General features: G+C 36.8%; 2 protein-coding genes and 1 non-coding gene across 6 annotated transcripts; 1 reads left to right on the forward strand and 2 right to left on the reverse strand.

The window, feature by feature from the left end:
- Positions 1 to 437: 437 nt before the first annotated feature.
- ATF2 (activating transcription factor 2) lies at positions 438 to 79,869 on the reverse strand. 4 transcript variants are annotated; one of them, XM_007190431.3, is made up of 15 exons: positions 79,717 to 79,869; positions 71,328 to 71,428; positions 62,447 to 62,521; positions 55,825 to 55,894; positions 43,707 to 43,803; positions 40,544 to 40,662; positions 40,276 to 40,404; positions 36,967 to 37,145; positions 35,311 to 35,425; positions 33,189 to 33,275; positions 21,071 to 21,220; positions 18,310 to 18,516; positions 8,003 to 8,108; positions 2,427 to 2,469; positions 438 to 862 (listed from the first exon to the last, which is right to left on the reverse strand). In XM_007190431.3, exons 3-15 carry the CDS (start codon positions 62,476 to 62,478, stop codon positions 847 to 849), a joined length of 1,350 nt encoding a protein of 449 aa, XP_007190493.2. In that variant the 5' UTR covers positions 62,479 to 62,521; positions 71,328 to 71,428; positions 79,717 to 79,869; the 3' UTR covers positions 438 to 846. The 4 variants fall into 4 exon arrangements, 3 of the variants coding, with proteins under 3 accessions (XP_007190493.2, XP_007190492.2, XP_007190490.2); XM_007190430.2 differs by lacking the exon at positions 438 to 862 and having other exon boundaries at positions 937 to 2,469; XM_007190428.2 differs by lacking the exon at positions 438 to 862 and having other exon boundaries at positions 937 to 3,553.
- Positions 79,870 to 92,316: 12,447 nt separating this feature from the next.
- ATP5MC3 (ATP synthase membrane subunit c locus 3) lies at positions 92,317 to 96,320 on the reverse strand. Its single transcript, XM_007190427.3, has 5 exons — positions 96,184 to 96,320; positions 95,885 to 95,996; positions 94,645 to 94,722; positions 93,545 to 93,738; positions 92,317 to 92,851 (listed from the first exon to the last, which is right to left on the reverse strand). The coding sequence occupies exons 2-5, from the start codon at positions 95,921 to 95,923 to the stop codon at positions 92,737 to 92,739; spliced, it is 426 nt and encodes a 141-aa protein (XP_007190489.1). The 5' UTR covers positions 95,924 to 95,996; positions 96,184 to 96,320; the 3' UTR covers positions 92,317 to 92,736.
- Positions 96,321 to 100,699: 4,379 nt separating this feature from the next.
- Positions 100,700 to 100,804, forward strand: LOC114238882 (U6 spliceosomal RNA). The gene has a single exon (XR_003624133.1). It is a non-coding gene; the product is annotated as a U6 spliceosomal RNA (small nuclear RNA).
- The last annotated feature ends 43,375 nt before the right edge of the window (positions 100,805 to 144,179 follow it).

The following is a 144,179-nucleotide window of genomic DNA, read 5'->3' on the forward strand; positions in this document are numbered from 1 at the left end:
GTAAACTTCACAAAGGCAGGGGTTTTTGTGTTTTGGCTATTGGTATATTCCAAGTGCCTAGAACAAAAACTGACAGACACCTAGTAGTGCTCAAATATTCACTGCATAAAACAACGTGATTGATAGAAGATGAGGTCAGAGATGTGGATGGGGGAACAGATCATCCTGTAGGCCACTGTAATGACTCCAGCTCTGAATGCAATGAGGAGCCACTCTAGAATTCGGAGCAGAGGAGTGCCATAACCTGATACGTGTTTGTTTGAAAAGCTTCACTCTAGCTGCTGTGTTGAGGATGGGCTGTAGTAGGCAGGGTGGAAGAAAGGAGACGGATCTGGGTGAGGAACGATGAGGGCACAGATCAGGGTGACAGCACTGGAAATGGTGAGGAGTGGCTGAATTCTGTATTACTCTGAAGGTAAAGCAAACAGTATTTCCCAATGTGTTGGATGCGGGTCGTGAGAAAAGAGAGGAATCAAGGTTGTTGATTTAAGCAACTGGAAGGATAGAGTTTTAATCAACTGATTGATTTATGAAACATTATGGGAGCAATGTGTTTGAAGGTAGGGTGAGGGAAGATTAGAGTTCAGTATTGAAGATACTGTTTATGTTTTGTCAGGCAGTCACTAAGATAAACCCAAGGCGGGTGCATCCGTATGTGGCTCTGTGTGTGGCTCAGGCAATCTTCTGGGCTGGAGACATAAATTAAAGGTTCATTTTGTATGAACGAGGCTTAAAGTGAATTCAGAGAAGAGGAAAGAGGCCCGAACACCCTTGCAGCTGAAAGGTCTTTCTTCTTTGAGAAGGAATGAATTTTATCACAGAAATAGAAAGAATATCAGGTTCTTCTCAGGTAATAAACACCCTGAAGGAGAAAAACATCATTATCAGGTGATGTTACCTTATGAAGGATAGGTAAGAACAAGCAAATTATGAACATAATTTAAAGATAGAATTTATTCTCTGATGGTTTACTCATGCAAACTGCACATAAAAGAAAATAGTACAGTTTGTGTAACATTGCAAATATAAGGACTCAAAATGCTAGGTACAGAAGTAGTGTGACATCCTGAAAGTCAAAATGGAATTTGTGTTTATACAACTAATAATGATTTTTATTTGCTGAGTACAGACTGATTGATTGATTTACAATGAAAGTTTTGCTAACCTTGGTAATAAGCTCATTAACTGTTTACATGACTTCTTACATCTATGTAGTTTTATTTTACAGTTGCAAGAATTCCTGTTACCAAAGAACTTTTAACTTGCATAAATAATAAAATTTAAGAAAAATGCACTGAATGACCCAGGAGAGTGAAAAATGGAGGCTTTTCCTAACCCATTCAAACTACAATAAAAAACAGCCTTCTTGCAGAATTCATATTTTGTGCCTTTGAGATCAACTCCTTAGCATAACTATGGCAAAATCATGATTAGAAATTGATTACTGGAAAATTATAAAATCAGTTAAAAATAAAAAAAATTTTAGAAGTAGAATTATCAACCAAAAATGGTATCATTTTTAATAAGCCAAACAATAAAATTCCTATTATCTTCATACTTAAAAGTCCTGAAATGTCATTTGTATAATCTGAATGTTTCCCAGTTTGGAACTTAGGCAGCTGGAGTATTTCCTTGAATTACCAAGGATATTCCATACCGGTTTTTAAATGTCAGTCTCATTAGGAGATGGCACTGAGACTTTAGCAAACAGTGTAGTATGGATGCAGAACGAACTACACAACTTATTATAAATGCATTACAGATATTTACATAATGGAATCCTGCTCGAATGCCAGAAGTTGCTACTGGGGAGGACTCATAACTATTTTACAAAGTTTTCTTACACACGTCTACTACATTTTTATTTTTTAACAATTTTGTCTATTTTAAAATATTGTACTGTATTTTGAACATAACTGTAGAATAAAAATAGATAATGGCACATTAGAAAACTCAGTATCCCACAGATGACTGGATAATGAGAAAAGTGTACCTACAATCATCTCATCAGAAACAAACTACATCATGGAATGTTAGTTATCCAAGCCTGCACAGTAACGACATCTTAAATTGCAATCAATCACCTATTGGCCAGCATCACACTGAAGGCATCGTTAAACATTCAAGCAAAGATTGCTGGCATAAACTATTGAAAGACACACACACACACACATACACACACAACACACACACACACACTCTCTCTCTCACTCTCACTCACTCTTGTTTCCCATATTATAATTACATTGTTCTAAAGATAGATACTGATTTTTTTTCCCACGAGAAACGTTATCAAAATTCGCTACTAAAAGATGACAGTGCTTTCACAAGAATAAGTACAAGTTAGCTTGCAAGTACAAGACAATGGGGGTAAACAGTCTTAAATTTTCTAAGTAGTAATTTTTAGGCTTTTCTGGCAACCATACCTTACTTGATTATGCATAAACTTCTCAGTTTGAAACCTGAAATCTGCAAAACAAAACAAAATAAAACAAAACCAAAAACTAATTTCAAAAAATTATTAGATACCTGATAACCCTGTATTGTACATTATATAATTTCATATTTTGTTAGTCTCAAAACATAGGGTTTAAAATACTGAATTTAAGCCTTAAAAAATAGTCATTTTTGAAATGATAAAGGATTCCAAAATTCATGCCTACTTAAAATCTTAAAAAAAAAAAAGAAAACGCACTGTTACTGATCTTCATTTAGTTTAAGTGTGCATAAAAGCACTGTATGTCTTTTTTCCCATGTTTCACTCACTTAAAAAGTGTTCGAAAATGTTCTTCCTTTTGCATAATGTGCAAAATAAAAGGCAAAAAGATTAAAAGCAAATTTCTATATTTCTCTTGCTAGTGCTTTATGACCTTGTTAACACTACAAAGTCAATAGGGACTATGCAGAACTTTGGTATAAATGATATAACAATACTACCATCACAGTTGAGGGTTAAGAGGTGGTCAAAAGAAATGGAAGTGGGAAGAGAGATTCAGTAACACCCCCATTTATTAAAACACCACAAAATTAAAAGTGAAATAAACCACAATGAATTATAATACAATTTACACATTGAGCACAGAAAAATTAATAAATCTAACAATATTTATAAAAAAAGCAAAATCAGTCTTTTTCCAGAGACTAAAAACTGTTGTTGTTCAGTCTGATCATCAACTGCTGCTACACCAACTTTAGAGCCAAATTTAATTTCAAGTAAAAAAAAAAATTTACAACCACAGACTTCGCATAAATGGAAACTGGTCTTTCCTTGATTTCCCTTTGAAGTCACTAATGAGTATCTAAAACTGCTGCACTGAGGTTTTTAATCAACTTCCTGAGGGCTGTGACTGGGAGGAAGGAGCCATGACAATCTGTGAGAGCGCAGGCTCTGTACTCTGGTCCGCCATCTGCGTGAGGACTGAAGTGGCTACAGCTTCTGCCTTGGAAGTTGAACTGACTCCATTGGATGTGCTGACAGAACTATGCTGTATAGCTTCAGTATGTGGGCTACTCGGCACTGACAGGTCTTCTGAACTATCATCTTTATCAGCAGCTGAGTGGAAAAAAGGAAACTACTCAGTTTCTTAAAATAGTTGTAAGAATTTATCAGGTTGAGTCAATGCACAGAATAAAAAGTTAGATGGCATTTTACGGAATCAGTTTAGAGAAGTTGGTATGACTGAAATTGAGTAATTGAAAGGTGGCTATAAGTCATGAGGTAGGCAATTTTGCCTGTAACAGGCTTAACAAGGCACAAGCATGCACATGGAAACACCTCAATGCCCAGTGCCACATAAAAGAGAGCTGAAGAATTATTTGCTAAATAGTGTTAAGGAAGAAAATTGGGTAGGAATTTGGGAGATAGGTCTCTTATAGATATAGTCAAATACTTACCCCAGCAACACATTTAACAAAACCAGTCTGTCTGCCTACATGCCATTCTTATTAAAAGATTAAAAAATTTATAACCATATGCATAAACAAAATGAATTCTAACATACAAATTATATCTTCAAATAATTCCCTCTGCAGAACTATTTTTATTCTGGCTGACTTTCCATCTAAGGCAGCAATGGATGATTATAACACCTGATTCTAATGATGCATACACATGAGAATAAGCAATATTTAGAATCTAAATGCCACCAGCTGTTATAGTTGCATGAATTAATTGAGATTCAAATAAAAATCCATATAAAACTCAAGACACTGTAATTGAAAAGATATTCAGGAAAGGGCATTCTAAATATTTATGAAAATATATCTACCATTTTTTAGGCTTTAACAACAAATCTTCTACAACTTTCTTATTTTAATGGAAGAGAATCCAATAATTTCATTTAGTGAAAAATCTGATAAGTACAACACACACAAATAATTATGGAGTATGCAAGTTATGAGACACAATGATAGCATGAACACCTGTGAACCCAGCCCCCAACTTAAAGAGAAAATTGCTAGTAACACTCGTGCTTCTTGGAGGCTCCTCTCTTCACCAAAGGCAGTCACCATTCTGATATGTATTTCTTTTACCATTCCCTTGTTTTTTCTTTGAAGCTTTACCAAATAGGTATATATCCCTAAACAGTACTGTTTAGCTTTGTTTCTTTCTGAACACTCTAAAATAATTTTTATTTAGTGTTTAGAAGTGATAATAAGCTGGCTTTCTATCAAATCTGACAATACATACTGGCCTGCTTACTGATGGCCAGGTGCTCATTCTGAAAGTCAATTATTAAAAGTCTGTGGACCCCATGAAGTAGGACTTACCCCATGATTTGTAATGTAGAAGATAGAGGGGGAGGAATCTGGCAAGTACAACTTTAGTTCAAATAAAATTCTTCATTTTGAGGGTTTTCTGAAATATAGTAGCTCTTACAGAATTTTAATGTGATAGAATCTCACCCTCTCTATAAATCTGCTTTAAATGCAAAACTACACCACTGGATAAAAATCTGACCTCAAGATACAGTAAAAAAAAAAAAAAGAAAAAAAAAAGCACAATCAGTAATCCTTTTTAAAATTATATAAAGCAGAAAGGATACTGTTCTGATCAAGCAATAATGAATGTTATAAACTATTTACAATTCAGTTATATAGCCAATACAATTGTTATGCATTCACAGAAAACACTGGCAAATGACAGTTTAACTAGAGAGAACAGTAAAAAGCCCTCTATTTCACCACTATTGAACATGACAACAAAATGTTCTTTCTCTCAATGTTACGTTCTAGGGATATAACAGCTTTCAGAAATAAAGAGGCTGATCTGTGATGAGTGGTATAAGGGAATGTAAATATATTGTGGAGGCGATGACTCAAAATGAAACAGTAAGTTGTAAGGGACAAGTGCTTATCTACCTCCAGGCTTTCAGAATTCGGTAAAAGAAATCTTTAGGCTGTACAAAGAAGCAGGTACTCACTTATAAATTATGTAACTATAAATTTTATGTATAAAATACCTTTATAATGTGATACAGCTGCACCTATGTCGAGTTCTAGATGGTAAGGGGAGAAAAATTACTAATATAATCACAAGCTCTAGAAAGATACAAGAGATCTTACTGCACTCACAGAGTCATTTTCGGCCCTACTTAAAAGAAACCAGCTGTTTGACAATTCACTCTCTCTGAAGTTCCACCAATGTTTATACATGTTTTCATTAATGAAAATATAAGCTCACAATTTAGGGCCCAATAAGCTTTTCTTCCCACTTATGATTACAGAAACAACTATAATACAATGTTAATTATGCCCAGAGATCTACAGAATATGAATTAATGGCAATAAGATTACTCTTATGTTTTATTCTTCAAGGAACCCAAACATTAAAAATGTTTTCATATTTTCATTCTCATTTTATATACTATTTGACCCTTAAGGTCAACAACTGTCACGGTTTTCCCATGACTGAGGGGTTTCCTAGGATGTGGGACTTCCCAGTGTTAAAAAAGAGACCCTATGACTGTGTGACTTTATACTGTCACCTTTACCTGCAAGATTTTGTAATATTCCTTAATTTCTACTAAACCTTAGTTTTCTATATACAGTGTTTTGAGTTAACTAGTATTATAGCTCACCACTATTAGCAACTGCTATGTGCTACAATGTGATGAATAGTGTTAGGTATTTGTGCATTTCTCCACATTTTCTCCAAGATTTAAACATTTACTTAAACAATCTTTGTATTTACCTTGACTATTAAAACAACAGAGAAGTCAGATTTTTTCCCAAAGACTTCAAATTTGAAAATAGAAATTTTGAAATTTCTACAAAATCCAATTATCTCCCAAGAGCTAAAGAGAACTAATTTTATGCAAGAACTATACTTACCTCAGTCAATTTGATTATCTAGATAACTGGACAGGATAAAAGATAGGAACTGTTCCCAAACCCAAAAATGTCTTATTCATTTCTTACATTTTCACAACCTCATATACCTTCACTAAAAACTTATTAATCTAGGTTTTCAGTCAATTTGAGGATATAGCATATAAAACCATACATATATACACTTAAAAATATCTTTATTGCTTAAAATAAAAAATTGGCTTATATTTGCTGAGCATATACTGCCTGGATAACGGGGGTAAAACTGTTGGGGTTATCCAATAAATTAACTAAGATTAAAAAATTGAAGATAATTTTGAACCGAATGCAATTTAAGAGTTAATTTTCCTTCTAATTTTATAGACTCACTTGTATATTTCTTTCTGAACTATCAAAATTCAAGAGAGCTCTCTTGTTAAGAAAATCATGTATGCATAATGCTGAACTCAGTAACTTCTAAAGGAAATTATGTTGTTAAGTCAGATGGGAGCCATAATGGCCTCATCCCTGCAGCAATCATTGTTAATACAAACCCCAAACATATTTCTATATGGTTCCAATTTACTCCACAATGTGTTTCACAATCCTGTCAAAATGACTAGATACCAAAGGACTGAGATTTATTTGCGCAAAACTGACAAAAATCAATGTTCTAAATATATATGGCAACAGAGAGTTGCTAAATCTACTGAATCTTTTAAATTAAAAAATATTGCCCATTCTGATGAAACTGCTTACAATGACTACAAGTAAAGATGGTGGCCATTAAGTTTTATCCTGAGCACCTGAGGAACTGTTTGCATCCAATACAAAATGTTTCTTTTGAATTACTGACACTGGCAAATTAAAACGAAGTGGATACATATGGTTGAAACAATTTTCACATTTACAAATATCCTGAAATATCACTAAATCATAAAAATGAAAGCTGTGGGTTATATATTATGAATGTTGCCTAATGCATTCCCAGCTCTGTTATTTGTTACAAATTTGTGTACGATGGACAAAATTGGCCATTTATTCAAGAGTAACAGCTGGTTCCAACATTGTGCACCTTATCAAAAAAGGACATTACAAGAAGGAAAAGCACAATTAACTTCTAAAATGCTGAAAACAGAAGAATCTCATTTTGAAGGTAAATATTTAAAAGGAAACTTACAAGCAGATAATTTAAATACTGTTCTATTTTAGCATTTTTATGACTAACTAGAAGACTCAATCTAAAGATTCAGAACAATAAAACTGCACAATGCTGATATCTAAGAAAGAACAATAGGATCTCATACGTAACAATAGGATCTGTTACAGATTAAGTGAAGACAAAAAAAATTACTAAACGGAGGCTAGAAAAGAAGTAGTGTTTCACTATGTCAGTACAAGAAAAGTATTACTCTGAGAATATAAACAAAATATCATCAGTACTTACACTATAAATTATTAACCAACCCATTTTATTTATAGTAATCTCTAGAAAAAAGCTAGAAGTAGGAAAATTAAAAAACTCTATATTCTAAGAAGTATATCCCCCATTCCATAATAAACTTGCAGAACTTCTGATATTTAACATTAAATATCAGAACTGCAGTCTCCACTTTTTTAATGGTAGCTTGGTTCACTCTGGCAGTATTTCACTGATGTAGCCTAAGGCTATAGGTAATGGAACATTACTCACTATGATAGCCAGATTTCTTCTGCATGGCGGTTACAGGGCAATCTTTATGAGCCAGAAGAAGCTGTTTCAGCTGTGCCACTTCATTTCTCAGCAGGGTGACTTCACTCTGGGGAAGAAACAACTTATGTACCTTACCAGCATCAGACTAAACATTTTTTACTGTTTAAAACAAGTGAAGATTAAGATATGAAAATCGGACATCTTTAAAAGAACACCAAGGAATAAACAAAATATGCTGCTTAAATATGTTTAATCATTACACATTAGCTTTTATATTTTAGTATTTATATAGAACCTGCAACTTACATAAATATTTAAATAACACCACAACTGGATAGCATATTTCAAAGTTATTTTTTACATTATCATTTGCCTTGTGACTGCTTATATACTACAGGTTACCTATCAAAGGTATTTTTTACATGTTACATGCTCTTTTTGATTATTTGAACAATTAGAAGTATCAGGGGAGTCAGGATAAAATTTCACTGAGTCTATATTCACTTGGAAGTAAAAAAATTTGTCCTGGAAACTAAATTAAGCAGTTTTCTAGAAACTAGGAAAAGCTCCACAGGGGAAAACAAAAATAACCAAAGAATCATGGATACCTAAAATGCATCGCAAGGCATTGTGTTGGACACGGAACCAGTGAAAGCAGATGTAATGTAGAAATGGCTTAATTGCCTTTGACCTAAGCCATTTGTACACATCTAAATTTAAATCTGATAAATCAATGGTGATCTGTCCCACTCCTTATTACAGAATGAGCAGTTCAGTCTTTGTTTTGGATGCATTAATCTGATAGATTCTATGTAAAAGTTCCAAATTGAGAGAGTCCAATTAATTCCTTTGGGTCACCCCCAAATATTAACACATAAATTAGTGATAATTACCAATACTCAAGAGTTAGAAATAATATGAATTTAATAAATTGGTAACATGAAAAAATCTTAACTTACAAACACCTCTACTTATTTGGACTTACATTAACCATTTACATTTTATCCATGAACCCAAAACTTAAATGAAGAAATACAGCAAAAAGGTGTACATAAAAACTCAAGCACTTCTTTTTCCATCCCTCAGTCTCTTAACCAGAAAGCTGAAGGTAAAATACTTTTGTAGATTAGACTCATTATGCCTCCTTAAGTGATCAATGACAGAAACATACAAGTCAAAAGAATAAAAGTTAAGCAATCCAAAGGCAAGTCTGTCCGGTCAAATAGTTCCTCACACGCCAATAACAATAAACTGTAACACTGTATTCAAGCACAGAACAAATGCTTGTTCTTGATGCTTACAAGAACTCTGAGCCATTCATAAAAAGGTTAAATTATGTTTAGAATATTGTATTTGAGACAAAAATGGGTGTATAGTGATTAAAGTACAAAAAGAAAAGGTTAAAAGTTTGCTTTAAAAAACAAGCTGTTATTTAGAAAACTAATTTCTATGGAATACTGAAGTCATTAGTGTCAATACCACTAATTATAGCTCTTTATTAATGACACTATTTATGGGAACCCATATTATGAATAATCCAACATATATTATCTAAAAAAAAGTTTCTTTCTCTCTCTGCTGTGTCAGCTTGATTTTGAGACTCACGTCTACAAGTTTCTCTCATTAATTTTTATAATATGAAATAGGGCTGGATATGTATTTTTAGTCAAGAATACACAATCTTTTATAATCTGGTACCTGTGACCACCCTTCTCATTAGTTTGAACCTATTAAATAATATTTAATCATTTTGACCTATAAAAATAGAAATTTCATATGGCTAACTAAATATATACTGTTGCTTCCATCTAGAAAACCTTTTCTTTTTGCCTTGCTAATTATTTCACTCATCTTTAAGCGTCAACTCAGTACAATATAAATATGCATAGGAAAAGTTAGGTGTCAATTTCTGTGCTCCCACAGCCATATATACATGTATGTATGTATGTGTGTTTGTATGTGTGTATTTACATAGTACTTATCACACTGGATTGTAATTTTTAGTTTACTTATTTGGCACCTCTGCCAGATTGAGGTTTCTCAAGGGCAGGGATTATCTTGCCTTTTGTATCCCCAGAGCACAGCCCACAGCCTGGCATAGACTGAGTACACAGAATTACCATGGTCTTCTCTAAAATCTATTTCCAGGGGGTAAAAAACACCAAAGAAGGTGAACTGAAATAGCTTAAATAATATAAGACTGGTCAGGGGTCCTAATTTCATTATTTATTCCCAACAACCTCACCAACATAGTCACACTGTTAGTTTTCTCAGTCAGAAAATGAAAACTGGCATGTTTAATAGCATCACCTCAATTACAGAATTTTAAAAATCACAAATGCCTTCTCAACTAAATACTCTATATGGACATTCATCATAAACCATATTATGAAACAAAATGCTGCATTAGATAAAATTCCTGAGCAGTTACAAGTTGATAATCTGATACAAAATAGTTGATTTAAATAATTCTGGGGATTATCCAATAAAACAATATTCCTATGCACTCAAAATTAAATATATACATTCAAAATCTCTCTTTAAATGACAGGTTTGAAACTGATGGATGGAATATCAGTTTCTATATTCAAACTTAACAGTTGGTGGTATTTTGGTTGTTCATCTAATTAGACGACCTGGTCCATTGACAAGTGAAGAAACTAAAGATGCCCCTAGCTAACAATGGGTAATGAACATTAAGGACTTCAGAGGTAAGGTATTTGATTCCTGTTACAACAACTTACTAATATTTGTGTTAACTGAATTTAATTGGAGTCACACTTAACAGAGCAAACAACTTGGGGAAAGAAAAAAACTGGAAGAGAGGAGGAAATTAAAAATAAAACCGTTTGAACATTGTAATTTATATATACCTAAGTGATAACAGTACACAAGTATGCTATTCTTCATCCAAAATTCAAATAACCCAATTTTCCCCCTACACCTTTTAAATGACAGAAATTGTAAGAAAAAAACCCTCAACAAACTCAAGCTATGCTCAATACAGATTTAGTCTAATTTTTTACATCATCCTGATCTAAAATGTTTTACAATGGTAAGAGATTTTCCTAATGGTAATCCTGAAGCTCAAGTGATTTTTGATTGAAAGGTTAAATTAAATCAATAGTTTGTATTATTATTGTATCCTAATATTCAATTTCTTTAAAAACTGGTATCAAGCACTAGACTGAAAGCAGCAAATGGGACATGGTTGCTAGCAAAGAACTGGGACTGTGAGAAATACTGCAAAGCACACAGGTGGAGTGCTGATTAGGAATAAGAGAAGGCCAAACCTTGAAGGAAGTGGATTTAGTTGAGCTGTAGAGCCCTAAGTGTGAGCATAAGCTTGTGGTCAAGATCAGGTCAAGCAGAGGCTGAAAATAGGAGGCTCATTATGGTATATAACCTTTACATTAGGCAGAATTATAAGAGTTTGCCAAAGCCCGGTCAGCATTTTTAAAATCATTTGATAAATGTAGCAAAATTCAACAAATTAATCCAAACATTCAAGAATTATAGTCTCATACCCATATGTATAAAGGAAAGGACTTAAACATAAAGATAGACAATATTTAGATAAGGTAGTTGCATAAATCATGACTTTAATTCTGAAATGTTTTGACAAAGAAAGATCAGAAGGCAGGTAGAATCAGAGACAAGAGCCTACATACATATAATGAGAAGAGTCCTGAAGATCCTATGGAGAGACCTCAGAATGAAAAAAAAAAAAGAAAGCCGTAACAGACCACATCTATCTATCTATCTATCTACCTATCTATATATTTGTATTTATATAAATATATAAAACCAGTTTGCTTAAGCCAAAGTGAATCTGGAGGGGATACATGTTAAGCCATAAACAGATTTAATATTAAATGAAAAAAGAAATATTTATACCTCTACTATCTGTGGATTATTTTAGATTGGATTATAATTGGATTTAGCCTCCAAAGCCTTTCTGGTTAGTTTGTTATTTAGTATATTTGCAGAATATGTTAACTGTCTTCCTGGATCATTCTGAAGATGAAGTGAAATAAGAGACATGGAAACATTTGGAAAACATTGAAGTCCCATTCAAATGTGAGCAATTACTGATATTTTTGTCAAAGTAAAGTGTATTTGGTAAGATAAAGTAGATGCTGAAGAAAATTATTATTATGGTCTAAAAGAAAATGTAATTATTTTGGCACTGTCTATACCATTGCTCTACTCTATTTGTATCTATTCAAAGGTTACTTACATACTGATGAACAAATAATAGATTTTTTTTAAGTCTGTCTGAAACAGATCAGCCTGATGAAATAATGACAGGATAGCCAATTGATTAATCAGTCAAAATTTTTCACTGATATCTGGCCATAGATTGATGACCAGGTACTCCATAAATTCATGATCTTTGACTTCCTAGTTCAGCTACTACCCCCCAAATTAAAGAAATAATATTGGATAGTTTCTTCTTTGGGGAATTTCTCATTGCTAAAGATAAGCCAGTCTTCACAAAAATCAATGATTAAGTATCTTAACTTCCCACCACAAGTTTTAAGGGTTGTCATGGATGCAAAACCTTATACCTGAAAACAAAATAGTTCTTTAATTTTTATCTTCAACAATAGAAAAAAAGGTGACAGAGTTCATAATATTTTGCAAATATTCTGCAAAATGAATGGGAATGACTCTTTTCCTATTCTCATAGTTTAATTACTTGTTTCACATCTGTCTTCTCTGCCAGACCACAAATTCTGCAAGTGTTAAGGACAATGTCTTTTTTCACTGTTCTACCCTGTGTCTAATAACATGCCCTGCACACAATAGATGCTTAACAACAGAATGAATAATAAGTAGCATTTGCACAGTGTAGTTACAACATACTTTTCTATTACCTCTCTCATTTGATCTTCAAAATAGTACTTATTCTATGAGTTTGACAGATGGGGAAGTAAAGGCTTGGGAAGATTTTAGTAAAGGCTAGTAAAAAGAAGTACTCAGAATAAAATGCATGAGGTAGAGGTGGCATCACTATTACCCTTTCCCCCTCTAGAATATAGTGAAAAACTCAGGGGGGAAAAGGAAAACAGTTCTATTTTTTTTCAGGAATTAAACAGATGTTGTATACCATCTCCCAACTGCTGCCATTCCTTTCTATTTCGGGTGATAAATACTAAAGTAAAATATCGTTTAGGTACCAGGAATAAAAGATTTGATCCCATTCCCCTTAAGTCAATGGACCAATAAGCAAAACCTTTTCCATATTATTAACTTATGAGTGAAAACTCCTCACATATCCTGCTATCAAAGAATGCTTCCATTAATTTACTGAGCTTCCACTCCACACACATTTTGCAATACCTAAGTTTTAAAAGCAAAATCCACAACAAACTCTCCAAGTTTTGTCCACAGATAGTTAAGGAGCTCCTATTAGTAAAGAGAAGAGTCAGCCTTTTGTTCATAAAGGAAACGCTGAAATTCTAAACTGAAAACTAACCCCCAAGATGAGTATAGCTGAAAGACAAAGACATAACGAGGTTAAAACCATTTCAAGTAAAAGACAAAATCATATATTACCTTTAAAAATATAATAGTTTATAACCAACAGTATCCAATTCTTGGTCTAGATGACCATAAATGTATCTAATACAATTTGATAAAATTGCTCTTTTAAAGCAATGACTCTAGAAAGCTAAAATATAATTAAATTCAGTGAGTGGGGCAATAAGGTTGAATAATTAGTATTTTCTTTGAAACCTAATATATATTTGGTAAAAATATGAAGAGTCACACCTCAGCACTCATTAAACCTTTTATTATATATAATATATAAGCAACCATGGGTCATTACTGCCCACTACACTGATCAGCTAAGCCTGTATGTCACGTGAAGGATTATTAAGGAAATGTAGAATTGATGAATGTTTTCACATAAAGCAGAGTTTAATTATTTCTTTGACATTCAATTTTCTTTACAAGTCATTCTGTTCTTCACAGTTAACGGTTTTGCTGTTGGCAGACCAAATGAAATTTTTCTCCAGAATCTATTATAAGCACATTAACTCTTCATACTCTGAAAACTAGAATGTGTCACTTACTTTTTAAGAACTGTTTTTATTTTATATGACAAATAACTAAAAAACAACCAAAAAAATCATATATCCACTTGAAACAATAAAGTCATAATTGAAGTACCCTTTCTTCCCAAACCATCCATGCTTTCCAACCCCCTCTTCATCACTGTTACAAGCTGGTACATGTCATTCTTAAAATTTTACTTCTATTTAAAGAATCATTTCTATACTGACTTCCATACCTACACATTTATCCATCTAACTATAAACCTTTCATTAATGAGAAAGAATTATGTTACACATTTTAGTATGCAACTTTAATTTATTGAGGTGAAATTTCCGTAATATAGAATTAACCATTTTAAAGTGAACAGTTCAGTAGCATTTAGTACAGCTGCAATGTTGGGTTACCACCACCCTCCATCTGTCCATTCAAAGTAAAACCCCTTATCCATTAACCAGTTTCTCCCTATTTCCTCCTCCCCCCAGTCCCTGGAAACTACGTTTGCATTTTGTCTCTATGGATTCATTGGTTCTAGATATTTCATATAAATGGAGTCATATAATTTCGTGACTGTGTGTGGCTTCTTTCACTTAAGCATAACGTTTTGAGGTTCATCCACATTGTAGCATGTACTTTCACTCCTTTTTATGGCTGAAAAATATTCCATTGCATGTATATGCCACAATTTATCTATTGATGGACACTGGGCTGTTTCCAGCAACTTTCTTTTTGCCCATAATAATATATTACCGACATTTTTCCAGGTTAACACATGCAGAAGGACCTTATTCTCTTTCTTTTTTGCAAAAGTATTTTTTAAAAAAATCCCTGATAACACATCATTTCACCTATCTTCATATTTTGGTATGCATCTCTAAAATTAGAACACTTTCTTATCTAACCATGATGCCACCATCACTCAATTATTAATGATTAAAAATACTGATTTTTATGCTTAGTGACATAAATTATAGAAAGACAAATACTGTACGATATCACCTCTATCTGGAATCTAAAAAACAAAACTAGTAAATATAACAAAAAAGAAACAGATATTGAGGAAAAACAGAGCTTACCAGTGGGGAGAGAGAAGAGGGGAGGGGAGAGAGAAGAGGGGAGGGGAGAGATAGGGGCAGGGGATTGAGAGGTAAAAACTACTATATATAAAATAAATAAGCTACAAGGATATATTGTACAGCACAAGGAATATAGCCAATATTTTATATAAGTGTAAATGGAGTATAACCTTTAACAATTGTGAATCACGATGTGTACACCAAAACTTATATAAGTGTATATTATACATCAACTATACCTCAATTTAAAAAATATACTGACTTTACTGGTTCTGTTTGTAATTTAAGGTATTAACTAAAGTTATGTTCAACTGTAGAGTTTAACTTAGTGATTTCTTGAATTTGACTTCCATTTAAAAGTTTTGGGACTTCCCTGGTGGTCCAGTGGTTAAGAATCCGCTTTCCAATGCAGGGGACGCAAGTTCAATCCCTGTTCAGGTAACTAAAATCCCACATGCCACGGAGCAACTTAAGCTCTAGAGCCTGCGTGCCACAACTAGAGAGCCTGTGTGCTGCAACTACTGAGCCTGCACGCTCTGGAGCCCACATGCCACGACTAGATCAGCCCGTGTGTCGCAAGGAAAGATCCTGCATACCACAACGAAGATCCCACATGCCACAACTAAGACCCGACACAGCCAAATAAATAAATAAATAGTCTTTTAAAAAAAAAAAAAAAGTAAAAGTTTCACACTTGCTTCAAAACTAAAGTGTTAACTAACTTTTACCTAGGTGATAAATCTTGCCTTTATTCCTTCAATCAAGAAATTTCTACCCAAATTAGGAAATATAAAAATGTAACACAATTTACAATAATGATATTTTAATCAGTTTGGATGGTAGAAAAAGCAAGAGATCAATGAAGTAAATTTTACATTTATTTTGAATGCTGAATTTTCCAAGGTTTTCTGAAATAATAAAGCACTGCTGCTATTCATAATGGTGACCAGTGCTGCAGTATAATTAAAGAAATAGCAATGTCTCATTAAAAGCTGTTAACACTGCTATGCCTTGGGTCAAAACAGAAAACTGGCCCAACCTAAATAAAGTCCAATACCATGAAAATAATACCATATACTTATATAATGCTTTATAGTTTTCAAACATTTTTACTTCTTAAAAAGGCACAATAAGCCAAATTACAAAGAAAAATATTGATAAATTTATCCTATTAAAATTAATATATTTAAAAATATCTGCAAACATTCTAATTTGACTGATGTATGTAACAACCCACAGCAGTAGGACCAGCAAGTATTATTATCTCTATTCTATGGGTAAGACAACTGAGGCTAACAAAGAATGCTATCTTTAAATCACATAACTGTTAAAATAGCCGAGTCATTCAGAAGAATGATTTTGTTAAGAACAGAAAAGAAAAAAATAGGTCCTCCTAAATCACTTTGTTAATGTAATATGGACATTTAAAAATTTAAATGATGATAGTTAATATTCTAACAGAGAAATCTGGTAAATAATAGACATTTATAGTATATAAATAAATTGGTATCTATAATCTGTTTCACTTTAAGAAGAAAAAATTCAAGTTTTTTTCTTAAACATTACGAAAATAGTTCTTGAATAAGAATTCATTTGTCAGATAATATATTATTTCTTAACATATCCTAGTATACAAGTACATAGTTGAAGTCTCTGTGATATGGTAAATCATGTTTAATTTTGTTCTAAATGGTTAAAATGAAATGGTTAAAAGTAAATTTTGTGAGATAATTATATTTGTCCTAAAGCTAACATGTCAATATTCAAAGCACAACAGAGTTTTTTTTTAAATTTATTTTTGGCTGCATTAGGTCTTCGTTGCTGCACGTGGGCTACTTTAGTTGCGTCGAGTGGGGGCTAGCTTTTTGTTGCGGTGCACAGGCTTCTCATTGCGGTGGCTTCTCTTGTTGCAGAGCACGGGCTCTAGGCGCTCAGGCTTCAGTAGTTGTGGCACGCGGGCTCTAGAGTGCAGGCTCGGTAGTCATGGTGCATGGGCTTAGCTGCTCCGCGGCATGTGGGATCTTCCCAGACCAGGGCTTGAACCCATGTCCGCTGCACTGGCAGGCGGATTCTTAACCACTGAGCCACCAGGGAAGCCCCCAACATAGAGTTTAAAAGATGTCAGCCTCACGTATGAAAAAATTTTGCTATAAAATTTACATTAGATTAAATGCTACGCCTGGTGTGAAAAAGCTTCTTCCTAAGCATTTAACAAGACACTTATACTGGTAACATCTTTAAAGATATAAGAAGAGAGCAGGTCTCATCATCAATTCTGATTACACAAAGATTAATTTTTAACTAGGAATGGATAGCTCAGAAGGTTGACCAATAACAACTACAATTCATTAACATCAATTTTCTAGTTGATGCTCATCAATTGGTATTTTAGAAGATTTTACTTGAGAATATTCACAACATTAACAACAACAACAATAAACAAGGAAGAAAAAACAGAAGGAAGGAAACAGACTTAGTGCTGCCCAATACCATCATTGCAAATCTTACCAAAGACTGAACAGGAAGGAGCCTTAAACCTTTATACCCCATAAGGTTCCTAAGAAATGTATCTGAGGCACACTGGCAGGGCAGTATGAAATGATTTTTACTGCCACTGGCCATATTGTACCTGTTCTGTGGATAATTAGAGTCCTTCAGTTTCCAAAGCTGTCAATCTGGCACCTTTCACGAGCACTATATTCACTTTAAATAAAACAAACAAAACAAAACAAAATTTATAATTCAAAGAACAAAGGAACTAAAAACAGAAACTACAAATTGCAGCAACTTTATAGTTGTGATATAAACCAACAAATAAGAAAAGTAAAATACCAGTAATAACTTACATTTTGAGATTCTTTGTTTGAACTCTATATCACAACTTTATAAAGTTTAAGCCAGATAGTTTAGGTACTTTTGTACTATACAAGTAAACACTTATATTTAAAAATTTCTTCACTGTATCAGTGTTGAAAGTTTTGTATTACTTCATCTCGGTATTCAAATAGGTTTATAAAACTGCGCTTTACTACAGATTCCATACACACCCAATATTGTGTCCTAAAATGTCTGGATGGCTAACTAGGAAAAAATAGGGAAAATGTGTGTTCATAATTATTAAAAATAAATAAATAAATAAATAAAACAATTTACATATATGCACCATACCTGCAGTTGACCATTTAATGAACTCAAGTCTTCTGCTTTCTTTTCTAAAGATTGAACCCAGACTTTTCTTTTCTGTCTACATCTTGAAGCTGCTGCTCTATTTCTTTCCAGAAACTTCCTCCTTTTTTCATCAGGATCTTCATTAGCTGCTCTTCTTCGACGACCAGTTGTATTTTGGGTCTGTGGAGTTGTGTGAGCTGGAGAAGCCTATAATAGACACAAATGAAAGTTTTTTATATTTGTACCTAGTGATTAAATTAACACAGGCAGTAAAGGGTGGCAAAGGTGAGAGCCACTAATTTTATTTTCTAAGTCTCACTGTATACATCAATATTGTGGAGCAATGTGAAAATCACCCTGTGGTTTAATAAATTCCTTGAAATAAATGACCATTGCTAAAACAAGATTCTCACTATCACAGTGAATGTATTCTTTAAAGTTTGTATAGTATTTTCATTTTTATAGAAATAATACAAAGAAATTAAAAATGCAATATAAATGATCATGTACAGATCTTGTAGTTTTCCATCTTGTATTTTTCCAAGTGTACTTTAAAGCAAACATTGTGGTATTATTCAATCCTTTGATAATTATTAAGGTACTAAAATAAAAAATAACTTCCTATTTAAATTCATTATGAGAAACCATGTTTTCTATGCTATTTTTGAAATAAAAAAATAGCATTAAATCTGTAAATTTTCTTTAAAAATTGGTTTCTCTAAAATTAAGGAGTTGAAAGTACATACATATTTTAGTGTATTCAGCTCTTCTTCAAGTTTTTGAAATTTGGGGTTAGTCTTTTTCTAAGGGTCAGGTTCCTATAATTATTAATGCTCATTTTCCTGGTGGGTAGAATCCCACAGAGTCTAGATTTTCATTTTAATTGGTCCCCCTGCCCCTGCCGGATCAGCCAGAGAAAGAAATCTTCAGTCACTAGTGATACAGTCCAGCCTCTCACAAATCCCAAAATTGTGCCACACAACACTTGAATACAGGAGACAGTATATGAACCCTTAGAAATAGTGCAAAAGAAACAGCACTTTGTGGCCACAGACACATGATCCAAAGAAGCAGCCTGAAAAACCAGTCTTTTACCTCTACTTAATGGTATTTTAAAATGATGTGAACAAAAACTTCTATCTTCTCTTAATCTATACAATAAGCAAAAATCTTAAAAACTTAAGATAAGTTCTGCAGGGAAATAACCTGAATTAGTTCTCACTCTACAAACTCCAAAAAATCAAAGTTATCATTCCTTTTCCAAGTAACTAGCATTAAATATTGTGAGGGTTATTTCGTTTATACTGTATTTTAATTGTAATTAAGATCAAGTATTAAATCAGATTCTTTTACCTACATAATTGCAATTTAATCTTTTAGAAAAATCTTTCTATGGCTGGCTGCAAGAATGGTAACTTTGAAATATTTTCTTTTCTTTATCCTCTTAACTTACTGATAATAGCAGGTTTTAAAATTTTACTGAATAGGAGAGAACAGTTTTTGTTTTTTGTTTTTAATTGACAACTTGGTTACTACAGCAAAGGCTAATCACAAGTATTGTAAGCAGAAACTATTACAGAGTTATATTTGTATATCATTACCCCTAACAAGGATTTGAGGCTACGTAGAAGCATATATTCCTCCTTCTCTCCCTCCTTCCAGTGATTCATTCATTCCACTTCATTGAAAAAAATACAGGAACTATGCTAGTGATACAGCAGTGAACAAACAGATAAAAGTCCTGCCTTCATGGAGCTTCATTCCAATACAATAAAATATAAAGCTATAAATGAAAACTAGATCCAGGAAAACTACAGTTAGTATAAGAAAATAAATTATATTCATTTATTTTCTTTTAAATAAACTTTTAAAGATGTAAAAGCCATACTAAGCTTACAGGCTGTACAAAGAAATAGCCATAAGCTGCATTCGGCTCATGAGCTAGTTTGCTAACCCCTGAATTATGACATGAGAACATACTCACTTTTCCTCTCTCTCTTGGCCCCTAAGTAAAGTTGCTTAGTGGACAACAACCACAACTACATTCCACTTTATCTTAAGTTTCACAAAGATAAAATACAGTAATCTAAAATACCCATGCTTAGTAGGCAGTCTAAAACTTGCTGTGTAACTGTGTTTAATTGGAAAGTGTTACTTTTAAATGTGAATATTCTTTAAGTAGAGAAGATAAAAGGTCTAAATAGAGCTCAAACATTTAACAGAAATATAGTAATGCTTACTGTAGAAATATACTGCAGATATACAGAAATATCAATCATTTAATGGGCAGTAACAAATTAAAGGTAAGTGAAAAGGGCCTCTGGTATAAATAGCTGCCATTAAGCCTATCTGCTCCTTTGGTGTATTTCACAAATGTTAATTCAAGAATCGTTTGACTTATATTAGTAATATAATACCTATATACATTACTTGTTGAATACAATCAACAGAAAAAAAGTTTTCTTTAAAAAGTATTGATGGACATTGCCATGTCAAACCAACATACAGACACTCACTGAAACATTTACAGGGCGCCATGAGCAGTAACAATTGCTTGATTATTTTTACTTATTTATTTTTTGTATCAATACTTTTACGTTGAACTACCTTTTCCTAAGGCTTTTTATACACTTTTGGAATAAAAATTTTACCAGAAAATTTTTTTCAAAGCAATAGTCATTTAAGTTACACTGTGTTTTTTTTTTTTTTTTTTTTTTTTTAAGGATAACTGAGCACTGAATGATAAAAACAACACACATACCGGAGTTTCTGTAGTGGATGTGGCTGGCTGTTGTAATGACTGTGGTCGAGATTCCTCTGATTGAGTCCTAACCAGTCCGCTACCATGACCTTTGACAGTATCGCCATTGGTAACTGGAGGATGTTGCTGGGTCAAAGCAGCTTTTAATCTCTGAAATGCAAACACCAATTTAAAAAAAAGTTTCCTGCTTTCCACCCAAATCCAACTCCCAGCATACTCTTTGGTTAACCAAAAGAAATTACTTGTTAAGGAATACATAAATACATTCGGCTTTAATATTAGTTTTGATTTATCATATTCCACTGCATTCCTAAATATCAGTAAGACAAACAGGACCTTTGGAAAGTTTGCCTGAGTCTTTTTTGTGTAGTACTACTAGAGGGTTCTGTACTTTGCTATTCCTAATCAATTTTGAGAAAAGAGTGAAAACTAAAAAACACTGTTGACTGAAAATAACTAGATTTGTTCAACTAAAATAAGCAAAACAAGTTAATAATGTATGTTTCACCTATTTTCTCCTATCCCATTCCTATATCCCATATCCCAGTCTTTTCAGGCTCTGCCTAGATTCTTAGACCTAAATATCTTCTTTTTCAGATTTGAGTCCATTTGATCTCTGCTTGCAGGTCTGATGTCACTGCTTACTTGGACAATGACCTGCTGTTGCATTTTTTAGGCCCCTGTACTGACTGTCAGACTGAACCTCCTCCTAGAACCCACAGCTGGGTTTGCCTCCCTTAGGTCTTCCCTGTCACCAGTAAGCAGACCTAGCTCCAAGTCTATCCCTTCTACTATGTTCCATTTTGCCAGTGAACTGTACCCAACTCACTGTCAGAGTATGGCAGATCTAGCGTTATAATGAAGCTCTATAGACATTTATGGCTACTTCTTTAAAACAAAACAAAACAAAACAAAGAAAACGCCATTTGAGTAAAGCTTATTATTCTATCAGCAAAAATATATGAGTGTCTTATCTCCCCAACCAGACAGTAAGCTCTTTAAGAGCAGAGATTGCCTTTTATTTCTTTGCATCCCTTTTCGCAACTGGTACATTGATTTGCTACAAATATATTTGCTAATGGACAGAAATTGGTTTCTTTGAAAATGGCACATGGGATCTTTGGGGTGGTTTTATTGTTATGATCTATAAATATGAAATAATTAGCACAAAATAGTCATATTATAGTATCTTAGCAATGAAAGGGATCTCAGGGATCTGAGAGACCTGGGACTATTATTGATGATATTGTTCTTAATAACTCAGAAGTAGCCCTTGAGCTCAAAATATAGTTTTATAACAAAATCTGGTGAAGAGAGATGTCATTACATTTTCCTAAGATCCACACTCAGGTGCATATGTGGTGGGGAGGGAGGTTACAAATATTGATGCAAGAACTATGCTGCAGTCTACCCAGTGCTTCCCACACTTCCTAGAAGTCAATTAACTGCCTTGGCATCACATGCTAAAAACAGATTCTTGGCAACCTTTCCTCTTTTCTTTCCCTGGAAATAGCATAAAGGAGTAGATAATAGAGAAGAGCTTTAGAAAAAGTCTCCCAAATGATTCTAATACAATTGTTTTCATTTATTCCAACTAAGAACAATTTAGAAAATTTGTAATTTCTTTATTTTCACCTGTACATATCTTCTTACCATCTATAATTGATCCAGATCCCTTAAAAACTGAAGCACAGGACTTCCCTGGTGGCACAGTGGTTAAGAATCCCCCTGCCAATGCAGGGGACACGGGTTCAATCCCTGGTCCGGGCAGATCCCACATGCCGCAGAGCAACTAAGCCTGTGCACCACAACTACTGAGCCTGTGCTCTAGAACCCGCAAGCCACAACTACTGAGCCCACAAGCCATAACTATCGAAGCCCGCATGCCCTAGAGCCCTCGCACCACAACTACTGAGCCCACGTGCTGCAACCACTGAAGCCTGCATGCCTAGAGCCTGTGCTCCGCAACAGGCAAAGCCCCCGCTTGCTGCAAATAGAGAAAGCAGCGCGCAGCAATTAAGACCCAACACAGCCAAAAAATAATAATTAAAAAAAAAACTGAAGCATATATGAAAAGATCAAAATTTCCACTGAAGCAGTAATTCTAACTAGACAAGTGTTAATGGACATTTTCTACTGCTAATCATTGTAGATTCTGGGTATGATTTTAAAAACAAGTCAGTAGTGTAAAAAATGTTCTGTTGAGGTATAAGTTACATACAGTAAAATGACCTCTTTTTAGTGTACAGTTCTGTGAGTTTCAACAAGCACATACAGTCGTGCAACCACCCCCTACAATCAGGATACAGAACAGTTCTATTACCCTCCCAAACTTTCCTCTTGCTTCTTTCCTGTCACACTCTCCTCCCACCCACAGCCCCTGGAAACCACTAGTCTGTTTTCTGATCCCCAAAGTTTTGCCTTTTCCAGAATGTCATATAAATGGAATCATACAGTGTATAGCCTTTTGAATCTGGCTTCTTTCCTTTAGCATAATGCACTTGAGATCCATCCCTGTTGTTGCATTATCAGTAGTTTTTCAATGAGTTTCTAATGAACAGTATTCTGATTTTACAGATTAGGACACTAGAGATCATTTGCCCAAGGTCACACAGCCATTAAGCTAGTTAAAATCCTAGATTTGAACGTGGATCTCCTTAATTTCAAAGTGCACAGTTTTTCCATGGCATCATGTTACATATGTTATCCTACCAAAAAAAAAAGAAAGAAAAAAGGAAAAATCAAGAAAGAAAAAAGAAAAAGGAAAAAATTAAGGAAGATAATCTGAGGCTGGATGGCTTGATGATTCAGAAGACAACCACAAGGGAATTCCCTGGCAGTCCAGTGGCTAGGACTCCACGCTTTCACTGCCATGGGCCCGGGTTCAATCCCTGGTTGGGGAACTAAGATCTCACAAGCCACGCGGCATGAAAGACAATCACAAAGGATTAGGAATGCCAAGTCTGATACTGCAACTGCTAAAGTCATGTCACTCTAGGATCAGGTATGTTTTTTCCATCTTTTCTGACTGAATACTTCTTTATGAATTGCAAATAGCACCACAATATGTAAAGTCCTAGTATCTTCACAGGTTAGTATATGTAATGTATACCGTATACATATTAGCATACATAACGTATACAGCTGAGAAGACACTTTACTGTTTAGAATTTAACTCTGACTCAAACAATCTGTGTGACTCTGAACAAATCATTTCAACCTCTGAGTCTGTTTCCTTGTCTGTAAAATTGGGAACAATGATAATTTCCTTGCAGGGCTGAGGTAAAGATTAAATATAATATGCAAAATTACCTGACTCATAAAAGGATTTCTTTTTTTTAAATTATTTTTATTTATTTATGGCTGTGTTGAGTCTTCGTTTCTGTGCGAGGGCCCTCTCTAGTTGTGGCAAGCGGGGGCCACTCTTCATCGCGGCGTGTGGGCCTCTCACTATTGCGGCCTCTCTTGTTGCGGACCACAGGCTCCAGACGCGCAGGCTCAGCAATTGTGGCTCACGGGCCCAGGTGCTCCGCGGCATGTGGGATCTTCCCAGACCAGGGCTCGAACCCGTGTCTCCTGCATTGGCAGGCAGACTCTCAACCACTGCGCCATCAGGGAAGCCCCCAAAGGATTTCTTCTTCTTTTTTTTTTAAAATTAATTAATTAATTAATTAATTTATGGCTGTGTTGGGTCTTCGTTTCTGTGCGAGGGCTTTCTCCAGTTGCGGCGAGTGGGGACCACTCCTCATCGCGGTGAGCGGGCCTCTCACTGTCGCGGCCTCTCCCGTTGCGGAGCACAGGCTCCAGACGCGCAGTCCAAAGGATTTCTTAAATATCAACTTCCTTACTTTTTTCTTTTTTAAAAAATTATTTATTTTATTTATTTTTGGCTGCACTGGGTCTTTGTTGTGGCGCACAGGATCTTTTGTTGTCGTGTGCGAGCTTCTCTCTAGTTGTGGCATGCGGGTTTTCTCTTCTCTAGTTGTGGCACACAGGCTCCAGGGTGCGTGGGCTCTGTAGTGGTGTGTGGGTTCCAGAGTGCGTGGGCTCTGTAGTTTGCGGCACGCGGGCTCTAATTGAGGCACGCGAGCTCAGTAGTTGTGGCGCGCGGGCTTAGTTGCCCTGAGGCATGATGTGGGATCTTAGTTCCCTGACCAGGGATTGAACCCATGTCCCCTGCATTGTAAGGCGGATTCTTTACCACTGGACCACCAGGGAAGTCCCTTCCTTACTTTTTTCAAAAACAGCTATTGAGGCCTTTTTTTTTTTAGCACAGGTGTCAGGGTGAGGACACCAAAGAATCAGGAAAGTTCCTATACTTTTGTATTTTCAAAATATACTTAGAGGGAAAAAAGTACTTAGGGGTTCATCTTAAGGACTGGTTTAGCTTCAGACATATTTTATTACGGAAAATATATTCTCAAGACCATGTGATACACTGCATCTTTCAGAATCCAAGTCAGATTCCTGGTTCCTTTTTTTCTTCCTTCTTTTTTAAACAAGCAGAAATGACCACATTAGCAGCTAAGATCCAGGAAACTGGGACACTCATAACTGATGGGCTAATGTGGAAGTGGATGGATTAAAATTAATTAGGTAGGTGACCAAAGCAGTAGTTGGCTGTAATCAGGTAGGAATACTTAGGCTAAATGGTCAAAGAACTGAAAGTAAAAAGACTGGAGTCTGAAAGTGTGGGTCACATAAACAGAAGGGGGAGGATCTGAGTGTGCATACTTCTATCTTTTAAAAACCAGTCTACAGCGTTAGGTTAGGGCTTTCATTTCTGGATATAAAATGTACATAAATATACGTATTGGTTGAGATGTGAAGCTTGGTAAATTATGTGTTGGTAAAACATTTTTAAGTCCTTAGGTAGAAAACACAGAAGAGCATTTAAAGTTTTATAGTGAAAAGCTTAACTCTTAGAATTAATGAAATACAGTAACTGCACATAGGGGAGTCTGAAGTACATAAACATCACTCTCTTGAATAATCTTTAGTAGGGCAAGTTACTACCTTATAGAGCACTTAAAAGCAGCATTCATTATCCTCTCTTGACTGCCCTAGGGTATACAGTACTCATCCAGGGAGGAAGCTCTAATGTTTACTCCATGCTGTTACATTGATTACGATGGGTCTAACTTGGAAAAGTGTGCCACTGGGTACAAAATGTAAGAAAAAGATTTTCAAGGGTTAATTAACACTGCTCTGAACTGCAGATTTTTTTTTTTAAACAGCAACAAAACACACGTACACTAAAAAAAATTACACTGGGTTAGGTGAAGAAAGTTGTCATTAAATAGTGATTCATATACATTTTACAACTAATATAAGGATATCTACAATCCACCCACATATATGTTAGAGATATTTTAAAGAAGGGCAACTATTTGGTCCCTCCCAAATTAATGAAAACATTAAATATAATATTTATTTTACAGTAGAAATTTGGAGCTAATCAATTAGTCCAATTACCATCTTACAGATAAAGAAACTAAGGCCCAAAGAGTGAAGTTACTTCCCAGAATCACAGAGCAAGTTATAAGAGAAACAGAGCTAGGACCAGAATTCTGTCTGTTGACTCTTACTTCACTGAACATATTTTAAACAAAAGTTTTTCCAAACTAGAGCTTTTGTCTAATATTAAGTATTCTAAGTATATTTTAGTAATCATTAAGAAGAGTATCAGACATTGGTCAGTCCATTACTAAGATCAAAATTTCTATCAATAGAGAAATCTAGTTAAGTAAATAAAGATTGAATACTCAGAGAAAGTAAATAAGATTTAACAAGTCTATATTCTCTAACATGTACAATAAAAGCTAGGCATAATTTTAATTTTAAACTAAAGGTATACACTGAAAGAAAACTAAAATCTTTATTACTATATTTCTAAGCAGACTTAGTGCTTTAATGTTGAGTTAAATTTTAGTGTTGTAAAATTCAACTACTATGTTGAAAACTTTTTTCTTAGAGATTGTGTCAATTAAAGAGTAAATAGTCTGCTGTGCTGACCAATCTGACATTCATCTTAAGAGGTTATCTGCTAAAAATAATCTGTTATTCAACTTCTATGTTATATGTTGTACCCCTGAAAACAAATTTTATCACATCTGTCAGAACTTGGTAGGAAGAAACTACTCTATCATAGTTCAAAGAAAAAACACAATGTTCTCTAGAAACAATTTATGAAAAAGTCAGATCCATATTTCATATGTGCCACAAAAGCTCATCAGAGTAATAACCCTCCTTCTCCGGGGTGTTGTCCTACCATCTGCTGCTCTATTACTTATCTTTATTTTGCAACTAATTAACAGCATAATCTTCTAAATTCAGCAAGTTAATTATCATTATTGTAGTCTTTGCAGCATCATCAATCCTCATGAAATCTTGTCTCCCCACCCCCAGAGAACATACGAAAATGAAGTACGTTGGGAGAGAGTCTGTTTCTTTGGAGTGGGCTCATTAGGTGTTTGCTGATTAGCTTGGCGTGCAGAGGCAGGTCAGAATTTTGCTGAACATGAGGTTCCATGCAGGGCCCAACTAAGATAATGTAGGTTTCTGAACATTTGCCAAGATGCCCTCTGTCAGCTCTCAGTAGAAACCCCCTGCAGAAAACCTACCGGCTACCCGCTGTGTGCAAAGATATCTCTCAGTTTGTTACACAAGTCTTAAAGGAATGATTCTGGGGAATACTACTTAAATACTTTACTAAATCTTCTTAAACAAAACTCCTGGATGGTTAACATTCTCTTATTCAGAAGTTACTTTTTGATTACAAATATTACATAGGAAATTTGTTTTATTATAAGAGTAACACAGATAGCAAATATCTGTGGTTTAATGTGCTTAATGACCAACAAAACCCCTAAACCTAAATCTGGTGAGATCCAGTGAAATTTTGTGAAAATAGTAGATAAAAGGAATTTTCCTAGAGTATTAAAATATACTAGGTAATCTTGTATTTGTGGACCCCCACATACATTTTTTAAAACTATGTGCTTACTTTTCCAAACACTTAAAGTTTTTAAAAAACAAAACATAACACAACTTGTCCTGAAGAAATTTCTTTAGCAAAAAAGAAGGATCTTATTTAAATATTTATAGTAGACACAAACACAATGCATATAAATCTTCCTGTAAGCACTGGGCATCTGAAAATCAGGGCACCACAAAAGCATCCTTGGCTATCTTAGGATACAAATAAGTTTCTCTTCAGCTGTAGTGTGTTCCTCATTCTTATGTGTTCCAATGCTGCCATTTCTCAAACATTATTTTTTAACCACATTTTAGCACAATCACCATTGCTGCACTATTTAGCATGTCATTAACAGATTGTGACCACAAAGGTCAAACAAATCCTTAACAGAGATGCAGAATCAAGCAGGGAGGATATTTAAATATTATCAAAGAGTTGAAAACAACAAAGCAAAATCCAATTGAAGCAGTGAAAGAAGAAATTATAAGTTTTGCTGGGGTGCTACAGACTGGTAAACAGTCAAAAATTATTTAATGTGTAACGTGAATCTAGGGGATGTGAGCTGGGGACCACTCATTTGGAGAGCATGGAACTGGAATTCTATCACTGATAGAGAAAGAATTAAGTCCCATGATCGTTTATTTGATCATTAAGAAACCTGGGCTTCCCTGGTGGCGCAGTGGTTGAGAATCCGCCTGCCAATGCAGGGGACACGGGTTCGAGCCCTGGTCTGGGAAGATCCCACATGCCACGGAGCAACTAGGCCCATGAGCCACAATTACTGAGCCTGCGCATCTGGAGCCTGTGCTCCGCAATGAGAGGCCACGATAGTGAGAGGCCCGCGCACCGCGATGAAGAGTGGCCCCCGCTTGCCACAACTAGAGAAAAGCCCTCGCACAGAAACGAAGACCCAACGCAGCCATAAATAAATAAATAAATAAATAAATAAATATTTAAAAAAAAAGAAACCTCTGTGCAATGGGATATGAACCTAGTCTCAACTTTCTCCAGTTAGAATTATACAATTATTTCTTTACTGAGTAAATCTTTTTTTTTTAGCCCTTTGATGCTTAATAAAGTAAGTAATCAATGACACTGACATTTTAATCTAAATTTAGAAACAATCTGTAACTATTTTGTATTTTATGTTACAAATGTATCTAAAATAACTTGCCACATAGAGTAAGAGACTGCCCTTGGATTTCAGTTTTAAATGTTTGAGATTGATTTAGTCCTGTGATTTTAGTTGGAAGAACTAAATAAGATAATCTTACTAAGCCTCTTAATAATACAGGAATATTTAAGAAAACCAACCCTCATTATATCTATATTTAAGAGTTATTGAAGTACTTGGGAAAGTATGTTAGACAATGAGGTACCTATAGAGAAAACAGGGTATATTAAGTTTAAAATGAAGTTTAGCATGTTTAATTTTATTTTAAGCCCTTTAAAAGTGATCGCTATACAACTGGATTTATAAATTGGCTTTGAGAACTTAGGGAAGAAATAAGTTTTTGAATTTGTAACTTTATTTTTAAAAAGCAGACTCTCAATAATGGTTTTTGTGCACAAAAGTCACCATCAAGGGTATCAAAAAACTGAAAACAAGAGCCAAACACCTCATTGATACAATATAATCCTAACTGCCATACCTGTTGGAAAAAAAAAAATCAATAATGGCATATTAAAAAGACTTTTTTTTTTTACTCTCTTGATGATCATTGGAAACATTTGCAAGAAAAATCTCAAAACTTAAGATCACATCTGCTGAATTTCTTAGTACCCAAGAAATGTTTGTTAAATAAATAACAATCACTAGAAATAACTGTTAAATGAGGCTGACGCAAAATAAATGAACATGAATTAAACTACAAAACCCAAACTATTTCCGGGTTATTCCCAAAGGTTGGTAGATTTGTTTTGTACTTATACCAATATATAAGTATACTTGATAATGATGATGATAGTCAAGCACTGAAAATTCTTCAATCAAACTGATTCACTGGACAATCAAATATACTAAAGGTGGTACGTTACCAAACCACAATGAAATTTAATTAATATAGAAATCAATAAGAAACAGATAAAAAGCCCTGAAATATTTGGAAATTATATACTACACTTTTAAATAACCCACAGTTCAAGGAAGAAATCACAAGGGAAATTAGAAAATAAATAATAAAAATACAGCATATCAAAATTTGTGCACAGAGACAAATTTATAGCTTAAAATGCCTATATGAGAAAGGTAAAAAGATTTAAATCAATAATCTAAGCTTCTGCTTTAAGAAGCTAAAAAAAGATAAGCAAATTAAACCCAATTAAGTAGACGAAAGAAAATGTTAAAGATAAAAGTAGCAATCAATGATAATACAGTATACCATTAAGAAAAATAAAGGCAAGCTACAGACTGAGAAAATATTCGTGAGATATGTATATATACATATCTACATATAAAATTGTATCTAGAATATATATAAAGAATTCCTATAACACAATAGTAAAAGACAAGTAACCAAATTTAAAGAATGAGCAAAAAATATCACAAATAATGTCTGGCTAATTGGAAATGTAAACTGAAACCAAGAGATGCTGCCACAATCTCCTAGAATGTCTACAATGAAAACAATAGACAAAACCAAATGTCCGCAAAAATGTGGGAACAACTGGAATTCCCATACACTGCTGGTAGGAATGTAAACCTTTGGCAAAAGGTCTGGCAATTTATTATAAAGTTATATGTATACCTACTCTCTGACTCAGCAATTCCACTCTTAAGTAGATAAACTAAATGAAAATATACATCCACAAAGAGAGTTATACAAGAATGTGCATACGAGCTTTATTCACAACAGCTAAATACTAAAAACCATTCAAGTGTCCACCAACAGGAGAATGGATAAAGAAATTGTGGTATACTCACACAATGGAAAACTACTCAGCAATAAAAAGAAACAAAGTTTGATACACGCAACAACATGGATAAATCTCATAGACATATGCTTAGCTGAACACAAGAGTATATATTGATTCCATTTACATTGCTGGTGACAAATATAAGAACAGTTGGGGGCGGTGGACTGATTGGGAAGGGAAATAAAGAAACATGATGGGTAGATGTTAATGTTCTATACCATAACGGGTGTGAGTTACATGAATGCACTTAAACTGTACAGATAAAATCAGTCCATTTCAATCTATGTAAATTTTACATTAAGAAAGGCTTATTAAAAAATAATTGAGTGAGGGTAGGGAGTGGTCTGAGGTACAGATAAAACAAGAATGGCAGTTATATCGCTAATAAGTGAAGCTGGATGATGGGTACATGGGGGTCCATTATAGAAACCTATTTATTTTGTATGTGTTTGAATTTTTCCATAACAAAAAGCTTAAAAAAAAAAAGGAAATGGACTAATTTGAGTCTTTTTATTTAATTAAAAACAGGACAATCTTATTTACTATCCCAATTAAAATAGGCAATCACCTAAATATGGCTATTTTATATGTTAGCAATATTCTAATAAGAAATTTAATTGGACTGTTAAATTTAAGTGGGGCAATCTGTGACTTCCCCATGCTATTTTGGGGCTTTCAACCAATAACTGTTTCTCATATATAAATTTGTGAAATGTAGCTTTGGTATTTTTTAATATACAAGCATACAAAACACTTTTATTCTTATTAAATTTCTTAGTGATTAAAAGAAAAAGTTATTCAGGGAAGTTTACTAGTTTCTACAAATATGGCCTAATCTTTTATAGCCAAAAGTATTTCTTTAAATCTGATTTGTTCCATTGGAATTAATTTGTGGGAAAAAAAGTCCACTGAATATGTAAAAATATTTTTAGATACAGTGTACAACAACAGGATCTCTTTAACTTCTATTTCTACTCTACTCAGTTTCACTAATTGAATTTTTCATTAGAACAGTTATGTTTAAAGTAGGAAGTGTAAAACACATTCCCAGTGAAGCTCTTCTGCTATCAAGTGGAAAAGATTCATCTTAGTTATTTCCATGCCTTTGACCTAAACATGCTGTTATGTGAAAAATTCCCCTCTTGGGTTTTCAAGTTCCCTCACCACAATCAATAACCAGCTAATTTTAATACTCTTCAACCAACTATTATTCATTCAGATGGTATATAAGTTTTGGCTGTTAAAAAAAAAGTTATCCCATGCCAATTTCAGATTGATTATTTGCACTAATGGAGAACAGCAGTAAAAAATTTAAAGCCTTGTGATAATATTGATACATAATGGCTTTCGTGTGTACAGATTTATATTATTAGTATAGTGCCTAGCATAGAACTGAAACAAATAATAGGTGTCTAAAAACTATCTATTGATTCATTGGTTGTAGTTAAGAAGAATTAGCTTTAAAGTGTGTTAGACTATAGAAGGGAGAATTACACTAAACCAACCCCCCATCCCACAGCAGCAGCTTCAGATCTTCTACCAAGAAAATTAGCAAGTTAGTAGGATTTGGCGCTAAGAGAGACCCCAGAAATCAAAGTTTAACCCATTTATTTCACAGATGAGGAAAATGAGTCTCAGAAAAGTTAAATGGCTTGATTAGGGGTACTGAAGAGCAGAATCAGGATTAAAATGAAAATACGTCTCTTGATTCCTACTCTATAGTTCATTCCTTACCACCAATTTCTTAGTGTCTGAAACATAACTCAAAAATATGGTTTTCCTTTATATTATGTGTAATGTTTACTAACTCATATACTATTTCAGAATTCTAGTTAATTCTGTTCTACTCATTTGTATGACTGTTTACAACCACTCATTATATCAGCACTGCCTTCAGATGATTACTTCTAGTTTCAGCTGCAATATCTCTAGCCTCCAGCAGGAGGAGAATTTATCTAAAAAGCCACACCAAAAATCAGACAAACCAATGACAAGAACTAGAACTTTACTTCCAATCCATTCATTTGCTTTAAAGTATCAGTAGCTTGTCACTAAGGTAATGAAAGCTTTCCTTTTGCAAATTTTCTGGTTCTTCTGTAATGTAATACAGTCCACGATTTTATAAAATTTGATCTAAATTGTGCATTTGAAGTGGGCTTTAATGGAAAAAACTAATTCAAAACCGGCTCAAGAAATGTATAGAACAAATAAAATCTTGCTTACCATTTTTGCTTCTGACTGTACTGGCTGAGGAGAGGAAGGACCTGGAATTCCCGGAACACTAGGCACCATGGTGACTGGTCGAACAAGCTATGCAGAAGATATTGAAAAATAATTGCTAGAGAATATATTCAAAATGAGATTTGTACTTTTATTTGCACAATGGCTGCTATAATAATTTACATATTATAATCAATATATAATGTATTAATATTTACATGACTATACTATACATTAATAGAAAATGTATATTAACATTTATATTATTAATATAAATATAATTGATATAATTATTTGAGACTTCAGAATTAGAAAACTGTATCTCTATCTGAACCCTTATTGATCTTAATCCTGATTTATCCTTCAAAAGTTGTCAATTTTTCTGAGACACTCACTTTCCTAATCTTCAATTTTCATAATTCCTTTTTTTAAATGATTCCTTCTTATAGAAAATAATATTTAAAGTGATTGATGCAAAATTTCTCACAGATCTGTCACATTTCCATTTTGAATATGAAAGGAAAGAATGTTAAAACTTGTATAACTAGGCATAAAAAGTAATTTCAACAATGAACTTTGCTTTTCTAAAATATATACATATAAAATTTCTAAAATATACAATGAAAGTTCTTTGATATATTAATATAAAGCATGACAAAGAAGAACTTGATGACCTCTAATAATTCCTCTAATAATGATAATATGTAACAGATTTTTCTGGTTTTTGCCTTTTTTAAAAAACCTAGTATCAACACTGAATGATTAATTATTATGTACCTAAAGTATATCTCTTTTTCATTTCAGTTTCTCTCATCACAGTTACATTTAACAGGATAACCATACAATCCCAGATACAGGACAAGGATGTTTCCCCCTCGAAAATATCCTCAGAAAAGAGGAGGTAGTCACCTTATATTTGAGTCCTTATAAAATCTCTTTCTGAACAACAAAATTCTGTTTGAAGACAACATATTATCTTGAAATTATTTCAATCAGTGCTAATTTTGGATACTTAGAAAGGTCACTTGGAAGAACTAGTTAATAACAAAAGTAAATATTTAACATTAATTTTAGTATTATTTCTGAGGATATAATCTCACCAAAGTGTTAGATGTTACTGTGAGGAGGCTTTTAAAACTAATTTTTAAAAGCTATACAGTAAGTGATTATATTGTACTGATCAGAAACACCTATCTACAAGGTAAAAGAAAAAACTGTCTTTTTATTACATGAATGAATATTAGGACTTGGTGTAAGATTCCCAGGATTACAATAATAGATTCAAAAAGTGTTATACTGAAACTACTTGGGTGAGTATGAAAACAATGTGTTTTGGAAAATTGTGTGAGATTTCTTAAAAAGTGGTTCTAACAATGAAAACTTGAATGTTGAAGACACATTTGAAGAGTCTGAATAAACTTATTTTATGAAATGTGAGAACAGGAAAAAAGGATTATTTCTAACTTATATTATTCCGAAGAATGTGCTTCTAAATATTCACTATGTTATTAAATATTATAAGTAGATATTTAACTACTGTCTATGTCTTTCAAAATTTATATATTTAACATGCCCTCAAAAAACTTTTCTTATGGATCTTCTCATTAGGAAAGTGGGGACTATCTATTGCCCATTCTACTAGACCATTTAGATTTTCACACGCTTGGGACAGCAAAGGAATTTTGTAAACCCAACCTGACCATAATATTTCACAGAGAGTGCTTTTATAAACAATTTCTATAATAATCAAAATAACATGGAGTTACCTGATATGTGTTCCAGTATAAATGTCTTCTTAAAGAATAGAAATCTATGTTAATATTTGAATTCTACAAATCTAGCAAATTGAAATGGGTTGAATAAGGAATAAAGTTCTTAATACTAAAAATAAAAGGAAAACAAGATTTTGAGGATGGAAAAATGTTTTCTATCCAATTATGTTTGCCTTGAAAGGTAAACGCTATCACAATAAATGTCAGTGAGTAAATATTGCTCACCACTAAGTATTTTGTTGAATTCAGTTTCATAAACTAATCAAGCAGCCCCCCTTGGGCTGTGTTTTCTGATTACAAAGATCGGTTTTACTATAAAGAAAAAATTTAAATAGTCTAAATTTCAAACTTACTGGGACTGCAGCTGGAACATGCACATTCGAACTTGTAATTGATGCAGGAATAGCAACAGGCATGGTTTGTCCATTAGGAAGATGTAACAGAAGAGGAAATGGGCCTGGTACAGGACTAAGAAAAACAAAAGAAGGGCAATTAGAGAAAAGAAATCCCTATCAATAATCTCTAAAAATACAAGAGTATTTTTACTCCTATTATTATATCATTTAAAAATAAATTTTCCAGAGAAAGATAAACACTGTATGATGTCACTTATATGTGGAATCTAAAAAACAAAACAGACGAACAAACATAACAAAACAGAAACGGAAAATAGACAGGTGGTTTCCAGAGGGAAGGGTGTTGGAGGGATGAGAGAAATTAAGAGGTGCAAACTTCCAGTTACAAAATAAAGGAGTCACAGGGATGAAATTCACAGTGTGAGGAATACAGTCATTAATAATGTTATATCTTTGTACAGTAACAAAGGTGGTCAAAAGGTACAAACTTACAGTTATAAGGTAAATAAGTACTAGGGATGTAATGTACAACATGATTAATATAGTTAACACTGTTATATGTTACATATGAAAGCTATTACCAGAGTAAATCCTAAGAGTTCTCATCACAAGGAAAAAATATTTTTTTCTTTTATTTTGTATCTGTACAAGATGATGGATGTTCACTAAACTTATTGTGGTGATCATTTCATGATGTATGTAAGTCAAATCATTATGCTACACACCTTAAATGTATACAGTGCTGTAGGTCAATTGCAGTTAACCCTTGAACAACAAGAGGGTTAGATGCACTGACACTATGCACAGTCGAAAATCCCAGTGTAGCTTATGGTCGGCCTCTGTATCTGCAGATTCAACCAACTGTGGATTGTGTAGTGTGGTAGTATATATTTGTTGAAAAAATCTGTGTGTAACTGGACTCACGCAGTTCAAACTGGTATTGTTCAAGGGTCCACTGTATATCTCAATAAAACTGGAAAAAAAAGAAAAAAGAACTGCAGCTCCAGCCCAAGAAAATGCCTATGTGACAGATGGAAACTTGATACCATCTTTCTCATAACATGAATAAAATACCCACAAAAAATTATACATGGTATATATATACCACTCAAGTAATTAAAAACAAAACAAAAATCTTCCAATCACTGCAAAGCATATCGTAAAATTTAATTGTTTTTAACTGCATCTTAAATGCACAATGTATGTAAGCAGTGTAGAAAAAAATGGAAAAAGTTATGAATTTACTTAGGACAATCTCCAACATGTTAGTTGAGAAAAATTCTTATCAACTACCTGTAAGAACTGAAAGAAATGTTACCTGGTGATAAAAATAATCTTATGTGTTTTAAGATTATGTGTGAAATAGCATGAAAATAAGAGACCATCTTAAAATCACATTCTATGTTGATCTGTTTTTCAAATTAAGTTTTAGATATTTATTTTCTAATTTATTAGATACTATTTATATTTATTAAAAAAAGACCACCCAAGCATTTTTTCCAAAAATCAAAGCATGCAAAATACTATGAACACACACACACACACACACACAAAGCTAAGGCCACAATTAGAAAAATTAAATACCTTAGGACAAATCATAACAAGAAAAACTTAACAATTCATATAATTCAATGATTGGCCCAAACCACTTACACGATTGGCCTGTTGGAGGACGGTGCCTGTGTGATTACAGTACTTGAGGTTGGTGAAGGTACTGCCTGCTGAATAATTACACTTGAGTCAGAACTTGTAAGCAGCATATTGGGAACCTGTAATGATGCTGGACGAACGATAGCTGATGTAGGCTGTGCAGTTTGTGTCAATGGTACTTCCTATTTAATAATGAGATAGAGAAAGAATGTAATTTAAAAATGCAAGTCAACAGAATATAACACATTTTTAAAAACAACCACAAACATAATACTTAATATACCCCCAAAGTATATTAATATTTAAAGTTAATTAAAAGAAAATTGTAGAAGCCACTGTAAAGTTTCAGATGCAATGTTCATATTTTAATTTAAAAACATCTTGAGTGGTTTTTTCAGTACAATTTGTTTTACCATCAATCTAGAAATAAGTTAGGCTGGGCAACTTGGCTATATAACTCCATGAGAATTTAAGTTAAAAAATAGAAATACAATTCCATTCTCATGGAAGCATAGAACTTAAAATCCAGAAGGGATTGCCTAGTCCTACTCCATCATTATACTATATAAAGAAGAAATAGGTCCAGGAGACTGTTTTATAGTTGATACAAATTCAATAATAGAATACTTACAAACTGGTATTATAGTAAGGGCCCAAAAATGTTAAAAATTTTTTAAAGTAATACAAATATTTGCTAATTTCAGGTAACTATCTCTACATTATCAATAATTTCTCAGTATCAAAAGGCCAAGTAATATTGATACCTTGAATGTAAAAATAAATAACTATTGGAGTAACATCTTTCCAAAGTAAAGGAAAACACAGACCCTTATAGATGGTCTTTTCCCCAATTTTACAGATTAGAAAATAGAGATTATCCAGGACTCTGTAACTAGTTACTGTAAAAATTGGGTCTACTATGTTCTTTGAATTGGCCTTTATACTGCCATTTATTATCAAAACCTTATTAAGCTACACAGGAAGAAAAATAAACTAGCACTACTGGGACTTCATTTATTTGACAAGTTTGAGAATTTACAACATGCCCTCAAGGACTAGTGGGAAGAGAGACAATAAACAAGTAAAACAAACAAGAAAATTTCAGACTGTAATGTGTTACAGACTAACAGCAAAACATAAGAAATCATGAAAGATTAACTGAGGGAAGGTTGGAGTTGGCTCCTTTGATAGCATAGTGAGGTAAGGTGAGCTTCTTTGCAAAACAGCATTTGAACAGGTACTGAAAAGATAAGGAGGAGAGCATTCTAGGGAAAAAGAAGCAATACCAAGAGCAATGTCTTTGAGGTAGGAAAAAGCTTAGAATACCTGATGAACACACCAGAGAATGGCATGAGGTGAGGCTGGATGGGTAGGTAAGTCCAGATCAATGAGGGCTTATGGAAGGAGTGTGTTACCTTAAATGCAATGGCAAACCATTGAAGGATTTTAAGCAGGGAAGTGACATAATGTATTAAAAATAAAACAGCCTATGGAAAATAGGTTGGAGATGGAAGTAGAAAGTCCAGGTAATTGTTAAAAATTATATTAACATTATTAATATAATTTGTATATTAACAAATAATAATTGTTAACAATTATTAGAAGGTAATTGTTAACAATCCAAGTAAAAGATGATGATGGATTGGACTAAAGTGGTGACACTGAAGATAAAAGAGAGAAATTAAGGATATATTCAGGAAGTAGGTCTAGTAAGATTTGTTACTGGTTTCAGTGTGAAGGAAAAGAGGGAATTAAGTATTCTTTATTCTTGGCCTGAGCAACTAGATGGATGGAAAGAAGTTTTCCCTGTTTTACTGAGACAGGGAAAACTGTGGGAAAAAATCAAGGGCTCTAATTTAGATATACTATGTTTAAGATGTCCGTTAGACACAGAAAAGGAAATGTCAAGATGGAGTTGGATATGAATATGGAAATCTGGGAAATATCTGGGTTGATACAAATTTGAAAACCACGTAGACGGTTTTTAAAGTTACGAGTCTGGATGAGAGCACTTAAGAAAAAAACTGAGAAAGAAAAGAGAAGGGGGCCCAGAACTTACATTTTACAACTTGGAATGACTATGCCGTGCCCAGGGGGAACTAATGACTGAGGAATGCAGGAAGAAGAAATACCCCTAAAAGAGGCTAAAGCAGCAATCAACAGGAAAAAACTGCTGAGTGTGAAGGGACTGAAATACTCTCTAGGAAAAAAGATATTTATATCAAAAATTTAACAGCATTTCTTATAATTGTGATAATGTGGAAACAACCTTTATGTCCAACAAGAACAAGATAAGTAAATACATTAAGGTAATGATAAAATAAAGTGCAACCATTAAAAATTATGACTTTGGAAAATTTTCTAATGACAGGGGAAAATGTACATTAATGCTGAATGTCTAAAGCATGATATAAAAAAGTAAACTGGGACTTCCCTGGTGGCACAGTGGTTAAGAATCCACCTGCCAATGCAGGAGACACAGGTTCAATCCCTGATCCGGGAAGATCCCTCATGCTGCGGAGCAACTAAGCCCATGCACCACAACTACTGAGCCTACGCTCTAGAGTCTGAGAGCCACAACTACTGAAGCCCGCGCACCACAACTACTGAGCCCACACACCGTAACTACTGAAGCATGCGCGCCTAGAGTCTGTGCAATGAGAAGCCTGTGCACCGCAATGAAGAGTAGCCCCCGCTCACCACAACTAGAGAAAGCCCGCACGCAGCAAGGGAGACCCAAAGCAGCCAAAAAAAAAAATAAACTAAGATTCCTCTTTGTATCCTATAACTATTCACTTATATATATATATTTTTATGTATAAATGCATGCATATATCTAGGAAAAATGTTTCAAAATACTAGTAATTCTTATCACTCAATTATGGGCTAAAAGGTAGTTTTTATTTTTCTTTCTTGTATTTTTCTATATTCTTAAACTTTTTATAATGAGAATGTACTTTTGTAACAAGGAAATGAAAAAAACACAAAACACCTAAGTCAAAGCATTTATTCCTAGGTAAATAGTTACTTTTTCTGCCTTACTTCTAGCTCCTCTGCCATGGCTCTTCTATTATCCCCAATACTTTTTCTGTGTGTAATAAAAAACGAATTATCTATAAAGGTAGAGTCTTCTTTCCCTGAAATTTCTGAGTATTCACAGGCTTTCACATATAATAAGACTTACAACCTGACACTGATTTATGTATAATTTATTACGTTAACATTTTATGTAGATCAAATATTAGACTTTACTTAGAATGCTGATTTTTTTCCACTTAGTTTGTGTTTCTACCATAAATACAAATTTCTAACCTTCTCATCACTGGTAGTAGACTCTGGGTGAGGTAAAGGACTATCCTGGTGAGTTGTTTCTACAACAGAGGGCTCCTCAATTTTGCTTCTTACGATGGGTGTTGCAAGAGGAGATAAATCTAGAGGCATCTAAAACACAAACATTAAAGAAAATGTTAGGAGTTTAAAAATAGCCAATCAGTATATCTAAAATAAGAAAGCAGGGAGTGAAAACTATGATTACTGTTCTGTCAAAAGCACTGTTTTAATTTCATGGTTAACAACATACTTTTTTAATGTCGTCTTCTGAGGCTTTCTTGAATTCATTCTCAAATGGACTTGCCAACTCATTAAACAAACCCACTTCTTCACAGTTTTTCAAGAATCTTGTTGGTGTTGGGGTCTGATCTGAAATAAATGTCAAGAAGTAAACACATAGATTTAAATATCATACAGGACCCTAAAATATAGCTAGTAAATTAACAAATTAGCAGGGCTGGTTCAGTCAGCTGTTAATTCTCTTTGGAAAGACCTCTTCCTTTAAAGCAAACAAAATCTGGTTAAGTTTTTGTTGCAGTTTAAGGTATTTCCTCCAACTCTATGATCCATAAAAGTATGAAAAGAAGTACGTCTTGTTCCTTAGTCCACACGTTCTGAGTAGAGTGACATAAACATCCGCTACTCAGAGATCAACTACTGTCGTTATCTAACACAAAATTTTAAAAAAATTTACACTATTAAAACTTACAAATGCATAAAATACATGCAATTTGGGGAAAACTAGGACAACAGCATGTATATTTGCTTTAACTTGGCCCTTCCACTAGTGTTCATAATCTATTATGAAAGCAAGCTTAAGATAAAACAGTCTTTAGTAGGTAGATCAAAATACTACAAGAAATAGAAGGTTAAAACAAGAGCCCCCCCGCAAACGAAAACTAAAACCCTCCTTTTTAAAGCTAATTTTCTATTTTAAAGCATTTTTCAAGCTTGGTATGAGGGCTATGTAAGAGTTATATGTCTAATGTTCTAGCTTAATTCCTAGACAGCAGAGAATTAGTCAAACTCTGCTTTCTCGAAACTTGAAACATTTTAACTACATTTGAATATGTACTCACACTAGGTGCATTAAAACATGTACTGAATGTACATGTGAGCATGTATTAGTTACAGAACAAATGCCACTTAAGGTCCACGTTGAATTGAAAAAGAGCAAATTTATGAATTTTGCCTGTTTAGTCTTATTATTTTCAAGGCTATTTACTCAGATTGATTAGAGTTGGTAGCACATTCAAATTCTATTCACATTATATATTTTAGGGCATCAATTTTATAGGTTATATCAGGGATCAAGCTTAAACTAAATAAAAGTATAAGGATGACTCCTGGTTTAAGATAAAATACTCATAAAACCTTCTGTGAAATTAAAATTCATATATTTCTGTTAACTATTGGGTCCCCAGAGTGGGCATTACTTACTGTTTTATCTTCACCCTCGCCCCAACATATTCCCAGAGTATTAATATGTTTACTACATATAAATAGATTTAACACTAAAATGACCTACTTGTCATACACATTAGATATAATGTAGGCCTACCTCAGACACTATTAGTATTATCAAAATTACTGAAGGACTTTTATTTTGTCTTCATTTTACCTAATAGTTAGTCTGCAACATATATAACCTCTACCCGCAAAAAGACTTCAAAATGGTATTATAGTAAGGGCCCAGCATACTTGTATCAACCTAGGTCCACCATGACTGAATTAGTAAACAACATAAATTTGACTCTTCTGTTCATGCCCAAAGCGTTTGTCTATCTAAGCCCAAGAGAAGGCTATTTTGTATTAAAGGGAGAGAAGTCTTAAAAATAAAATACATATGGAAAAATCACTTTTATCAGTGATTACTATAATGATCAGGCTTGAAAAGAGATAAGTCAACACAGGCACAATTGTTTAAACATGCACATGGCTTATGGCTATTGATCATCAAATATATACCACACACATCATGCATTATATGTATACGGTAATGCTAAACTACTCATTTCAATATATATTAGTAAAAAAATGGTCAAGTGCTATGTTTGAATGTGTTCTACTTTTCTATTGCATTAAATGTAAACAGATAGGAAAGTAAGTTCTAGAAACCAATCTCAAAATATTTTTGAGTTAAATGTTACAGAGAGAGATATGGCTCTAAGGCAAGAAATTCCAGAGAAGCAAAGACCTTCGTGCCTAGGAGAGTGAACCTTCAGGCTGTTGTTATTTTGTTTGTGTTTTTGGTTCTCTCTCTTAGTATGTGATGTATAATGTTTTGTCTGCTTCCTTTTACTTACAGAAATGAAGATATGTTGAATGTTACCCTACATTTTTCCTAAACAAATTGTTTTTTGGTAAATTATCAACATTTTTACCTCCAGTTTTTTCAATACAAAAATCTTGATACCGAATGACAAGAACCGTCTTTTTTCCTCATTATCTCTCCAAAGCATTGCATATGACAATTTGATCTCTACGTTGGGTAATAATTTAAAAGTATTAATAATATTCAGTATACAGGTATATAATTCTAGACTTACAAATAGTATAACCTAAGCTTTACAAGAGAAAAAAATTAAGTTAATTTGAATATTTATGTGAATCTGTGCTTATGACACAAAAAGGACTGAAATTTATATAAGTAAATTAAATTTTATATAAAATTGTTTTCTTACCACACTACTTATAAAATATACAAAATGCAATGAAATTAAATGTTATGTGTGTGTACATATACAGAGATATGTACATATATATATTCAAATACCAAAAAAGGGGTAGCTGATATAGCATGGAAGGACAATAAACCAATGCATGAATTGGGTTTCTCTTTTTGCATACTGTAAGATAATCATCTGCTTAGGTGATACTGCATGTTCATAGGAGCAACATACAAAAATAAAAGCACTGACTGAATTTAAGCCCCCTTTATTGAGAGTATTCTACTAACACAGATGTTTAGTCCAAAAAGAAATATAAACAAAATCCTAATGAACAAGTCTGCTAATTGCTCTTTCTCCAACAGGAGGAGCTTGATCATCTTCTAGCTTCGCATATCATTGTAAAGCAGGTGTAAACAGCTAAAAGAAACATTGACTAAACATCACAGTTCAACTATCAGTTAAATGTAAATTTTAGAAATGGTATGAATGCTCCCAGGTTTCTAATTAACTTCCACAAAAAATGACATTAAAATCTACATTTGAAAACCACACAAAAAGAGTGAAATGAATGGTCAGAAGGAAACATAAAAATGTAATGGGTAAAATACATGTTGCCAACATTTATTGTAAATGAAGTCATTGGAATATCACCAGACTATATTATTTACAGAGAATACACAAAAATTGTGCACATTCCAGGTGAAATATGTATATAAGCTATTAATAAAAGCATATACTAACCAGCCACAATGACACTGTCATTACGTGCTGGACCAAATTTCAGTGTCATCTCATGTTTATGTTTATGGACAGCCAAATGATCCTCGTTGGTAAAACGCTGTGGCAAAAAGTTTTAAAATATAGTTAAGATTTTCAATTTGATCAAATAAGTTAAATGATAAGGAAATTCATTTCCACAACATGTAAAACCACCATTAAAAAAGAAATAGCAGTTTGTTAACTATAAAGAACCTACTGTTAGTATAGATAAACATACTAGATCTCAAACAATCATAGAGAAACACATTACCCAAGAACAAGCAATTCTGATATAATACTAGGTCACATAACTCATTTTAGAGCATTTAAAAACAAAACCTGAGGCAAAGAAACTTTATATAAATTTCATTTGGACACTAAAAATAGACCACTATTAATTTTTGCCATATCACAGTAGAAATATATACTCCATGGTATAATGACTTTTGAAGAAAGCATTGTATTTTACTTAGATTTCAGGTTACTTACCACTTTTAAAACGAAAACTTTCTTATAAAAATATTATTCCTGGACAAATTAAGAGGTAAATCAGGTTCTTTATGTTATCACATAAAAAAAAGAATGCCTCAATTATAATCCAGCAAAGAAATAGTGGCCAGTACAATAATGAAGCAATTAATTTTAAAATAAAATTAAGGACTTCCCTGGTGGCGCAGTGGTTAAGATTCCGCCTGCCAATGCAGGGGAAACGGGTTCTAGCCCTGGTCCGGGAAGATCCCACATGCCACGGAGCAACTAAGCCTAAGCCCGTGCGCCACAACTACTGAGCCTGCGCTCTAGAGCCCAAGATCCACAACTACTGAAGCCTGCGCACTGCAACTACTGAGCCCACGCACTGCAACTACTGAAGCCCATGCACCTAGAGCCCATGCTCCGCAATGAGAAGCCCGTGCACCGCAACGAAGAGTAGCCCCCGCTGGCCGCAACTAGAGAAAGCCTGCACGCACCAAGGAAGACCAACACAGCCAAAAGTAAATAAACAAATAAATTTTTAAAAAGTAAAATAAAATTAAATTAAAATTTTAACTTAGAATAAAGTGATTTTTCATTTTTTTATCACATTCTTATATAAAAAAATGAAGCAAAATTACTTTTAAAACTACACTTAACTTGGATACGTCCTGCATGCCAAAGGTGACATTTATGATTACAATATAATAAATGCATTGTTTAAATACCTCCTGACTGTGTCTGGACATCAATCTTTATGAAGATGCTTCCTTATCTTTAGCAACATTTATAACTGAAAATAGAGAGCACTTACTTTTTGTTATTTCAGAGCAATAATTATAAAATGCCAAATTAAGAGATCTAAACTCACTCTCTAGTCTATATCCTTACAAATGGGATGTAAAATTATATATAATTGAACTTGGTTCCTCTGAACCACCAAAAATGGATTCCTTCTCTTTGGTCTCACCACCCCACTATCCAACTCACTACATCCTTTCATGCAACAAATGATAATAGCTTTAGGGTAACCTTAAAACAACGTAAAAGAATGAAATATTTCTTTCCATTATGGTTTTTATTCTAAATATTAAAAGTATGACCTATATCATACTTAGGCCAGCCCACAAGCCCACTGTAAAAGTTAATCCCTCTCATTTATATCCCATCTTGCTCTGCACAGTGCCTGGTTATAGCACCTATCAATATTATATTGATATTTTTGTATTTCCTTTTAAGTAGGCTGAGCTCCTACTATTTGAGCTCCCCCAAATTTAGCATATAGTAAGTAGTCAATAAATGCCAACTGAAAGAAAGAACTCCTTACAATTAAAGAACTGAATCTTCAAGCCCAGTCTAAAGGAAAAACAAAAAACCCACCAAACCACAGACTGCTCCTTAAGATGAATTAAGCCTTTAATTTAATTGGCTGTATTGTGCTCTCATGTAAGTATGCTTACCACTAAGTCTTTAAGTTACTGTACACCAGTGGAAAATTATTATTATATGACCCCTCTTCAAAACCTGCTTGTATTCCCATTGTAGGTGAGTGTCCAGATGGAAACAGTACCTCTATCCCTTGACTTATTCATTTACTCTTCAAACATTTATTGAGTACGAACTATAGGCACTGGGATCATAATCCAGCTCCTCCCCACTCAAGTGCTATTTTCCTATTGCTTCATCATTGTAAGAATCCTTTCCAAATTGGAGAAATAAGGGCTTCCCTGGTGGCGCAGTGGTTAAGAATCCGCCTGCCAACGCAGGGGACACAGATTTGAGCCCTGGTCCAGGAAGATCCCACATGCCGCGGAGCAACTAAGCCCATGCGTCACAACTGCTGAGCCTGTGCTCCAGAGCCTGTGAGCCACAACTACTGAAGCCCACGCGCCTAGAGCCCGTGCTCCGCATCAGGAGAAGCCACTGCAATAAGAAGCCCGCACGCAGCAACGAAGACCCAACACAGCCAAAAATAAATAAACAAATTTATTAAAAAAAAAAAAATTGGAGAAATAATAAATAGTCATCCTTTGATAGACCGAATAACAAAGCTCTTGGAGAATGAACATAGCTATAGCATTTACTTGTGTTAGTTACTTCATTGCTTTTTACTTTGCATTACAGTTTTGAATGTCTTACAAGTATCTTTTTTTTTTTGCTTGAATGTTTACAGGTATCTTAAAGCAAGATTCACTTCACGTTCCAAAGAACCTAACAACGTGGCTTCTCCATTGAGGGCAATCATTAAACATTTGCAAATGAATGCATTTTGGTAGAGGTCTTAGATTTTAAAACAGCAGTCAGCATAATTAACAGATAGTTATGTGCTAAGAATTTTTTATCCTAACAGTATCCTCTGTTTAGATACTGGTTTGAACACAAATATCCAAATCAAACAGCAACTACATATAGAATAAATAACATTATGCTTTATACAAAACATGTGAAAACGGCACCAAGATTGATTCTAAGTGAAAAGAAACAGCTAAAAGGATCCTAAAAAACATTTAGGATCATATGAATAGGAAGAGGAGAAACGCGAGGAATATGAATTTACAAAGTCTCATGGAGAATGTACAGATCAAATTTACCTGAATGCTATTAATAAAGGAATTGTTTATCATATAATGATATTATTTATATACACGGGTAAAATACACTGAAATTGACACTTGATACTGGTGAGTTTAACCTTGGCTATCATCTGAGAAAACTTATTTATTTCTAACAAGAAACTTAAAAAGACAGTGTCAAAAGGCAGTCACCAGGAACAGATATATATATATATATGTAAAACACATTCTTTCTTCAACAAACACTTATAAAGTAGCTATTACAAGCTAACATTTTTGCAGAATCTCTTTGAACTGCTTTCCCAGACAAATTAAGAATTTTATTCTAAAAATAAGCTTCGTAGAAAAATTATGATACTGCTAGTGATAACATATTGAATTCATACAATTTCTTTCTTCCAGGCAATTGAGAGCACAACTCCAATGCAAAATGTTATTGATGTGCAGTGTTTTGTTAAACAAGAAGACTTTGAGCATATAGCTGAATAAACAATGGGAAAGGCAGTCAAGAAAGGTAGGATATAGGCCAATCATCTCTCTTAAAAGGTTAAAAAGGATGGGTAGCCTGACAGATAGGAGGGAGGTGAAATAGTTGCTTCCATAATAAATTAATTTAAGCTCTGGTATCTGAGAAATCTGTGTTTCCAAGGCTTGAACACTCTTACCAGAATTAACTTCCTAAGAAATCAGTCATTCTGCATTTAATACATGCATTCATATCCATGACATAGATTATTATTCCTATTTAAAACAGATTAAATAGGTACTAAGTTATAAAGCCATCAGGCCAATAGCCCATTTTACTACCTCTTTCACTAGCTGAATTATTTTATTCAACATCAGGAAGTTACTAATTAAACACACACACACACACACACACACACTCCCACTCCCACACCTTCACTGAAACTTTAGATTAAATAAAATGATTATCTCCTTTGTAAAACAGCTTATAATGTATTAACATTCTACCAAAGAAAGAATTTTCAATAAATCACCAAAAGCAAAGATACTATCAATAAAATATGAGTTTCAATGTTAAATGAATCTTTCACTAAATTATCTCAACTTTGTCTCTTTTACTGAATTCAATGGAACATCCTGTTAAAACAAATGAAATGAACAGGACTCTTTTTGTGAGATACCTAATAGTGACTGAGCATATAAAAAGAATTGTAATAGAAAGAGTCAAAAGTTAAAATCCTCTGCATTGAATTCTATAAGTCTCTCGCTCTGAAATGACATTATCAACAAAATGTATTGAAAATTTAAAAAACCTATTTGAACATTTAAGCCCATTTAGTTTTTTAAAGCTGAAATTCAAATTTGGAATAATGTTATCACCTACTAGTGACAAAAAATAATTTGTAATACCATCAAATTGGTGTTTCTAAAATCAATTCTTATTAGAATTTCTGATTTCCTAGGAAATACTATTTGAATCTAGAGAGAGACTATACCATTTCTGTTCTAAGCAAGATTTAACAAATGGATGATGCTGACCGTAGCCGGATTATCATTTTGGCCAGTAACAGTTACAAGGTATTATTATAACATAGAGATTAGACTATTTTAAGTATCTTAGGGAACAAATATAGGCAAAAAAATAGTTAATAATACCTAGGATTGGAGTGTTCATGATGAGAACGGTGCTTAGATAAATTACTAGCGAAAATAAATTGTTTTAGCTTTTAAAAACAATATGGCAAAATGTATGAAGAACCTTAAAAATGTGTATACATTTTCACCCAATAAATTGATTTCTAAAAATGTATTTTGAGGAATTAATTAGAGATGCATATAAAGGGTAATACAGAAGAATACTCATCACAATGTTGTGATTTTTTAAGGCCATAATAATTAATTTTTAGGTCATAAAAGAAGAATGGGTAAATAGATTATGGGACACATTCTGGCAATAGAATACTACACAGGAACTCAAACCCATGTTTTCAATTAACACACAAAATGCCCATGATACATATAATGTCATCAGCATACAAACAGAATACAAAACTATATGTGCAGTATGATCCCAATTTTGTATGAATAAATAAAAGGGGGGAAGGCTACAGGAAATATACCAAATGTTAACAGAAGTCCTCTCTGGATTTTATTTTTTCCTTTTGTCAACATTTTCAGTGATGCTTTTGTAATTATGAGAAAATAAAAACCTTTAATGTTAATTGAAAAAAAAATACATATACAAAGACCTGTATTCAAATATACCTTGAAGCCTGAACATTCTATTTAGGGATGTTTCGCTATAAATGTTAACACAAGAGTAGGCTTGGGTTCAAACTTATCTTCCATATTTGCAGGTTCTGTGACAGAGACATTCAGTAATATATTTAAGTTCGACTGCTCACTTGTAAAATGAGGCCACTAGCACCCATTTTATAGGGCTGTTGCAGGATTAAATGACATAACCCATATAAGCTTCTTAGCACAGTGACAGGCTAAGTTAAAAAATGTTACTACTGTTATAACTGTTTTTATTACTATGACAACTATTATATGAAACTTTAATTCCTCAAATCCTTTTTGAAACAAGTTGGAGCACAAATAAATATACATGGTATATATACACTTGATAAATATCTGAAAGCTCTGTTCTGTGGTTCATAAGCAACTTTTTCGTGTTTCTCAGGTAGAGCTTTTTTGTTGTTATTGTTTTGAATAAACTTTTTATTTTGGAAAACCTTTAAGTTTACAGAAAAGTTGCAATAATAGTACAGAGAGTTCTCACACACTCATTACTCAGTTTGTTTCCCCAATGTTCTCATCTTACATTACTGTGGTACGTTTATCAAAACTAAGAAACCAACATTGATATATTACTATTAACTAAACTTAAGACTTTGGTAATTTCAGTATTACCCAGCTTAACCAGACTCAGGCTCCAAATGACTTTTTGTTAGGTTACCAAATTCAAAATCATCTCTGAAAACTATGACAAGGACCGCCAGCTGTCCCTCAATATCTATTACCCTTTTTCCTTCAATAAAAGAACTTCTGCATTTTAGGTGAGCACTTGGCTGCCCAGGACAAAGACCACATTTTCTAGCTTTCTTTGCAGTTAGGTGGCCATATGATTGGGCTGGGACCAAAAGAATGAGTGAAAATTATATGCATTACTTCCAGTTAATGCTCCTGAAATGATGGGTGTATACATGCTGTGTTTTGCTTCCCCTTCTCCCTCCCTTATTGCTGGAATATGGACTTGATGTCAGGAGCTGGAACAGCCATCTTGGAGCTAGAAATGGAAGTAGCATGTTGAGGGCTACAGAACCAGCCAGCCCTGGGACTCCTACTTCCCGGTTATTACATAAAGAACAAACTGCTCAATCTATTAAGGTTGAGCCTTTGTTTCAGCCAGCATCCTAAGTAATACAAGTCTCTTTAAAACAATGTGCCAGAGCTTCTAAAGGTGATTTCTTTTGTGTAATGGAATGAACAGAAATGTAGTTTTTTTATGGTGACCATATCGAAGAAATGTTTGTATGTCTAAGTTTTGATATGCTTCCTTTTCTCTATTCAAACCTTCCACACCTCTTCCCGCCTTTTCACTTTCAGTTACTATGGATAAATTGTCTATGGTCCTTTCTAAGGCCAGTCTCTCCACTTGAACACCGGATCCCATCCTCTCTTAAGGACCCCATTCCTGCAACAGTCCCTCTCTCTCTGCAGTGTCAAATATGCTGTGATAGTCCCACCTTAAAATTCAAAACAAACAAAAAAACTCCACCTTCAATTCTCCTCCAGCAGTATTTTACTGTTCCCTTTAAGCTAAATACCAAGAAAAAGGTATCTTATAATGTCTCCACTTCTGGTTCTCCACATTTACTCGTCAGGCTAACTCCAATCTCACTGTTGTCACTGCTGCTTCACTGAAGCTACTCTTATCAAGGTGTCTAATAATCCCCATTTTTCTAAATCCGATTATAAATACTGAATTCTCACCCTACCCTATCAACTATATGACTACATTGTTCCCCCACACTTTGAAATACTTTTTCTACTTGACTTCCATAACACAATTTTCTTCACTGTCTGCTTGCTTCTCAGTCTCCTCTGCTACAGCCTCCCCCTCTTTCTGACTTCTGAACACTGGAATGCCTTGAAGCTTAGTTCTCACCCTTCCTCTCTATCTATACTATTTAAATACAGAAGTAAAACTAAAGAAATATGGGGATTATAGATTATCAGACAAAATGTATTACAAACCCTGACGATGGAAAAATTATTATCAGACATCAAGGGAGAGGAAAGAAGTAGGAGGAAAAATGTTAACTCCTTTCATAACACAGAGTCTAAAAAACAATTCTAACTTCTTAATGTTTTTCATATTTTTAAAAAATATTAGGTCTTTTAAACAATCTCTGATACACATATATACATATGTTCTTACATTCAGCAATAGGTTTCTTTTTCTTCTGTTGCATTTTAGTAAATTAAAAAGAAATAGTGTAATAAACCTCTTTGCACATTCACCCAGCTTTAGCAATTATCAACCTATGATCCATCTCATTTCATCTCTACTCACCATTCACCCAATGGATTTTTTTGAGGCCAACCCCAGAAATTATTTTACCTGTAAGTATTTCAGTATTTGTCTGTGACAGATTGTAAAATGTGGCCACAAATTCCTTCCATTATGATATGTACCCTCCTTCCTTTGCAACGTGGTAAGTAAGGCTGGTTCTCCCATCCAGAGGAGGGTATCTATTTCCCCACCCCTTGAGCCTGGGCTGGTCTGGTGACTTGCACTGATCAACAGAATGCTGCAGAAGTGATGACCTGTCACTTCCAAACTGAAGCTTCAAGAAGCTTTATAGTTTTTGCTTCTATTCTCCTGGAATACTACTGTCCAGAGACTGACAGGTAACAAAATATATTGAACATGTATCTAATAACCCTGGGCATATGTCTTTTCATAGTTTTGACAGTGCGTCTTTGGGATAGAGTCCCAGAAGTAGGACTGTTGGGTCAAAGGGTAAATGCATGTGTAATTTTGCTAGATATTGCCAAACCCCCTCTAGGGGCTGTGCCATCTCGCACTTTTACCAGCCATGAATGAGAGTGCAGGAGTACTTCTAATATCACTGAAGTAAAACGGTTGCTGCTTTGCCAAAAGTATAAACATTCTTATGGTAGAAAATGTCAAAATAATCATAGGTTGATTTATAGGCAGGATCATTAGATGGAAATGTTGCTGATATATATTATGAGGAAGAACAATGGGTGACTTTTGGGCCTGATAAAGTGCTGGAACACCCTTGTTATGTTCATAGTGTTCATAAGGTCTTCTAAGAAGACCTTAGCCCTGCGAAGGGTCTCTTCTTGGCGGGCTAAGAGGTAGTCTACCTCTCAGTCTCTTGGCCATTTGTGCCATGGAAACAGACTGGGCATGTGCAAGGCAGTCTGCTGTGAGAACTTAAACAATGAATATTAAAAGGTTCCCAGACTTTCTGGATCTGGTGTTGAGGTGAATAAACTCTTACTTTACCCTGGGGATGTGCTGTGTAATGTTCCATTTGCCTCATCCCATCAGGTAAGGAAGCAAAGCATTAATAGTGTCTATAAACAGTCTGCATATGCTTGAACAGACTGTATAATTTTTCTCAGCAATTTTAAAATATCTTCTTGACCTGAAGACTATCTCATTTCCATTTGCCTTATTTCCCCTAATTTTACTGAGTCATTCTTTCACTGGTTCTATCTCCCAGACAGGGAGAAACGACAGCCTGGCCTTGGGAGTTGGGGTGGAGGCAGAAGATGGAAGGGATAGTTTCAGCACAGAGGCACCAAAAACGGGGAAGGTTAGATGGTACTAATTCGATTTCTTGGGTTCATCCTGAAGTCAAATCCTCCCTGATCTTTTGTTGGCTTCATTTGGAAGCTCTCTTAAGTAAATTTAAATGTAATTCTTTTTATTTAAAATGGCATGTATATTACTAAAGACTCAATCACAAAATAACAATTCCAACTATTTTAAGCAGAAAAGGATAGGACAAGGAATTAGGGACTGGTTTGAGACTGAGTTTCCATGAATGATTCCTAGAACAACACGGCAAAACTGGTCATGGTCCAAAGGCTGGCTCTAAAAACATACTGTATTAGCTGTAATCCAGGGATTAAAGAATCATGCTGTGTCTGTCCAATCCATTCCAGCAAAATGGAGGACTTGAGTAATACCACCTTTCCATTCAACTCGGTCCCAAATCCAAGAAGTAAATGTAATTTACCAGAATGAGTAAATCTGGTTGGTGGAACCTAAAATCATACCCAGAATTCTAGCTGAAAAGGATTTTAGAAATTGCAATTTTTAGCTTTCCTGAATTTATAGAAAAATGTATACAAAATATATCTCCAAAATATATGTCAAATCAGTCTATTTCTCTATTTGTCCATTATTACCACCTAGTCAAAGCCACCACTATCTCTCTGACTGCTGCCAGTCTCTACTTGCATTATTAGCTCAGCAATGGCTTTTCACTGCTCTGTGAATAAAATCCAAATACCTTATCATAGTCAACTAAAGCCCTACAGGTTATGGACTCTTTTTATTCCCCTACATTTCTGACCTTATCTCCTACCCTTATCCTCATTAATCACTATATGCTCCAGCCACAACAGTCATCTTTCTGTTTTTAAACACACCAAATCCATTTCTTCCCTACCAGCCTTTATATTTGCTGTTCCTTCAGTCTGGAAATCTCTTCCCCCAGGTATGTGCAGGGTTTGCTCCCACATCTTTATTCAAATGTCACCTTATTACAGAGGCATTCCCTGACCAATCTATCTAAAATATCACCAACCCTGGTAACTCCTACCTTTACCCTGCTCAACATCATTGGACACCATGTAAATTAAAATCTTTAGATACCACTATACCCTCACCAGAATGATTAAAATTAAAAGACCATCCAAAACAATCCTGAAAAAGGAGAACTAAATTGGAGAACTTACCCTACCTGACTGGAAGGCTTACTGTAAAGCTAGAGCAATCAAGACAGTATGGTACTGGCATAAAAGTTAACAGATTGATGAAAGGAACGGAACAGAAAGCTAAGAAATAGATCCACACTTACACAAATCATTTGATTTTCAATAAAGGGGAGGAAGCAATTTAATGGAGAAAGGAAAATCTTTTCAACAAACGACACTGGAATATCTGAGAAACCATATGGAAAAAAAAGTGAGCTTCAACTCCTACCTCACACTATACACAAAAATTAATTCAAGATGCAAAAGAGACCGAAATGAAAAACCAAGCTTTCAGAGGAAAGCAATGGAGAATATCTTTGTGACTTAAGGTTAAGCAAAAGTTTCTTAGATAAGTCACAAAAACCAACAACCAAAGAAGAGAAAAAATTAATACATTAGACTTCATTAAAATTAGAAACATCTGTTCATCAAAAGATACTATTATGAAAATCAAGTTGGAAACCACAGACCTGGAGAAATATTTGATGATAGACTGGTACCCAGGATATTTAAAGAACTCATACAACTCAATAATTAAAAGACAGGCAACCTAATTTTTAAAAACAAGTAGAAGATTTGAAAAGATATTTTTTCACAAAAAGTAAAGTACACGAATGGCCAATAAGCACATGAAAAAGTGCTCATTTTTTCATCAGTCAACAAAGAAATGCAAAGTAACACTTTATATATCAGTATACACACAATGAAAATGGCTAAAATTAAAAGACTGACACCAAATGTTGGCAAAGATATGATACAACAGGACCTCTCATAGACTGTTGGTGGAAATGCAAAGTGATACCTCTGTTTTGGAAAGCAGTTTGGCAATTTCCTATTATATATTACATATGATCCCACCACTACTCTCCTAGGTACTCACCCAAGAGAAAAGAAAGCATGCATTCATTCAAAGACTTATACATAAATATTCACAACAGCTTTATTTGTAACAACTAAAAACTGGAAATAAGACAAATGTCCATAAACAAGTGAATAAATAAACTAATGGTGAAATAACGAAATACTGTTCCTCAATGAAAAGGAATTAACTACTAATCACATAGCATGGAGAAATTGTAAATTAACTATATGGAAGGAAAGAATCCAGTCAAAAGTACATACTGTATGATTCCATTTATATAAAATTCTGGAAAATACAAGCTAACCTATAGTGACAGAAGGCAGATCAATGGTTGACAGGGATGGGAGGGAGGTATAACAAATAAACATGAGGAAACTTTTGGGGATGATGAATATGTTCACTATCTTAATTGTGGTGATGGTTTTATGGGTACATACATATGTTAAAATGTATCAAACTGTACACTATAAGTATGTGCAGTTTATTGTATATAAATTATACCTCCATTTAAAATATCAGCTAAAGAAAACAATGAGAACCAAAGAAACACTTTAATACTTATTTATGATTTATAGTTTGTATATTTAAGTACTCTGTAATTTTACTACACATTAAATTTATTCTTTCATTCCTTAGTGTCTATAGTTATTTTAAGATTATTATAACAGTAATAGATTAATAATTTAATGGCCTATTAAAAAACACTGAAATATTATTTTCTGTAACAACACTAAAATATTATTTTCTAAAAATGCTTCCACACATGCTCTATATTAAAGATGTTATACTTAAGAACATTAATATATTAGTGATATGCTCAGAGGTAAACATTAGTTATTTTCACAAGAGTTCAGCAAGTAAACTAATTTTCATAAAAGATAATGTATATCTGATTTCCAATTAGGCAACTCACAATGATTTTCAACCAATAATGGTCAAATGAATATACTTTTAAGTCCTGGATTTTCTCCAGGTTTTCCATCTTTCCCTTTCAAGACTTAATTTTTTTTTTTTCCATATTAGATTGTATTCTTTAAAACTCAGATGTGCTATTGAGGAAAATTTCTTCCCCAAATTTTTCTGGGTTATTTTCATTCTAACTCCAAAATTGTACAAAACATTGTAAAAGAATCCTTTTAATGACAACATATACTGTCATAAGTGTTTTACTAAACATGAATATACAAAACAATTTATATATTACCTGGCCACATCCAGGGGCAGTACATAGAAAGGGTTTGTCATCACTCATATTCCACAGGTCCTTGTATTGCCTATAATAAAACATTAAGAAATGGCTAAATGTTTCACAGCACAGATTTTTAAATAAAGAACAACTTAAAATGTAATATTATTTGATTTTCACTAAGCTTATTACCTTCTATCTGAATGTGAAGTAAAACACTTTTACTGACATTTTAACCCCACCTTCCATTTTCTTATTATGAATAGAGGCATGTAACATGCAGATTTTACACTACAGAAAAAAATATTAGGAACCCTGATCTATCAGGCTAAATCTTTCCTGTTCAGTAGCATAAGTGCAGAAAGAATGAAATAATTATAAGATAACCACTTTAAATCCCAATGAAATAATGGACTAGGTAACTATCATCAATGTCTGATAAAACAATCAGGAACAAAGGTGACGGGAACTTTATAATGGCTGGGTCAGGTTGACAGCATCTGAACTCACAGGTCAGTCTTAAATTAACATCACTAAAAGTGAGACAAACATTATGTGCCCCCTGATATGCAATAGAAAGCACACAAAGGATTCTTGGGGGGAAAAAAAGTCAAGCCTGAATCTAATCAAGCCTCTCTAGATCCAGCTACAGGAAATATTGGAGATAGAAAAACATGTCGAAAGGGGAGACAGCAGAAGCAAGAAGAACTACAATTCTGCAGCCAGTGGATCGAAAACCACATTCACAGAGAGACAGACAAAATGAAAAGGCAGAGGACTATGTACCAGATGAAGGAACAAGATAAAAACCCAGAAAAACAATTAAATGAAGTGGAGATAGGCAACCTCCCAGAAAAAGAAATCAGAATAATGATAGTGAAGATGATCCAGGACCTCGGAAAAAGAATGGAGGAAAAGATCAAGAAGGTGCAAGAAATGTTGAACAAAGACCTAGAAGAATTAAAGAACAAAGACCTAGAAGAATTAAAGAACAAACAAACAGAGATGAACAATACAATAAGTGAAATGAAAACTACACTAGAAGGAATCAATAGCAGAATAACTGAGGCAGAAGAATGGATAAGTGACCTGGAAGACAGAATGGTGGAATTCAGAGCTGTGGAACAGAATAAAGAAAAAAGAATGAAAAGAAATGAAGACAGCCTAAGAGACCTCTAGAACAACATTAAACGCACCAACATTCACATTATAGGGGTCCCAGAAGGAGAAGAGAGAGAAAAAGGACCAGAGAAAATATCTGAAGAGATTATAGTCAAAAACTTCCCTAACGTGGGAAAGGAAACAGCCACCCAAGTCCAGGAAGCGCAGAGAGTCCAGGCAGGATAAAACCAAGGAGAAACATGCCGAGACACATAGTAATCAAATTGACAAAAACTAAAGACAAAGAAAAATTATGGAAAGCAACAAGGGAAAAATGACAAATAACATACAAGGGAACTCCCATAAGGTTAACAGCTGATTTTTCAGCAGAAACTCTACAAGCCAGAAGGGAGTGGCAAGATATATTTAAAGTGATGAAAGGGAAGAACCTACAACCAAGATTACTCTACCCGCCAGGATCTCATTCAGATTCGACAGAGAAATCAAAAGCTCTACAGACAAGCAAAAGCTAAGAGAATTCAGCACCACCAAACCAGCTCCACAACAAATGTTAAAGGAACTTCTCTAAGAGGGAAACACAAAAGAAAAGGGCCTAGGAAAAAAACCCATAACAATTAAGAAAATGGTAATAGGAACATACATACCGATAATTACCTTAAACGTGAATGTATTAAATGCCCCAAGCAGAAGACACAGGCTCACTGAATGGATACAAAAATAAGACCCATATATATGCTGTCTACAAGAGACCCACTTCAGACCTAGGGACACATACAGACTGAAAGTGAGGGGATGGAAAAAGATACTCCATGCAAATGGAAATCAAAAGAAAGCTGGAATAGCAATACTCATGTCAGATAAAATAGACTTTAAAATAAAGAATGTTGTAAGAGACAAGGAAGGACACTACATAATGATCAAGGGATCAATCTAAGAAGAAGATATAACAATTATAAATATATATGCACCCAACATAGGAGCACCTCAATACATAAGGCAACTGCTAACAGCTATAAAAGAGGAAATAGACAGTAACACAATAGTGGTGGGCTTTAACACCTCACTTACACTAATGGACAGATCATCCAGACAGAAAATTGATAAGGAAACACAAGCTTTAAATGACACAATAGACCAGATAGATTTAAATGACATCTACAGGACATTCCATCCAAAAACAGCAGATTACACTTTCTTCTCAAGTGCACATGGAACATTCTCCAGGACAGATCACATCTTGGGTCACAAATCAAGCCTCAGTAAATTTAAGACAATTGAAACCATATCAAGCATCTTTTCTGACCACAACGCTATGAAATTAGAAATCAGTTACAAGGAAAAAAACGTAAAAAACACAAACACATGGAGGCTAAACGTTACTAAATAACCAAGAGATCACTGAAGAAATCAAAGAGGAAATCAAAAAATACCTAGAGACAAATGACAACGAAAACACGACGATCCAAAACCTATGGGATGCAACAAAAGCAGTTGTAAGAGGGAAGTTTATAGCAATATAATCCTACCTCAAGAAACAAGAAAAATCTCAAATAAACAATCTAACCTTACACCTAAAGGAACTAGAGAAAGAACAAAAATACCCCAAAGTTAGCAGAAGGAAGGAAATCACAAAGATCAGATCAGAAATAAATGAAACAGAAACAAAGAAAACAATAGCAAAGATCAATAAAACTAAAAGCTGGTTCTTTGAGAAGATAAACAAAATTGATAAACCTTTAGCCAGACTCATCAAGAAAAAAGAGGGAGAGGACTCAAATCAATAAAATTAGAAATGAAAGAGGAGAAGTTACAATGGACACCGCAGAAATACAAAGCACCATAAGAGACTACTACAAGCAACTCTATGCCAATAAAATGGACAACCTGGAAGAAATGGACAAATTCTTAGAAAGGTATAACCTTCCAAGACTGAACCAGGAGGAAATAGAAAATATGAACAGACCAATCACAAGTAATAAAATTGAAACTGTGATTTAAAATCTTCCAACAAACAAAAGTCCAGGACCAGATGGCTTCACAGGTGAACTCTATCAAACATTTAGAGAAGAGCTAACACCCATCCTTCTCAAACTCTTCCAAAAACTTGCAGAGGAAGGAACACTCTCAACTCATTCTAAGAGGCCACCATCACCCTGATACCAAAACCAGAAAGAGATACTACAAAAAAAGAAAATTACAGATCAATATCACTGATGAATATAGATGCAAAAATCCTCAATAAAATACTAGGAAACAGAATCCAACAACACATTAAAAGGATCATACACCATGATCAAGTGGGATGTATCCCAGGAATGCAAGGATTCTTCAATATATGCAAATCAATCAATGTGTGTGATATACCATATTAACAAATTGAAGAATAAAAACCATATGATCATCTCAATAGATGCAGAAAAAGCTTTTGACAAAATTCAACACCCATTTATGATAAAAACTCTCCAGAAAGTGGGCATAGAGGGAACCTACCTCAACATAATAAAGGCCATATACGACAAACCCACAGCAAACATCATTCTCAAAGGTGAAAAACTGAAAGCATTTCCTCTAAGGTCAGGAACAAGACAACAATGTCCACTCTCGCCACTATTATTCAACATAGCTTTGGAAGTCCTAGCCACGGCAATCAGAGAAGAAAAATAAATAAAAGGAATACAAATTGGAAAAGAAGAAGTAAAACTGTCACTGTTTGAAGATGACATGATACTATACATAGAGAATCCTAAAGATGCCACCAGAAAACTACTAGAGCTAATCAATGAATTTGGTAAAGTTGCAGGATACAAAATTAATGCACAGAAATCTCTTGCGTTCCTATACACTAATGATGAAAATTCTGAAAGAGAAATTAAGGAAACACTCCCATTTACCATTGCAACAAACAGAATAAAATACCTAGGAATAAACCTACCTAGGGAGACAAAAGACCTGTATGCAGAAAACTATAAGACACTGATGAAAGAAATTAAAGATGATACCAACAGATGGAGAGATATACCATGTTCTTGGATTGGAAGAATCAATATTGTGACAATGACTATACTACCCAAAGCAATCTACAGATTCAATGCAATCCCTATCAAATTACCAGTGGCATTTTTTTACAGAATTAGAACAAAAAATCTTAAAATTTGTGTGCAGACACAAAAGACCCCAAATAGCCAAAGCAGTCTTGAGGGAAAAAAATGGAGCTGAAGGAATCAGGCTCCCTGACTTCAGACTATACCACAAAGCTACAGTAATGAAGACAATATGGTACTGGCACAAAAACAGAAATATACATCAATGGAACAGGATAAAAAGCCCAGAGATAAACCCATGCACCTATGATTAACGAATCTACGACAAAGGAGGTAAGGATATACAATAGAGAAAAGACAGTCTCTTCAATAAGTGGTGCTGGGAAAACTGGACAGCTACATGTAAAAGAATGAAATTAGAACACTCCCTAACACCAAACTAAACTCAAAATGGATTCAAGACCTAAATGTAAGACCAGACACTATAAAACTCTTAGAGGAAAACATAGGAAGAACATTCTTTGACATAAATCACAGCAAGATCTTTTTTGACCCACCTCCTAGAGTAATGGAAATAACAAAAATAAACAGATGGGACCTAATGAAACTTAGAAGCTTTTGCACAGCAAAGGAAACTAAAAACGAAACGAAAAGACAACCCTCAGAATGGGAAAAATATCTGCAAACGAATCAACGGACAAAGGATTAATCTCCAAAATATATAAACAGCTCATGCAGCTCAATATTAAAAAAACAAACAACCCAATCCAAAAACGGGCAGAAGACCTAAATAGACATCTCTCCAAAGAAGACATACAGATAGCCAAGAGGCACATGAAAAGCTGCTCAACATTACTAATTATTAGAGAAATGCAAATCAAAACTACAATGAGGTTATCACCTCACACCAGTTAGAATGGGCATCACCAGGAAATCTACAAACAACAAATGCTGGAGAGGGTGTGGAGAAAAGGGAACCCTCTTGCACTGCTGGTGGGAATGTAAACTGATACAGCCACTATGGAGAACAGTATGGAGATTCCTTAAAAAACTAAAAATAGAATTACCATGTGACCCAGCAATCCCACCACTGGCATATAACCAGAGAAAACTGCAATTCAAGAAGACACATGCACCCCAATGTTCACTGCAGCACTATTTACAATAGCCAGGTGATGGAAGCAACCTAAATGCCCATTGACAGACAAATGGATAAAGAAGATGTGGTACATATATACAGTGGAGTATTACTTAGCCATAAAAAGTAACAAAACTGGGTCATTTGTAGAGACGTGGACAGACCTAGAGACTGTCATACAGAGTGAAGTAAGTCAGAAAGAGAAAAACAAATACTGTATATTAACGCATATATGTAGAATCTAGAAAAAATGGTACAGATGAACCAGTTTGCAAGGCAAAAATAGAGACACAGATGTAGAGAACGTATGGACACCAAGGGGGGAAAGTGGGGGTGGGGGTGGGATGAACTGGGAGACTGGGATTGACATGTATACACTATTATGTATAAAACAGATAACTAATAAGAACCTGCTGTATAAAAAATAAATAAAATTTAAAAAGAATCTTCTAACCTAAAAAAAAAAAAAAGAAAGAAAAAAAGAAAAACATGTCAAACAACATCACCAAGCTGGAATTAGCCAAATTCTACAGGACAAAAGACCTGGCTTCTTCAAGAAATAAATGTCATGGGGAACTAAAGAAAAGAGGAGGTAGAGGGGAACTGTCTTAGATTAAAAGAGGTCTAATAAACATACGAAACAAAATGCAATATGGGGACTTTCTTGGATCCTGATTTGAACCAAACAACTACAAAAAGACATTTTTGAGTCAAGATTATTTTCCTACTTTTTGATATAGACTTAAAGTTTCCAATTATTCCTTCCCTTAACTTGTAGGTTTTTGTTTTTGCTTTCTTCATAGAAATTACATGTAACAACTATATTTGACAACTGAAAATTCTGTAACATTGTTTCTTTTTCAACACTAGTTTGTTAACCTTTCGGAAATAAGTTTCCCTTCAGGAACAGAGATGACAATCACTATTATGGCCAAATTTGGGAAATGCTAGAATACTGTTTTTTGGGGGCAGGACTTTTCAGACTTTATATGTTCAAGAGAAATGACCAGAAGAGCACCTAGAATACAGCATTTTTGCCACATCCATTTTCTATTTGAACCTTCTTCATAGAACATCTCATGGGACTAGTATTATTTGGAACTCATTTTAGGAGAAATCAAAACCCTAAAATATGTTTATGCTTGTCATAGTTAAGTGTATTTTGATGCTCTATTTGATAATTTTAAAATACAATAGAAGTAGTAGGTAAACTACATACTAGATAAGTATTTTCTTATTTATGAAAAACACTTGAAATATTTATCTAGAAATAAGCTATGAGAATTTTTATAATCTAAAATATGAAAAAAGTGCAAAATACCAAATATTGCATACACACCTGGCAGAATTCACATGTAACTTGAATTTCATAAGTTGTACAACTTATCACGTCCTCTTTTTCATGGCAAGGATACTGAAAAATGAAGTGGTTTCACACTGTTAAATATAGTTTTGAAACATTTCTTGAAACATAGTAAAACAATAAAAACACTCAAATAATTACACTCTTTGTAACACTACTGTCATCCAAAAACCCACTCACTATTAAGAATCTTTATAATAGAGCACTGCTCCTCAAGTATGAACACCCATATAAATGCCTTAAACGTAGGTATTAATATATCCAACTCCACCATAAAGAGGCTAAAAGAGAAACATTTAACTTAGCCCTTAGAACTGTGGTTGAAAAGCAGTAATTAAAAGAGTGAAAATCCTGACTTTTGACGTCTGATGAAAAGACGAGATCTAGTATTTCAAAATATCTATTCAGAAAGCTTTAAGTTTTAAAAAATGTAGTCAGTGATGGTCTGGTTCTCAGCCTAATTCATCACTATTTTGTCCCATAATGTAATGACAGTTGATCTTTATAAGAAGCTCCCTCTTCCCTAACTTTATAGCTTACTTATTTGACATTAGCTTAAGGACAAGTACAACATAGTTGATCTATACTGATAGCTGATCTATATAAGGAGCTCCCTCTTCCCTAACTTTATAGCTTACTTATTTGACATTAGCTTAAGGACAAGTACAACATACTTAAACTACCCAGGGTCAGTGGCTCATCTTTAAACTCTGCTAATCCTCCGTTACATTCACTGAAACCCCATGTAGTGGCAAACAGAGTTAACTATATGCTTATCCAAATAAGCCAATGGTACACAGAGAAAATTTTTATTTTACATAATTTTGCTTATAAATGTGGTGTCAAGAATGTCCTGCTCAAGAAAATTGGGTAATTCCTGTGGGGAAATGTGTAAATAGCTACAGTTCTGAGTCCTGGAGTCAAAGATGGTCTGATATAGGAGACAGAAAGAAGAAAGTTCTTTTCCTGGTCCCAGGCAAAACTTGTATCTATCTGGTAAGGTTACATTTCATCATTCACATTCAACTTTACCATGCTGCCTGTGAGAAGAGGGGAAAAAACACCAGAAAAATCCAAAGGAAACCTATAAAAGTTATGCTTCAGTCATTACCAGTAGAATGTGAACTCAATGAAGACAAGGAACTTATCCTTGGGTTAACTACCTGAAACAGTGCCTAGCTTATAGTAGCATTTACTCATTAAATATTAAGGAATGAATAAACAGCCATATGATATGAAAAAGTCAGATAAATTTACTTTAAGTTATCTAACTCAAAAATCTTCTAAAACTAATAAATGCAGTTCATATCGCTTTGAAAAATCAAAGCAATATTTAAACTCAGTTAAGTTCAAGAAACATTTAAACACCAAACTCATGCCAAGACACAAAGGTGAAAAAACAAACAGTCCAAAAAAAACCGAAACAAAACAAACAGTCCCTCCACTTTGAGAAACTTTCAGTCAAGCAGAAGAAAGAATACAGAAATATAATTTCAATTCAATTTGGTAAGAATAACAGTTAAAATATTAAAAATATACAGGTAGTGCAGGGACCAATCCGATAGTTCTAGAAAAGCTTTGAGGGAATTAACCCTTCGTATCCTCCTCTCTGATCTTTTCCACACCCCCATGACTACTATTGTCCCATTCTTCTACAAAAGGTGTTCCTTACCTGCAGTAGGGAACTTCTATAGTTCCTTTCCTACAGTCTAGGAACTAGACTATTTCCTAGCCAACCAATAAAAATTCCCATTCCTTATACTATTTCCTAATACCTAGCTGAGGTCTGTAAATATAAGTCAAAGCACCTTGACACATAAATGATGAGAGTTCTTCTGGGAGGCTTAAAAATGCTATCTCTTTGTTAATCTAACTGCATCTCAAGCCTCTAAATCGAGGTTTATCTCCCTTTTACATCAAGGGCGGAAATATGCTCCTAGGAAAGCATGGGAAGGAGGCTGTGTTCAACTATAAACTGTCAGGGAAGACAGACTGCAGATAGTGAACTGTTACTATCCCACACCACTCTCTGGCAAGCATCCACAACCTATACTGGTAGGAAAATCACTGTCATGAAGAATACACAGGAGGGTTCTAGGCAAGATTTAAAAGAAGCCAGTTTCTTTGGTTTCTCTAATCTCTCTCTTAACTCTTCTTCTAACACTCCTTCATCTTCCCTACCCTAATGATTTAGTGCCAAAGTTCCCCCTTTTGTCTTTCAACCAACAAATATTTGAGTATCTACTTTGTGCTCTGCACTATGCTACATGCTAGGGATGCAGTGGTGAACTAAGATAGATCCTGCCCTCAAGAAGCTTCCAGGATAGTGAAGGAGCTTATGCTAGCTAATCAAGCATCCGGCTCAGACTCCTCTTTCCAGTTTCTAAGACAATTCCACATATAAACACATGTATGTTCCTCATATTTTCTCTATTTCATTGCTATAGGCATTTTATTTTAGAACTCCAAACTTGGTTAAAGGTATATTTTAAATTGTTTGTTATAACACAGCCATAGAAATATCCACCACTAGGTATCCCACATAAATGATCAATCTTACATAATTCTAAAAAACCTTTAAAGCTCAAGTTTCATTGGGGTTCAGAAAGAGTTCATTGTTATTTCTGGATAATATGAACTAAATCATGCTTACTGAATCCAGATGTTGTAAGGAACTTTAAATTTGCTCCCAGAAAAATACAGAAGAAAAAAAAAGTCACCCAAAGTACTATCATTCAGAGATAACTACTGTCTAACATTCCAGAGTACATATTCAGTCTTATTAATGTATAAAGATAAATAAACATTTTTTTAATTGTAAAAAGAGCATTACAACTTCCTTTAAAACACAATTATCTAAATTCTGCCACATCATCAAATATTAGATGTCATTTTTAATGGCTATATAGTATTCCACCATACAGATATGACATATTTATAACTAATTCTCTACTACTGGATTTTTATCATCAGTGAATATCTTTGAGGACCAATCTTTGTGTAACATCCACATGAAATAAAGAATAGGGATGGCACCAGCCCAGGATAGGATATCAGGGCCCAAGCAGGAGGATGTCTACTTGAGGAGGAGGAGGGGGTCTGATGGCAACAGGCAATTCATTACAAATACATGCAGGTATTAATTGAATAAGTGAATTTATCAAGGATATAGTAGATGAAGGTAAATTCACACTACAGGTGAAGGTAATTACACAGAATGAACCCTGGTACTGGATGAGATTCGGAGATATTCATGTGTACTCATGACTTTCAATATAAATATACAGATATAGAAATATAGATGGTAATATGTGTATATACATGCATATATATTCACATACTTCCCTAGCTGTGTCACTGAGAGGGCCTGGGAGCACTGATACCCCAATAGCAATAAGCCCTCCAGACCTTGATGTCAAAATACTATTCTCCACCAAAAGGAACCTGGGATCCTTGAAGAATTAGCTGATTCCGAGGCTAAAGCAGGAATAATACATGATGGGACTTGAATACCTTGTGCAAGAAAGTAAAGAAGGACTTATGGATTTAGCCAGAAAGTGGCCAAATCTCAGACAATTTGAGATTCAAAATAAATGATAGTAATAGATCATACTGTGAATAAAACAGGATTCCATTAATCTGATGTAAAAGATACATACCAATGTAGAAATGAAAATTTGATAAGACAAGATGTTTACATCCTCTCAAAGTATCTCCCTATAAAATACATTTTAATTACTAAAGGCAAAAGAGTAAAATACAGTACAAAAGCCTGGCAAATATCACTTTACTCAAGTGATCCAAGTTAACAACACTCAACATAAGGAAACTCAATATCAATGTCATTGCAACCCTTCGGTTGCAATAAGGAGGACACAGCATCACTTTCGTAACAGTCATGCCAAGGATACATAACCTGAGTCTAATCATGAAGAAATATTACACAACACCAAATTGAGGTAAACTCCTCCAATAACTGGGCCATAATCTTCAAAAGTGTCCAAGTCATCAAAGTCAAGGAAAGATCAAGGAACTGCTTCAGACTGAAAAAGACCAATGAGACATGATAACTAACTGCAACATGAGATTCTAGACTGAATCCTTTTGCTATAAAGGACAGACATTATTGGAATAACTGGCAAAACTTAAATGTAATCTACAGATTAGATGGTAGCAATATTTCAAAGTTAATTTCTTGATGTTCATGGTTGTATTATGGTTTTGGAGGAGAGTGTCTTATTGTAGAAAGTAAAGTATTTGGGCGAATGGGACATCATGCTAGCAACTTACTCTTAAAAGGTTCTGGACTAAAAAACTTAAAAATAAAAAAGGAAAAACTTACAGAAGGAGGGACTTCCCTGGTGGCGCAGTGGTTAAGAATCCGCCTGCCAATGCAGGGGACACAGGTTCGAGCCCTGGTCTGGGAAGATCCCACATGCCACGGAGCAACTAAGCCCGTGCACCACAACTACTGAGCCTGCACTCTAGAGCCCGCGAACCACAACTACTGAGCTCGTGTGCCACAACTACTGAAGCCCGCGTGCCTAGAGCCCGTGCTCCGCAACAAGAGAAGCCACCGTAGTGAGAAGTCCGTGCACCGCAACAAAGAGTAGCCCCCGCTCGCCACAACTAGAGAAAGCCTGTGTGCAGCAACGAAGACCCAATGCAGCCAAAAAATAAAATTAATTAATTTTTTAAAAAACTTACAGGAGTTTAAATTATATATAAATAACATGCACTGTAATAATTCACTATATAACCATTATATAATAAGTATCATGTAGTTTTTAGCAGTAGTTATGAGAAAAATACTAAAATACACAGATTCTCTAACAATTCTCTGCTTGCTTCCGGTTTATAACCTTCATGTTATGAGATGTCAAAGAACAGGGACTTCCCTGGTGGTCCAGTGGTTAAGACTCTGTGCTCCCAATGCAGGGGGCATGGGTTCAATCCCTGGTCAGGGAACTAGGATCCTGTATACCTCACCACGCGGCCAAAAAAAAAAAAGAGAGAGAGAGATGTCAAAGAACAGAAAAACTATGTTCTGTACTGAAAAGTTAAGAGCAAACTTAGTAGAACAATTTCTGTATCTGAATAAAGACTCAAAGGGTAGTGTTAGACAATTATTTGTCCTATAGGTAACTCCCTTGTTTAAAATCTGAAATGTGAGTTAAACCTATTAAGCAAAATAGACAATCCTTTAGGCTGTAGTATCACTATTCCCACGCCATTTTGAATTATATCATTCAAATGATGCAGCTGATAAAAATTTCTGCTTTTCTTACATCTCATCAAAAACAAGTAAGAAGGAAACCAATTCACTTCACAGAAAATAGTGTGAATCAAGTGGGAGCAGGACATTCCTAAGATACTGGTGGTCTCCCCGGAAGGGGACAGCCAAGCCCTGTCTGTCTGGGGTGTTGACAATGTGGACAAAAATGCCAAAGGTATGATAGGATCTATCCTCTGCCTCTCTCCATGTTCCTGACCAAGAAACAAAGGACTTGTGACTCTCAAAAATATTTGGAAGAAAATTTCTACCCGTCTCCACTATCCACTCATTCAGCCTCCCAAATAGGAGGAGAAATAACTTGGTGAACGTGAGAAAAGGGTTATTATGGATATGTAACTTAGGGCCCTCTTGGCTCCTGAGTTCATTTCTCACAGAAAGATATGGGAAAGACTACTATGGTCCTTCACTGCATGGCTGGGTAAACATCTAATCTAATCTAATCTAATCTCCCGAACCCTCTGGGGTGGGGCAGCCACTGTCTTTACACTTGAGGTAAAAGTTCATTTCAGGCTTAGGTCCAGAACATGTTCTCCAGTCCAGACCTATCAGCAATAAAGCTGGTATCTATTTTTATTCTTTAAAAATCTTTAACATATAAATCATTTTTGGACAAAAACACACGCCCCTGGTAAAAATCAAACAGTACAAAAGGATATACAGTATAACGTAAGTCTCCTTCCTTTTTTCCCACCCCTGACCTCAGTCCCAATTTCCAAAGATAACCACTCTTACCAGTTACTATGTATTTTTCCAGACATAATCCATGTATTTACAAGTATATTATATACGTGTATATCAAATTTTTATACAAATTGTGGCATACTATACATGCTGTTATGAATTCTGCTTTTTCATTTAACAATATATTACAGCTGGTATTTTAATCCCCCCATCCACCAAAAAAAAGAAAACAGTGTGAGTAAATGAATCTTTGAAAATAGGAGTGGGGGGAAATGAAACAATTTCTGGTGACTAATTTCAGAAATCACTAGAGTCTAAAATGTGAATTTGACTGATCTTCTAGTTACTTATAGAACTACAAATGCTGTATGTAACCTCTTACATTTAAAGCGTGTACTCAAGTTTCAAAGCAGATTTCTAAAATATGGATATTACTAAATGTTACACACAATGTACAGATTTCCCAAACATTTCTAATACAAATCATTTATTTTATGTTATTTATTTGGAAGACATTTGACTATTTTGTACCCGATACTACATTAAGAATAAGAAAGATGGTCCCTGACCTCAAAATCAGATTAGTAAGGAAAACAAATAAGTGAAAATAGTAATACTAATTCAGTGATATATATATAATAATAGATATACACAAGCACTATGGGAACATAGGGTAATAAAGGGTATACTGGAGCTGGTCATCTCTCCTCCACACCCATAATCCCCTCTTAGAGCCAGACTGCCAGCAAAGGGCAATCCTGTATTTCCATGGCCTGACATACCTGTTTCAGGTGAACCAGAGGAGACACCTGAACAGTCAAGCCAATCAGATTACCTCTTCAGGAAACGTGTAAAAAGAAAAAATAATAATAATAAATCAGCCAAACAGAAGTATACACTAGACATTCAAAATCATACTCAGGACTGGTAGACATTTTCTGCCATGTTCATACTGATAAGAAATTAATGAGGGACTTCGCTGGTGGTGCAGTGGTTAAAAATCTGCCTGCCAATGCAGGGGACACGGGTTCGATCCCTGGTCCAGGAAGATCCGACTGCCGCGGAGCAACTAAGCCCGTGCACCACATCTACTGAGCCTGCACTCTAGAGCCCGTGAGCCACAACTGAAGCCCGCGAACCTAGAGCCCATGCTCCGCAACAAGAGAAGCCACCGCAATGAGAAGCCCACGCATCGCAACGAAGAGAAGCCCCTGCTCAACACAACTAGAGAAAGCTCGCTCCCAGCAACGAAGAACCAATGCAGCCAAAAGTAAACACATTAATTAATTAAAAAAAAATTAATGAAAGCCAGAATGGAGTAGGCACAGAAAAACAGGGACGAAAAACCATGTAGCCAAGATGAAGGAAAGACGTTTCTGCAATGCCTGACTATGCTTTCTGTGACTGGGTCATGTGAGAATCTTCTGTATCCTGAGTATGAGTTTTTTTTTTTTTTTTAAGTTGAATTTATCTGATTTTCTACCCTCTAACTAAAACTAGTACCTAGCCAACCCTGAAGAGAGGGTCTGCAAAGGGTACTGAAGGAAGTAATGCCTGGGCTTAGTCTTCTCAAAAAAATAAGAGATGATATTTTGGGCAGAGGAGACAGCATGTAGAAGCACAGTAAAGCAGAGTACACTGATGGATCTCTAAGAACTTCTGATGGCTAAAGCATGGGATATATGATTGAAGGGAAGAGAGGTGAGGCGAGAGGGAAGCAAATCTCAAAGGGCCTTTAATACCCCAGTAAGGAGTTTGGAGTCCAACCTCACTCCCCCATCCCACCCGCACCCTGAGGTTATAAACTATGGCCCTGCACCAAAATGTTGAGCTAAGAAAGTTTTTCCGTTTTTTAAATGTAAGTGGGTAGGGAAGAAGAAGCAACAGAGACTATTATGTGACCCCCATAAAGCCTAAAAATCTTACTATCTGCCTCTTTAAAGAAAAAGTTTGCTTAATCCTGCTGTAAAAAATGGAAAGATTTTAAATAGGTGAATTAGATAATCAAAGGGGCATTTCTGCAACATCTCTAATGGAAGTGTGGAGGATGGATTGGTGAGCGTAACACTATGCATAAGAAAACCAGTACACGTTACTACTAGATTCGGGAAAGAGAATGATGGTTTATACTCAAGCAGTGCCAGTCAAAATGAGAGGAAAGGACAAGTTACGGAAAAAAATGTTCTTATGATAAGGCCTCTAATCCTTAACCTGCAGACCCTTGCGTGGACTCACCTCTGCCACCCACCCCAGTCTTATGATACCTTGATCTCTTGGCTCTAGTTAGGCAGACTTTTAATCAGCTCCCTCTCTCAGCCTAGCGTGCTCTTACTTCCCACCCATCTGTTCCTTTCTTAGTTAATACCACTCACCTCTGATCTTCCTCCATCCACTATCCCCCTACCCTGAAATTCGGATGTCTCATTTACTTATTCAGCCAATAAATATTTATCGAGCACATGCAAGAGGGTAGGACTTTCTGTCCAAAATATTTTTGAAATATAGAAAATATCTCAAGGATTAACTCCTGTTACTATCCTTACAAAATCCTAGGAGAGTTGGGACTTTAATATTGGAACTCTTTGCTACAGAGGGCTCCCTAGTCAGACAAGTTTAGGACCCTCTGGGTTAAACAAAATTATGTATTTTTATGTAAAGTCTTCAGTGTGCTTTTATATGCTAATATGCACTGTAGCTCCAAAAGGATATTTCCAAATTTGCTGAATCTTAGGAATTTTTTTTACTAAACACTATCAATATGGTAGGACAACTAGCATTCTGAGGACTACCGTCTGGAAACACCTCTTGAACTTAATAATATTTGAGAGACAATCACAAAATAAAAGACCACTTTTGCAGTAAAAGCTTAAAATTTCTTACCTTTCTAGCTGGTGGGCCATGAGCTTTATTTACTCTTCTGCCAGGAATCCCTCAACTCTAATCATGTAAGCAGTGCTTCTCAAGTTTCCATCTAAGTATCCCTAGGGCAAAGGAGAGGCAGAAAAGAGCAAACTCATTACTCTGCAAAATCTAAATAACTCCAGGGACTTCCCTGGTGGCGCAGTGGTTAAGAATCCGCCAGCCAATGCAGGGGACACGGGTTCGATCCCTGGTCCGGGAAGATCCCACATGCGGTGGAGCAACTAAGCCCGGGCGCCACAACTACTGAGCCCGCCTGCCGCAACTACTGAAACCCGTGCGCCTAGAGCCCGTGCTCTGCAACGAGAGAAGCCCACGCACCGCAATGAACACAACCAGAGAAAGCCTGCACGCAGCAACGAAGACCCAACACAGCCAAAAATAAATAAATTTAAATAAATAAATAAATAACTCCACTACAAAAATTTGTAAATGTTTATTTTATATTTTAAAATGCATGTGTATTTTGCCTTCCATTCCATTATTTTTTAGTATAAAAATTAAGGTTCCCTGCAAAATCTTTAATGCTCCAGGAAGATGTTTACCTTGTGGCCTCCCATAATTCCTGGCACACTGCCACCTATCAGATGTGTAACAGTTTCAAGGATGGAAGCATGGCAATGGAATCTTGGTGAAAAGAGAAAAGTAAAACTTTTTAATATAACAGAAGGAAGAGGTAGTCACAGCTGATCCGCAAAACGGCAGTGCTGAATCTTGAGCGTCAAAATTCTTAAGAGTGGAGGTTAATGGTTCTTCTTGTGTCAGTGTGTTTCACACAACTGTTTATGTGCTTCTTATTTGGAAATGACTTTTTTATGCCTGTATCAGTTAGGATTAGGTTCAGCTGTGAGTGAGAAAACTCAAAATAACAATGGCTTAAATGAGTCAGAAGTTTATTTCTCTCACAAGAACACAGGCAGTCGAGAACCATGATCACTGGGAACCCAGGCTCCTTCTGTTTTGTTGTTCTGCCATCCTCAACATGTGGCGTCCTCTTCACGGTTTAAAATAACTGCTCAAGGTCTAGCCATCACATCAAATGGCAGGAAGGAAAATGGGGAGATGAGAGATAGCCTCCCTTTAAGGACACTTTTCAGAAATCTTACAGGAAACTTCTATTCTGGCCAGAACTTAAATCACATGGCCATAGCTAGCCAGGAAGCTGAGAAATACATTCTTTATTTCACCATATGCTTACAAAAAAAAACTGGAGCATCTACAATAAGGAAAAAGAAGAGAATGAATATTGGTGGACAATTAGTTGTTTCTGTCATCATATGCAGCTCATTCTAAAATGTAAGATTGTTGGATACCTTGTAGAGATGTCTTATCAGTCCACTGAAGGGAGCTTTCAAGGGCAGAAACTCCTGCCAGTGGCCAAGGAGCAAGACCAATGTTAATAAGGACTTCTCTAAATATGCAAGACCAATCTGTAGGTGACAGAGTAAGAAGGAAAACTATCTGAAGATCAGAATAACAATACAAGAGTAAAGCAACAACCTAAATAGTTGTAGTTTAGGAAGATAAACTCACTAGGCAGTCCACAAAACTTAGGAATGATTACATGGGACAGTTAGGTAAGTAATGGAGTGCCTAAGGTGAGATTGGGCGAGAACTTGGCAGAAAGTTCAGTTGCCAATTGCATTAGGAAAAGGCAGCGATCCCAGGAACGAGATGTTAAAGGGAAAGTTGACCTTCCCTTACCTGAGGGCTGAGCTCCCATGCATGAGGGCCAAGTATGAACTTAGAGATTTCCTTATTGAACAGACTGTTGAAAAGAAGGGTTGCACTTTACCTTGAATAAGGTTGGCCAAAACAGCCTTAATATGTTTAAAACTTTTGATGCAAATACCAAAAGCTATAAGGACTCTCATTTCAAAATCGGCAACAAAATTGTTTTATATACAGACTGTTCCTTAAAGGAAAAGGGACCAGAACAGGGTATTTAGCTAGACAAATGTAAATTTGGGACTATGAATGGAGCAGCAATTCAAAAGACAAATGGCTCTGTGGGATAACTGTACTTACTACTGAAAATAATCCACATATAAGTGGATCCACGCAGTTCAAACCCATGTTGTTCAAGGATCAACTGTACTTATAAAAGAATGGTGTCAATATCTTGAAAAGCCAGAAATTATACTTCTTTCAACTATCTAAACTCATGAAGAAATATTTTAGGAATCAACTTAGAAATGTGCAAGAGTACACAGTTTATCAAATTTCTTTTCAGGAGTATATATATGAGTGTACTAGGCAGAATGGCCCCCCAAAGATGTCCACACCCCAATCCCTGGAACTTACGAATAGGTTATGTTACATAGCAAAATGGACTTTGCAGATGTAAAAATCATCACAGATTCTAAAATAGGGAGAAGATTATCCTGGGTTATCCAGATGGCCCAATCTAATCACATGAGCCAGTAACAGTGAAGAACTTTCTCTGCCAGAGAGATTTTGGCAGTAGCAGAAGTCAGAGGTAAGCATGAGAGAGACTTTACCTGCCATTACTGGAGAGGGCAGCACTGAAAGCATTTCAACTTCTATGAGTGAAGACTAGCCCTGGCTGACAGCAAGGAAAGAGGGACCTCAGTCTTAAAACTGTATGTAGTCAACAATCCAAATGAACTGGGAAGTGGATTCTTCCTCAGAGACTCCAAAAAGAAAGAATGCAGCTCTACTAACATACTGATTTTGGCTTTGTAAGACCCTATGTAGTGGGCCCAGCTGAGCCCACCTGGACTTCTGACAAACAAAAACTATGAGATAAATTTGGGTTGTTTTATGATGCAGAGTATGTAGTGATTTGTGAAACAGGAATAGAAAATAAAGTAAGCAAAAATGCTAATGTACTCAGGAGGATAGGCTTGTAGCCCAAGAAACCACACAGATTCAGAGTTTTCTCTGTGCTCTAATTTCCTTCTCATATCTTGGTAAGTGCCACAAAATGCCAAGAAATGATCCTAGAGCTCTCACTAGGAACAGCAATATGGTCATAATAACGAACTTAAACCTAAGAAGTTGAAAACCTGTAGCTATAAGCTAGTAGGAATTCATTCCCCTTTGAGTTTCTAAATTAGGAAAAATTTAAATGGTATGATTTCACTACTATCCTCTCCAGGAAGAAAAAATATACTAGTTTCAGGATTGTCAAAAATAATAATTGAGGGCTTCCCTGGTGGCGCAGTGGTTGAGAATCTGCCTGCCAATGCAGGAGACACGGGTTCGAGCCCTGGTCTGGGAAGATCCCACATGCCGCGGAGCAACTAGGCCCGTGAGCCACAATTACTGAGCCTGCGCGTCTGGAGCCTGTGCTCCGCAACAAGAGAGGCCGCGATAATGAGAGGCCCGCGCACCGCGATGAAGAGTGGCCCCCACTTGCCGCAACTAGAAAAAGCCCTCGCACAGAAACAAAGACCCAGCACAGCCATAAATAAATAAATTAATTAATTAATTTTTAAAAAAAGTTAAAAAAAATAATAATAATAATTGAAAATAATACTGTATATGTAAAATATATCAAGTACAGTGCATGGCACTCATATAGTATCTGTTCAGTTTATTAGAAGTTTTACTGTATTTTGACTTTAAATGTACATTTTCCTAATACTTAATTAATCTAAATCTTACTACCTTCTTTACTGTTAAAGCCAGAAGCTGAGAACTACATAGTTTAACTTTTAGACAGAAGATTTTTACATTAATCTTTAACCCATGAATTTGATGTTATCCCATAAGGTTATTTGGTACATAATGTTTTACTTCATCAACGTAAGGAAGTGAGAAAATATAAGTTCAGCTTTAATGAGGAAAGCAGCAGTTTTTAATTGTTCCCCACTCACAGGAGACATGACAGATGTTCTTCATACATATCACAACTCCCAAGAATATACCAAAGTTTTGATGAAATTCCTCAAAGTTGATGGGATACATGAAGAGCACCACAGACTTTTCTCAATACTGTATTCATGAAAGTACATTATGAGTGCAGTTGGCCCTCCGGATTCAACAAACCTCAGATCAAAAATATTTGGGGGGAAGAAATTCCAGAAAGTTCCAAAAAGCAAATCTTGTATTTGCCTCCTGACTGGCAACTATTTACATAGCATTTACATTGTATTAGGTATCATAAGTAATGTAGAGACGGTTTAAAGAATACGGGAGGATGTACTTAGTTTATATGCAAATACAATGCCATTTTATATAAGGAACTTGAGCATCAACAGATTTTGGTACCTGCAGAGGATCCTGGAACCGAACCCCACAGATGCCAAGGGATGACTGTATGTGAAGAGTGAAATCAGCCCAGTATCTCAAAATATTATTTAATAATATCAGTAGCCCAATTTTTAAGTCAAACTTCATTTTTTCAAGTGAGTCTTGATTATTCGCAGACCTTTAACTCCTAGGTGAATTAAGGTAAGCAAGTTCTTGTTTTATAGTTTAAAATTACAACAGAACAACATTAGAAATATATAAATACAAAGAATTTACAGATTAATGGTTATGAATATGAACAGTGCTAATGAAAATTTTTACTAATAACATCATTTTAGATTTGGTAATCATATCAGTTATACAAAATAATGTCCATAGCATTATTTTTGCTCAAGGTAAATGTATAAAATGTACCTATTGATCATTGCTTTTCCTCACTGAAAACTTATCTTTGTAAAAGTAAAAAGAATAAATAGAAATAGAAACTCACAGCTTACCAAGTATTACAATAATTCATAATCACCTCTTAGGAGTACATCAATAATAATTTCGCATTATGAAGAGGGCACAAATAAGATACAGATTATGTACAATTCTCATTACAACACTAGTAAGCTTACCTCCCCCCACACCATGCAAAGTACATCAAAATTCAGGTAAATGAAAGAGATATTACCTCAGAAGTAACCCTCAATCCAACATCCACACTTCAACAATCATTAAAACCTATCTTACAATGATAAAAGATACTACTGACTCTCAACACCATGATTGAGAAATGATGCTGTACTTATATTAAATAATTAGTAAAGAAATCAAAAGAACAAACATTAGAAGTATGATGTTGTAATTTAATCATCTCTTCCACTATAGAGAGGAAGAAATGAAAGGTCTCACAGAAATGTTTATAGTGGGATTGGTGGAGCAGAAGAAAATGACAACTGGATTGCATGCAAATCATAGTATCATGACTTTATCATCTCAAAATGTGGATATGCTATACTGCATGAGTTTTATATAGAAAAAGTCCCACTTGGGAAGAAGGGATGTATATGGAACAAAAAATACAAGCTATTCTCTCACATGGATTTATGAAAATTCTAAGGTAGTATTATAAGTTCCACCACAAACTGTAAGTTCCTAGGGAAAACTCAACATTATTGCCAAAGCTACCAAATAGATGGCTGCTGTACTGCCTTCAAGCCACACCACATGCATGCCTGTTGGGGTTGTGATGGATTATTATTATTTTTGAATGAACTTTAACAATTATAATTACCATACCATATACTGAGTACTCATTAAGTTCCTGACACTGTTTCAAGCATTGTATATACATTAAATATTTGAATGTTCACAACAAGGCTATGAGTTAAGTATTATCTTTAAAGATAAGGAAACTGAGGCACAGAGAAGTTATATTACTTGCCCAAGGTGACACAGATAATAAGTGGTAGACTCATGACAACCTGATTAGTAACTACCCTAAAACATTGCTTATATACTTACAATGAGCCAGAACATAATACTGAGGAAACAAAAACACAGTCAATTTGGCTGTAACATACATATTCTTTATTTGAAGGGTTACCTATATGGAATGTCATTATTAAGTTTAATAATTCACAAATGTATAGTTCAGAAAGAAGCTCTTACATTAAAACAAACCAGCATAAGACATCCAATGTGTAAACTATGTAAAACTGCAGAAAATTTAAGGATTATTGTTACGAGGATGTCAAAAGTTTCAGTAATCTTTAAGAGAAATAAAATCAGTGAAATGACAGAAAATATGAAATATACAATATCTGTCCCAGCACACAGATCACTGGCAGACAAATAACTACAGACTGATATAGTCAACTAAATAAAACTTCTAAATAATGTCACTTACTCACATTAATAATTCCTAGCTAAGTAATCCTACTTTTTTTAATAAGCGCAACTCCAAAGTTGGTAAAATTATGACAAAGTTGATGCAGTAACATTCTGATGACAGTGTAAACTTGCTCAACTCTTTGGGGAGGCAAAAATTTGGCAACTGTAGAAACATTTATATCCTTTGACCTAGAATCTCATTTGAGATTGGTATCTACAGAAACAATTCAAAATAAAAGATCTATGCACAGAGATGCTTAATTCAATGTTAAAACAGGCAGAAACTTAAAGTTATTTTCCTGTTGGACATTTAAAATTGAGGCAATTTTAGGGACTTCCCTGGTGGTGCAGTGGTTAAGAATCTGCCTGCCAATGCAGGGGACACGGGTTCAAGCCCTGGTCTGAGAAGATCCCACACGCCGCGGAGCAACTAAGCCCATGTGCCACAACTACTGAGCCCACGTGCCACAACTACTGAAGCCCGCGCTCCGCAACAAGAGAAGCCACCGCAATGAGAAGCCCGCGCCCCGCAACGAAGAGTAGCCCCCGCTCGCAGCAACTAGAGAAAGCCTGCGTGCAGCAACAAAGACCCAACGCAGCCAAAAATAAATAAATAAATAAACAAATAAATAAAAAACAAACACCTATGTTCTAAATTACCACAATATTATAGTTTAAATAATTAAAAACTTAATAGCAGTAGCATCCTCTCAGAACAAGATTAAACATGTCTTAGGAAAGCAGCATACACAGCACTGTAAATTTGGAATATTCTTACAAACTATTTTACAAAGATTAGGATTCAATTATCAATGACCTTAAAGTTCCATTAACTTTTTTGTTTCTTGATCTGAAGAAGGGCATCTCTATTTTTGAACACACTTTGTTCCTGCAGTTTTGAAAACAGTTTTTACAGTGGATTTTTCAAGTCACTGTAACAAATTTAAATTTAATTACAAAATATCATTGCTATTGCACGTGTCGTTCAGGGCACTTAACCCTACTGGGGTGACTTTTTAACAAGTTTCTCACCTTCACAGTTTTGGTACAACAGACCAAGGATATAGGCTTTCACATTATGCCTAGAAAGACTATTACTGACAGTGGTTATAAATTTCTTCAGATAGGACAAAAAACGTGCTCAGAGGAACAGTTTTTGTTCTGATTTCAAATATATACATTAAATTTATTTACTGTTACTGTCTCCAAAATTTTAAATTCCTAAGAAATTGTAACTTTCACATAATTTACGGATTAGTCAATAGGCCTAAGGTCCATCAGGAGTAACCCCTTTTACTCCATCATATTCACAGTAGTTTTGCTCTTGGCCTGACCAGTTTTAAAACTCTTCATTAAGCAAAGACAATTTTATACTACCTAAAGACACAAAAATAGTCCCCATCTCTTCCGTCCTCTGCCTCCTTCTAGCGTCAGTTCAACCAGCGAACACAGAAAACACACTCTCGGCCCTGGTCCCCAGGACATCAATTTAAAAAAAAAGCACAGGTGATTTCCCTACAGAACGTTTGCAGTCCACCCAGAAAGGTTAAAAAAAAAAGGGGGGGGGGAATACCAGAATCTATCTGCACCCGCACCTCAGCCCCGCCCCATCTGGAAAAAGAGGGGGGTGGCGGGAGTGTGAAGGGGCAGAAAGGACAGAAAAGGCCGAGACTTCCAGCTCCCAGGTTCTGCATACCATTTGTTCCATCAGCTCCCACCGCGGCCAGAGACCCTGACCCTGTTTTCAGCCGCGCCTCCTGATCCTCCCCCTCGCCACCATCACATACAGTCCCCAACCACTGAGTGGGGAGACCAGAGCCGGCCCTCTTCCTGTTCAACCCAAGGACTGAAGGGGGCTCTCCCTGCACCCTCGGCAAATCCGACGTGTGCCCCAGGGATCTCCGAACTGACCAGACAAGGGGACGATATATCAGGGGGAGGGGTCTAAGAGAAGCCGTTATTCCTTTTTCCTCCTCTTCAGGAAAGCGCGCGAGCGGGGAGGGGCCGGAACAACAAATGCCAGTTACCTAACGGTCCGGCCTGGCCGGCCGGGCTCCCTAAGCCGACGCCGCGCGGGCCGCTAAAGCTGCAGCACAGCCACAGCCGCCCCGAGGGCTAGGCACGGGCAGGAGCGCCCGAGGTGATGGGAAGCGGGGGGTGGGGACTATGGTGAGCGACGTCGCCATGTTAGTGCCTTCTTTCTCCGTATCCCTACAGTCTCCAGTCCTGCGGCCCTCTCCTCATCACTACTCACCTTTCCAGGTCACTAGTTCATGCTTCTTTCGGTCGCTGGGGAGACCCGAGCTCAGCGGTGTTTACAAACCACCCCTGGAGGAAACGACTGAACCGCACTTTAAAGGCCACGGGCTCCCACAGGCTTCCGTCCTCTCTCGCGAGATCGGACTGACAACCCTTCTCTCCGCCCCACTCCCGGCATCCCTCCTTTCTTCTCGCGCCCCTCCCCTCCACGCACACGCCCCTTCTTGCCTTCCTTCAGACAGAGCGCCTCCGGATCAGGTGGTTGAGTCAGGCTTAAGGAAGCGGGCGGGAACCAAAGAATACTCGGGCGCTGGTTATTGGATACAGAACCCGAAGGGCGGGAAGCAGTTCTGGAGGGGGCGGGACCAGAGAGTTAGAAGAGTGGAGTCTCTGTACCCGGGAGCTGCGGAAGGCTGTGATTGGCAGCCGGCTGGAGGTGGGCGCGAGTGTAGGGCGCTGGAGCAGGTGGATGTTGAGGTCGCGTGAGGAGGTTGATGGTGTGCAGGGAGGAAAGGTGAACTCTGGGAGGGCTGCGGGTGGCGGGAGAGAAAGCAGGAGGAATCCTCTGAGCCCATCTCCGGTAACCTGGTATTTCCGTTGCTGTCACTTCCCGGCCCTTGGTAGGAAGGAGGGTAAAGCGCAGGGAGGCGCGCACCGAAACCCACCTTCCGGCTGCACTGAAGCCTGAGAAGGAGAGCTTCGGTTTAGAAGACGCGGAGTTTGCTGGAAATTACCCCCTAAGCCCCCTACGCGCCTGAAACGGGGAAGCAAGATGTCAGTTCCGAAATAAATGAAAAAGCCTTTACCATGAATGGCGTTTGTTCGAATTTTACTAAGCTGTAGCTGGAACTGATTCCTCAGGCTCTTAGCGCCCAGTACAGTGTATGATGTTAGCATATAATTATGTTCTAAGTAACTTACTAAAAGGAAATACAGTGCCTTCCACTATATCTCCCTAACTTAAAATAGTGCAAGAGAAAAATCCTCCATATTATGGTGTATCCTATTTTATCAATTTTCCTTTACTTAGTAGTTATAGATAAAAATATATCAATTTTAGTAGAGATAATTCCAAACCTTTAAAACATCAATAACTCCGTATTAACACTTAAGAGAGGACCAAAGGACACCAAATTAATACGGCGTAGAAATAGCACTCTTTCCATAATACTATCCTACTGCTTAATAGGCCAATGCAATGCCTAGGAAATATCTGTCAAGCTTTGAAAGTAGCTGTTTAAAAAGAAGGGGGAGGGAGGTAATCATTTGATTAACATAAAGGACAAAAAAGACTATTTATTGCTCTTCAGTTGACACAGATACATTCCTACAAACAAAGAGAAGTGCTCAAAATATTTCTTAATGTTGCTCTGTGATTCTCTTTACAACTTAAATGTTTCAAATGTTAAAGGTAGGGATATTGATTTTTCAATAAATACACCCTAGCACCCTTGAAAAGTATGATGGGGACCCTGCGAAAATTTGCATTAATTATTTTTTTAAAAAGCACGTTTTTTTCAGTGCCTTGTTTTCCACTTATTAAGTGATGATTTCTAGTCTATAGCAAAATTATGTATTAAGTTTACATATGAACATTAAATGCACTCAAACATTATCTCCAAACTCAAATGAAACTGAAATTGTTGGAAGATTGTGGGGCATAGTATTTGAGAGTTAATGAACCTGCAGTTCAATAATGGTATCTGGCGTAAAAGTGACATTGTAATGGCACTGGACATTTTAGCAGGTTTCTGGCCTCTATACATGTATGTGAGCCAACTCACCCCTCTTTTAAAACTAATTTCATTACTCAAGAGACCTGAAAGAAGCCAAATTATTGACGCTGTTTATGTCTCAAGTTAAAATGAAAGTACCATCTCTACATTAGTAACATTGTAGTAGTGTTAGTGTAGTGTAGCACTGATTATTAAAACCTCAGCAGTTCAGATTACTGATGATGAACATGGTGATGGACAAAATGTGCAACTGACAGATCACAAATTGTTAGGTCTAGAATATATTCACTAAAATGACACTTCTCTCCGTCCCCCAAAATGTCTAATGTGAGCAAGTGAGTTATAAATGTTATGGCATTTCAAAGTAGATAGACTTTTTAAAACAATTATTTTCCATTCACTTATATCAAAAAATTGAAATTCTCTTCTCCAGTTTGATTCATTTTCAATTGGCAGTAGGTTTGGTTTTAAATTTCTCCTCATCCCTACTTCTCCAGTCCATTGACAAGCAGATAATTATCTACATAATGAGCTAGAACATGTTATTTTTAAAAAAGTCTTTAGGGAGTCCTTTTAGACAAGAGAACAATCATTTAGTAATACAAATGGTGCTCTGATCGGTTGTGAGAATACAGTTTTGCTAATTTTCTAAAGAGAAAGTATACCAAGGATGAAAAAATATAAAGGAGGTCAGAAGGAAAAATAGGTGAAATGGATGCAGATCTGTTATATATACATGTAGGCAGCCTGGCATAGCAAAGTGACTCACTTTATCTACATACTTCTAGTTCCACAACAGTTCCTTCACTATAGCTTTTCTTCTACAAATGGAGAAAACATTCAGTGTAGACAAAATGAATGTAGTCAATATTTTCAGTTCTGATCCTGTGAACATAATTATAAGCTCACTGTTCATGCATATCCTCATAAAAGGCTTTGCTTTTCAGTTTTTTTCTCACTTCCTCATTCCTCCATGTCCCCAACAGCCCTAAAGTTCTCTACAATCTTCTTTTTACAAATGCAGGAAAATTCTGGACTGCTTCTTTGCCTGTCTTATTGTTCCACACATGTATCTACCCAACTTACTCCTAAGAAAATTAGTGAGGATCTGGAGAACCACCTTTAAGAACCCATCATGAATTCTGAATAAAACTGGTATTCCTTAGATACAAAGACAAGCTATTTTAAGAAAACTCAGGACTTCCCTCATGGCGCAGTGGTTGGGAATCCGCCTGCCAATGCAGGGGACATGGGTTTGAGCCCTGGTCCGGGAAGATCCCACATGCTGCAGAGCAACTAAGCCCATACGCCACAACTACTGAGCCTGCGTGCCACAGCTACTGAAGCCCATGCTTTGCAACAAAGAGAAGCCCGCGCACCGCGTCGAAGAGAAGCCCTGGCTCGCCGCAACTAGAGAGAAAGCCCATGTGCAGCAACGAAGACCCAACGCAGCCAAAAATAAATAAATTTTAAAAAAACCTCATTTCTGTCAAAAAAAATGTCCATTACTAAATACCACAAGAAACAGTGGTGGCCTCTAAATGCTCTCAAAGCCTTCCCAATGCCACAGAATGGGGTATTTCCACCTTGTTTAGAAGTATTATGTGGTTGTCAATCAATCTGTTATTGCTCATAAGGATGCTACTAAAACTCTGCTAAATATATATATATATAGGAAAAGAGAGTGCAAAGGGAAGATTTAATTTATAAGACATAGTTTCTGTTTGTCTGTAGCTAAACAAAACATAGCATAGCCCAGGGCCTCCCTTATGTCTTCCTTGGACTATATTTTCACAGGTATCCTCAAGATGCAGCTCAGTACAGCTGGGATTTTCCCAGTGGGATCAGGAAGGGTGTGTGTATGTGTGTCTGTGTGGTGTGAAGGGGGTGGAGGAAGCAGGACATGATTATTCACCCACCTGATATCTGAGATGAGGACAGCATGGCCGCAGACATTTTAGTTGACTTTTTGGTAGCTTCTATTTCATGGCAGATCTTCTCTCCCTCCCTATGACAGCCAGGGTTTTCTTGCATATTGATGAAATGACCTGTAATAAGTTACTTCTCAGTACCCGTCCTCACTATGGAAATTTCCATTCTGAACATTTCAAGTGCAAGGAAGACCACTGTCCACCTCCTACCCCCAATCTTTGGTTTCTCAAAAGAATTTATAATTAACTGTGTGTGGCATTGTGGGGAAAAACTAGAGGGCTGTATTTATCTTCAAATTACACCAGTAAGCTTATGCCAGCTTCAATGACACCAGCCCAAAGAGAGAGAATGGAATTTAAGGGCCTTGTTTTTGTCCCTCATCTCAATGCCTTCTCTTATCTCTCTCTCATCCCACTCCTTATAAAGAGGGCTTGTCATCATTCTAGTCTGCTTTCCACACACTATTAAATTATCAGTAAAAGTAGATAGAACCACTCCCAGAATAGACTTTTATCTGTCATTTGTGTCTACCCTTCACGACTCCCCACAACTAGTTTATTTGTCAACCTAAGGCCCAAATAATACCAAAGCCGTGAATTCCTTATCTGCCAGAAACCAAGGAATGTCTAGTCATATGGACCCTCCTGGGCCCTTAGACTAATACCTAGCTCTTTCCAGGTAATACCTTCCAGGTAATACCTAAGGTAAGGCAATACCTTCTTACCTTAGACACAGCCTCATAGGTTAACTGTCAACCAAATGCTCTGTCTCTATAGTTCATTATTCATAGTGTCAGTATTTATTGAGCATGAACATGCCAGGCACTGTTCCTGGCCCTGTGACTACAACAATAAAGACAAAGTCCTCTAAGGAGATCCTCATGGTGGGAGGAGGGTATGACACAATACATATATAAATACTAAGATAATTTAAATAGTGGTAAGTGCTATGGAGAAAATAGAGCAGGAGTGTGATAACATGCAGTATTGTAAGCGTACTCCTTTGATACAACTTTAGAGGACTTCAGAGCTACAGACATTTTAGATATCTCTAGAGAAGTAGGTAAATGCTTTGAACTGCCCTTTAGATACAAGTCTTAAGGGAATAATACTGAGCGGTCCAGCATCTGAGAGACTCAGCCAACCTATGCAGCCTATGCTTTGAGGAAGCAAATCCTGGGACTCTTCTATAAGAGGAGCAGATCCTGGAATTTCCAGGGCTGGGAAGTGCTGACTAAATGATTTTTTTAAAAAAGCAGCCACTGACAACAACCACGAGTCCTCTTAGGAGTTTCTGCCAAGATCAGTTGTAGGATGCTACCTCATGCTACTAGGCGGAACAATCAGGAGCCCTTGGATTTACAAGTCCCTGTTGATCTTAGGTCAATTCCTCTCTTCAAAATTTAAGCTCCTTTGCGAAAGAAGCTCTAAGTTACAAAACATATAAGAGGAGATAGAGTACTTACATCATTTGGGAGAAAAAAGTACAGATTCTTGCCAGGAACCTGTGCTAATTTTTAGAGATTATAAACAGATTGATAGCCGAAAGGATATGACCTAGGGAGACAGGTTACCCTCAATTTACAAAATTGACATTTCTATAGATTTGTAAGTGAGATGTGTATTGCAGCCTGTTTTCTCACTGACAGATTAGACCAGTGGTTCTCAAACTTTTTGACTTTGGGACCCTACACCTCATAACAACATCTTAACATAAGTAACACTTTGGGGGAAAATAATTATATTTTCTAAAACAAAAATAGAAGAATGACATTGTTTTCATTTTTGCAAATCATTATGTCATGCCTTAGTAGAAGATAGTTGCATTATTATATCTGCTTCTGCATTTGATCTGCTGCAATATGTTGTTTTCGTTGAAGTGTATGATGAAAATCTAGCCTCACAGAGCTATGTAAATGGAAAAGGGAGGACCTCATGAACTCCCTGAAAGGCTCTTGGGGCCCTCAGAATTCTCAGACCACACTTTAAGAATCACGGATTAGCAGTACATTGCAATAGGGAGGAGGAAACAAGTCTTCCAATGAACGAGTTGACAGCTTTTTTAAAGATAAGGAGTCTGAGTCATGACATGCCGGAAATCATAGTATTCTGGTAGTACTTCTTTGAGAAGCACTGTAAACTTTGAGTTTTATGTATATACAGATCATCTGGGTTCCTTGTTAAAATTCAGATTCTGATTCAAAAGATCTGATGCGAGGCTACAGAACCTATAGTTCTAACAAGCTCCCAGGTGATGCCAATGGTGCTGATCCATGGACATCACTTTGAGTAGCAATGCTCTAGTAAATTATATATACACATCACCAGAAAACCTACAGGAGAATGCACGAGTAAGCTTGCATGTGTGTGTGTGTGTGTGAGTGTGTGTGTGAGGGAAGTGTAGGATAGGGATAGGTGGAGGAAAGAGAGAAGTATAAATAAATGCATGCCATCTACCAATACTTTTTAAATAACTATTTAAAAGATGCTATTGTTTCTTATAAATCCTATACTATGGCAAATTTTCACTACTACTTGTCAACTAGCAAAGCAAGCTAAGGCATAATGTTGCTATGTTTGTTGAGGCAGAGGAGAATGGTATTAGATCTGAAAAAAAGTAATTTTTGCCCCTAATAATGTAAAGGATTGGGCAACTAATTGATGGACTATGTGTTAAGAGTCTTAAGTCCATAGTATTAGCAGTAGAGCAATAGCATGAAATTATGCAATTTATATATGCTCAGCATGTGGAGAATTCAACAACTCATTTATAATTTCATGTGTAGAAATCACATATTTTAAAAGGCTTTGCAGAGGATAGTACTGCAACAATACACTTTTCCTTACTTAACATGCAAAACAAACCATATTGGCTAAAATTATCAAACAGAATTTAAAACTTGCAGTAGAAGCATGAGATAGTTTATTTGGTTATTGTTATTTCCCATTTCTCTACAATCTTTCCTTAAACTTAACTTCAAGGACATTAATTTCTACCCAACTTTAGCCGCTTAACAACTTGACCACACAATTTGGTCATTCCTTGGACCTACCTTACTTCTAAGATCTGAACTCTGAAATTTAAAAAATTTCTTGTCTGGTTTTTGGCGCTTACTGAAATGGATCTTCAACCTTATTGCAACCTCTGAGCCCTTGATCCCTCCCTCTTTTAAAAAAATTTTGATAAAATACACACAAAATTTACCATCTTAACCATTTTAAGTGTACATTTCAGTCATATTATAATAAATACATTCATAATGTTGTGCAACCATCACCACCATCCATCTCCATAACTCTTCTCATCTAGTAAACAAAAACTCTATACCCATTAAACTATAGCTGCCTGCCCCCCTCATTTCCCCCACCTCAGGCCCTAGCAACCACAATTCTACCTTTTGTCTCCATGATTTTGACTACTCTTAAGTACCTCATATAAATGAAATCATACAGTGTTTGTCTTTTTGTGACAGGCTTATTTCACTTAGCATAATGTCCTCAGGGTTCATCCACAGTGTAGCATGTGTCAGAATTTCCTTCTTTTTAAGGCTGAAAAATATTCCACTCTATGTATATACCACATTTTGTTTATTCATTCATCCATCGATGACACTTGGGTTGCCATTTTAGCTATTGTGAATAACATTGCTACGACTATGGGTGTACAAATATCTCTTCAAGACCTTGCTTTCGATTCTTTTGAGTATATACCCAGAAGTGCAATTGCTGGGTCATATGGTAATTCTATTTCTAATTTTTTGAGGAACACCATACTGTTTTCTACAGCAGCCATACCATTTTACATTCCTACTTACTGTGCACAAGGGTTCCATTTTCTCCATATCAATGCCAACATGTTATTTTCCAGTTTTCTTTGATAGTAGCTATTCTAGTGGGAGCTTGATGGCATCTCACTGTAGTTTTGATTTGCATTTCCCTAATGATTAGTGATGTTGAGCATCTTTTCATGTGCTTGTTAGCCATTTGACTATCTTTTTTGGAGAAACGTCTATTCAAGTCCTTTGGTCATTTTTAAATTGGGTTTTTTTTGTTGTTGTTGAGTTTTAGGAGTACTCTATATGTCTGGATATTAATCCCTTATCAGATATATGATTTACAAATATTCTCTCCCATTCTGTGGATTGCCTTTTTACTCTGTTGATGGTTTTTTTATCGCACAAATTTTAAAAAATTTTCATTATGTCCAATTTATCTATTTTTTTCTTTTGTTGCCTGTGCCTTTGGTGTCATATCCAAGAAATCATTGCCAAATCCAATGTCCTGCAAACTTTGCCCTGTTTTCTTCCAAGAGTTTTATAATTTTAGGTCTTACATTTAAGTCTTTAATCCACTTTGAGTTAATTTTTGTATACAGTGTTAAATAAGGGTCCAGCTTTTTTCTTTTGCATGTGGATAGCCAGTTTTCCCAGTATCATTTGCTGAAAAGACTGTCCTTTCTCCATTGAATGGTCTTAGCATTTTTGTCAAAAATTATTTTACAAAAAAATATCACTCAGCCATAAAAAAGCATGAAATATTGCCTTTTGTAGCAACATTGATGGACCTAGACAATATTATACGTAGTGAAGTCAGACAGAGAAAGACAAGTACTATATGATATCACTTATATGTGGAATCTAAAAAACAATACAAATGAATCTACATACAAAACAGAAACAGACTCACATAGAAAACAAACTTATGGTTACCAAAGGGGAGAGGGAGGGAAGAAGGGACAAATTAGGAGTACGGGATTAACAGATACAAATTACTGAACATAAAACAGATAAGCAACAAGGATTTACTCTATAGCATGTGGAATTATATTCAATACCTTGTAATAACCTATAATGGAATATAATCTGAAAAAAGTAATTGAATCACTTTGCCGTACACCTGAAACTAACACAATATTGTAAATCAACTATACTATACTAAAAAAAAAAAGAGTAAAAAAATTATTTGGCCATATATGCAAGGGTTTATTTCTGGGCTCTCTATTCTATTCCATTGGTCTATTATGTCTATCTTTACGCCAGCACCACCGTTTTGATTACTGTAGCTTTTGTAAGTTTTGAAATCAGAAAGTTCACTTTTCTTTTTTTGACTTTCTCCACATCTTCCTTTACTTCTTTGATCTTTAAGACAGTTGTTTAAAAGTCTTTGCCTAGTAGATCTGCCATCAGGTCTTCTTCAGGGGCAGATTCTGTTGATCTTTTTTTCCTTTTAATGAACCACACTTTCCTGTTTCTTTGAATATTTTGTGATATTTTTTGTTGAAAACTGGACATTTGAATCTAATAATGTGGGATCCCTGGAAATCAGATTCTCCTCCTTCCCCAAGATTTGAACTTTTTATTATTTTTATTTATTGTTGTAGGCTGTCTCTGTGCCAAGGATCAACCTGATGTGTAAACATAAGGTCTTCTCAGGTCTTTTCTGAGCCATGACTTCCCTTGGGCACAAGTGGTCATTGTCCTTACTCCTGCTCTGCACTTCTTTTATTCACATGTACTCCATATCATATACCATATGCCTTTCCCCTTTTCAAGCCCACAAGTCTCTCTTCAGGAGTATGCTTCAATCTTGTATTAAAATTCTCTAACAAAACAACATACTAACTTCCCCCAAATCAACTTTTTCCTTGTCATTCCTAAGATAATCATACTAAAAATCAAAGCATGGGCTTTGGAATCAAAGATGACCTGAATTTGGATCCTGACTTTGCCACTTAATGGCTATGTAATTTGGGGAACTGTTTAACTCCTCTGAGCCTTTTTTCTCTGCATCTTGGAAACCAATCCCAATTTTGCATGGTTGTCATGAAAGTTAAATGACATAGTATATGAAGTCCCTAGGATAGGGAATGGCACTTATTTGATGCACATACCCTCTCCTCCTCCAACTGGTTCCCATCAAATCCAACTGATACAACTTTTGTAGACTCTTTTAAAAAAAATACTCATTGCCGCCATCCTAGACTGGACCCTCGTTGCCTCTCAGCAAAGCTACTGTAGCAACCACTGACCATTACTGGCTCCGGTCTATCCTACACTGCTCTTGTATTAAACTTTCTTGGCTCTAGACCTTCAGTGGCTGGCTGTGGTCAAATGAATAAAACCCACACTTTTACATCTAACAAATTACATAATTTGGCCCCAGTTTACCTTTGCAGCCTTATCTTACACTATTTCTCTACCATACCCAGGCAGCTCTGTTTCTCACGAACCTTACCACATGCTATTCACTAGCTAAGATACCCTCTTATTCTGGCCTTTCTTCATTCCACCAGTTCAAGGTTTATATTAATTTGTAGAAAAATAACTCTTCTTCATGTGATTCCATCGTTAGAAAACTCTTTCTACTCCCCTGAACATCTTAGTACTTACTGCCACTCTTCTGGAACTCAGCATTCTACTTTGAGTTTTAGTTATTTCCATACATGTCTAGTGTTTGGGGCTACATGACAAGTTTTTCTTTAGTTCAAATATACACTTCATACTCAAATCTGTATTTTGGTTTAATCCCAAAGGCATTAAAAATACCACATTCCTGCAATGAAGAAAGGTAACATGTTACCAAATAAGAAGTATGCCTGGAAATCTGAAATACCTTTAGGTATTCTAAATAAATACAGATGAATTAGCACTCTACCACTCTTGGGTGCTCTTGTCTCTTGGAGTTTTTAAACAGGCCAAACTTAGCAACATGGAAAACTCATTTGGTCTTCAATGCGAAAACATCTTTATTGGCCTCTGTTCAGAAACTAAGAAGTTAGTGAAAAGCATACACCATTAATATTTGCTTATAAGGCTGGTAGTACTTGCTGCAAAAATGGCATACAATAAACATTTCTGCTGTCGAATAGATGTATTCTAGTGATGTACTTTCAATGTCAGAAACTTGTTACTCCAAGTAAGGTAAAATCACCTGTGGTTATACTTCTAAGTTATACTGATTTTCTAAAGAATTTTTTTTTCCTCAGTAACTTGGAAGCCAGGCAGCCACAGCACTATTTCCTTTTCATCCTCAGGGGATTTCCTCAGCTAAGGGCATGTCTTATAAGAAACCTGTTCCAGAATCAATGTTTCAGGCCTCTTTAAACACCAAACCAGCACTAAGCAGGTTTTTTGTTTGTTTGGCCTAAAATGAACTTGTAACAGAGGACTGGTTAATCTAAGTATTTCCCTAGGACTTAAAAAATTTCATATGATTTTACACTATGGACTTTGTGTTAATTGTACAGTACTTCTTCGTAAACTGTAGTAAGATATGTATTTTCTTTTAACCATTTTAAAGTGTACAATTCAGTGGCATTCAGTACATTCACAATGTTGTACGACCATCACCAGAACACCGGTTACCCCAAAAGGAACTCCCACACCTATTAAGCAGTTACTTCCCAATCTCTACTCCCACTAGCCTTTAGTAACCACTAATCTGCTGTCTCTATGGACTTTTTTTTCTTTTTTTGGTGGCACTGTGCAGCTTGTGGGATTTTAGTTTCCCAACCAGGGATTGAACCTGGGTCCTTGGCAGTGAGAGCACGCAGTCCTAACCACTGGACCACCAAGGAATTCCCCTGTCTCTACGGATTTGCGTATTCTGAATATTTCATGTAAATATTCAGCCTTTTGTGCTTGGCTTCTTTCACTTAGCATGTTTTCAAGGTTCACTCATGTTGTAACGCTCATCAGTGCCTCATTTCTTTTCTATGGCTGAATAATATTCCATTATATGGATTATACCACATTTTATCATCAGTTTATCCAAACATCAATTTGGTTGTCTTTACCTTTTGGCTATTGTGAATAGTGCTGCTATGAACATCTGTATATAGTTTTTGTTTGAATGCCTGTAATTCTTTTGGGTATATACCAAGCTGTGGAATTGCTGGGTCATATAATACATGTAATACTTCTTTACATTGCTAAATTCAAATACTGAGTAGTACTATTTAAGAAAATAGTGAAGGTTCCAGGACATTATGTAACATAGACTAGGTGATTAACCAACCAGAAGGTGGTAGTAGCTCTAGCTCTTTAGTGTTTTTGACACTTTTATAGAGAGTGGGAAGGATACAGATAAGTTAGTGATTCTCAAATAATGTGCACAAAAATTACCTGAGAAACCTTTTTAAAAATGCAGATGGCTGAGTTTCAAGGCCAAAGACTCTAATTCAGTAGGTCTGGAGCCTAGGGATTTATACTTTAGACATCCTAGGTGATTCTGATGGAGATGGGTCTTCCCACTGCACTTTGACAAACCCTTGTAGCTGATGGCTCTTTCTCAACTGAAATCAAATTAGGCAGAAGGGATTAAAGGAGTAAAATGAAGCTTTCCAACAGTCATCCTAACCTTTTATAGAAACCCTGAAACTGTGATGACAAATGATGTAATGGTACAATATATTTGCTAGGGGTAAAGCTCAGTCTTTCTATAGTAGCACCCCTTTCTTCATTTTAATAGGCAAAATTTGACCAATAAGCAACACGTAGTATTATAAACAGAATACTATTGAACCAATTGTCATTCCCAAGACTCCTATTATAAACATTTGTTGGTATCAAAGATAAGCAATGCTTTAGCAACTTTTGGCTTTAAATTTAAATTCAGTTTACTTTTTGATATTTGGTTTTTAATGAGAGCCTTGTTTAAGCAAGAAACTAGCTGCTAGTTAGACTGAGTTTCTTCTTAGAAGACAGATAAGATTCACTATAGACACACAACTGCTTAACGTGAGACCTACTGAAAAGTAAAAATCACCTCCCTAAGCCCAACACCCATTTAATAAGGCTTCAATTCCTAAAAACCCAACATGATTTATTTTTTGATCCAGCTGTGTAAGACCAGCCAGGTTAGTCCCGGAAGGTGATTCTGCTTCCAAGTATTGTAATTCACATTAGCCCTTAAAAACACAAAACCATCTTGAGTAATTAATATCTTGATTTAATTAATCATATTTCATAGAAGCTCAAAGCACTCAAACATTCCCCCTTTACATGAATAAACAAAAGCCCTATAATTTACAATGTTCAGAACACTGTATAAAAGAATTCCCATAAAAATTACATTAGGATCTTTTCCATCACCAGGGCAACTGCAGTAGTTTCCTCTGACTTGTACAGCCTCTGCCTGAATACATGTTCTTCTTTGTGATGATCTAAATTTAAATTTAGGTAGTACAAATCACAGCAAAAATTAAAGTTTTCATCTTTAATGAAATGACTTTGGAAATAACGTACATTTTCATGACACCAATGCTACAGTTTTTGGAGTCACAGTTAAGATACACAGAATTACATCCGTAATTAACATGAATGCCAACATTTCAAGCAGTAATTTCTGTTACATGGCAAACAAAATCAAGAAAGCAACCATCAAACAAAAGAGACCCATAGCTTCAGACAAGGCAAATCCCAGGATAGCATATGAGAACAGCTGCTGTTTCAGCGAAGGGTTTCTAAAAGAGACAACACATATCATTGTTACTTTGAAATATTATTTGAATTTTAACATGGTTGGTAAATGTTCAAGAACCAGATTACTAGCGTGAAGATCTTTGTAAATTGGAAAGTACCGGAACAGTGTTTTGCCTAGATCTCTTTTGGTTCTGCCTTTGACATTCCTTTCTCCTCATTCCTAATCATATGGGGAGAGGGAGACGCTGTCTCTCTATATCAATATAAATGGTTAGTCTTCATCCATTTTGAGGGATTCTGACATTCTTCTTATCCCCATGAAAGTATGTTCTATACTTTTTAAGATTTGATAGTTTAAAAATAAGGTCTTAAATAATAAAATGGAAGCTGATATTTTTAAAGCATGAGCTCTCTTAATTATATTCCCACTACAACTTAAAAATTAAAGAGTGCAGACTCTGAAGTCAAAGTGAGTTAAAATTTATTTTCTGACACTGGCTTTGACTTTGGGCAAGCAGTATAACCTCTGTGTCCCTAGTCCTTCACAGGTAAATGAGTGTTTCTCCAAGGCGTGTTGGGAGCAGTGAGATAATTGCATGCAAAGACCTCAAAATATAATACAAGACACAGACAAGCACTTAATACAAAGTAGCTATGATTATTTCACTAGTTTTCTAAGTTTCCAATTATTTCAAGCATGTTTTTAAACTAGTTTATTTGGCAAAAGGAATTACCTGGCGTAACCAATGATGAGGCTGCCGAAGACTGTGCCAATACCAGCACCAGAACCGGCCACTCCTACTGTTGCAGCACCTGCACCTATAAATTTGGCCGCAGTATCAATGTCTCTGCTGACTGCACTGGTCTGGAACTCCCTTTGGATTAACTGAGACACACCATTCTGGGCCCCATTAAATACCGCAGAGCTCTAGAGAACAGGAAATAAAGGCAAAGGTCAAATCAGCAATCATAGTTAGCTATTTTAATTACCGTACTGTCAAAATGATAACCACTTCTCTATTTTTGTAGCTGAGTTTGAATAGGAGGTGGTGTGGCACAACAGAAAAATCTGGGGCTTAGAATAATTCCCATCTTGCAGAATAGGAACAGCAATATCTACACCGCATAAGGTTTTTGAAAATTAAGAAACAGTGTACGTGCATATGCTTTTTATTTTTAATTAATTAATTTATTTATTTTTGGCTGCACTGGGTCTTCGTTGCTGCACGCGGGCTTCCTCTAGTTGCGGCGAGAAACTAGCAGAGAAGAGTAGCAGGGGCTACTCTTCGTTGTAGTGAGCGGGCTTCTCATTGCAGTGGCTTCTCTTGTTGCAGAGCACGGGCTCTAGGTGCGCGGGCTTCAGTAGTTGTGGCACGTGGGGTCAGCAGTTATGGCTCGCGGGCTCTAGAGCGCAGGCTCAGTAGTTGTGGCGCATGGGCTTAGTTGCTCCGCGGCATGTGGGATCAGGGCTCGAACCCGTGTCCCCTGCATTGGCAGGTGGATTCTTAACCACTGCGCCACCAGGGAAGCCCTGCATGTGCTTTTTAATAGAGTAGGCTGTTCAGTAACTGTTGCTATCATAATCTTAAATACCGGCAACTCAAAACCATATACTTAAGTATATATACTGACTATATTTCTTAGCCAATTCAGGTGGGTAAGTTTTGGATACAGAAGTTTCTTTCATTGGCTCATTCTCTGCAAATTTTTTGGATGAAAGGGTGGAAAGGACTGCCTCAAACCACTCATTAATGAGGTTTTTCCCCTTCACTTTAATCGAAACCATAAGGCTTATCTGGTAGTGTTACTTAATTTCTATTATTACTACATTTACCTCTCCAGTCCTAGCCTCCGGTCGAGATAACACTGATGCAGAAATTGGTCTGTATGCAACTCTGGATCCAGCTCGGATCTGTTAATGAAAAAAGATTCCATGTATTAAGTAAAAATACAGATAAGGCTTCAAGGACCCTGTTGCACCATGAATTTTAAAAAGGCAAGCTGCAAAAATGAGTAAGAAAAATTATGACTTTTCTCTATTGATTCTTATCTTGTCTGTTTGGTCATTTTTCAAGGCATTGAATTAAGTTGAATCACGTATTTGTGATATTCTGAACAAAACTTCTGAGAACAATTAGTTAAAAAGAATAAGTATTGCTTTTAAAATTTCAATTATTGTAGAGCCACAATTCAGGTAAGAAAACCAGCAATGAAGACCCCACATTCTTTGGTAAGTTTAAGTGGATCAACAAGTAGGTACAACAGCACTATAAACAGCGTGTCATTTTAAAGAGCCCGTTAGTTAACATGAGCTCCCGCTATTTCTAGGATATTCCTATATGTCCATTAATCATAGAATTAAAAAGCAGTTTAAGCAATTCCACATCAGTGGAAGAACAACCGTTGAAATACTCTGACCATAAGGGCACGTTCCAGTCAACCTTCTCCGCCCTTGAGTGTCCACTAAATTAAGGTCACAGAAAATCCCTTCACAACCAAGACCTGATTCTCTAAGACAAACCCCCGAGATCTTCACTTCACCAAAAGTGTCCAAAATGGTTTTGGAAATAACATCCCAGAAGCAGGAGGAGAGATTTTCGGGTCTTGCACCAGCCGCCTCCGCCCACACAGGGTGAGGCAAGTCCCTCCCTCTGCAGCAGCGAGACTGACCTACAGATCAGCAAGTGAGAGTGCAGCCGCGACGCTAGGCCTCGGAGGCCCCCTCCACGCTCCACTGCCCCCCAACCCTCGCGTGGCCGCGATCCAACGGGGTGTCGGAGGAGGTGGGGTGGGGGGCCGCTCCGGAACGACGGGCAAGGAGGGTCTGACCTACACCGAGCTGGGCCTGACAGCTAGGCCTCGGCGACTCTCCACCCCCCGAGTGGAGGGGAGGAGCGGAGTGAGAAGCCCCAGGAAGAGGAGGAAAGGGAGAAAAGGACACAGAGGTTAAGGGGCTAGGGAGAGCTGTCCCGAGAGGGCGGTGTGTCCTGCCCCGAGGTGACCCGTTCAACAACGTGGACGCCCGGGCCAAGTGGTCGGGGCCTCGAGCCCCCGGCCCAGCCTGGGCTACGCACCAGAGCTGGGGTGCAGGCGAGCTTGGCGCAGGCGAACATCTTGCACTCTTCGGGGCGGCGCGGCTGGAGGACTTGGGTGACAGGCGACTAGGGCTCCTCTCCCGCTTCCTCTCTGCGGAGGCAAAGAGGCTTAAGGTCAAGTGTCCTCCGAGGGCCCGTCCTTCCACCCAGGTCCCGCGGGCTCCCGTGCACGCGGTCATGTCGGGCCCCGCGCCAAGCGAGGCGACAGCAGAATGAATGGGTCCCTCCTGGGCGCGGCTCCACCTCAGCCAGGTCCGGCTCCCGCGCCCTCCGCTTACCTTCCCAGGAGGTGGCAGCGGCCGACTCAGCAGAGGTCGAAGGAATGGGGCTGGGCGCGCAGGCGCGGTCCGGCTCTTATCCGCGCCGCGGCACCCGGATGCAGAAGGCGGGGAATCGGGTGCAGCTGGGAAGACGCTCAAGGTCACTTTGTAACAACTTTATTGGTAACCAGTCGGGAAAGGCAGCTACAGCCGCCCGGAGACGGACTGACGAGCAGAGGGTGGCGGAGAGACAAAAAGAAGAAATAAAGACCAGCCCAGGCAGAGAGAACCGAACAAGTTGTTTCGCCTTTGATCTAGGCTGGTCGGAGGATAGTGGGACTTTGTCTTTCAGTTGATACTTAATGAGATTTGGCCTTTTATCAGTTGCTAGGTCTCTTTCATAGAGGAGCTCCCTTCCTGGTCATTCTCCTCTGTGAAATGGGACTCTGTGTGGGGAAACGGTTCATTCTCTGCTTGGCAGAAGCAATTAGGGTTACCAGCAAAGTGAAAATGCATTTCTTTAAAGGAATCTGGAAAAGGGTTCCAGAGTCTGGAATAATCTTTTGGGTGAAAGTGGGCCTGACCTACTGGGACAAAGGAATAAGCAAATGAATAGATCTAAGAGCTTCGTGACTTGGGCACAAAATTGCCTCTTGGTAAAGTGAGGCAGGTCGGTTTTTCTTCCAGCCCCATGGTTGGGAGAATTAAGGGTTGTCAATGTTTTATCATGTAGGGCCAAGGACTAAATAAAGTCTGAGTATTTTCAAAACTGACCCAACTTTAACACTTGTTTTCGGTAACTTTGGACTTCAGATGAATACAGAAACGTCTCAGAAAAATGGCTCTTTCTGGACTTCTGTTAAGTCCTTGAATTCTGTAAATCTGACTTAATAGTTCTAACAAGTGGCTATCAGAGGTGATACAAGTCAACATAAAAGATTAAATATCTAGTATGCCCAGCTGATGGGATGGCTGGAGGCTGAAATCCCACCCACTTGGCCTAGAGCCCTGGTACAACATGGACCCAGAGGATCACTTCTTTTTCTAGTTGGCACAAAGGTGCAATATCCTCTAGCAGTAATCCTGGGGAGAAGCCCTCAGAACTAAAATTTGAAGAATGAATAAGACTTTGTCACTGATCTAACTTCACAGGCAAATGCTTCAAAATCACATGCGAGCTTATCATTTTAGTTTCAATCTCTTTTTAAAAATTAATTCAAGTTTTATTTTTGGCTGTGTTGGGTCTTAGTTGCAGCACGCGGGATCTTCGTTGCAGCACGCAGGCTTCTCTCCAGTTGCAGCGCGCTGGCTCTCTAGTTGAGATGCGTGGGCTTAGTTGCCCCGTAGCATGTGGGATCTTCCCGGACCAGGGATTAAACCCATATCCCCTGCATTGGAAGGCGGATTCTTAACCACTGGACCACCAGGGAAGTCCCCAGGCTCAATCTTTAACCCATAAAATAGAGATAATTCATACGTGCAGTTCAAAGAGAAATTACTAGTATATTTTCTCAAGTACTCAGTTCTTGCCTGAAGTATGTGGTAAGATGTCCTGTGATGCTTAAAGGAGAATAAACAATAATGCTCTGTATTAGTCAGAGTTCTCCAGAGAAACAGAACCAGCTGGAAGAAAAACTGGCCTCACTTAGTAGGATCCTACAGGTTCTGTTTCTGTGGAGAACCCTGAGCAGTACAGAGCACTATTGTTTATATATATAGAGAGAGACAGACAGACTGACCGGATGACCATGAGGAATGGGCTTATGTGGTTATAGAAGCTGAGAAGTCCCATGAGCTGATGTCTCCAAGCTGGAGACTCAGGAAAGCTGGTGGTATAATTCAATTGGAATCTGAAGGCCTGAGAACCAAGGAGGCCAATGATATAAATCCCAGTCTGAGAAGATAAGATGGAATGTCCCATACCAAAGCCAGACAAAGATGTCACAAAAAAAGAAAACTACAGGCCAATATCACTGATGAACATAGATGCAAAAATCCTCAACAAAATACTAGCAAACAGAATCCAACAGCACCTTAAAAGGATCATACACCATGATCAAGTGGGGTTTATCCCAGGAATGCAAGGATTCTTCAATATACGCAAGTCAATCAATGTGATACACCATATTAACAAACTGAAGGAGAAAAACCATACGATCATCTCAATAGATGCAGAAAAAGCTTTCGACAAAATTCAACACCCATTTATGATAAAAACCCTCCAGAAAGTAGGCATAGAGGGAACTTACCTCAACATAATAAAGGCCATATATGACAAACCCACAGCCAACATCGTTCTCAATGGTGAAATACTGAAACCATTTCCTCTAAGATCAGGAACAAGACAAGGTTGTCCACTCTCACCACTAATATTCAACATAGTTTTGGAAGTTTTAGCTACAGCAATCAGAGAAGAAAAAGAAATAAAAGGAATCCAGATCAGAAAAGAAGAAGAAAAACTGTCACTGTTTGCAGATGACATGATACTATACATAGAGAATCCTAAAGATGCTACCAGAAAACTACTAGAGCTAATCAATGAATTTGGTAAAGTAGCAGGATACAAAATTAATGCACAGAAATCTCCTGCATTCTTATACACTAATGATGAAAAATCTGAAAGAGAAATTAAGAAAACACTCCCATTTATCACTGCAACAAAAAGAATAAAATATCTAGGAATAAATCTACCTAAGGAGACAAAAGACCTGTATGCAGAAAACTGTAAGACACTGATGTAAGAAATTAAAGATGATACAAACAGATGGAGAGATATACCATGTTCTTGGACTGGAAGAATCAACATTGTGAAAATGACTATACTACCCAAAGCAATCTACAGATTCACTGCAATCCCTATCAAACTACCAATGGCATTTTTCACAGAACTAGAACAAAAAATTTCACAATTTGTATGGAAACACAAAAGAACGTGAATAGCCAAAGCAATCTTGAGAAAGAAAAACAGAGCTGGAGGAATCAGGCTCCCAGACTTCAGACTATACTACAAAGCTACAGTAATCAAGACAGTATGGTACTGGCACAAAAACAGAAATATAGATCAATGGCACAGGATAGAAAGCCTAGAGATAAATCATAGGAACTATAGGAATAGCTACTACCTTTGGCTGAGGAAGAGTGAATAGTAATGAAAAACTTAGAAATTTAGAGGAGAGGACATGGCTGTCACAGGAACTTGCAGTTCCCTTGTGGTAAAGAAACTTGCTGAAGGCACGGGCCACAGGTGAACCATGAGGATTGCCGAGGTGAACACAACCAGGCCTCTGCTGCAAGCCAATCCACCTGAAGAAGAAAGGAAAGTCCTTCCTCCTTGTCTGGCCTCACAGTGTCTTTCCAGTGCCCTCTATTGGCCAAGCCTAACATTTTGCCAGTTGTCATAGCAGAAATGCCTACTGGGTCCAGTTGTAGAATAGAAACAAGGCATAGAAGGATGGATTTCTAGTGGAGAAGTCATAAGTTACTAACTAGCACAGATGGTAAGATTCTCAAGGGTAGGGATTAGGTCTAATTTGTATTTATGTCTTCCACAGTGCCTAATGTAGAGTATTAAACATAGTAGTCACTCAATAAAGTTTGCTCAGTAATAGACAGGGTACTTAGTATGTTTGAAGTAATTTGCAGAAACTTTATTATTCTTCTCTTTTAACTAAAATTTTAGGCTGGGACTTCCCGGGTGGTGCAGTGGTTAAGAATCCGCCTGCCAATGCAGGGGACACGGGTTCGAGCCCTGGTCCGGGAAGGTCCCACATGCCTCAGAGCAACTAAGCCTGTGCGCCACAACTACTGAGCCTGTTCTCTAGAGCCTGCAAGCCACAACTACTGAAGCCCGCGTGCCACTACTGAAGCACATGCACCTAGAGCCTGTGCTCCACAACAGGAGAAGCCACCGCAACGAGGAGCCTGCGCACCACAACGAAGAGTAGCCCCCACTCGCCGCAACTAGAAGAAGCCCGCGCGCAACAATAAAGACACAACGCAGCCAAAAATAAATAAATTAATTTAAAAAAAGTTTTAGGCTGTTGGGATAAATTAGAATGACCTCTAGAATTTCTTTTGCTCATATTGCAAAATTCAAACTTAGAGAACTTGAGGAACATTTTTTTGCTTTATGGCATGAATTTGTTCAAAGAAACATTTTTTCTGTGCCTAAGAAGGATTCTGTATTTATATTCTCATGTGCCTAAAGAATTCATTAAAAAAACAAAACAATAAAGCACTTTATTGACCTGTTCTATGATACAATAGAATATTGGCAGGAATGGGACATCAGCTGAAGCAGAATAGGCCCTGGGCTGGGTTGTGAGGTAGGCAAGGTCTGTCTGTGGTTAACCTTCACTTCTTTTCTCAATGCCTTTGGTCCATCCTTCGGCAACTTACTCTCTCTGCTGGCACCTCCTACCTTCTTGGTGTCTCCTGGCTATGTTAGGCTCTCCATGGTGGCATCTACTGAAGCCATCTCTTTCCAGGCAGTGTCCAGCTTCTGAACTCTTATCCAGGTAAAATCTAACTTATTGCTTGCTTCAGCAGTGCATATACCAAAATTATAATGATACAGAGAAGACTAACATGGCACCTGTGCAAGGATGACACTCAAATTTATCACGTATTCCATGTTTCAATAATTTGCTACCATTTCCCTCACAGGTGGGGAGGGATGTGAATGCATCTAAGAAAGGGAGAGAATTACAAATGCATTTCCTGTGTTTAAAAAATAGAAGGTTCATCGATGGTTACCTATGGTGGAAGGAATAGATTAGAGAGAACAAGAATAGAAGCTAAACCTCTTTGAATATGCTTTGCTTTCTGGATTTGAATTTGGAACCATGCAAACCATTTATAAAAGTAAAAAAAAATTTAGGGGCTTCCCTGGTGGCACAGTGGTTGAGGGTCTGCCTGCTAATGCAGGGGACGCGGGTTCGCGCCCTGGTCTGGGAGGATCCCACATGCCGCGGAGCAGCTGGGCCCGTGAGTCACAACTGCTGAGCCTGCGCGTCTGGAGCCTGTGCTCCGCAACGAGAGAGGCCGCGATGGTGAGAGGCCCGTGCACCGCGATGAGGAGTGGCCCCCGCTTGCTGCAACTGGAGACAGCCCTAGCGCAGAGGCGGGGACCCAACATAGCAATCAATCAATCAATTAAAAATAAATAAATAAATAAATAAACTTAAAAAAAAATTTAAATCCCTACAAATTGAAAGTAAATGAAACAAATGAATTTAACTGTATCTAGTCGGTAACATAACCACACATTTACTTTTTGTAAGTACAAAGAGTCTACAAATGGATAAAAAGACAAGTAACTCCTAGATTCATCTGCTTTATGCACGCCAGCCTCTGTGTTATTCCTGCAACATGCCAACCATACTCCCCTGATAGAACTGCACTTTTCATACCTTTAGTTTGGAACACCTTATGTTTACTTGGCTTAACCTCCACTTCATTTAAGTCTTTGCTCAAGTCACTTCTTAAGAGAGGCCTTCCTGGATCCCTTACCTAACCTTATATTTCTCCACAGCAGTTATTGCTACCTGGCATTATTTACTGCTTGTTTGTTTGTAGCTCACATTAGACTCTAAGTGTATGAGGACAGGGACTTTGTTTTGTTTATTGCTGTAGCCACATAGCCTAGAACTTGCTTGGCCCACTAATAGGTACTCAGTACATTTTTGAGCAATGAGTTTGGAAGGAACTGTTAAATTTTCTTCACATACCTCTGTATTATTTGATATGTTACCATAAGCATGAATTACTTTAAAATGTAAAAAACCAATATGTTAGGAAAGTTTTAATACTTCATAATAATTGATAAATGTATTATATTATCCCTTCTATGGCACTTGCATTAATGAAACCAAAGGGAAGCATTATTAAATGTTGAATTTCAGTTTTTGGTGATGGGCTTCGGTGTACTTTTATATTCAAACTCTAATCTCTCCATGGTAAGGCTATTCCTGTTTTAAAGCATCACGTGGGTGTGTGTGTAGGTGTGGGGTGTGTATACCTTCTTATCTGTATATTGGCTGGAGTTTCTTGTATGTGATAGGAAAGTATATTGTCAGCTGTGTGTGTGTGTGTGTGTGTGTGTGTGTGTGTGTGTGTGTATAATTTTTTTTTCTGGCTGCGCTGCGCGGCTTGTGGGATCTTAGTTACCTGATCAGGGATTGAACCCAGGCCCACAGCAGTGGAAGCACTAAGTCCTACCCATTGGACCGCCAGGGAATTCCCTTGGCTATATTTTAAGACAACCAATTGCAAGTGTAAGTCCTTATTCTCCTTCGAGAAATTAAATCCATTCATAATCAATGGACCCAGATATTGAACTTACTGTTAAGAGAGAAGAGATTTCATAACACTAACAAAATGTTTGAGAGGACTTTTGCTTATCAATTTTTTTGCTACTCTAGCCTCAGTGAGGTCTTTAAGGGTCATATTTCTAGTCCTAGTGCAATGTGATAAATGAAGGTCTTACATCAATTTAGGGAATTACAGGGTTTCCATATGGTACAAGTGCCCCATGCTGAGTAATGCTTTGTTTTCTTTCCACTTTTGGATTATTGTGGCTCTGTGTAAGAATAATATGGTTACACGGCACGAGTCACTCTCCTTGGCCACCTTTTACATCACTGATTTTAGTCAGTTATTCCATTAATTTAGTCAGTTATTCCAGTTTGTTCAGACAAATAGTCTCAGACTTTTCCTTACCAATCTCACCTATCTAAGAATTTCTGATCTATGGGCTTTACTACCAAGGTTAGTTTCCTATGTCATGTCCCCAGGCCAGGGAACTTGGCTTAAAGTAGTGATGGCTCTGTATTAATTTTAAGGGAAGCATGGTTTTCAGAGGCAAAATATCAAGGAGACACATTTCACAAAATGGGGTCTATAAACCTTAAGGTTCATTTAAGCCTCAAGGATTAAGTTGGAGTGCTTGCTGAAATTGCCTTTCTTGATTTGAACTGGAGGAGAGCATAAGCAAAATATGTAAGTTTTAAATACAGCAACTTGTATTTGAACTTGAAGTGGAAAACATGGCCAGAAAAACACCAGTGGTCAATAACTATACGAAAAGCGAAGTTCATAGTAGATAAAATCTTTAATTTAGAGGGTCCTATTCCCTCATTGTGATGAGAACATTCCAGTTTGGAACATCACACGTGGAAAAGCACTTCTTTTATCTGGTCATATTTTTGCTCAGTCTTATACAGTATTACGGGGCTGGTCAATCATTCAGGAGAATGGCCATATATTCATGGTAGACACAGGTTATTGAACTGCAGATTCTACCAGTTGCTCCAGGTTGTTCTTTGGTGAGATTCCATCTGCCTTTCTTGACCATTTAAGGGAGTCCTCTCAGCTTGTTCTACCAGAGAACTCCTACCAGCTGAGGAATACAAGCAGACCCGCCTATAGGAGTACAGCCTTAAAGGATAAGGGAAACTTTTCAAAAGGCCCTGTTCTATTTAACCTTTAAAAATTCCTGCTATGTTTATATGATACTCTATTGTAGAAATTGAGATAATTTAAAATGCTTTAAATTACCAATTAAATTACTTAATTCTCCCCTTTATTATTCTTCAGTGAAACTGATGTACCAGGAGATAGGTCGTGCTAGGAAAGCATGGTTTTGCTCACTTCTTACCCAACCATTGCCTACTTCAAGATTGCAAGGACCTCAGCTTTAGGAGGAAGGATTTATTGTCAGACCTTCCTCTTTCTGGTCTGCTCATCCCATGGCCTGTGGCCATGGGTACATTAATAGAGGGTACATTAATAGAGGGTACATTAATATATAACAATATGGTATGTATTATATACCAGGTAGATAGTCCACCTTTCTGAAAACTTACTAAACTGGCAAATTGTATATAATCCTTTTATTAAGATCCTAACAATTTTAATTTCTCAAGAGTTAACTTTAATCAAACCCTTCCACTACACTGTTTCCTCACTATCTTTCAACCTCTTGGCAAAATATCTTAGTGTTTTTTACATTACATCCTATGTCTGATCAGCATCAGTTAACCTCATCTGATCAACAGCATGACAGCATGTTGAGAGCTCTGGGGAATGAACTGGAAGGGAGGGACCAGGTATAAGGAGTTCAGGTTAAACTCAGGGTCTGAAGTGATAACTTCTTCCCCCATACAAAGGCTGTGACTTTTTCAGATAAATTTGGAGGGTGCTTTTGGTAGGCAGAATGCCCTTCCCCAAAGACGTCCATGTCCTAATCCCCAGAATCTTTGAATATGTTACCTTAGATGGTGAAAGGGACTTTGCAGATGTGATTAAGTTAAGGGTTTTGAGATGAAGAGATTATCCTGGATTATCTGGGTAGGCACAGTGTAATCACAAGGGTCCTTATAAGTGAAACAGGGAGGCTGGATAGTCAGAGAAGGAGATATGACCCTAGAAGCAGAGTCAGAGTGATACAGCATGAAAAAGACTCTGGCTGTTACTGGCTTTGAGGAAATGGAAGAAGGGCACCAGCCAAGGAATTCAGGCAGCCTCCAGAATCTGGAAAGGCAAGGTAATGGATTCTCTCCCAGAGCTTCCAGAAGGAATGCAGCCCTGCCAATACCTTGATTTTAGGCCAGTGAGATCCATTTCAAAATTCTGTCCTCCAAAACTGTAAAATAATAAATTTGTGGGGTTTTTTTAAGGTACCCAGTTTGTGGTTATTTGTTATAGTAGCAGTAGAAAACTAATACAGAGTTCAAATTTTGGTGATTCCAGGCATGGGTCAATTCAAGGAGATGGGATGGGGCCTTGACTTTGGAATCCAGGCAGCCAATGTGCCCAGTGTTATGTGGGATGGGCCATTCATTATGGATCTTAGTTTAGTCCAAGGCCTGGGAGGTGAGTAGCAGGGGTGTTCTCTGACAGAAGAGGACATGATCTCCAAGAGCATAGTAGGTATACTAGCCAGCTTACTGGCTAGCCAGGGCACCCAAAATTTGGAGGACAGAAAAAAAGCCAGGTACCCAAGAAACTGGACAGAAGTATATCAGAAGAGAAGACTGATATCTCTAGGCAGGCAGATATAGGAAGCTGGTATATAATAGTGCTGCTGAAATGCTCTTGAGCATAAAGCAACAAAATATACTTTCTGAACCACAGTGACTTCTAGAAGAACTAGAAATATCTTTCCAGGTTGGCCTCCAAGTTGCTCTTAGGGTAGAAAACCTGCAGGAAGAGGGCAGCTAGAGGAGAGTCACTAATGATAGGCTGTTGGCCAGAAAGGGAATAGAGGGAGGGTCAGGAAATGTGGGCCAGTGTCAATTCAATGATGAGTCAGTGTCATTGATAGCTTATTGCATAGTAAAAGTCACAGGCTTCCTAATTCATACTTTTTGACTATTCAGAGGTCTGATCTAGGTGGTACTATGAACTAAGTCTAGACACATTCCTTTATTTTCTTCCCCCACTGAGACTACCCTATTCAGGCCAATATCTCACTAGTACTACTCTACTTTTTTTTTTTTTTTTTGGCTGCACAGGTTGTGGGTTCTCAGTTTCCCAGCTAGGGACTGAACCCAGGCCACAGCAGTGAAAGTGCCGAATCCTAACCACTAGACCTCCAGGGAACTCCCATATTACTCTTACTTAGTCTACTTGTCTTCATTTTTGGTCCTTCAGATTCATGTGTTATTCATTCACTCATTCAACAAGCATTTTATTTATTTATTATATGTAACTGTGAGACTCCTTTCCATAGATATTTTCTTTGCTGAGAATTCTAGAATAAAACATATAGTAATTAATGTAAAATTAAAAGCTTTCATTTTTTCCTGGAACCCTGCTAGTCAGTCCGCTATTAAAATCATCTGGTCTGGCCAAACAACCATCCTCCAAACAGCCATTGCATAAGAGCCTCTTTGTAACTCTGGCTGCTTTGCTTTGGCAAAGCTCACAGGGACCTCTTCAGTTACCTCTTATATATATCAACAAAACATATGCTCTGCAAATACAAGTGAAGTTTAAAAACAAAATAAATGGGGGGCAGGCTAGGTGGAATGTTAAGAATTAGGACCAAGTTTTCTTAACTGTCTCTATTTGCTATTGTTGCTCCAAGATTATCTGGACAAACAGCATTTCCCTTGAGATCTGCTAATTCCTTGCCACATTACAGTTCTTCTGGGAGTTCTTATTTAATTTGGACCTCTAGCGTGCCAGAATATAGACCCTTGGCTTACTCATCCCATGCTTTGACATCCAACCAATTTTCTCTTAAAAACAAAAAGGAATAAAACCCCCACCAAAACTATCCTTCTAAAATTATATAAGTAATATATGACTACAGGCTTGTAAAAATCTAAACAGTATAAAATTATAGACAATAAAAACTACAGCTCTTATATATCCTCCTCCCCAATATTGTTTTCCTTCTCAGAAGTAACCATTATTAACCGCATAGTGTGTACCTTTCTAAATCTTTCACTGTATTTTTACATGGAAGTATACAAATTTATGAATATAGTTTTAAATTTTCTTAAATAAAAATTTATATCTTCTTTTCAATGAATAGTGCTGGGAAAACTGGATATATATGTGCAAAATAGTGGGACCCTTACCTTATGCCATATACAAAAATTAATTCAAAATGAATCAAACACCTAAGTGTAAGATCTAAAACTATAAAACTCTTAGGAGAAAACATAGGAGAAAATCTTCATGACAAAGGAATTGATGATGATTTCTTAGATATGACACCAAAAGCACAGGCAACAAAACAAGAAATAGATTAACTAGACTTCATCAGCATTAAAAATTGTATGCATCAAAGGACACCATCAAGAGAGTGAAAGACAACCCACAGAAGGGGAGAAAATATTACAAATCATATATCTGATAAGGGATTAATATTCAGAATATGTAAAGAACTTCTACAACTAAACAACAAACCCCCCCAAACAACCCAATCCAAAAATGAAAAAAGGAATTCAATAGACATTTCTCCAAACAAGATACACAAATGGGCAATAAGCACATAAAAACATGTACAACATCACTAGTCATTAGGGAAATGGAAATCAAAACCACAAGACACCACTTCATACCTATTAGAATGACTATTATCTAAAAAATAGAAAGAATTATTGGTGAGGATGTGAGGAAATTGGAATCCTGGTGCACCTATAGTTGGAATGTAAAATGGTATAGCTGCTGTTGAAAACAATGTGATGGCTATTCAAAAAGTTAAATACAGAATTACCATATGATCCAACAATTCCACTTCTAGGTATATATACTCAAAACAATTGAAAGCGGGGACTCAAACAGATACTTTTACACTAATGTTCACAGCAGCATTATTCACAATAGCCAAAAGATGGAACCAACACATATGTCCATCAACAAATGAATGGATAAGCAAAGTGTAGTATATACATACAATGGAATATTATTCAGCCTTAAAAATAATGAATATTATTATTTTAATACATGCTACAACAAAATACACACTACAATGAAATTAGAACTTCTCTAACACCATATACAGAAGTAAACTCAAAACGGATTAAAGACCTAAATGTAAAATCAGATACTATAAAACTCCTAGAGGAAAACATAGGCAGAACACTCTTTGACATAAATTGCTTCAATATTTTTTTTGGTCCCGTTTCCTAGATAATGGGAACAAAAGCAAAAATAAACAAATGGGACCTAATTAAACTTAAAAGCTCTTGCACAGCAAAGGAAACCATAAACAAAATGAAAAGACAACCCACAGAATGAGAGAAAATATTTGCAAATGATGCAACTGACAAGGGATTAATTTCCAAAACACACAAACAGCTTTTATAGCTCAATATCAAAAAAAAAAAACCAATAAAAAAATGGGCAGAACACCTGAATAGACATTTCTCCAAAGAAGACATACAAATGGCCAACAGGCACATGAAAAGATGCTCAACATTGCTTAATTATTAAAGAAATGCAGATCAAAACTACAATGAAGTATCACCTCACACTGGTCAAAATGGCCATAATCAAAAAGTTTATAAATAATAAATGCTGGAGAGGGTGTGGAGAAAAGGGAACCCTCCTACATTGTTGGTGGGAATGTAAATTGGTGCAGCCACTATGGAAAACAGTATGAAGGTTCCTTAAAAAACTAACACTAGTGTTACCATATGATCCAGCAATCCCACTCCTGGGCAGACATCTGGAGAAAACTCTAATTCGAAAATATACATGCACCCCAATATTCATAGCATCACTATTTACAATATCCAAGACATGGAAGCAACCTAAGTGTCCATCAACAGATGAATGGATAAAGAAGATGTGGCACACACACACACACACACACACACACACTAGCATATTACTCAGCCATAAAAAAGAATGAAATATTGCCATTTGCAGTAACATGGATGGACCTAGTGATTATCATACTAGTGAATTAAGTCAGACAGAGAAAGGCAAATATCATGATATCACTTATATGTGGAATTAAGTCAGACAGAGAAAGGCAAATATCATGATATCACTTATATGTGGAATTAAGTCAGACAGAGAAAGGCAAATATCATGATATCACTTATATGTGGAATTAAGTCAGACAGAGAAAGGCAAATATCATGATATCACTTATATGTGGAATTAAGTCAGACAGAGAAAGGCAAATATCATATGATATCACTTATATGTGGAATCCAAAAAATGATACAAATGAACTTATTGACAAAACAGAAGCAGGCGGCTTCCCTGGTGGCACAGTGGTTAAGAATCCGCCTGCCAACGCAGGGGACACGGGTTCAAGCCCTGGTCCGGGAAGATCCCACGTGCCGCGGAGCAACTAAGCCTGAGCGCCACAACTACTGAGCCTGCGCTCTAGAGCCTACAAACCACAACTACTGAACCCGCGTGCCACAACTACTGAAGCCCGTGCGCCTAGAGCCTGTGCTCCACAACAAGAGAAGCCACCGCAATGAGAAGTCCGCGCACCGCAACGAAGAGTAGCCCCCACTCGCCTCAACTAGAGAAAGCCCATGCACAGCAACGAAGACCCAACAGAGCCAAAAATAAATAAATTAAAAAAACCAAACCCCCCCCCCAAAACAGAAGCAGACTCTTAGACATAGGAAACAAACTTATGACTACCAAAGGGGAAAGGGGGAGGGAGGGATAAATTGGGAATTTGGGATTAACAGATACACACTACTATATATAAAATGGATAAATAATAAGGACCTATTGTATAGCATAGGAAACTATATTCAATATCTTGTAATAACCTATAATGGAAAATAATCTGAAAAAGAATATATGTATATACATAAAACTGAACCACTTTGAGATATACCTGAAACACTGTAAATCAACTATACTCAATTACAAAAAAAAAAAAGAAACAGGCTGTGGAAAAGTGAGCTTTTAATAAAACAAAAATTATGACAAAAATATTGTATCTCAGCAAAACATTTTTTTGATACATGCTACAACATGGATGAAATTTGAAAACATTAAAATAAGCCAGATGCAAAAGGATGAATATCATATGATTCATCTTATATGATATACCTAGAATAGGCAAATTCATAGAGACAGAAAGTAGGATAGAGGATACCAGGACTGAAGGGAAGGGAAATAGAGAGTTATTGTTCAATGGGTACAGAGTTTCTCTTTAGGATGCTGAAAAAGTTCTGGAAATGGATAGTGGTGATTGTTGTATAAAATGTGAATGTACTTAATGCCATTGAACTGTACACTTTAAAATGAAATAATTTTTAATATAAATTATTATATAAATGTTTATATTATGTATATTTTAACTAAATAAATAAGTATAATATATAATGATAAATATAATAAAACAAACCCCCAAATTATACCTTGCTTTTTCAACAAACACCTGTTAGTATTATTTCAATTTCAGTAAACACACAGCTACCTCAATCTTTTAAAAAGTGTTTAAAATTTTATAATGGAAAATTCAAACATATTAAAAAGCAAAGGGAATAGTATACTAAATTCCCACCCATCACCCAGCTTCAATGGTTATCAACGCGTGGTTAGTCTTGTTTCTTCTGTTCTCCAGCTCATCTACTCCTTTTCCCCTCTATCTGCTCTACCTCATGTTATTTTGAAACAAATTCCAGAAGTCATAATATTTAAATTATGAATGTTTAAGTATGAATCTGTATAAGGACTCTTTACTGAAAAACATAACCACAATACCATTATCACACCTAAAATATTTAATAATAATTCCTTAGTATCAACAAATATGCAGCCAGTGTTCAGATATGCCTGATTGTCTTATATTTTTTAAGTTGGTTTGTTGAAATTAACAATCTGTACAAGTTCTACACATTGTAATTAGTTATATGTCTTTTAAGTCGCTTTTCATCTATAGATTCTCTATCACTCTTTTTTCACCTTTATTAGTTGAAGAAACTCAGTTGTTTGTTATGTAGTGTTTCCCATAATCTGGATTTTGCTAATTTTATCCTCATGGTGTCATTGAACATGTTCATTTGAACTCTGTATTTCCTGCAAATTGGTAGATAGACCTAGAGGCTTGGTCAGTTTTTTTTTTTTCCTTCTTATAATAATAGCTTTTGTAGGTTGTGTTGTGTACTTCCTATGTGCACCATTTTGGAGGCACACGATGTCTGGTTGTCTTTTTTCTGATATTAAAATTGATCAATGAGTTCAGCTTGATTTATCCATTATAAAGCTTCCCATCAGCTTCCTACTTAACAAGTTTAGTAGTCATTGATGATTATTTCATATGTCCGTTATTTCATTAGGATTGAAATATGGCGATATTCTTTTTCTATTATTTCTTCTTCACTTAGCTGGAATTATTCTACAAAGAAAAACTTTCCCATATCAACTATTTTTATTATCTTGTGTTAGTTAGGACAGAAAAGGCAGAAGAAATTGTTGATTCTTTCCCTTTATTACAGTTTTCAGAATAATGAGTAATAGGTAATTTTAAACCATCAGGAAATGAGTACAAGAGTGATTTAGCCCATGGATTTAGAGTGGGGGATATATCTTTAAGGAAATTTGGATGATTTCTGTCTTTGAAAGAAGCCTGCTCTAGGTGACCTATAAGGTCCGTTTGAGCTCAAAATTTTTCTTATTCGTGAAAAACATTTATGCTTTATTTCTTAATTTTGTTTTTTTTTTTTTTTTTTTTTTTTTTTCCACACACACACACTGTATTTTATTTTTACAAGAGATAAATAGACTGACACCAAGCATTGTACATGGATGACCACAACAAAAGCAACAATGATTGCAATTACCAAACATGAAACACAGTTATACTATGTCATAATATTGACATTCAGTCCAGTAATCCTCCACTGTAACAGCTCCTTTACTTTGCAGTGAAAATTGATTTGTATATTCTTTTCCTCTGAGTCCTTGTGGGATTTTTTTTTTTTTAATTCAGACAGAAAGTCACAAAAATTATACTCATCCTCATCAGTTCACTCAGTCCCATGTAATTAATTTCTTTTTTTTTTTCATCTTGATCTTTTGTTAGCACTTTTATGAGTTCATCAGTTTTTCATTAGAGTTCTGAAAATGCTTATTCATTCAGTTCAGCAGTACAGTCAGTTACCAGAAACCTGTACTTGTCAGAGTCTTTTCCATGAATTTCTTGAAGATGAAACCCTTTTATAGGAACATATTTGCAAAATCATCAGAGTACACCCAGAACTGTCTGTAAATGACAAAAGACTTAAAAATGACCATGGTTAAAGATTTGATGAAAGTTCATAATAATGCAGTTGACAAGAAAATTAGTTATTTCTGAGATATACATTTTAAAGTAATAACTAGGATTATTACTTATAACATTATACCAGAACATATAAGATTTTTAGACGTTTCCTGTAATGTCTGAAACATTTATATTAACATATTTCCATACATATTTCCATACAAATACAAATATTATTTCTTAATTTTGGAAAGAATTAGATAATATATTCTAATGTTCTTTAGAGTGTAAGACATTCCTTTAACATATAGCATAATTTATTTGCCAAATAATTGGCAATAATTTTGTGGGTTTATCTCAAAGTACTGGAGAGTTAGCTAACATTTTTGGGGGGACTACTTCATTATCTTTAAAATTTTTTATGTAAAAAATTTAAGCTATATTTTTAAACTTTAAATATTAAACAAAGAAAAATTGCAAGGAGAGTGCAGAGAACTACTGTTTGCCCTTTACCCTGACTCACCAATTCTATCATTTTCTACACTTTTTCATATTCTCTCTTATTCCCTCTGTTTGTATACACACACACATGCACGTGTATGTTGCATGTGTATGTATGGTGTTGTCTTTATACATAGATATGTCTATATCTCTCTATCCACATATGTATAAAAAATATATTTATTTATTTATTTTTCCTAAACATTTGATGGTAGGTTTCATGCGTCATGCCCCTTAATATTTCTGTGCATATTTCCTAAGAACAAGAAGATTCTCTTACATAATCACAGCTCAGTTATCAATTCAGAAAATTTATCATTAATAAAATATTTTTATTCAATCTGCAGCCCACATTTCAATTTCATCAGTTGTCCCAATCAGGTCCTTTAGAGAATTTTTTCCCCTCTAATACAGGATCCAGTCCAAAGTCATTTACTGCATTTAGTCACTGTGTCTCTTAATCTGTTATCATCTAGAACATTTCCTTAGCCTTTCTTGATCTGTCATGACACTGACATTTTTGAGGAATCCAGGTCAATTTCATTCTTTTTTCCCTGCCATAACCATATACATTACTCAGTTCTCATCATAAATAACAGAAATTGCCTATGGCTGACTGAGCAGGAAAGGAATTTATTAAAAAGGTATTGGGGAGCTCCTTGACATATCTCAATAAATACATTTTAGTTTGCATATATATATATATATATATATATATATATATATATCAAACCATATTGTTCACACACACAAAAAAGTGATATTTATTGAGCACTTCTAATGTGCCAGACACTGTCCCTATTACACTATAAGTATTGTCTTATCCAAAACATGACCCTATAAGATACTCTTTCTAATACTCCTGAGTCCCATTTTGAAAATGAGACGATTGTGGATTAGGGAGGTTAAGTGGCTTGCCCAAGGTCACACAACTAATACAGGGCTGAGTATTCAAAGTCAAGTTGTGTCTGACACTAAAGTCCATCCCTCTTCAGTTCCAGTTTTATATGGCAGCATTACTTGAAAATTTTCCCGTAAGATATTTTCTAGAAAATAAATGATTTGTGATAACCTGAAATAGTAAATATTGTTTCAGTAGATATTATATAATAAGAGGTACATGCTGAAAAACATTCACACTTTTGTATAGCTTTTTTCCATCTTTAAAAATGCTTCACAGACATGACCTAATGCTAGAGTTACTGGCCAGAAAATCCTCGGCGTGCACATCAAAATGTACCCACTTGGGGGCACCCACAATGCAGCTTTTCTGCCTGTTCTCCTGCCCAGAAGCTTTAAGCCCTGCAGAGCTGGAGTGAAGCCAGCTGATGAGCTCGGGCTGCTCTCCAGGACTCAGACAGCAGGATCTAATGTCTCAAGGAAGCACCTCCTGTAACTCCAAGTGGGGAGAATATCTTCCTTAGCCTGTTGCCTGAACAATAAATTATTATGTGTTATTTAAAACATTAATAATTAGTGCATTTGCTACAGGCCAAATGTACTAGCTACATTATTAGGATTTAACGACCAAGACTTAAAAATAATTTGCCGATTAAAAATGATATATTTGTCCAAAGGGGTTTTTGGATTTATGCCAACATTAGGCACATAATAATTAACAGGGGTAAACAGCAGGGGTAAAAATGTGTCCTAAAATCAAGCTAAATGTTTCAAACTGATTTTGCATGTGTTCTCACCTGAGGCATGCTCTCTGGTGATCCCTAGAGCATGGAGGGCTTCTACAGGTGTTACTGCTAATATAATCTCTAGGTCAGTCATTTGGTCTTCAGCTGTATCAGATAGTAGAGATGCTCCTGAAATATACTGTCAAAGACGTCACTGACCCAGATGTAGTTGCCGTGACTGCCTAGAAAGGGGTTATTATTCTAGAACGTAAGGAGAGAAGATATAGAAAATGAGATTCTACTGGGCGTGACTATCACAGTGTCTTTTATACCCACCGCCTCTGCTAAAGAGGCAGATGAAGGTGGCTATGTTTTGTACCATATAAATCTGCCTTGCACTAGAGGGAGCCAAAATATCGACTGGAGAGCAGCTTGCAGGGTGATCTGGCTCAGAAAGCACTACTCAAAGAGGGACAAACTGGACCAATCATGTGCTCGCTTGCGGGAATCTGATTTGGGAAACCGAACACGAAGTGGGTAACAGTAGGAACTGATGTGGAAGGAGTATAGAGGGGGGTACAGCGCAGAATAGAGGCAAAGAGCAAAGCCAAGTATGAGGAAGCTAAGCTGTGAAAAAGGTGAGACAATAATTAAGTGGAAGCTGTGAGGAGAAGATGGAGAAGAGAAATCCAGTCTTTTGCGGGAGGAGTAGCAAGAAGTTTGAGGAGAAGCAGAGACAGGGAGAGGCTGAGCCATGTGGAAATGGAGCGCTTTAGAGGAGAGCCATGGCTCTTGTTCCCGAGGGTCCTTGGGAACAGTGCAGTTTTTGGTCCAGTCTGGTCCCTGTTCCTTGACTGCCATGAGATCCTGGCTCCATCCTGAGTCTTATAATAAACAGCCATTAATTGTGCAAACTTGAGTGAATATCTGTCTCTCTCTAACCAAACTAACCAGAATAGGAGTAATGTGAGAGAAAAATATTACTGCTTCCAGAGTCCTTTTTGAAAAAATGTGGTAAAATATACATAACATAAAATTTACCACTTTAATCATTTTTAAGTACACGGTTCAAAAGCATCAAGCACATTCACACTGTTGTGCCACCATCACCACCGTCCATCTCCAAAACTTGTTCATCCTCCTGAACTCTGTACCCATTAAACAATAACTCCCCCTGTTCCCTCATGCAGCCCCTGGCAACTACTATTCTACCTCTGCCTGTAAGAATCTGTGCAGAGTCCCTTCTGAATGAATAATACTGGTATTAAATGATTATTACTTATAATTTATATAAATTATATTTATATTAGTTAGGATTTATTTAAAATATTGGTGTCAGATTGTTAAGATATTACTTATATTATTGGTATTAAATGGTTAAGATATATATATTTAATATATTTGTTATAATACATGTATACATATGATTTATGGTTAAGATATTTATTTTATTTAAATGGCTAAGATATTATTATTTATCTGGACAAAGCCATTGCCCAGAGTTTTGGGGGAGCTGGAGTTATCCCAAATAGCCTGGAATGTTTAGACTATTGATTGTGTGCATTCAATTAACTGCATAGGGAATACAAATCACACAGAAAAGTGTCTGGGATGTTGAGCATTGTCTTTAGTCATGTTCTAGCAAAGGGGTTGATATGTTTCGAGGAACACTCCTTGATGTATGAAGTAAAATGACCCTCCTTGGGAGGGAAAGACTGAGATCTGGGAAGAAAGGAGGCCAAGGAAATTGTGGTTTAAAGTCTGCCATCTCTATATGGCTAGAATAAAATTATTATACAAATTTGATTCCTGAAGACTACTTTGGAGACATCCTTCTAAAAGGCTTCAAGGTGTCAGAGACTATATATTTTGCCAGTGGTTGTCCTGGACCCTCAACAGTGTGGGTCTATGAGGAGGTGAGAGCAAGCTTAAGCTTTTATGCGACAAGGGTTTGGGGGGACTGAACTGACCAGTTTCCGAGGAAGCTGGCCCAGAAGTCCAAATCACAAAATGCGAATTAAGGTATCAGATAAGGGGAGCTGGGATCCTGCAGCTAGATTCTCTGAGCAGTAGCTATGCTGGTGATACTCAATGGCTGATGTCATTTTGGTTCTGATGAAAACAGGATCCCAGACAGCATGGGGGGGATCAGGACATGGTCCAAATCCTGGGAAAAATAGATTGACCAGGACTAGGTAGACTGATAGAGTCCCAGCCGAACAAACACATTCAAGGCAGTCCTGCACCAGTGAATAAACCAGAACTGGTGTCAAAAGCCCCTTCCTTCCAACTGAATATCTATGACAGGGATTCATGTAGAAGGCTGCTGTTCATCCCTTCCAGGCAAGACTGATGAAAGGAGAGAGAAGCAGCACCTAATTATAGCTATGTTTGGTTCTCTTTAGCATAACGACAGGGTGGGACTGAGCCAGAAGGTTGAACATGTCAACTGCCCATATCTGGGCTTGAGCACGCAAAACAGAGAGTGTGACAATCAGTGTCTTGCTGGGGAGTCTAGAGGAGTTCCATGGCTTTATTGATTGATCCCCTCTTTCAGACCATCCAAGTAAGGCTAAGCAGGCATTGTCCTGAGAACGTGCAAATTCCCTACTTCGTAGACCAGCAACCAAACTCTGGACGTAGAACGAATGTGTTTGATCAGGGCATTCATGCTGAAAGCTGACCTGGAAGATGGTGTGTGGCACTAGCCACTGGGATTCCATGTTATTCTGCATACTTTGTCCATCCCTGTTACATGGCACTCAGATCCTCCTTTAGTGGATCTTGTTAACCGAGCTGTTAAGAGCCTTGTCAGCAGATAGCCTTCAGTTGCCAGCCCCTTCATGAATTACCTAACAAAGGAGAAATAGCCGTGCCCGAGGTCACCCTTTCCGGGGCAGCCCATATCCAATGATTGACCAATGGGGAATATAAAGGCACTGACATCTTGGCCCAACTTGAGGCAACTCTGAAGGGCTATTCTAGCTCCAGTACTTCCCACAGAGTCACCTGAGGCAGCTTGATTTCTCCCTTTGCCCAGTTTTACTTCTGTCCCTGCTCTGGTCTGAATGTTTGTGTCTCCTCAGAGTTCATATGTTGAAATCCTAACCACAAAGGTGATAGTATTAGTAGGTGGGGCCTTTGAGAGGTGACTAGATCATGAAGATGGAGCTCTCATGAAGGGGACTGGTGCTCTTATAAAGAGACTCCACAGGGCTCCCTAGCCCCTTCTGTCACGTGAGGGCACAGCAAGAAGGCTCCGGCTATGAACCGGGAAGAGGCTCCTCACCAGAAAACGTGACCATGCTGGTGCCTAGATCTTGGAATTCCAGTCTCCAGAACTGTGAGAAATAAATTTCTTTTGTTTATAAGCTACCCATCTGGTGGTGTTCTATCATAGCAGCCCGAGCAGACTAAGATAGCCCCCTTCCTTCCACAGGTGCTCATCTCGAGGGTATTCCTTTGTAAACCTCCTTGCCATGGGCCTCAGTTTATATGTTGCTGCTCATTCTTAGTTCTTGTTCTCAAGTCCCTGTACTGGTGACTTGTCTTATGCCCCAGTCATCACACTGGGGGCTGGTCCTGTTCTGATCTGTTCTCTATGCGGTTGCTGTTGCCATTTGCTTTCCATTAATTTGCGGACAATGAGCAACGCTGGCTAAATGCCAGTAGCATTCCTCAGCTGTGTGCAGCCAGAAAGGTTTCCAAATATTTCCCATCCCCCAAGCTTGCTGCGCCACTCTAACTGAAAACCACCCTGTCAGCACACCTTCCTAGGGTGCCGGACTTTGCGCTGAATGCAGAGTGGAACCTCGTTGTCTGAGGGCAGAGCATGCCTCACCAATTCCCTGTTTGTTGCTGTGCCCTGTTCTGTTCATCCGTTAGGATCGTTGAATGGCCACTCATTCAGTAGGTCCACCTGTTGGGGCCAGGGAAACCGAGACAAGGGAAATGAGGCCCAGGGCTAAGAATAGGTCCACACGACAGCATCGTTAGATGTAACTATTGTTAATAAGAATAGTGACCACTAAATCACGACTTACTATGTGCTTCCATACATTAATTAGCTCACTTAATTTTCATAACAACCCTATGAGATAGATGCTATCGTTCCTCCATTTTATAGGTAGGGAAGCTGAGGTAAAACACAATTAACTTACTTGCCCAAGGTCACACCACTAGTAGGCCATCAAATTGAGATTCCACCACAGGAAACACAGTCCCGTCACTTAACTTCTCCCCTTAACATTGTTTCTTTTCAGTGTCAAATGGACTTCAACAGAGTCCAGAGTGGTACAAAGGGCCATCACTGTCATCTTACAACAGATTAGTTGCTGAAAAATGGAAGGGAAACCAAATATTTGTTGGCTAAGTCTCATTTTCCAAAGAATTATATTGATTTCATCCTTGAATCTGAGTTTTCATTGATTCAGAGCTTCCCAGCAGTGAAGTTGGTCTGTGTGAGATCCTGATCTCTTGCCCTCAGAATGGCCAGTTGGCAGTAACCTCTCCCATTCACTCTAGTGGAATGTGCGGATATTATCATGCCTACAGGTGCCTTGATGTGACACTGGTAGTGAAAGCACAGCAAATTAATGGGTATTTCAAGTTTTCTTGCTCTTGCCTTCTTTGTTGAATACTTTAATACTAAATGTGCTGGGTAAGTTTGTGGCTTAAAGGGGCTTTTTTCCCTCTTTTTATTATCTCAGTTTAGACCATCTGAAGTTTTAATTTTCTAAAATTAGATTTTTTTCCTGGCTTGGAAGAAGGCAAGGTTTCAGTATTTAAGAGACACAGAGGAGTGAGATACCAGTAGAATAGAGTTTTGGGATATTACATTAGAAGATGTTGACTTCATTGAGAGTAAAAGAGCACACAGGTAGGGGGAGAGATAAATTAGGAGTTTGGGATTAACATATACACACTACTACATGTAAAATAGATAAACGACAAGGGACTACTGGAAGCACAGAGAACCATATTAAACATCTTGTAATAACCTATAATGGAAAAGAATCTGAAAATATATATAACTGAATATATGTATAACTGAATCACTTTGCTGTACACCTGAAACTAACGCAACATTGTAATTTAACTATACTTCAATTTTAAAAAATGGTTAAAATGTTAAAAAAAAAAAAAGTGCACACTGAAACTGGAAGTAAACTTCAATATGGTGCTGCAAGAGAGGGTGATCTTGAAGGTAAGTGACACACAGAGCACACAGGAATTTGCAAAAATCCACAGATTACATAAACTTTATCTTATCCAAGAACTGCAAGCAATCAACCAAAGAATTATTTATGCAAAGATCTATACACATGTTCTTTCAATAAAGACTTATCTGCATTTGAGAAGGTCTGAAGTACTTCTCCTCAAAGCCTGCTCCATGTATTCCAGGCAGTTAGAACAGGGCTTCTCAAACTTGCTGTCCATTAGAATCAAGTGAGGAGATTTTTAAAACTCTTGCGGCACAGGTTGTACCCTATACCAATTAAATCAGAATCTCTGGGCCTGAGACATAGGCATCAGTCTTTTAAACAGTTTCTCAAGTAATCTGAACATTTGAGAACATTGTTGAGAGCAGTGGTTTTCAAACTTGAGCTGCATTAGGATCACCTAGAGAGCTTGTTAAACCACAGCTCGCTGGTTGTCACCCCCAGAGTATGTGACTCAATAGGTCTGGGGTGGGGCCTGAGAATTTGCAGATCTAGCCATCTTCCAAATGGTGCCAATGCTGCTGGTCCAGGGCACCACATTTTGAGAACCACTGATGTGGAGTATTTGCATATTCATTAATGCCATCTGAAGACATGTAAGTCATAAATTTTTTTGCTGGGCAGCTTAAGTAGATGCAACATCCTTGGAAAGGAATCTAACCACAGTTGCGAGCTCACTGCACACACTGGTTCTTTGGCAGGGCTACATTCATGCCCATCTGTTAGGCTGGCAGCATGCCCACAGAGAATGTGCTATGCCAATTTCAGCAGGGCATAGGTGCTAACCAAACACGGTTGTGTAGGGATGGTTTTCATCACACAGCGAGCGCCGTTTCTTGGGCCAGGTGATCCTGCTGTTTGCAAACAGCTCCAGTCTGGGGCCACATGCTTCCTTACATCTGTAGGTGCTTGAGGACATGATTAAAAAATAATCAACAAATGGTTGATTATATTTCTCCCTCAATCTGCCTTAGCATTGTAATTTGGCATGTAGAGAAGCACTCTCTCTTCGGTGAGCTGGAAGCCATTCCTAAGGACTTTACATATGTAATGCTTGAAAACGACAAGATTTGGATGAACTGCAGGTATTTGTTTGTAAATGTCATCATTGGTTTTTTTTTTTGCTTTTATATTTATTTAAAATTTTCTTTATCTTAATTTTAAAATTTATTTCTCTTTATCTTTTTTCTTTGTTTTTAAATAAAGGTTTTCACTCTGTTTCTGAGCTAGGCTTTTTTCCTTTTTATCACCAGTTTTCTGAAGTCTCTGATTTGGCTTTTAAAATATGGAAGTGTCTTACTAAAAAGTTAGACTGGGAGTGGGGGAGTTTCTGCTACAGAATTCCAATTACATTATAAATCGATTACATTGATTATAAATCAAAGTGTATTTATTATTTCATTTGTCCCATAATCAAACCTGGGCTTTGAGGAGATCTTTGAACATTTTTAGATTAAAACATTAGTTTTCAGATTAAGAATTCCTTGAGCACTTTAAAATAAATACAAAGTGAAACAATGAAAAAAGAAATTCATTGATTTATAAGAAAGAAACCCATTGATTTCTGCAAAATCTTTTAAGAAATTATACATGGGCTTCCCTGGTGGCGCAGTGGTTGAGAGTCTGCCTGCCAATGCAGGGGACACGGGTTCGAGCCCTGGTCTGGGAAGATCCCGCGTGCCGCGGAGCAACTGGGCCCGTGAGCCACAGCTACTGAGCCTGCGCGTCTGGAGCCTGTGCTCCGCAACAAGAGAGGCCGCGATAGTGAGAGGACCGCGCACCGCGATGAAGAGTGGCCCCCGCTCGCCACAACTAGAGAAAGCCCTCGCACAGAAACGAAGACCCAACACAGCCAAAAATAAATAAATAAATAAACTAATTAAAAAAAAAAAAAAGAAATTATACAGATTATGCTGGGATTGTACAAGGGAAACTAGGGCTGGGAGAATGAAAGGGCAAGGAAAAATGAGAAGAGACAGCCCTCTTTCTTTCCTGTGGTTTGGATTTTATATTTGATTAAGTGGGCTAGAAAGAGCAGTCAGAATCTGAAGCATTATGTACCCCAAATTCCAGGGAAAGGAACCTCTGGCCATGAGACCTAAAGCAAAGCAGAATAATGAATTGTGACTATGGAAAATCATTTTTATCAACTGTTCCTACTTGATTGAATGAGGAAAGTGGATTTAGAAATGATAGCCCCCTATTAGCCTCTAAAGCCCTTGGAAGGGGTCTAGATGTTTCCTTCAGAATTTCCACTGAAGTCTCCATTGACCATCCCTCCAACTTCTGTATACAAGTACTTTCTCTCAAGGGCAAGTTTTGAAGTTAAATTAAGGAATAAAAGCCTTATTATAATTAAAGGCTATCTTCTTCATTAGTAATTATTTTTCAAGAAAAATTTTTTATTCCTTTGTATTTTCAAGGTTGGATTTGTGGCTATACTCAAATAGGATCTGGGGAATGTGCCTACGGATGCATCTAGCTTGTACAACATCTTTCCTTGAGAAAGTATGATCCAAGAGAGGAGTACACAGCTTAGAAATGGGCAAAAATCTTGGGCAGACAATCTGTTCAAAAGTTGAGAATCACCTGCACACAGGAGTTTTTGAATAGGAACTCAGCACATTCGGTATACTTTTCACACACTCTCAGTTGGGATGTTATGCACTTCATAGACTAAATTACTATTCCATTGCAACCTTAGGGAAACATTCCCTTGGAACAACTTCTAATTATCTGAATAAATCCACTTCTGTATAGAGAAAGGAAGAAATGGAAAAAGCCAAATATATCAAACATCTGAAACATCAATTTAAAACATTTTATGTAGTATTCAAGTAAAACTTTTAAAATTTCAAAAGGTAAAGATTATTTTGTAGTAAAGTTGCAAAGTCTAAAGGCCAATTGGTGGCTTTTTGAAAACATCTTTACTGAGGTATAACTGACGTAAAATAAACTGCAGATATTTAAAGTGTATACTCTGGTAGGTTTTGACATATGTATACACCTGAATGCAACACCACCTTCAAGACAGTGAACACATCCATCATGCTCCAAAGTTCCCTTGATGTCCTTTGTAATCCCTCCCTGCCCACCCTCACCCCCTCCCCTCAAGCAGCCACTGATCTGCTTTGTCACTACTGATTAGTTTCTATTTTCTGGAGTTTTATATATATGGAACCAAACAGTGTGTACTCATTTTTGTCTGAATTCTTTCACTCAGCATAATTATTTTGAGATTCTTTCTCAGTTGGTGGCTTTTTATCCCTGATTTCAAATAGTCTTTAGGTAAAGTGAATTTTAGCTTTGCATTAGGATGACATAGGATCTGTCCAACAGAAGGCCAATCAATTGGAATTGTAAGTTGGAATCCGTGTAGCCCAGGAATTAGCAGGCAGTCACATTTACTTATAATGTCAGAGTCCATCTCAGTTGGGTTTTGGGTTGTGAGTAAAGGAGACATTTTCTGGTTAACTTACAGAAAGGAGGAATTACTGGAGAGACAGGGACTGGCTTATGGAAAAAAAGGAAAATCTGAACAACCAGGACCCTGTAGTGCCATTTCAACCCATATTGGAGCCTGAGGCAAAAGAAAAAATCAGTAACACTGATCCTATCTTTAAGATTTTGATATTTTGTTCATCATGGAAATTTGCATGAATTTTGATTTTTTAAAATATTGCATTAAAATATTATTTATATTGACTACTGAGTTTTTCGGAGCATCTCTTAAATTTTGTGCTCCAGGTCAGTGCCTCGCTTACTTCACCCCCTCACCCTAATCCTGGCCCAGGTTCTGTCTGGACGAAAAACTGGGGCAGCTCTGGGTTCTAAGTAGGAGGCCAGTTTCTTTGAGGCATGGTGGAAGTGCAGGTCAGCCCTCACTGCTTTGCTCACTGCTCTTTCAAGGTTCAAATTCCAGGAGGCAAGGCCCTGATTGGCCCAAATTGGGTCACAGCATGTATCTAGTCACTCCAGCCTCAAATACGAGTCATTTTATTATTATTATTTAAACAGTTTTTTCATTTTAAATACACTTTTTTGGAGCAGTTTTGTGTTCATAGCAAAATTAAGAGTTCCAATATTACCCATTCCCCTTCTCCCCCCTCCACACTCACAGCCTCCTTCACTATCAGTATCCTGCACCAAAGTAGAAATTTGTTACATCGACACTACATTGCATTATCACCTAAAGTCCATAGTTTACATCAGGGCTCATTCTTGGTGGCGTACATTCCATGGGTTTGGACAAATGTATAATGGCATGTATCCACCATTATAGTATCATACAGAGCAGTTTCACTGCCCTAAGAATCCCAAGAGTCATTTTAGACTTCCTCCTTCTAGCTAATTATTCTCATCTTTAGAGATACTCCTTCCTGAATATAATTTTGGTTTGTTCATTCTTTTCCTTATCACAACCTCAGAACTGTGAAAGGATAAATTTCTCCTGTTTTAAATTATAGTAAGTCGCCTACATATGAACCTTCGTGTTGGGAACTTTCAAAGATGCAAACATGCATCTGGTTCCAGCAAGGAATCAGAACCTGGGTCATGAATGTCAAGCGTGAGTGAAATTGCAGCTTGCCCTCCGTCTCCTATTGCTGACGATCCTTCAGCTCTACCATCTCCCACCTCCTCTCCTTCCTCCAGTCAGTAGGTCTTCTTGCCTGTTCACTCGATGCCAGCCCCTGTATGCCAGCTATTGTACTGTACTACTGCACTTTTCAAGGTACTGTACCGTAAGACTAAAAATGTTTTTTATTTTTTGTTTTTTATGTATTATTTGTATGAAAAGTATTATAAACCTATTACAGCCGATTGTGTTTGTTGGGTACCTAAGCTAACTTTGTTGGACTTACGAATAATGGACTAACGAATGTGCTCTCGGAACGGAACTCGTCCATACGTAGGAGACTTACTGAACCCAGTTTGTGCTAATTTGTTATAGCAGCCCTAAAAAGCTAATAAACCACTTCACTCCCACTAGGATGGCTATGATAAAAAAGATAGACAACAAGAAGTGTGGAATTGTGGAGAAATTGGAACCCTCATATATTGCTGGTGGGAATGTAAAATGGTGCAGCCACTTTGGAAGACAGTTTGACAATTCTTCAAAAGGTAAACAGAGTTACCATGACACCCAGCAATTCAACTTCTAAATATATATCCAAGAGAAATGAAAACTTATGCCCAGATAAAAATATTAGTGCTTATAGCGGCATTCTTAATAACGCCAAAAAGTGGGAACAACCCAGATGTCCATAAACAAAATGAGATGTATCCACACACTGGTATATTATTTGGCAATGAAAAGGAATAAAGTACTGACCCATGCTACAAAATGGATGAACCTTGAACACATTATGCTAAATGAAAGAATCACAAAAGACCATATACTGTATGATTCCTTAATATGAAATGTCCATAATAGGCAAATCTGTGGAGGCAGAAAATAGATTAGTGGTTGCTTAGGGCTGGGGGTGGGGCATGGGGAGTGACTGCTAATGGACATGGTATTTCATTTGGGGGCTGATGAAATATCCTAAAATTAGACAGTGATGATGGTTGTACAACTTTGTGACTATACTAAAAACCACTGAAGTGTACCCTTTAAATGGGTGAATTTTATGAGATGTGAATTATATCCCAATAAAGCTGCTAAAAAGGAATCCATTCTTCTGTGAATGCTTTTTATTTTAGCTGTGCTGAACTCACTTGGCTGTTTCCCACCTCTGAGGTCTTATACATAGTGTGCCTGGAATGTTCTCCCCAGTTTTTCTACCGGTAAATCCTGATTTATTCTCAAAACCCAGTTTGCACATCCTCTCTTCTGGGAAGCCTCAGTCCTCCCAGGAAAGTAAGCACTTTTCCAGGCTGCCTCTTTTTTAAATTGAGATATAACTGACATATAACATTATATTAGTTTCAGGTACACAACATAATGTTTTGATATTTGTATATGTTGTGAAGTGCTCACAATATGTCTACTTACATCTGTCACTACACATAGATGAGAAAATGAGAACTTTTTAGATCTACTTTCTTAGTAACTTTCAAATAAACAGTACAGCATTATTAGCTATAGTTACCATGCTGTACATTGCATCCCCAGAACTTATTGATCTTATAACTGGAAGTTTGTACCTTTTGACCCCATTCACTGATTTCGCCACCCCCACACCCCTGCCTCTGGCACTCTGGCAACCACCAATCTATTCTCTGTAGTATCTATAAGTTGTTTGTTTTTTTTTTTAATTCCACATGTAAGTGAGCTCATACTGTATTTATCTGACTTATTTCACTTAGCATGATGCCCTCAAAGTCTTGCCTCAATTTGGTATTTGGGGAACAGTTGCACATTTCTCCCTGTATCGCCATTCTTCGTTTGCCTTTTGCTTCGGTTTCGCCTGTGGACTGAGCTCCTGAGGACGAGGAACATGTCTTACCACGTTTGCATCTACCCTCAGGGCTCATCACTGTGCCTGGCACATAGCAGGCACTCAGGGAGCGCTTGCTAAATCTAATTGAATAATCTGAAAGCATATGGAACAAAGCTCAAGAGTAAACAGCAAAGAAAGGACTACATAAGGTTGTGGTCATAAACGGCATTTCCTAATTAAACTGCTAAGAATTTGGTAATAATTTGGCATTTGAGGTGCCTATGGTTATAAAAGCTCTCAAATTTATCCTTTTATTATCCTAGCTATACTTCCAAAAGCCAGCTAGCTTTTAAGCTTTCATTCTATCTTTTCTCCTACTCTCTTTACTTCCCTCCCTCCCTCCCTTCCTGCCTTCCATTTTATCCATGAGTCAACATATGCTTTTTTTTCCTATTAAAAATTTTAAAAACTCTGCATTTTGAAATAATTTCAGGCTTACAAAAAAGATTGCAAACGTCAAAGAACTTTCATATGCCCTTCATCCAGTTTCTCAAATGTTATCTTAAAAAACAACAGTACAGTGATCAAAACCAGGAAATCAATATTTATCAAATACTATTCACTAACCTACTGGCCTTATTCAAATTTTGCCAGTTGTCCCATTAATGTTCCTTTTCTGGTCCAGGATCCGATACAGGATCAGAGTCATGCCTTTTCAATCTCTTCCAATCTGGGACAGTTTCTCAGTCTTTCATGACCTTGGCATTTTTACAGAGTACAGGGCAATTGTTTTGAAGAATGTCCCTTAATCCTACACATGCATAGTAGATACTTTTTGTAGGAGCTGTGCTAGTCTCTGGGGTGCTTCAGTCTAGGTTCAGTCTTTGCCCCCACGAAGCTGGTCTTACAGTGAAGAGGAGCAGAGATGTACAAATTAACAGGTAATTACAATATGGTGTAATTACAGTACAGTGCTATAATAGAGGTAAACTCTGAGCATGAAGAGGGTATTAGAAGTGCCAACTGGCTATATCCTGGGGGTCCTGGAAAGACTTCTTGCAAGAGACTATCTCATCCAACAGCGGAAGGATGAGGAGGTGATCAGGGCAGAAGGTGGGGGCCATAGAGAGAAGACTGTTCCAGGCAGAATTTAACCCATCAAGTACAGCAGAACACTGTAGTCATTTTAAGGAATAGCCTAAATACTCATAAAAACCTTTATAATCAGGACCATATTTGAACATGTTGAAGAAATCTGCTTTGACCTTTTCTGTCTTGTCAGAATTCATTAAAAAACCCTTGACATTCTGACATTCATCTCTGTACTTTGGCAAGTGCAGAAGTTCTGATGAGAAAATTGACTTTAAGAAGCACAATGAATGTGAAGCTAGAGAAAAAAAAATTTATGGAGGTGAATTAATACAAGTAAATTCTGAAGTACATGAGCCTCTGAAGAGAATGATTAAGGATGGTATAAAAGGAAATTAATTTATTGGAGGGACTCTGGCCCTGGTCATTGTCAAGAAGCAATCACATAAATGTCACGATAAAGTCAGACAAAATCATGCAATTGTGTAACCTTTTTGTATCTTGTACTACCCAATAGGAATAGTCCCCATTGGAACACAAGAGTTATAATAGGTTTGTGTAAGAGATAGCTGGCCAGACTCATTTAAAGATGGGCACCTGTATGTTGACCTGTGAACCACAGCCTAGTCTATCATCACTCAGGGTCAAGTGTTTTTGGTTAGGAACCTTTGAATAAGATTCTTGGCTGTGAGTTAAACACATTATTTAAGGATGGAGCTATAGGTAAACTGTGCGTTCAGAACAGACCTCCTCTTCTTCTCCTCCTCCTCTTCCCCACACCCCTCCTCCTCCTCTTTGTTATTATTTTTTGTTCTCTACTTTCCCTTCTGGTAACAGCCTTTCCCCTACCTTACTCCACCTGCCAAAACCTGACCAATCATAATTTCTTCATCTCTTTGGCCACTGTGATTGGCTTGAAGAGTGGGAATAATGCTTCAGCAGGGCCAATCAGAGCCTTTGGCTGGGGTATTTCAAATAGGATCTAGAAAGAGCAGCCCCAGTCATCTCTAGTGGTGGAGTTAAACAGGCAGCAGTCTGGAAGTTATAATTAGAAAAATGTAAATGATTCTGACTAGATTCAGGTTAAAAAAAATCTGGTCAAAAAAGAATTCCATTAGAAATATAAAAAGAGTGTTTTGTTTGGTGTCGTTGTGAGCTTGTGAATTTTAACATATAAGTTGTGTTTTAAACATTTAATGATTATTCTTCTGAATGCTCAAATTACCCTATCTTTGGTCAGTGGAAACCTTTCCAGATGGCTCCTGAGAACTGTTGATGCAACTCTGACTCTATGGTTTCCTCACTTTCAGTTGTGATATGTAGACTTATCCTGTACATTTCCTGTTCCAATCGGGAGACAGCTATTTCTCCAAGGATCTTTGGTTTGTTCAGTGGAAAACAATACTTGGACTCCACAACCTCTTCCCCTTTGTAGGATTCTAGGGAACTAACTTATGATATTGAAAACTGTTACAGGGAAAATAGCATTTATCTTGCCTTTTCCACTTGAACTGTACCTCAAGATATCAACAGTTCATAAGGGGAAGTTTTTCTGTTCTGTGTTTTGTTTTTCAATAGAAGTATTTCAGCTAACAAAAGAAGATGGACTGGTATCATTAGAATATCACTATTTTCCATTCCGTTTTGAATTAATGGAGCTGGGCAATGATCATCAATGGCTGTTAGCATCTCAAAAAGAGAGACAGCTAGATGTTATGTACTTCTTGATGGAATTAGACTACACTATCAATGAAGTAATCTTGCCACAAAACAGTTGAGTCTATTCAAGTGTCTCACTATAACTACCAATTTATAGAAAATATAAGGTACAGAGGAATATGTTACACGGTACCACAGACATTCAAACAGCAAAAATCCAACCTTAGGAAGCCTATATGACCAAAACCTGACTTCTTCAACAACAACAAAAACATTTCCAAAAGGTGGGCAGGGAGAGGGAAAGAGAGAGAGAGAGAGAAAGAGAGAAGGAGAGAGAGAAAGAGAGAAGTATGGAAAGGAGGAGAAACCTACAGATTAAAATGTACTTGAGACATATCAACCAATTGTAACAGTTATTGAATATTGACTATTGGATATTGATTGTAATTGGTTATTTGGAAATTGACCCAAACAAACTGGAAAGATTTATAAAGCAATTGGGGAAATTTGAACACTGACTGGAGAATTCTGATACTAGGACTTTTTTTTTTACATATTATTAGGTTGATGAGGGTATTATGGATCTGGTTTTACAAAGAGTTCTTTCCTTCAGAGATTCTACGCAGGAAGTAATATGATATCTGAGAATTTTCCTCTAAATAACCTGTGGGGAGTGCAGGGTGGTGATGTAGCTGAAACAAAATTGATGAGCTCAGTGATGGGTACATTGGGATTCATTATATCATTCTCTCTATTTTGTATACGCTTGAAGATTTCCATAATAAGACTTTGTTTTTAATTGAAAAGACAATCTACCACCTGGGAAGAGATATTTAATGCCTAGAACTTAAAAAAAACAAATATATAAAAAGAAGTTATTAATATCAATAAGAAAAAGGCCAAAATTCCAACTTAAAAATTAGGTAAAGGATATGAATAGGCAGTTTATAGAACAAACTCTAATGATTATGAAACACATTAAGAGATGCTCAGCTTTACCACTAATCAAGAGAATGCAAATTAAAATCACATTGAGATATCTTTGCACAACTATTAGTTTGGCAAACATTAAAATGCTAGATGATACCACATGCTGGAAACTTTGTGGAGAAATGGGAACTGTCCCTTGCCTTGGTAGGAATTACAATTTTTATATCCACTTTGGAGACCAACTAGATAATAGTTAAGTCTGAAAATCTGCACATCTCCCAGAAATGAAAAATTACAAGACACTTGCCTCCTTTGCCTTCTGTAAAGATGGGATGCAGGTGTTTGACCCAGTCTGCCAAACAGATACATCAGCTCCAAACTTTGAATCTGAAAATGATGTTAAAAAGTAGGGACCAACAGAATGGCCATCATCAAAAAATCTACTAACAATAAATGCTGGAGAGGATGTGGAGAAAAACGAACCCTCTTGCACTGTTGGTGGGAATGTAAATTGATACAGCCACTATGGAGAACAGTATGGAGGTTCCTTAAAAAACTAAAAATAGAACTACCATACAACCCAGCAATCCCACTACTGGGCATATACCCTGAGAAAACCATAATTCAAAAAGAGTCATGTACCACAATGTTCATTGCAGCTCTATTTACAATAGCCAGGACATGGAAGCAATCTAAGTGTCCATCAACAGATGAATGGATAAAGAAGATGTGGCACATATATACAATGGAATATTACTCAGCCATAAAAAGAAACGAAATTGAGTTATTTGTAGTGAGGTGAATGGACCTAGAGTCTGTCATACAGAGTGAAGTAAGTCAGAAAGAGAAAAACAAATATCGTATGCTAACACATATATGTGGAATCTAAAAAAAAAAAAAAATGGTCATGAAGAACCTAGGGGCAAGACGGAAATAAAGACGCAGACCTACTAGAGAATGGACTTGAGGACACGGGGAGGGGGAAGGGTAAGCTGGGACAAAGTGAGAGAGTGGCATGGACATATATACACTACCAAATGTAAAATAAATAGCTAGTGGGAAGCAGCCGCATAGCACAGGGAGATCAGCTCGGTGCCCTGTGACCACCTAGAGGGGTGGGATAGGGAGGGTGGGAGGAGGGAGACGCAAGAGGGAAGAGATATGGGGAATATGTATATGAATAACTGATTCACTTTGTTATAAAGCAGAAACTAACACACCATTGTAAAGCAATTATACTCCAATAAGGATGTTAAAAAAAAATGGGTGAATTATATGGTATGTGAATTATATTTCAATACAGCATTTTTAAAAAATCAAAAAAAAAAAAAAAAGTAGGGACCAAGCGGAACCCCTGTCATGAAGGTGGCAGCAGAGATAGCACCTCTGTACAATTTCTGGAGTTGGCAATGAGTACAGTCCTAGAAATAGCACAAGCATCGAGCAGGTGTCATTTGGAAATAAAAGGGGCAGTACCTGTGCCTTTAAGCAGAGTAGCATTGTCCTTATTAGATCAATTCCATGGTGTGATGTTAGGTAGTTTATCTTCAGGTTGGTTCTCAAGCCCTTCCTGAGATTCTGTAAGCTATCTGACATCCTTTTAAAAATTATTTTTCTTGTTTAAATGACACATAATGGCTTTCTGTTGCTTATAACTAAGACTCTTGACTGATGTGGAAAGCAATTTGACAATGTCTATTAAAACTGAGGCTATGTATACCCTACAACTCAGCAACTCCACTGCTGCATATATACTTTAGAGCAACATTGTCCAGTAGAAATTTCTACGATGATGACTGTGCCCTCCAATATGCTAGCCACTAGCCACGTGTGGCTACTCAGCACTTGAAATGTGGCTAGTGTGACTGTGGAATTAAAATTAAATTATATGTGATTAGTTCTAATTAATTTAATTAATCTAAGTATCCATATGACTACACAGTGGCTAGTGGCTCTTTATTGAACAAAACTCTAGCATAATGCTTGCCTTTGTGCACAAAGATACACATTGCAGCCATATTTGCATTAATAGAAATTCAGAAACAAGTTGTAGTCACACAAACAATACCATAAAGCAGTCATAATGAAGGAATTGAGTTTATACTATCAACATGGATAAATCTAAAGAACACAATTTGGAGGGAAAAAGCAAGCTGTATTATGTTAGATACAGTGTGATACCACTCTATGTAAAGTTAAAGAAACACAGAAATATTCTTTACTGATTTAAAAATGTAGTAAAATTAAAAAAAAACACAGAAGGGAAGACTTCACACTAAATTCAGGAGTGTGTCCCCCCTGGTAAGAGAGGAGAGAGACTTGGAGGTCTTCCACTGTACACATGTTAAGAGCTGTTAAAGCTTGGGTGAGTATCACTAATTTGTTTTATTGTTAGAATTTTTATCCATATCTAGGTATTTCATATACCAAATATGAAATATTAAAATATTTTAAAATTCTATAAATATATACCTTTTATACATTGAGTAACTGACTAGCCTGCCTCTTCAGCCTCCTTTCATTCCAATGATCCTAAGGGATTCTCTGTCCTCCTCTTCTTCCATAATAATGGAGCTGTGGCTAGGGTGAGACTTCCCATTTCCCAGTCCCCCTTGCAGCCACTGGGTGTGGGACTAAACTCTTGCCAATGGAAGGTGGGTAGAAGTGAGGTGAGCAACTTGCCTCTCACAAGTTCCTGGCTCTGGACTTCCTGGTGGTTGGAATGGCAACAACCAATATGGCCTTGGCAGCCACATGTGGCAGAGGGAGAGCTGTCATCAGCCACAGTCTCCAAACAGAGCCGTGTACCGACCTGTGACTGTTACCTGAGATAGAAATCAACTTCCTTATTTCTTAAGCCTTTTTGTTGTTGAGTTTCATTATGGCAGTTCCTTTAGATCTGTAATCATCTCTTTTTTTTTCACTTCTTATGTTCCAAATTATTTTTCTGGTACCTGCACTGTTCATGGTGTTTATTACTATATTTATTAATTAAGGGATTAGGAGTAAGTATAAAATAATAGTAATTTTCACTCCTATTTAGGAAATAAAGAAAATATTGTAAGTTTTTATAACTGCCAGATAGAGGATAGTGAATTGAAGATTATACAAACAACATTTTCATAGCAGTTATAATTTACTAAGAATTTCATCTGGCCCATGTGGGTTTGCCTCTAGTTCCAACCTCTCATTCCCAGATAAAGAAACCACGGCCCACATAAAAAGGAATGAAATAATGCCGTTTGCAGCAACATGGATGGACCTAGAGATTATCATACTAAACAAAGTAAGTCAGACAGAGAAAGATAAATATCATGATATCAGTTTTATGTGGAATCTAAAGATGATACAAATGAATTTATTTACAAAACAGAAACAGACTTACAGACATAGAAAACAAACTTATGGTTACCAAAGGGGAAAGGAGGGGGAGGGATAAATTAGGAGTTTGGGCTTAACAGATACACACTACTACATATAAAGTAGATAAACAACAAGGACTTACTGTATAGTACAGGGAACAGTATCTTGTAATAAGATCTTGTTCAGTATCTTGTAATAACCTATAATGGAGGAGAATTTGAAAAAGAAAAAAATATATATATATAGTATATTTGAATCATTTTGTTGTACACCAGAAGCTAACACAACATTGTAAATCAACTATACTTCAATTAAAAAAAGAGAAAGAAACCACAGCCCAAAGTTATTGTACTTGGCTAAGTTTACACTGTGAATTAGTGGCAGAGCCTCCTGGTTTATTCCTACTTCATTCCTCACCTCCTACCACTGCCTCCCTTGCTTGGAAGGGAGCTTAGCGATAATTTGGTTGATGTATGATGCTTGAATTCTGCCCACAGTAATTTATTGAAACATCAGGAAAAGATACACACGCTCCTGGGAATTTATAATTATGGGCCACTCTGAATGTTCACTTACGCACATTATTGTTGGAATAAACTGCTCGGAACTAGTTCGAAGTTTTGAGACACAGTAATAAGTCTGATTATAAATTCTGGTACAGTGACTCAAAGGCATGAGTGCTCTTCTTCACACTGGAAGATGAGCATTTACTTTCCATAAGACAATGCCTCTCCAACTTCTCCTTTGCAGTTCCCCAGTGACCAAGCTCTCTGTGTGAGGGGACAAGGTGAGAGAAGGGTTCTGGGTGTAAAATCTAAAGCTCCTTCCTCATGAGCAGAATATCTTTGAAGGGTTGTATTTTACTTTGAAAATTCTTGCTGATTTTTGCATGCTACTCTACAACATGGCTTTATTTTTTTTTTAACATAAAAATAATCTTTTAAGTCATCAGTTAAATTTCTTAAGTCTCCATTCAAAATCTTTGTGGAAAGTTGATGCCTTATTTGTCTTGTGTCTGGATACACTTCCTCAGGTCCACAAGGGTACAAGTTTCCCTTTTTTTTTTTTTTTTTTTTGGCTGCATGCTGTGTGGGATCTTAGTTCCCCTACCAGGGATCAAACCTGTGCTCCCTGCAGTGGAAGCACAGAGTCTTAACCACTGGACTGCCAGGGAAGTCCCCAAGTTTCCCATTTTTATACTCATAGTTAAGATATTTGGCACAAGAGTAACTTAATGCTCTTCATTTCAGAGCATCACCTCTCCTTCACTCCCCTGAGATTCAGGTTAAAGTTGCTTAGAATTAAAATCTTCCTGCAGGGGATGTTTAAAAACTGGGACTAACTAGATTCCCACGAGAGCCTAGAAACTTAGTTTTGGAGGGGGCTGGGGGAGGAGGAGGTCACTTACACTTTGGGGAGAATATGAACAATAGAAGTGCTAAAGGGATGCTAGAGATGATTTGACACGCAGCATCAATTCATGGATAAAAAAACAGAAGTCCAGAGAGATTATGGTTCTTGCCTCAAATTACAAAGCTGGCCAAATATTAACATTGACCTTTTCCTTGATTAATAGTTAGTTGGGAGCTTCCCTGGTGGTGCAGTGGTTGAGAATCCGTCTGCCAACGCAGGGGACACGGGTTCGAGCCCTGGTCTGGGAAGATCCCACATGCTGCGGAGCAACTGGGCCCATGAGCCACAACTACTGAGCCTGTGTGTCTGCAGCCTGTGCTCCACAACGGGAGAGGCCGCGATAGTGAGAGGCCCGCGCACCGCGATGAAGAGTGGCCCCCGCTTGTCGCAACTAGAGAAAGCCCTCGCACAGAAACGAAGACCCAACACAGCCAAAAAAAAAAAAAAAAGTTAGTTGGGATATCTTTTGCCCACATTCTAAAATACTACTAGCTATAGAATGCATAGTGGTCATCAGATGCTTCCCAAATTAACAAGAAGTTGTGGAACACTTATAGTTTCCTAACTCTTCAAAGTGGTTAGTATGATTGAGATAGACATTTTGGTAGATGATTTTAGAATCCTTTTGCATTTGAAATGTTATTTAAAAGCAACATCATTTTAAGCCATGTTCAGCAACAATACCAAATAGCATTCCTAAATCATAAGAAGAAATTAATTATTTAAGTAGAAATAACATGCAATACCATAATGCAAAGGTCTAGAGCAGGGCTTGGCAAACGTTTTCTGTAAAAGGCCAGATAGTAAATACTTTAGGCTTTGCAGGTCATATAGTCTCCGTTAAAACTACTCAACAATGCCATTGCAGTGTGAAAGCAGCCATAAACAACATGCAAAAGAATGAGTGGGACTAGGTTCCAATAAAACATTATTTACAAAACCAGGCAGTATGCTGAATTTGGCCTTCAGGTTGTAGTTTGCAGACCCCTGCCCTAGAGTCCTATATTTTATAGGCTTTAAGTGGTGTGTGTATATAAAGTCACCCAGGATGCTTGCTCTAAAAATGATAATAATTTTTTGTTTGGTTAGTTTTATTTATTTTTAAAATAGCTCCTACATATTTTAATATGTCAAATATAAATCTAAGTGACAGGATACTTCTAGAGATGCGAGTGTCCTGGCAAGAGTCATGTAATATGACTCAGCTCAGTTACCTCATCTGTAAAATGGCTTATTGTATCATCCTTATTTAGTTGCTTTTTCTGAACCAGCTGGCTCAGGAATGATAGTTGGATGCACAAAAGACACAAAGGGCATATCATTTATCTCGAGATGAATTTGTTCTATCTATCTGCTTCTTTATTTTGTTTCTCAAGAATGCCAAGTTTCTACACCAGCCTCTTGTGTGGCCCACTGAGAGTCGTCACAGCTTCTTTATCTGAACGCAAGGCAGGGTGCTTACCCACATCACATGGGTGTGGCAAGGAAAGCTCTTCGGCTCTGCCAAATGCCATCTCTCTAGCACTTAACGCTACTGCAGCCGGACCTATCCACACACTTTAATTGTTGCAGACGGATGACTGCAGGGCCTCATGGTCTTGTGTCTTTCCATCCAACAACCTGAGAAGGGAGATAAAAAGGAAAGAAAACTAACAAAACAGAAAAGGTAAGACAATAAAAGGTAAGGGTAATGGCTGAGTGGATAATGGCAGGCAACATCTTTCGCTACCATGAAAAGTATTAAGCCAATGTGTTTGCTGAATTCATTTTGTTGGTGGTCACTTTGTGTTCATTCTGAACATCTAGCAGTTAGCTAAGTAAACACACATGACTGATGAAAGAAGAAAGGGAACTATTTTTACGGCGGCCATTAAACTTTAACTACCATCTGGCAGGGAATGATTAGAGAAGATCAAAATTAAGGCAGTCAACACAAATGCTGTGTGAATACCTCAGGGAATTAACATGGATAAAGACAGTGAACTTGTGGTTAAATAAAGAGACAGACATAAGAGGGAAGTGGTGAACACATCCTTTATGGCTTTGGACCTCATGGTCACATTCATTGCCAAAGGAGCTCAAAGAGGGGAGAAATAACAAGGAGACCATGAGAAAATCTGAAACACCTGGAAATAATCAGATGCTCTGCACAAATCTTAAAACAGAAAGTTAAAGAACTACACAGGACCACATCATTTGGGCTTCCTCCCTGCCCAGGAAGCGAATGTTTATAGGAGAGGTGTGCTGAAATCGGCAGATAGTTAATATTCAGATTAGTCTATTTCATAGTAGGAAACGGTTGTATATGCTGCTGGGAAAAAACATTAGGAACTATATATCCTTGTGAACACTAAAAGACCCCATCATTTTTGGGAATTGCTGTTTGCCCACTAATTAAACAATCACCCAGCAGGTAGTTTGAGAGAGAATTTGAAAAAGGGAAGCTGGGCCTTACTCTTTCAGGTCTTTGGTCAGTTGATAACACAGTACTTAACCCTAGGGCAGGTTCATCCCGTTGAAAACACACAGAAAAGATTCTTAGAGAAAGCTACTTGTTTTGTCTTGTTTTTTATTTTTGTAGTCTGTATTCAGATGGACTCAGAAGGCCAAACTTCTGAGCATCTGAAAGAAGAACCATGACCAGTGAGTGGTGCTGGGCGGGCCCCTTAGCCTGCTCTCAGTTCTGAAATAAGGAGCTCCATCTGCGGAAAGTCCAGGGCCCTGAGCTTTTCTTTATTAATTCATTTATTAATGGAATATATTTGACATATAACACTGTGTCAATTTAAAGTGTACAACACATTGATTTGATACATATATATATTGTAATATTGCTATTGTAGTGATGGTTAGCCCCTTCTATCATGGCATAATTTCTTTTTTGTGGGAATAATTGGGTAAGAATAATTAAGATCTAGTCTCCTAGCAAGTTTGATGATTATAATACAATATTGTTGTCCATATAAACTACACCATGCATAGGACCCAGAATTTTGATTACTGGAATGATCAAGACAGGTTTGGAACAAACAAGCTGAAGCTAGTCCATCCTAGGCATCAATTCGGAAATATCCGGATGTAAAAGGAAGGATGTGTTCCCAGAGGCAGTGTACCTGGAAATTCATGACGCACAGCTTCTCTCTCTCTCTCTTTGCTTTCTTCTTATTTAAGGACTTGACTCTATACCAGGTAGTGTGCAAAGACCATTTCCATTCCTTATCTTCTTTGATCATCAATACAATCCTATGAGGTACGCATTATAATCCCCATTGTACAGAGGAGAAAACTGAGAACCAAGACAGAGGGAGGTTAAGAACTGGTCCAAGGATAAGGCCACATGACTGGGAAATGTGGGTGCCAGGACTCGAACCCAGGTCTCACTCTCTACACAGCTATTGCTCTTACGCTCTTCCCCACAGTGGAATAATCTCCCTCTGCAGCGCTACTGGCACCAAGGTCTTCATCTCAGTTCCCTATGATTATGGCCTCCATGATTTCCCCTTCTTGAGTGAGGGTGGGCTCAACTTCCCTTTGGGATCAGAGGCTTAAAAATAATGGACACAACCTAGTAAAGAGTTGGAGCGAATCTGCTATGGTCCCCCTGCATAGCCAGGGAGGTAACGCCAGGGAGGACCGGGCAAGCCATTGCCACAAGGGCCCAGGCCCCTTCAAGAGCTTCTGTAAAAAGAAAAAAAAAAAAAAAAGAAAAAAATCAACGGGAAATAAAACAACTGAGTTTTCCAGGCTGTGAATAATGCTTGGTATTGTCTAGTGATGGTATGTAAGAATATTTCCCTTGTTCCTTATTTTTAGAATAAAATATTCTGGAGTAAAATTCTATTTTAATTAAAATTTGAATAATAGCATGACATGCACATATACCCGATGTGCAAGAAAGTGTGGTGTTAAAAGTAAGAAAATTCAAAGGTATGCTAGAAACCTCATCATTAGTGCACTTCCTTCTGCCTTTGTACTTCTGGAATCTCTAAACATCTGGTGATTTTACCATCAGGAAAGAGTGCAATGTCCATCTGTTAAATCAGGCTTCAGCTTCACTCACCTGGGAGGACCAACCAGATGTGGAGGTCCTTTACATTATTAATGATTTCAGTCTTCCCTTTGTACATGCCCTGTGAGGGCACAGTGTGGGGTACGGCCTATAAATCACTAAAAAGTGAGAAAGTCATCTTTTACTTTATTCTAGGCATAATGAAGGAGCAGAACATTTTTTCTTGGTCAGAGCATAAATCATTAGAATCTATTTCAATTTTTGCCACCAGAAGACTTTTAACTGCTTTGCTTTTCTTTGACAGATAAACCATCGCAAACCTTACCTCAACACACACACACACACACGTGCGTGTGCGTGTTTCCTGGTGCTAAGGCCGTGGATGCTAAGTGGATCGTGCAAAGATTCTCCCTGGATCACTCACATGGTGGCAATCTATGTGATCTTCACAACTTATTTATAAATAGCTTTGTGCGAAATTTTGGTCCACAGTCTTTCCTATCCCATCACAGTTATGAGTCGTGCCTCATGTTACAATGTCCCTGTGACAAAGCAGTGACTTCAGTTAGCGTCTGTGGACTGAGACAGCCTGGCCTAATGACAAGTGTGGCTCTGTCCATTGTGACACTGTGACCTCTGGCAAGTTACTTAACCTCTCCAAGTTTCATTTCCTCCTCTATGAAGTGGGGATGATAAGAATAGTACCTACTTTACAGAGTTGTGTTCAGGATTAAACGTGACCAGGTATATAACTGTACCTGACACATAGCAAGAACTCAGCAGTTAGCAATTATCAAATAGTAAGACACTGTTAGCAAGCTACTTATAAAAAGCCCTCAGCAAAATTTAGCAGAAGAGATTTCCCACATAACCCCTGCACAGCCTCCCCCATTACAAACATCCCCCACCAGAGGGACACTTGTTACAACTGATGAACCTACACTGACACATCACTATGACTCAAAGACTACAGTGTACCTTAGTGCTTACTCTTCGTGTTGTACACTCCATGGGTTTGGACAAATGTATAATGACATGTATCCACCATTACAATACCATACAGAGTAGTTTCACTGCCCTGAAAATCTGTGTTCTGCCTATTCATCCCTCCCCACCTAACCGTGGCAACCACTGATCTTTTCTAATGTCTTCATAGTTTTTCCTTTTCCATAATGTCATATAGTTGGAATCATACAGAATGTAGCCTTTTCAGATTGGCTTCTTTCACTTAGTGATATACGTTTAAGTTTTCTCCATGTCTTTTCATGGCGTGATAGCTCATTTCTTTTTACTGCTGAATAATATTCCATTGTCTGGCTGTACCACAGTTTATTTATCCATTCACCTACAGAAGGACATGTTGGTTGCTTCCATGTTTTGGCAATTATGAATAAAGCTGCTATAAACATCTGTGTGTAGGTATCTGTATGGACATAAGTTTTCAGTTCATTTGGGTAAATACTGAGGAGTGAAATTGCTGGATTGTATGGTAAGAGTATGTTTAGTTTTGTATGAATCTGCCAAACTGTCTTCCAAAGTGGCTGTACCATTTTGAATTCCTACCAGTAATGAATTAGCAATGAATCTGTTCAATTTTGCTGTGAGCATAAAACTGCTCTAAAAAATAAAGTTTATTAAAAACTTAAAAAAAACCTTCCTCTCAACAAAATATTTTCTGTGATCTGTTTTCTTTCATGATCTGGATTAGGAGTCCTGCGATCATGGGTATGGCCAATCTAATCTTTCAGTTTCTTCTTCTCTGAATGTGCTGGTGCCCATTATAGTCATAGTAAGATTATTATACTTGTGAAGTCTAGAGGTTCTAATTGCAAGAATTATCATCATCTTCTCAGCAGGTATTTTTTGAGAGCTATCAACATGCCAGATCTGTACCAGGGGCTGAGACATATGGTCAAGACAGGAAAAGAGCATTGGATAATTCCCAACCTTCACTGTTGGAACTCTGAGATATAGTTTGCATCTTAAATTTGTAAAAAAAAAAAAATCCCTTAAAAATCCTCAAAGATAATTTACATAAATCTGGTAGAAATATAAGCTTTTCCTTATTTTCTTCATGAGGGTACCATAGTCTAGAAAATCACACTTAGCAGTGAGAATCAATCCATGTTGCTTCCAACCTCTGAGAAGCATAGAAACTGAGCATCTAAAACCAACATGAAAAATATAAGCCACCAATTTTTCTTACTTTAGCTTACGTTGCATTAATTACTGTCATGTGGACCTGGGGACACACCTCACTGGGTGGTTGGCCTTAAGCATTTACTCTTTCCCCCTTCCCTTACCCTCTCTCTGTGATCAATCTTACTTCTGCCCTCATCTTACTCTTGCCTCTACCTGGGACATAACTAGGTCACTTGCCATCATTCGCCAGCTTTCCCAGGGGCTGGGGTAAGAGCTTTTAAGAGTTAATGTGGGAACCTCCCCACATTTCCCTCTTTATAAACCCCTCTCTTGCCTCCCTTTTCCCATCCCTACTTCTTATGCTTCTAGCTCCTTCTTGTGGTTCAGAGTCCCATCACCTCTCACCATTCACACCTTGGAGGTGCTTACAGCTTGTATTTTGGAGCTTGGAAGACCCAACTTCTTCTATCTGTCAGGGAGGGAGAAGGGGAAAGACAAAGTCCCTGTTCCCTTGCAGGGCTGCGGCCAGAGGAAATGCATCATTGGTATCTCTGCTTCATTTTCTGAAGTCGTTTTCCAAGAAAGATTGAGCCAAGCTGTGGTTATTCTCTGCAGTGCTTGTTGATTCCGTATTTCACCTGCATTCGATGTTAACGGGAATTCTGTGATCGATCTGATTCATGAGTCAACATTAGAAGCAAGCCTCTTCATTAAAAAGGGATAATAGTGCTGGGGAATAGAATTAGAACCTGCTATTTACCAACAATAATTTAATCCAATTTTTTTCTGGAGATATTTGTGGGAGCCTCTTTTGATCTGACTTATATTCTATCAACCTAGTAACATATTCCTTTATAGAAGACTCTGTAATTGGCACTAGATTCAAACATCTGCCCAACCACGAACTGGCCTTTCTCTTTGCGTGTGGCTCAGTTGAGGGGGAAAAGATGCAGAGAAAATCTAAAGATTGGATGTCGTCAGCCTGTGTGGCTACAGGCTCCTCTGACTGGGCCACAAATCCTTTTGGAGTGCTTTCCAGATACTCTTCAAGCTATTCCTGATCCAACATTCCCAAATTCATAATTTTACTTTTTTTTCTGAAATCAGGCCAAGTATCTTTCTGTTTATATAGCTAAAAACTGAACACAGATTAAAGCACTAAGAAAGAATATGGAGAATGTTAGAATACTGTTTATATTTCTTTATTGTAAAGGATAATCGTTTGCTGACAAGGACACACCAATATCTTAATTATAAATATTAGTGAGTTAAATTATTAATTGAACTTGACTCCTAATATTTATGATTTCATGACATAAAGTTCAAATGCACTGTTATTAAATGACAAATACTGACTCAAAATATAATTCAGATTTAGTGAACAATTGCTTAAAATAGGAAGCAGAATTTTAAATAGGATATGAATTCATCTTTGAAATACTTTTTCTCCATTTGTATATAAACAGAGATGGGAATATAAAATATGTCCTACATGTTAACCAGAAATTAAAAGAAAACCACTACTAGGATGGCATCGAACATACTTTGCGTTCTTAAGGAAATGATGGGTATTCATACATTTAGTAGACTATTCATTTTCAAAATCAGCCTCTACTCCAAGATGTAAAAGGAAAAGAAAGAAGATAGAAAACCATTTAAATGAGGTAATTTCTATGTCTTAAGTTTAGAAATGAAGATATTGATGATTTTAGAAAATGGATATTTTATACGTCACAAGAAGGTACTACTTTATGGAAATAACAATATAACTTACTGAGTAGCTGCTCTGTGCCAGGCATGGTATTAGAGGCTTCACATTCATCAATTCTGTCTTTGAATCCTCAATCTAACTCTTCAAGGTCGGCAAGTTTCTCCAGAAAAACCAGTGCTCAGGGAAATAAAGTAATTAGACATAGCTTATAAATGTTATACAAAGTTTGGTTAGCAGCACGGTGCTGACTTGCCTTGGAGTTTACCTTCCATCTGCAGTTATACCTTCTCTGGAAGTCAAAATGAAGAGAACTACCACAATCGCATGGCTGATTGCAAATGCCTCCTTACACACACACAGTTAGAGAAAGGGCTTTTAAACACGTCACTCCCTTGCTTAACACCTTTCAAAGGCTTCTCATCACACTTCAGAAAACCCAAATTAATAAGCCCTACGTGATCTGGCCTCAACCCCTCTCCAAGGCGATTGCTCCCACACTGCCCCTCCCTTGCTCTGCCTCAGCTACACGTGCCTTCTGTGGTTCTGGGAACACCCAGGAATCCTGGAACACTGTTCCTCCTCCCTGGAGAGCTCTGGGCACTTCTTACAGATTATGGCTTAAGTGTCATCCCAGAGAGGCCCTCTCTGTTTGACTATCACCACTCCTTACTTGTTTCCTTCACAGCACATAGCTGTGTATTTATTTGTGTATCGTTGGTCTCTCCCATGGATTGTAACCTACCCAAGGGCAGGGAGTACAAACCTATGTATACTTAGTGCCTAGCATAAAAAGAAATCCTTGTGGAATGGATGAATGGGTTTATGAATAGGGACCGAACAGGAAACTGAGAATTTGATAGGATTCTGGGTGATAGAATTCTGATGCCCAGACCTTATATGACTTCAGGAACAGATTACATGGATTAGGACATGTGGGCCTAATTTCATGGGCGACACTGAATGAATTCTTAAACCTTATATGGGAAAACAACCCACCAAACAAACCCAGATTAAGATGGTAACAGTATTTATATCCTTCACGAAATTGTTGTATGATTTAGCCAACTAATTGTTGCTTAGTACATCTAGATATTTTTATTCATCATAGGTTTCATGATCAACACCTCAATATCTGGAAGAGTTGGGGAACTGGGTCCTGAATGTCTTATGCTAACTTTCTCTTAGCTCCGTCTGTGCCCCAGGGGCCCACAGGCTGTGACAAAAAAGAGCTCTGCATAGAACATTTACACGCTTGATGTAGTACATGGCAGTTGCTAAGGCAGAAAGCCAGAGGTAATGAGCACTGTGCGAATTACGTGCAGTTCTTCTTTGCAGCACTTTCTGACTGTAATTGAACTATCCCCTCCTGATCCTTCAGGTGTTATCAGGATGATTTTTCGTAGACTTCAAGAAAATCCCTGAAGGGCCAAAGACACTTTCTTGGTGTTACAATCCTTATTTCAACTGAAGTTAAATGTTTGGCTCCTGAGTATTTTAATAAGTTTCAAGAAAAAAGAGTATTCTAAGTTGAGAGTCCTTGCCCCCTTACCACCAAATACAAAGGAATCGATCTTTATTTATCGTCAAGGTAAAAGAAATGCATAATATTCAGAGTCATACAAGAATGAGAAGTGGAAGTTCGGTTTTCCAACTTAAAGCCACAGCATATTTGTGATCTGTAGTTTTTTTCAACTGTTCTTCTGAAGGGGTGGTGGCATGGAATTAATGTTTTATTAAGGAAAAAATGCAGTGTCAGCAATATGAGCCCATCTAAGATCCTTTTTGACAATAAGCAATCTCTAAATTAGCAGTGGGATACACAATGCCTATCTAAACATGGAAACCTGGCTTCCTCTCACAAGTGAAGATTATAAATTTCACTCAAACAATAAAAATGTCTGAAAGCTATGTCTCTGTCATAATCCACACTTGTCTCAGATATTCTGTTAAATCTACAGGGCTTTTTTGTTTTTAGCAAGAAAATGGTTTAATTCTTCTGCAAGTGGTACCCATAATACCAAGAGTACAGAGTCCATTTAGTACTTGCGGCCTCAGCAAAGAGCCCGAGCACAGAATAAACAGTGATAAAAATTCCGTCTCTTGTTTTCTCATCTCCTAGCGTTGATTTAAGTAGAGTGATGATACCTACCTAAGTGCCCTCTCTTTGCATTTTGGAGATCTAGCTTTTAGATCTGTCTGCAATTTGTCCTTTCTGGGTGTACTAAAAAATATTAGATTTCTAAAGCTAAACCTCACTGGAACAT

This window comes from Balaenoptera acutorostrata, chromosome 8 (genome assembly GCF_949987535.1).
Source record: "Balaenoptera acutorostrata chromosome 8, mBalAcu1.1, whole genome shotgun sequence".
NCBI lineage: Eukaryota > Metazoa > Chordata > Mammalia > Artiodactyla > Balaenopteridae > Balaenoptera > Balaenoptera acutorostrata.

What these genes read in the sequence shown, in the direction of transcription:
- ATP5MC3 (XM_007190427.3), bottom strand. Translation starts at nt 95,923, where the DNA reads ATGTTCGCCTGCGCCAAGCTCGCCTGCACCCCAGCTCTG. An exon ending in CGGAGGCTAGGACTGGAGAG is followed by an intron (nt 93,739 to 94,644) that starts GTAAATGTAGTA and finishes CCTGTTCTCTAG; the next exon opens with AGCTCTGCGGTATTTAATGG. An exon ending in CTCATCATTGGTTACGCCAG is followed by an intron (nt 92,852 to 93,544) that starts GTAATTCCTTTT and finishes TGTCTCTTTTAG; the next exon opens with AAACCCTTCGCTGAAACAGC.
- ATF2 (XM_007190428.2), bottom strand. Translation starts at nt 62,478, where the DNA reads ATGAAATTCAAGTTACATGTGAATTCTGCCAG. An exon ending in CATTAAATGGTCAACTGCAG is followed by an intron (nt 8,109 to 18,309) that starts GTATGGTGCATA and finishes TTTCTTCCCCAG; the next exon opens with AGTGAAGTCACCCTGCTGAG. An exon ending in GAAGAAATCTGGCTATCATA is followed by an intron (nt 3,554 to 8,002) that starts GTGAGTAATGTT and finishes TTTTCCACTCAG; the next exon opens with CTGCTGATAAAGATGATAGT.